Consider the following 114,654-nt stretch of genomic DNA (forward strand, 5'->3'; position numbering starts at 1 on the left):
AAGGGACTGGTGAATGTAGCAGACTTCCTGTATGAAATGTCAGAGCTTAGCCTGAGCCTGTTCACTCTGGTGCTTGAGCTCCTGTGTGTCACAGCAGAGGGGTATATTAAACCTCAACAAGCAGAGCTGCATCCCTGGAACATTCTTCTCTAGGTCGTGGTAGTGCTCAAAGTCATTTTTGGGAATGGGTTGCAAGCCAGCACACTCAAACACTCAACTCACGAACAGCCATCCATCCATCTATTTTCTTATACGTCAGGGTCGCAGTGACTCACCAGTAGCATTACTCTTAAAAGACGTCACCCAGCTCAATCTCTTATTGTGCCAGTTGTTTTTTTCGCTTCATGGACAAAGCTCACAACAGCTGAAAAACAGATTTCCCTATGATGGCCATCACCACATCCACTTCCCCGTCACTTTTCCCCTTTCAGAATGTGACACACGTGGAAGCTCCAACAGCAGGACACAAGGCTCAGAGGAGAACATTAATCTCTGCACGAGACAGAAAAACAACTTTGTTGTTTTGTCTTAACTTTGTGCTTAGTGCTATTCACATTTACATGTAGCCATTTTATCGCAAGCGCTCTTATCCTGAGTGATATACAGTACAAGACATTTAAACAGCAAGATGTGAACTAAAGCAATTCCGGTCAAGTACCTAGCTCAAGGGTACAATGCATAGACTGTATAAAGGCAAGGCCATTGAATCTACAACCACAAAGTTAGTGAGTGCGTATAATGAATAATAAATGATGAACAGGAGATTTGAGACAGAGAACAGAGGACATAGGACATGGAATAGGGCATAGGATACAAGGAATTAGGGTATAATGAATAGAGGGACAGGGTATATGGGAAAGAGCACAGGGAATTGGAGGCAGGAGACAGGGGTATAGGGGAGAGGCAGGGAAAATACAAATAAAAATGTGAACGATAACAATTGATCACAAAGACGTGTGGCATAGCATGTATGCATGAACTCCATTGGCTGGTGACATAACAGCACAGACGGTATCCTCCAGGGGACACCCATGAATGAAACTTGTTGAGAGGAGAATCCCAGTTTGTGCGGATTAGCATTGACGTTGCATGGATAATGCTGTGGATTAAGTCTGAAACCTAGCACATCCGCCACAGTACCAGGTTGATTTTATTACAGCAGGCATGAGAATTAGCTCTCTGTTCATCACTGACTTGCCGCACCACAAACCCCCGCCCAACCGAACGCCCTTAATATGGGAAATGGTGTAAGTTACTGGTGCCTCACTGTGACACTTCACTGAATATCTCATCCCATCTCCCGCAACCATCCTTACAGCTCTCACTGAATGGGAAAAAAATCCATTTTCTATTACAAACCGCGCTTCAAAATTAAAGTCTGCTCTGACTAATTGATCCATAACCCATTTGCTTTACAATAACAAAAGAGAAGACTCTGTGGTATTTAGTATTTATAAACCATGTGTGCTGAGGAGTCGCAAGGTTGTGTGTGCTTTTGTGTGTGTGCATGTTTGTGTCAGAATCAATGTCAGGTGCGTTACCCTCTCTTGTTTACCCCTGGATCCTCTCTAGACCCCCCTCCTCCTCCAGCCCGTAGACACCCTAGCACTGCTCCGATTGTGACGTTGTTTATAACGACTGCAAAACTCCAGCAGAGCGCTGGCCCAGATTCAGCACGGAAACATCAAACGTCTTTTCAGCAGGTGAATCGGGCATCACATCCCTCTGTCCTGTAGCCTGCACTTGGAAGGCACGAAGCATAAATCACGCTTTTGGGCAGGTGGAGGTGGGAACGAGGAGCCCAGATCAGGACGGGGAGTGATAGCTCACCAACACCTCGCCGATATGATGCGCTGATGTTAACGTCGTGATTGATATCAGTAATTATGATTCAAAAGGGCTCTTGGCAGGCCTCTGGGTTTGCAAGGAGTGAAACAAATAACCCATGCTGTTCACCTGGAAGGAGAAATTACTCACTCAGTGTGGGAACCAAAAAAAAAAAAGGCATTCCTCATACACTACTGAAATCACCGCCCATATCAGTGCTGCTCAAATTTAAGACTTTAATCTGAATCTTAAGAGGTAAATTAATACAGGAAGTCATTACTGTGCTGTTACAGCTGAATAGCAGGGCTTGCAGCTCAGAGATCTTCAGTATTTAATGGAGGGGTCCAGTTCACTGCTCCTCAGCGCTATATGTCTGGAGCAAACGTGTTCCTTAATGAACCATGCAAAGAAACATTTATTATCATCAGTACTTTATGAATCACCAAAATTATGATAGTGTGTAGCATTATTTGTTTATGCTGCACATGAGAGACAAAATCAAATTAAAGTCTCTACTGACGCACATGAAATAATTGTCCTTATATATATTTTTTTTTCCAGTAGATTAAATACATTTTCTGCTGACTTTTGTTAAGAATATACAGTAACTCCTTTTGACATCAGAGTTTCTGATCTGACTGGATGCAGAACGAGCAAAAGAGGGATTCCACCAAAGCCGTTGGCCGCAGCCCATGTTAAACACAGAATTTCAGACGGGTCCTGGTGTTCAAACTAAAGTGTGAGAAGCACATTCAAATCACGGAGTTGTGCATCACACAGATTTTTTCCCTACATTTTGCAACAGATGCATTTCTTGGCTGTGCTTCATAAGTGATTTTTCATCACTGCCTCTGATATGAATGTCAACCAGACCCCCTTCCCCCATCCCCCATACCTCACTGAATAGGGTGGCCTACTTCCCAACCCCAGTGTGCTCAAGCGAGGATGCTGTTTACAGAAACGTGCAGTCTGCACGTGTGCTGTGCAGTGAAGGTCCCGAGCAAAAAAAAAAAAAAAACTGCTCTGCATTCAAACCCACAACCAATCAGGTTCGCCCACAGGCAGTCCTGGCATCACAAAAGGTTGTTGTCTGGAAATGATCTTTGGGTCAACTTATGGAAAGTTCAGTGTGCAGCGATGTTGTTCCTTTCTCCCAGCGATGACACCTGTCACCTGCTCAAGGTGCATGGAAGAGAGAGAGAGAGACAGCTGTGCGCTGGATAAGCGCAGTGAGTCGTCACGGCAACTATACCTTCCTTTCCGTAGGAAAACAGTACAGGATCCACCCCTGCAGCCTGGCGTGAAGTGCCTACTCAACCACCATTGCTTCGCATGCAGAGCCTGACCTTATCCTGCAAAATGCACAGAATACCCTGTGGTCATGACGGATAGGCCAATTGCCGCAGCCCGTTCCCTCAACACAAATCTGTGAGAGAAAAGAATAGCGTGTTAAAGATAGAATCATCGTAACATTACGATGGAGGCCACATGCAAAGAGCTGTAGAACTCATACAATAGCCAGGATCTCCTGATTTCAGTTGACTTCAGTCCAAATAAGACTGATAAAGAAACAGATTTCTCCATTAAATCTCAGTTCAACAAATAATGATCATGCTGCTATTTGCCATTATTCATAGCGATATCAGTCTCTGTGTTTTTATTTTACAACCTCTGATAAAAATGCTAAAAAGGCATAAATGACTACTGTCATAAAGGTGAGGCGAGTTTATAAATAGTTGTCTGGCTTGAACAGCTCTAAGTTACAATCCTTCCTTCGTTTCCAAAAGCAGTTTAAAGGTTTATAGTGCCACATTACCTGCTGTGTGATGAGGAAAGAGGCTCCCATGCACACCATGCAATACAAATTTATTATGTAGCTCAAAGCACTCAAATTGAGTAAGTATGAAACCACAGTCAGAAGGAAATATCCTGGGAACACTGAGAACAGTAGGCATTAACAGTAGGAATTAAGGCGTTCCCTTAATTGGTCAGGAGGACACTAAAAAGAGACTGGCTCGCGAGGCTAGGAGGACACTTACGTAATTTCAATACGTAATGCCTGTAATGTAAATATTAAAAATATTATTATGGTGAATTATTAGGTATATTTTCAATATGTGTTACTTTATTTGTACTTTATATCCTGATACAGGATGAGTAGTAAAGAACTGCTTTGACAGGTTCATAGCTTTAAAAATCCGCCCCGTGCATCTAAAATTCCTGTGTCTCTACCATGTGGTTTAAGTAAGTACTGCAGTCCGTTTCCTAGATCTCAAACCGGAAAGTCATACACGAGTTGACGGCACACATTATGAAGGGGAGAAAACATATTCCTAGATTTGGTTCAGTTATTCTATATATATACACTTCTTAAACCCTTGAAAATGTGGAAACCGTTCCGACAGCGTATTGAGCAGTGTCCCCCCAATGAAGACGTTTAATCAGTCGATTGCATTGCAATACCGTGTTCAGACATTTTACTGCGCAAATGTGATTACGTAGTTTTTTGGAGATATAAAATATACATGGCCTAATTATTGTAGGCTTCCTATTACAATTATATCTTCGTAGTCATGCAACGTATAAAAGCCGTTGTAAATATATAATTGATTGTATTTTTTTAATTGCCGGGCACTCGTTACGACTCTGTACAGTAATTTTTCCGTAAAGCAAAATTATTAACCCTGTGTTTATGCCACTTTGTGTGGTGGACTCAGTAGCCACGACCTTCAACGATGCTCTTCTTGTCTTAGATTAAATGCTAAACGTGGTAGTCAGTCTCTCTCACACCAAGGAGTAACAATAGTAGGCTAGTGTGGCGTTTATAAATTGAAGGGACTGGTCGACAGAATTACAGTTAATATTCAACTGGTCAATACACAGGGTATTTCAATATTTTCCTATACATTAAAGTTGACTTAGAAGCAGTTTCTTGAAAAAGACCCTTTGACGACCATGGATTTAACCAAATACAATGTTATAAGATACTGCAACTGGTATGTAAAAGATACAAATCAACTAATCGACGAATTTGTCCCAATATATTTGTCCCAAATATAACCTCCATGGTACCACTCAGTATTAGTTTGGAGATATTCACATAAAACCAATACAGACAGCACTCGTTAAAATGTAGGCTAGTTCTGTGAAAGCACTCATTATCTTAAATAGCAGGGGTGTGTATTTTGTAAATACCATACATTTAAAGTTAGTGATGTGCCCGCCGTGATTTGCACTGCAGAATTCACGCGGACTATAGTAGCACACAGCAAACGTGCTCGCAAAAAGCGCGGTCTGAGCCCTTCTGTTTAGTAGAACGTGAACAGAATAAGTTCATCTTCACGATTTAGAAAGCCTTTCAGCAGATATAACTCTATCGAATAATTATTCATATTTCAAAGAGTAAGAGCAGAAAGCCAACCTCCTTTTAATTGGACCGCTATCCAATTGAAGACGAAGCGCGCTGCTCGGCGATCGCGTCTCATTCGCCATCAATTCTGGAGGGGTGTCCAGGTTTCAGCTCTGTCGAGCTGTCTAATTTTAGCCTGCGTCTTATTGCTTTGGAATGACACGAAAGGAATTCATGAGCTGAAAAGTTATTTCCACGTGCCGCGTTTGGAACTGAACGAATTGCATCCTTTATATCTAACGGGAAATGTAGCCTACCACAGCAAGGTCAGAGATGAACACAAACGGAGACTGTAACCTGGTCGAGACGCCTTTTTAATGCGGGATTCCAATGTGCGGATGCGGGATTTAACCAAGCCACGAAGTAACTTTTAGTTGACACAAGGCTGAACTGAGGTGGATCTGCCGCACTTGTTCTCTGTTGTCTCAAATTCAGAGGGCTATATGGAGGGATGCAGGAATGGCTTGCACCAGGAGAACAAAAACTCTGGTGTCTACATGTGTGATCCTGAGTGGCATGACCAATATCGTGTGTCTGCTGTATGTAGGATGGGTTACTAATTACATCGCGAATGTGTACATCAAAGTTCCAGAACCTGTCCCGGAGAAAAAGTTAGAGGAGGACAACAAGGGGGAAACTTTGAGGATTATAGAAAGACTTGATCGACTCGAGAATGTTGTCAACCAGCACATACAAGGTACAGATTTAATTTTTAATAAATATTTTGTGTAGGGGTTATAGTGTATATTCTGTATTGTTTTCTAAACAATTATAGCTTCGCGCTTATTTAAAAAATAGCCACACATGCGTATATTTAGATACGTTATAGGCTACAGCCAGGTTAAATGTCAATTTTTATGCATTTGCGACAGATTCCTGATTTGTGTTCTTTTTGAGGTTAAAATACTTAGTCGCCTGTGCTGATTACTTATAAGGCAATGGTAATGTTGGAATTACGGGAGATACATTTTATGGTCAGTGTTACAGATATTGAGAAAGGCAGCCTCTTGTATGAATCAGTGACTCACTGGGTGCAATATTCCACATGGGCATGTGATTTATCCGGCACCCCATAAATTACACTGCCTGTCGGCTACGTTGACATTTTTCTACAAGAAGCATGCTGGTCTTACATTATTTCCCTTCGCTGGATTTTTCGGAGACGTGTTTGTGCGCGCAACAATCTCAACATTGTTTGGGAAGAAAAAACATTCAAAATAGAAATACTGCTTTAGGCTTGCTGTCGGAAATGTAATACCCAGAACTCGATCCAATCTCTTCCGCTTGCTCAAGACGTTTCTGAGGTCAAAGCTTTCGCGTGGAGGTTTATGTCTGCCGTTGAAACAACATGGATTTCCGGAAAATTAAACGTCATTAAAACTTAAACCAGGCTTCAGGCGGAATGTACAGTCTGGAACGCTGTCGCTGAATGAAATCAAGCAGGACAAAATGAAATACTAATAAGTCTAACACGGGGCCGTGAAGGCAGAAAAGTACGAAGACGCGTTCCAGAGCGCATGTGTTTGGAATCACTTTGGTCACAGGTTAACAAAAAGGGTTAGTGTAATAATAGAGCACGGACGGTCCATTGTAATCATATAACCCGGTTAACACAAAACAACCTGAAGCGAGTGGCAGTAATTTTATTCGAACTCTAAAAGAAGATTAAGAAGAAAACGGTTCTAAACTAATACCCCATTTGTGTTATTCCCAAAACATTCCTTTATAAACGGTGGCATGTGTTTGAACTTGCTGTGTTGAGTCAGTTTGAACACAAAATCTGAAGAATGAAAATTACCTCTTTCTGAGACAATGACAGGATTTTCAGAGGATTCTGAGGACTGTGGAGTGGTTGGCTAGGAAAGCTTTTGTATCTAGTATAAATCCTATAGACTGGTACCCCTCCGATTCCAGCCACCTTTCAGTGGCAGTGCTCTGAAAAAAACTACTACCTTCATGTTTATGTGTCATTGCTCTTTGGCATTATACAGAATTGCCAATGTAGGGGCAATGCAGTAACACTAAGGTAAATGCTTTGGTTTTGCACCTTCAGTATTCTGTTATTCACTCCAGACTCCAGTGGCATTCACACAGTTGTAATGAGCTATGTGCAGACAAGCTGTTATCCAAATTAGGTGAGTAAAAAAAAACAGGTGGAGAGTTGGGCACTTAGTGCACTGGCACAGATGTTCTGCAGACATGCGATGGTGCAGGGATAAGAGTCTTACCAATGGTTATAATTTTAGTACTCGGCAGGATACATGTGCAAATGTTCCGGTAGAACCAGTAGCCTGCTGTATAATCTCACTTGGTGTGTGAAGTTGTTGACTCACTCTGTGACCTTACAGAGTTTTGGAGAAAAAAAAAGAACCCTCTCGGTGCTTTAGGACAGTGAGTCAGAACCCACTGAGAGCTAATGAGAGCAGGTGAGGGGCATCATGGGGTGCGGTACATCCCAAAAATACAAATTATCCTTTATAATTCACTTTCACACTTTCGCGTTCACACCCATCTGGTTAAACACTTCACTTGTTAGATGCACTGTGCTGGTTACAGTATGCATACATTATTTTTTACATATTAACATTTTCTTTTCCTGAGGTACCTAGGTTGTGATTTATAATCTTGCACCCATGATCTATATTTTTGTCCTCCTTGGTACTATTAGGGGAACAGCGGGATGGGATGTTACGTGCATTTGAGACGTTGTAACAGCTTCGGAGGTGCAGTCCAGCGCCTGATGGCATTAAAATGCAGTTGGCCACTTTGGTGAAACATTTTATTTATAAGCAGTGATAGGTTGTTGGCTTGCGGCTTTGCCGTAGTACATTACATGGCCTCATAGCAGGCTCATTTGTACCTCCATTAGAAGCTGCCCTGAGTTGGTGTGCTGACCTGTGCCTTCATCTGGCCATAGTGTCACTTAAATAAAATACAAATTTGCTAAATGCTGCCGTTTAGGCACTGTAATAAAATTCTCTGCAGTAAGAAAACTGGTCACAGGATTCTCTGTATTTGAGCACTTTACATGTGAAAATGATTGTTTTCATGCGCATGATCATCACTGTGATTGCATACTGCAATTGACTTGTTATCCCCTAGTCCAATATTAGATAAAGCAGAGGACATTTTTTTAAACTGAAATATTTATCTTTGTGAATATGCAGTATATTTTTTAAATCAGTTTGTTAGCACACTATTTTCTTGCATCGCAAAATAGAGCCTTGATCAGCAATAATAGCAATTATTTTTAATGTTTGTTTTTACTACATTCACTTTGTTTACAGTATTATTGTTAAAATATGTTGTTCTGTTACCACTGAATGCAACAGTTTCAACAGTATCATATAGTGTTACAGTGTGTAGTACATTCATATTGGCATATTTAAATAACGTCTTAAAATAGCACTCACGTCATCTCCCACGTCACATAACACAGCAACACTGTGATCATATTTAATACTGTTTCGGAGACAGGTTGAGACTCTGAAAGGACCCAGAATATCAATAAACACAACAGAATATACAGTGCCCCGGAGTTAGACTTTTCATGCATCTCTGTTGCTTTTGTCATTGTGCACTTTGTATTGGCTAGTTCCTTTGCAGTGATGCACTATTTTCCCCTGTTTCTGAAAGCAGTACATTTCTGCCAGCATTTTCTACATTTTGCCTAGTAATTCATTTATATTGTGCATTTCCCATATTCGAGGAAGAAATTTTTTTTTTTTGCCAATGCGTTATTATTCTGGAGAAGTGATGTGTGTGTGTGTGTGTGAGAGAGAGAGGGGGGGATAGAGAGAGAGGGAGAGAGAAAAAGAGAGAGTGAGATTCTGTCTGGATAAGGAACCTTTCAACAATATTGGCCCAAAACTTATACACACTGATTCACGTGCACATGCACACACCTGTTGACACACTGGCAGATATGCACACATCTCTATACAGTGACGTACAATAAAATAAAATAAAAATTTAAATGCCCATACATGTTACATGGATTATAGAATAGATTAATCAATCAGTTTACAAAGGCAGTTTAAAACTCTTTTAGGGATATAAAAGCACTGCCTCTTCCAGATTGAGAGGCTGCCAACAATGCCTGAAACAGGACAATACCAAGCTAATTGCTATATATTTTGAGAGGCATGCAGATTACAATCCCCTAACTACTGGTCTGTGTACATGTTTTCGACTTTCAAAAATTAACTATTGGCACTTGGAGTGAAAATTATCTGTTGTTTTGCCAAAGCTTTATAATTCAAGTTTTGTAAGATCACTTCCATTATGAACACTTCCCCATGGTTTCCATCAAAAGCAACAGCATCAGGTGTATTGCCAATGATGTTAGAAAATACATTGATATTATCACAATGGTTGAACAAAAGTGACATGAGTGTCTGAGTAAATGACTGTTGACTTACCAAAGACATGCAATTTAGTTCGCAAATATATCAACAATGTAATCGTGACTAAAGATGCACAGCTGTTAATGTGCATGGCGTCCATTGACGATATGGCACATTGATTCCATTACTTGCTTATTGGAGTGCACGATACAGTATGGCTCACAGTTTCCTGGGTACCAAAAGGAGAGATTGTCTTTTGTGAGGAAAACCAGAAAATGTGCTTTTACTGTGAAGCTGAGAATGTCCTCACCAATGTCAGTACCGCTGAGAATGGAATATGACACAGAGTGGTCTGAAAACGTAAGATGTGCTGGTTTCCCATTAAATCAGTCCAATGTCGTTGTTTCTGATTTTGTTCCAGGTTAATTTCTCTCAGAGTTTGTCTCAGATGGACTTTGGCCCGGTACCACAAGGTCTGGTCATACACCAAACCCACCTGTTTGGTGTCAAGCTTAGAGTTGGGTTTCTTTTTTAAAAACTCTCACGCATACATACACACACATGGGTACACACACCTCCCTGTGTGAGGGTTTTCTTATTGCACTAATGTGTCTGTGGAGAATAGCTAAATGAACTCATTACAGAAGAATGTGCATTTTACCTCAGATTTGACTTAATTGGCAGTTGCAAAGCCCCTCGGTCTTCATATATGCATGATAAATTTATTGAGATCCCTGTGCGGTTTGTCAGATTCATTTGAATTGTTGTCGGGGGAAACGGCAGTGTCCCTCTGGCTGATTTCTCCTTTTTCGGGAGATTTATAGTTGAGTGCTCCTCTGGGGGCGAGTTACTTATTGCTCCTAAGTGGATTGTTGTTGTTTTGATTGAATGAGCAGAGGGCCATGGGGGCTGACCAGCACTAAATCAGTGGAGAAATGATAATTTTACTTTATCCACCGTTATATTAAGAGCGTTCTAATTAAATCAAGCTGTCGTATCAATTGAGAAACCCTTTGAGCCAGGATGAGTGTTTACTTCTGATGAAAAATCAGCACAGGCCACCGGAGGAATCCAATTATGCCAACCTCTACACAGGGAGAGAGAAAATCTAAAATTATAGGTAGTTGCTGAATCCACCAGTGCCAGGAACAAGAAAACCAGCAGGAATCCACCAGGAACAAGAGAAATAAGTAACGTGTTACTATTCCAACATTTTTTTTAAAGCTTCACTTTATAAATAACAAATAAATTTGGCACCCAACATAGAGAGTGTAAACCTCGGTTCTCCTCTCCAGCTCCTTCTTTTCACAGCATGGCTAAGCTTACACTTGAGCTTATCACAGAGTGGAGTCAGAGGAAGACCTTTCATGTGCAGCTTTGACTGCAGTCAATGGGTGCCAGATCAGCGAACCTATTTGACTGGACCCAACCACATGCCAATTGCTATATTCTATCCCATGCTGCGCTGGCTGGGTTTGATCCGAGACCTCGAGGCTCATCCATGCCCCGCAGTTTGGCGCCTCAACCTAATGAGCCATCCAGCAGCCCAGTGGTTCTGCGTGTATCTGCTTTTGTGTGTGTGATGAAAAGACTTGCATTTTTGAAGCATGCCACAAGAAAAGAAAAGAAGTTTCTCCGGTGAACCATTGCTTCATAACAGCCTGGTCTCGAGCCCAGGTGCAGTGTGGCCTATACAGTATACACAGGCTTTTTGATCTAAATCTGGTACGTTTCATCTGGGAAGAGGTTGTTTGTCACACACGTGCTCTGTGGTAGTCATTGCGGTAGAGGCTTTCACCGCTTGCTTTCCAGGGATCAGCTCCCTTTCCAAGGCATGCCTGGTCTTGCTGCGAGTTGAAAAGCAAATGTTAGTGAACATGGTGGGGTGCAGTTGGAGCACAGTTTTTATGGCAATCACTGAGGTATTTTTAACAGTCGTACTGGTGGGACAGTGCCCTCCCACTTTTCCATTATTAAAAGGCCCCGATTTCATATTTTATAAAATCATCTTCATTTTAAAGCACTTCTGTGCTACATCCACCAACACTAGAATCATTTTAAATGAGAAAACTGCTAAGGCACATGTTTTGGAAATGAATTCCCAATTAAACAAGCTAAGTAAAGCAAACTAACAACCCTCCTTACAAAAATTTCCACATAGCATCACTTTGTTAGTATTATTGAACATGCTCCCTGTGGCGCAAATATATTTGCAACTCTCTGCTGTGTTTATGTTGCCTGCCAGGCAATCAGCCATTCAGAAATCCCCTCACTGGGTCAGGGAGAGTTATGGCTTTTTCACATGACCAGTTTAGCCATAGTTTTAGTGATGTCGTAGGCTATGTGCTTCCAGTAATATTGTGATCCACCAACACTAGAATCATTTTAATAAAAACTGCTAAGTACATGTTTTGAATATCCCATTAACAAACTAAGTAAAGCAAAGTGATCCACTCCTTACAAAAATTTCCACATAGCATCACTTTGTTAATTGTTATTGAACATGCTCTCTGTGGGCAAAATATTTGCAACTCTCTGCTGTGTTTATTGCCTGCCAGGCAATCAGCCATTCAGAAATCCCCTCACTGGGTCAGGGAGAGTTATGGCTTTTTCACATGACCAGTTTAGCCATAGTTTTAGTGATGTCGTAGGCTATGTGCTTCCAGTAATATTGTGATGATATCAATATCATGTGGTCAGCAGGATTCTGTGATCATCGCTTTCCAGATCACAACAACCAATATCTCAACTCATGTAATTAGGCCAGCTGCCATGCAGTAAATAAGTGACAGGAATTGTGATTCCATTTCTGAATGGATTTATATTTTGCACATTTCCACCAAGAAAAATTTAATTCAGTCTCCAAATCTGAATTGTTCAATTATACCAAAATACTACCAAGAGGGAGGTGAGCAAAATGTCATGTACTGCTATTTAAGCTGGAGTATGTAGACAGGTAATTACACTCACAAGACAGGCTTTTTAGATGGTGGACATCTGTAATTTTGAGTTTCCTTCCTCCCTCTAATTGACTGGAGTATTATTTATTCCAAACAGCTTCATGTCAGCTTAGATGTTCTTCCACTGAAAACTACTGGCTAGCCACCACATGTTCATTTATGAAAAACACGACCTAAGTAGTAGATATTAATTCATCAGTATAGTTAGTATAGTTAGTATAGTTACTTGGTTTCTATGAAGGCTCATTGTAGATCACTTAAAACCTGTGTGCCTGGAGGCTGGAATGAACTGGACAGAAAGACACAATATGTAAACTAAATTAAGTTGGCCCCAGGTATTTAGACCTCAGTTAATTTATGACTCTTCAGGGGACTCAGGTTCTTTAAATAGTCCCTTCAGGGAAAGTAGGATACCTCTTTTGGATTTAAAAAAAGTTTTTTTACTTTTTGTCAACATGGATTTTTGTCCATTGTATGAGTTTTACTTGTCTGCTTTTGCCAAAAAGGCCAAAAAGTTTCAGCCTGCAAGTTTTCCATTCAAAGATGCAAGCTTTGATTCAGTATTGGCATTTTTGACTTACTGACCTCTTCTAAGCGGTGTCTGCTTTCAGGCGCTGGTGAATTTGCCTTGAGAGTTACAACATCATCTGCCCATCAAAACTGCTCAATAAAAGCACCCTTTCCTCAGAATACAGCAGAATGTCTCCTCTGAAAATTGGGAAACATGTGCTCACACCAATTTTAACATAACAAAGCATCAGGCCCAGATTTCTCTCTGGAGCGAAATTGGAAGTGCTGAGATTTAAGTAAGTGGAACTAGGCAGTTGCATTGTTATCAAAAGAGATTGACAGCAGATCAGCAGCAACAGGAAGGGAAGCAGCGATGGAGGAAAAGCGGTAGCTGCTCGGAGCTGTGCTCCTGCGTAGCGGTGCTGCTTCTCGGTGCTGTGATTCCCCATCGGCCCTCCCTTCCAGCCCTCGCACCGTCACCGCTGACTGACTCTGCAGCTGCAGGTCTGACGGGGAGGGCCTTGGACACGTCCACCATAATGAAAATCAGGAGGCGCTCTGCTGATAAATCCCTTCTGCTGCACCAACCTCAAGTTTCAGGGGCCCTTACTGCCATTCTGGGTCACTGATAAGGGGCTGTGCTCATATGGGTAATTTGGGGCTGGTCCCAGCTTGTGTGAGGCCCACTCCGTGGCTGATTAATAGCTTCGTAGCGTGGGTCCCCTGGTAACCGCACTGAGGTCTGTTTGACACAATACTGATGCTTCTCCTGGCCATGGGGCCCCAGACTATTAATCAGATAACAGCACACGCATACACACAGACACAAGTGTGCCCCCAAAAAACATGTGCATGCACACACAGACAAACACGTGTCCTCACACAACTCATAACGATGCATACATGGGTCATGCTCACACACACTTGCACACACACACAGACACACTACAAAACTAAAGGACATTTTGTGGATTGGCAGTGAAATTAGACTAATTGCAAGGTTCAGTGTGAATAAACCTTAAATCATGGATTATTCTGGGTACTGGTTTTTGGAGCTGCAAAAATCCTGCAGCAGATTCCCAAATCATTTGCCAGCACTGGTTTGTGTATTGTGGGAAACAGGTGACCGAAATTCTTTTTTAATGATCGCAAAATAAAGCTCACCACACCAGGAATATACAAAGCAGACCTTCATGGTCATTTTTTGTGTCTCAATAATAGAGCAAATATTTAATTGCTGTGAGAGAACTGAACCAGATTATTTCAAAAAACAATTAAATAAAATCAGTCATTTATGCTTGAAATGAGAAAAAAAAAAGTAAATTTAAAAAGTCTCTGATGAGTTCCAAGTCAGTTGCTCCTGCTGCCAGCTTGGTTGAATAAGCTCTAATGCTGTACATCACATGTACAAAACCCATGGGACATCCTTGGGACCTGCCAGCTTTAACTCAAGGAAATAGGTGGGATATTTCCTCTCCTAATTGCTCTTTTCATTCAAATCAAATCAAAACTTTTCTCAATCAGCCCACAGATCTATTAGTTCTACTCCAGCAGTCTGGCTGGGATTTTTTTTGAAAGGCTGTAATTATTATTTATACTTCCAATTAGAAGCCATTGTTCTATATGAGCTCTTTAATGATTTAGAGACAGCCTCTTCTGATTCAGGGAGCAACTCACAAGATAGATAGAGAGAGAGAACATGAGTCTCTGGTCTTAATCTCAAGAACCATATATTGTGATATGCTGAAAAATACACTACAAGGGATATATATATATATATGTGTGTATGTGTGTGTGTGTATTATATATATATATATATATATATATATATATATATATATATATATAAGCATTTAAATACTTAAACTTTTTTTTCTCCTGGGTCTCAGGCTTTTATCTCCATGGTTCGCTCCTGTGCTGTAAACTCAAACATAATGGAATGAAAGCAGCTGGTCTGTTTGCTTTTTATGCATCTTTATAGAGGGCAAAGCTACATGGGGCGTAAATAACTTACCCACTTGATATGGCTCCCAGCATCCTTTGAGCGATCTGCTGGCTATTGGAATATTGAATGTGTTTTGTTCACTTTATGACTGGCATTTTCAGAGATGGACAGCGGCATGGTGTAAATGGTGATTTTTCTTTGCTGTGTGCCATATGCTGTGGCCACTACCTTACCCTGAATATCTACTGCATTTTCCCCATTTTTTTCTATTGTTACAGACATTTTTTGTTCAAAATCATTAGCACAGCATTAAAAACCACTCACTCCTAATTTAAGTTCTATTTTGGTGAGACAAAATAATAATATCAACCAAGTCATATCAACAAAAATTAAAATGTTCCTCCAGAAACATGATAGGCTGTCCAAACCGATTGTTCATTCACTTATCAAAACAGAATACAGTAACCAAATGGAGGATTACCCCTGTCATACCTGCAGGTTCTTTCATTCATGTTTCCATCAACATCAGAGCAAATGGAGGCTACGCATCTTCCAGACATTGTTATGCCTTTGCCTCATAGTTGCCATGAATTTGTTTGTGACATGAAATTGTTAGAAACTGGTTAAAAATAAATTTTAAAAGTGCACGTGATAAAGTGCTCAGAACCATTAGGAATTGTTCGGAACACGCTTTTCCTGTGAAAATGCAAGGGAGTGAGATCGTGTTGGGACTATATTTGTTTCTAAGTCGGGATATCGAACCGTCAGTTGAGAGTAGAGCCAAACGATTTGTTCGCGAGAGATTGTTCACAGTAAATCTGGCAGGTAGGTGAAAGTCACTGGGGCAGATGCTCACTCCCAAGATGCTTTGTTCTTTCATCACTTTATGTTCACAGTGTGACCAGAACTGAGGATTCATTATAGAAGAGAGATGTGCTGCTGTGATGTGTTTTGTCACAGGGGCTTGTGCTGTTTTTCCCCGATGGCCCCGTGCCCATCAGATATCGCGGCGGGAACTCCAAAACATAATTTGTTATGTTTATCAATCATGTTTATTAATAATAAAGAACTATCTTAGCAATGCGGGATATGGTGTATGGGCTTTTATTGCAAAAAATGCTATTTATTTTTTACGCATATGCAGAGATACTTGCCATGGTGTCTGCAGTCAGGCCCCTAAAAAAATTGTCTACAGACTCTCCCCTAAAAGAAGTGTTTATAGTTCTTGTGTGTCCAGCTCTTTTAAGAGCACCTAAGGTTGTTATATAACTGATTCACTTTATTGAATTGGTTACGTAATAACCTAACTGAAAGTCCAGGTTGTGAGAAGGTTTTCATTTGAAGTTTAATTACATGGTTTTGTGTTGCATAATGTATTAAGGTCTTGATTGCATTGACTCTCTATACTACTACTACAATGTGCTGTGTTGCTAGGCAGAATAGGTACACAGCTGTTGGGAGCTGAATGTTACTCCTTTTCCTCGCAAACTGCCTGATACATCTAAATAACCTGTCAATATTCACATAGAACCTCTATATTAGTGCACCTCCATTCAGTTGTGTGAAGCCAAGCGTGAGCGACAAGGAGGAATCTTTTAATTTAACGGAGGGCACCTCTCCCCTCATCCCGCCTCCTTCAGGAGTCTGTGTTTGAACAAAGAATAAAAGACTTTTTTTTTTTTTTATCTCAAAGACCTTAGTTTTGTATCTATTGCAAATCCCTAGAAGGAACAGCAACACCCCTATGACATCTATTAAGTGAGAAAACTAGGAGCATGTCCGGATTTGTTTGGCTCCCTATTCCCAGTAAGGGTTTTCCATTATGTTTTATTGTTGTTGCTGGCTTCATGACCGAACCGCTAAATAATTTAGAAAAGTGTAATGTATGAATGCGTCAAAAAGAGGATGCTGTTCTTTAAAAGCAGGTGACTCACATTAATAATTAAACTGTATTTTAGAGCATCTTTTAATGAGGCAGCCAAAGAATTTTCTGTGCAGCTGCTCAGCTTTTTCTCTGATTTCCCTGTTAGAGAGGAGTAAATCTTGCATTTTATCCCGTTGCACTTCAGAGTTAAGATGATTATTTGGCCTTGCCCTCACTTAATGTGCAGGGGGAAAGAAATCAAAGCCAGGATCTCAGCAGTTTCCTCCGAATGGCTCATATGGTAGGCCTTGGTGAACTGACTTGTATAAAGCTATTCATGGCTTGTTTAATATGTTCTGCCAGATTTCCCATTTAAAGCATGAATTTCATTCCAACCCAATCCAAGCACTTATTATTATAAAAGCTTGGCAGTTAAAATAAATCTTGCTTGTTTAAAGGATATAATTTTCTATTCACCAGACTGGCCTGAATCCACTGTTCAAAGGTAACCAGTTTATATCTGTGTTCTCGGTAGAAATATGATTGTGTTATTTGGCCCTTTGATCAGGGGAAGGGAAAAACAAAAACACCCAAAGGGGCCCCAATCACTCATGAGTGTATTCTGAGCCCTGTGGGATCCATGTTGCACAGGAAAAGCACAGAATCACAGGATCCAGAAATGAAAGCAGCATGCCAAGTCTGATCACTGCCTTATAACCAGTTTGGGTAAATGTGCTATACACATGAATTGCTGTGAAATTTCATGTTTTAGCGCAGAAAGAGGCTTCAAATATTGTTAGGAACAAGGTTTTCTTCCGATATTCTGGCACTCCAAACCCCTCGTAACCCTACACTCATATACTCCCACTCCCACTGCATGCACACTCCTCACCTACGCCACGCACTCCTGGAAGTTGTATATTTATTAATTCATATATTTGCATCATCCACAGTGCAAATTCCTTAGGACCGTATACCAGATATAATGTGTATTACTATTGGAATGGTGGACACGGTATGTATAATAACATCTCCTTCTTTGTGTATTATATTCAGATACACACAGAAAAGGTGTGCGCTATGCCACAGATACAATAAAGCAGAAACTGGCAAAGATGAATATTGTACGTGTTTGTTTTGACATTGTTGTACAGCATTACATTTGTTGTAAACATGTTCTTATATTGTCTTTCACTATTGTAAATAATACATCTTCTCCCATGGCACAGGAGGTGTGCCTCTAACACATTCTGACCTTTTGCTGAGGCTGTTTGGGCATGGAGCTGCAGGCTTCTTCATGATTCACACACAACCCCCCCCCACCCCCACTTCTCCATACTCCCCCTCACTGTGCCTGTCTGTCTTGCCCTTTAGCGTTTGTGACTGGCTGGCAACCTTTGGGGAAAGTGACTGCTGCTTTCCGTGATGCGGGCAGACAGAGCAGGCGGTTCACCCCGTATTCCCCAGTCCCTGCCCGGATGATGGATCCACCCTCGTGTTATCACGAGGTGTCAAAGGTCATCAGCTTCAGTTCAGTTATGATGGCCATTAATGATCCTCACTATGAGACCCACAGTGTCAAACACTAATTAAAAATCAGTGGCTAATTAAAAAAGTTTTAAAAAGCTGATGTACTTTCACAGTTTCCTCTCATGTACAGACCCCTGCCAAGCCAGCTGTCAAAGGGGAATACACCAGTGTAATTAATGCTGCTACGCATCCCAGCAACGCATGATGTGTCCTTCTTATACATCTTATATGTACTTCCTGTGAGAAAAGAATCATAACCTTTAAATAACATGAACACTGAAGATCCTATCTCCTATCTAGTTCTTTCTAGAACAGGATCATTGTCCTAAAATCAAGATGATGAGACTGTTGTCTAGGCTAAATGCTGTTTCCAGTCAAAGTGGTGGGAAATGTTGTGTTTTAACTGAAAATGACAAGAGATGAAGTTGAAATAAATAGTGTCTTATATTTGAGTCAATTTCAGACTGCATGTAGAGAAAAGACTGTCCAAAAAGAACTGAATATTGCAAAGGAATTAAAGAGTGATGAATGTGAAAGGTGAGCATATGTTTAACCTTTCTACCTCGATCAGCTCGCTGGTTGACACATGTTGCACATCAGATGTAGAGCAAAGTCACTTCCCACAGTGCACTGGACTGGTCTGCCTCCACCCATTTATCATTACTGAAGATAGTTAATGAAACTGCCAGTCAGTATCTTTATATATATATATATATATATATATATATATTTTTTTTTTTTTTTTTTTTTTTTTTTTGTGCATTCACAATCATTTGTTAAGGCAACATTTGATCTTTCATATTGTAAGATCCGAACAATGATAAATAATGTTGGTCCAGATTGAAGTAAAAAAAGCATCACAGATGTTGAGGTCTTTGGCATGCGCAATCTGTGAGCGTGCGTGCCCACGTGAATTTACCCTGCCGAACGGATGAATCAGGCACAGTGCGCTAATGAAAGGCCAGAGACACTGCGTTAGTTACACTTGAAAGGGTGCTTCATATTTGCAGTAGCCGCTGTAATGGCTTTACTGTAGGGACCCTGACTTAAAAGCCTGAGATAGAAGCTGCCTATCTCAGTAAGTGCACTCCTGCTTATGGTCTCCCCGACTTATTCTTTTGGGCTACTCCAGGAGCTAACCTATTTCAGGGGCAATTTGTCACCATTACTCAGGTACCTTTATTTGGTGCCTTTCAGGTGTGCACGCAGGCACGCAAAGAGGTTATGCTTTGCCTGTAATATACTGCGGAAAGGCTCTTTCACTGAGGGATGTGTTTTTAGGGAGTGGTGTACGGTAAGTGAGTGGCTTTTTGAAGAGCTGTAAGCACAATGAAACATCCTTTTTTTTTTTTTTTTTTGATCTCCCATTTTTGGAATCGCCTTTTCCAGAAGGCTTTCCATGCACCACGTGCCACCCACACCTGCTGCAGATCAGAGTGTGTGAGGATGAGTCTGTTTTACACACTAGCTAAACGACACAGTTACATTTTTCTGTTGCCTAATCCCTACTCGGTTCTGTAGGATTCCCTAAGGGCAAATGTAGTCCGTCCTTTACTCTGTTTTGGATGGAATAAGCGAACAGAGATTTCCGAAACATGCCAAACTTGTTTTGCTGTTCAAAAGGAAGCTTGCTGTGGTAAGGGGGTATCATTTGCCTGGTTGTGCCTACTGAGATTGTGGTACTGTAAAGCTAGGCTTAAGGGGCAAGTGAGAGCCATGGTCCTCTAAAAAGAGTAGGAATCCTTCATAAAGACACTTGATATTCCTTAAAGAATCACTTTGCTTTGGTGGTGATAGAGCAAAGACAGCAGCCATTGCCTGGAGTTAACTACAAAAAAAGATTTTTCCCTCTTGTGCTGCTGTACAGTGCTTGTTTTCTGTTCATACCTTGAGCAGAATCAACTACAGTATGATTGATTTCGCTGCTTTGGAATTATTAAGAAACATTCCTCACTGGCTAAAGGAGAGAAAGAAATGAGTGGAAAGTTCCTATGAGGGAATAAGTAGGATGGCAAACTTCTCGTGATGCACAAGAAGGTCTCTGACATGGCAAGGCTCTTTGATCCAGTAATTCTCCAGCAACTCTGAAATCCACATGCTGCCTGTAGGGTTCCCTTTCTCATCTGTACCGTGTACTGATACCATGCAATCATTAACTTTGGATTCCACAAAGCCCGGCATTAATGCCTAAAACCGTCAAACCTGTTAAGTCATATTGTGGAAAAAGTGCTACTCGATCAGAAGAAGCAAAACTCTCAGACTGATGTGTCACCGTATTACAGTAAAGTGAGTGGTGGATTCAATCATAACTGCCGTCCCGAGGAAAAGTCTCAGATTAGCCTGAGAAGGTTTGAAAACCTGAGAAGCTTGGAAACAGATTGAACCGAGTGGTGTACGTGTGCATGCGTGCGTGTGTGTGCGTGTGTGCATTTGTGCGTATGTGTGTGTGTGTGTGTGTGTGTGTAACTGAGAGGAAGTTAATCCCAAACAGATGCAAACAAATCTGGTGTATTCTATATGAGATAAGTTATTTTTAGTTATTAACAGCTGAAGCTGAGAAAAGCAGGTGGAGATCCAGGAGCAGATCACTGCCTCTGTACTGACAGGAGTCTGTGGTTCTGCAGTGAAGTAGATTATAAATTGGAACATTTAGGGTATATCTGCAATTTGTCTGAGATTTAATTGATTTATGAGACCTAGAAATGGTCTAACCCTGTTTTAGGCATTTACTTGTGAGGTTTTTAAATAAAAATGAAATGCTACTGATGTAATAGTAATGGAATTCCATTTAAGATTTCCACTGTAAAATCAAAAAATTTTCACTGTAAAAGGATTTATATAATCAAATGTATTATTATTATTATTATTATATGCTAAGAAGGTAACATGAAATTTTGAGGAGGTAATTGCTGTTTATGATGGCATTAATGGTATCACTTGCTGTTGATATTCCTGTAGATGTTCTGCACAGGGCAGGAGACCAGGACTATGAAAGGCTAGTTTACACAATAAACTGAATGTAGGATCGAGAGAGGTGTGTTATGGCATGTCTCGGTGGAGCATAAACAGACTCTACGTACGTGCCTGGGTATTTTGGCAGTAAATGCTGTCAACGGCATATTGGAAATCACATTTCTCCGAACGTGCCACGACGATGCAGCGTACCGTGGAATTACACATGCCCGTTTCTGTCTTGAGAAGCCACTGGGACAGCAGAAATGAATGTGAGAGAACGCAGGTTAGCACGGTTGCAGGTTGACTTCCCGAAGTGATCGTGCTGACAGAGGAATCTGATGGTGCACTTTACCCAGCCCTCCAGAAAACAGCAACCTAAACTGTCTCTAGTGATGGAGGCTTTTCAGCGGGTTCAGCAAAGCAATTACCAGCTTCGGCTGTGTGAGTACAGGCAAGCATTACAACAGGGGAGGGGGTGGAGGGATGGAACAACAACTTTGAACTTGTTTCCTTGTTACTCCTGAGTTGTTTGCTGGTGTTTCAGATTTTGAAACTCTGACCTGATTGAACGCCTCTAATTCCACGGCCAGCTTTTTAAAACTGTAATGTGTGTTTGTTAAAAACTGTCCTTTGTCCGGTGTCACACACACATAATACACTCACAATAGGATCTGGTCAGAGCCAATACATTGTCACTCAAAGTACCACATTGTAAATGTGGCCTGATCTCATGTTGAAAGAAGGTTAACTCTAATCTCAAGTCTACTTTTTGTCAAGGTTTTTAGATGTACCTAAAATGTAGTGCAATATGATACTACAGTGTCACCTTTATATGACCATGCATTTTAACATAGTTGGTGAATAGCAAGGCATGCAGAAGAAACATGTTTGATTCCATGAAGGGTACATGCCTTAATTACCTTTAGTAATCAAGAAATATTCCAATGAAAAATCAATAGTTTGTATTTAACATTGCCTAGCTAGCTCACTAACAATTCCTAGATCATTTTGCTATCTAGCTGGCATAACCTGCCATAACTAGCTATTGACAAACGCTTGGTAATGATGAAAGGGCCGCTGATATTTTTCCCAGAGAAAATGATGAATAACGCATGCGCATAGAAACATTCAGTGCTTCAGTCCCATGGTGACTTTCCCTCTCTGCTCTTATTATTAGCAGCCTACATAAGCAGCGGCTCGGATTAATTTAAAAAGAAAGCACTTTAAATAGAGACCTTAAATTACCTTAAAATCACATTGAATGATGAATTGTGCTTTGCAGCAATTTATTTACTGCAGTTCCTCTCTCTCTCTCTCTCTCTCTCTCATGTACCATACTTCTGTACAGCATTTGGGTGCACAAGAAAATGTTTTATGTATCATTGAAGCATGGACAGTGAAAAAGCAAATAGTAAATAAAGACTCCAAGGAACCTACTTAAATTGTCTTGGAAGTGATGTGCAGCACCAATCCACAAGATTTTAGTTAGGGACTGAACATCTCTTTGAAAAAATCTCCACGGTTTTTCAGGGAGACTTTCAAGCCCTAACTCCCAGGCCTGATTGATGTAACCTGTGTGGAATCATACATTAGTGCAGAGGGAAGGATTGTGCATTTTCCCAGTGATCTGATGTTGTGTGGAAGGAGAAGAAAAAAACTATCTTTGAGTTGAACAAACCTAACTGTGATCCACACAAAACCAACCACATGTCCCCTGGAAGCACCCAACAGCTTTATTTTGGGGGGAAATCATATATAGAATCACCATGGCATCATCATGGTTTGTGCACCCACATGTCACAGTAACTTGCGTTAACTTGTGCCTTTTTAATGCTCAGCATTTTCATCACTGGCAGTATAATGTGTGCGATATGGTGCAATTGCATATGCTACTTCCAGTTTCATATTCATTCAGTTGAACTGTCAGTCTGTGAGTCTGAGATTCTGCTATACAAAAAAAGAAATTTGTATTTTGATAATGTTGGATTGGTGCCTCAGCTTAGTGCATTGTGGGTAATATTGTGGGCACGATAAGTGTATTATGTCCTCAGGGGCTGGTTTATAATGGCCCTTGAAGGACAATTTTTGCCCTGCTGAGGTATCATTAATCGACCACTCATTGAGGGATAGGACTGGTATAAATCCTGCTCTCATCTGCTTTGTTCTAAGCCGCCTTATGGTGCTGGAGAAGACATGGAATGACCGAATTCTGATAATCCATGATGTAAGAGGTGCAAGAGGTGGCAAAAATGCCGACAGATTAGTTTGTCGCCTTGCCTGGTGGAAGAGAGAGCTCTCCATCTGTCAAGAGAGGGAAAAAAATCTGCCAGCTTTTTTTATATAAAATCTGTCTCAGAATTAGGTGATGTGTCCCAGAGCAATGTGTTTCAATTTTATGTTCACAGTGCAGTCTAGACATGGAGATATAATGGCTTCACTTTACAAGATGCTATACCTTGAGGAATTGGAAACGTCAGTTAGTGATGGCTTGGTTTGAAACAAGGTGTAAGTTTTCTTAGATTTATTTTCACCGTAGAGCTGTCCCTTTTTTATCCGGTATAACGGTTGTGCAGTTCAGAGTGTTCACTCGAAGTTTGTTCTGATAAAAATAAAATTCCCAACAGACAAACATATCAAATCTCAATCAAAAAATATTGATTTCCAGCACTGATGCGCCACCGTTGATCCGCACATCGTTTGGATAGAAATGACAAGAATGTCAAAACCGCATCCCACCGTAATGGGGTTGGGAAATATCTATTTTGCGGGATGGGAAATCTGCAGCACATGTAATTTTTTTCCTTTCTTGCACTTCCATTTTTGTTATCGTGGGTCAGCTACAGTTGGGAGAAGCTCTGGAGAATAATGTTGTATTCTAATCTCCAAATCAGGTTTGGTAACATTCATTCTTATTAGGCCTTATGATACTCCCAGTATGTTGATGAAAAAATTGTTTATTGCTGTTTCGAAATGGACATAAACAACCCAAGGCGCCCTGTAAGCTGCCAAAGACCAGTAGGGCACTAGAATGTCATGGAGGCCCACGGGAGATCTATTTTTCATTTTTTCAAAGTTTGTAAAAAAATGTCCTTGGTCAGCCTGTTGAAATTGACATATATCACAGAGGGTTCAAAGTCAGTGTGTGCCTGTGCTTTCACTTGGAGCACTATAGACCTGTCTCTTAGGATAGGGTACATTGATTGAAGGATAGAACCGAGCCAGAGCTCTCGGATGGCTTCAGACGGTGCGCCAGAGGGTGGGAAACATGGCCGTTTCTGTATAGGTCACTGATTCTTACTGCAGCCATTCAAACACGGCCATAATCCAACTGCTGTTCAAACAGGCAGGCAGTTTCTGTGCTGCTGAAGGTGGTGCTGTGGGTAAGGAACTGGATTTACTAAAACCCGGCAGCTGCAGGTTATATTACTGGGTTGGACGCTGTTTCTGCAGTAACGAAGGAGGTTTCAGTGCTGCGTTGCTATTGGTTGGGGTTACTGGCTGAATGAGTACAGAGGGGTAATGTATGGAAGAGGACTGGTGACTCATTGTTTATTCATTGTGGCATACAGACACCTGAGCAAACATTTCAGAGAGGTGTAAAGGCAAGTGCATGGTTCGCAAATGAAAGGACAAAATGAGAACACCATTCAGGCGGCAGCCTGTGGAATTAATCCAGAACTAACTTAGCTCACCCCTGGAATAGCTGAGGAGGGAGCCAGAAACAACTGACAGGGGCTGCCAAGGGCGTAGAGTCAGCAGTATGAGCGCTGGCTGGGCTCTGTAGTGACAGGTTTGAGGTTGGGTTGTGCCATTAGCCAAGGCATTTCAGGTGTCCAGGGTTCCTCAGGTTATCGGTCGCTTCAAAAACATTTTTACTCACCCATTACTTGTAGAAGAATTCCATCTTTGCAGAGAGGTCCTGCGGCAATGTTAACTCAGCCGCCAGGTGTGACAGTTATTCTTGTCCACGGGTGTTGCGCAGACAATGTTTCCATTTGCTTCAGGCTAGGGAAGGCCCTTTCAGCTGATACTCTTGTTGCAGGATAGTCAGTTTTAGTAGTTGGACTATCTCTGACAAAGGGCCAGTTAAGTCAGCCTTTATGTTCATCTGAAGTAGCTCACCCAGCACTTTATGAAAAGTCGCCTCTTCATAGATCGCCTGTTGGTCATTTTCTAACCTACAGCTGTCAAAGAGAGGGTAGGCCAGTGACAGTTTGACCAGTTCTGCATCAATGAAGCTCCTCCTCAGATGCTGCAAAATCAAAGCAGAGTCAAAGCATTTCATGTCTTGGAATCTTTCTGTCATCTGGCAAATGATTGCATCCATGATGCATGGAAAGTGTCCATGCTGTTCAGGTCATTCTCATATTCCTTGTAGCCTTCTTTGTTACCAGCCTCAGACTTGCCATTTCCTTTTTTCCTTTGGTCATTGATTGTAATCCTGATGTCCAGCTGCCCAAACGGTGTTTTTGTAAATGTCCTGGAATGTTGTGTCACCAAGAAGGGCTTTCGGTGCATTGAGGAATGCATCAAGGTGGTGAAATGATACAGCGTCTGAAACAGAATATGAATTTTATTATTATCATATTAAACTTTTGATCCTTCTTTTTCTCTCAAATTTATGAGGAACGTGTCCATTTGCCTCCGCTGACCAGCTGCCGTGCTTTGTTTATGGGTATGGATGGCATACTGTAGTCCTGGCTCAAGAGGCACAACTTGTGATGCCAAATTGGGAAGAGAAAGAGTTTGATTCAAAAAGTGGAGGCTGTTCAGGCAGCAGGGCCAGCCTGCACTCTACCCTGCCGCTCCATTTACCCCCAGAAAACATAGCTACAAGCAAAGAAAATTAATATCCAATAACAGCTAATGGCCTCTGATGAGAACTACATCTCAGTCCAAGAAAATAATGACCTTTATAGAAAACTGAGATTGATTGAAAATTATATTCCATCTGCAGTTCTGCAGTTCCCTTCCAAAACACAGTTTGCTTGTGCAAAATAATAATTTTTTTTTTTTTTTAAACAAACATTTAGAAAAGGTCAGCATGTTATAGAATGAGGTCGTTGTGGGGAGAGCAGACATGGAGGAGAAGCCAGATCCCTGCTGGTCTGCTACACATACCCAGTCCAATGATAGACACTGTACACTTGGCCTTCAGACATTGGAATGTCATGATTTGAAGAGATATAATATGTGTGAATACTGGTAGCGCTCCCGAGGAGCTGAGTGGAAAGAGGTATGACATCATAATAGACTCTAGATAGTGATGACTTCCCTAAAGGAAGTCTGGCATAATGCAGAGCAAAACCCTTTGCCTATATATGGATTAACAGCTCAAAGAAAAAATCCTCTATGGAGAAAATTAACACATAGTTTCACATATTCATCCCCATCACAGTGTATAAGTTAAGCTGCCATTTAAAAATTGGAGGTTTCTATCCGCACACATGTCAATCTTAAATGGCACTAAATCCGCTGAATTCTTATGCCATTTTCCAAATAAAATAATTAACAGCAAGCTAACACTGCTGCGCATGTTGTATATGTCACCGCAAGTGGTTCTGTGACAAGGACATTGTGGCTATTCAAAGCAAACAAAGAAATTTGAGCAAAGAAATTTGAAGAAACTACTCAAATAACTGAGGGAAATTACTAACAAGAATGGCAACAATAACAACATTACGATAACAAATGGTTTATTCTTGTGAATGGTAGCTCGAAATACAGCCCTGTACATGATGTTGTAATTGTGTGAAGGGCCATCACAGGTGGGCTTACCACTTAGTTGTTAGAAATTTGTGTTTTAAAATGACACCATCTTTTATTATAAAAATGGATGAAACCATTCTTTTTTTTATATACAAACAGACGTCCAAATACCATACATTATTTTGAAGGAATTAGGAAAATTTCTTCAAAATAATGCATTTATTTCTCTCAAAAATGCTAACAATCTGAAGGAAATGATGCCACAGGAGGACTGTGGACAGCAACGACTTAGAACGTCACAATGGACAAAAATGGGCACTTGGTCCAGGAAGTCCTTGGCAAAGTTTGGCATGTTAATGCTGGTGAGCTCAAACTATAATTTTTTATTGTGATTTTGAATCAAAGTTAAGCACAAAAGTGGACTGCATTCAGGCAACAGACACAGCTGTGGGAATACTGCTGTACTTGTTCTCAGTTCTATGAATCGCATTTCATAAACATATCTGTTGAATCTTTGTCTTCCAAATGCACAGAGACCTTGTAATCTCAACAGCAGCTTCATTTTGATAAAGGTGTTGCAGCCATTGCCCTGTGAGAGTGGCGGTGGGATTTAACTCCCTTGTGCTACACGAGTCTCTTTGCATTTAGGTTGGCGTCCAAAAACATCAGCTGTCAGCACTGCTATTTCAAGGGCTTTTCATTCTGTCAGTTTTGTGAACATCTGTCTCCTTGGAATCCTCGAAGTGTTGCAGTATTTGATGCCCACCAGTTTCATTGCTGGCTTTTTTTTGTGATGTAAAGGTCCTTTATCCTGGATGTGAGAGGAATTCAGTTTTTCTGTTTGAGCGGGATCTGATTTGCACTTCAAAGTTGCAAGATAACGCTCGGTGTCACGGTTCTGACTCCATAAAAAGGTTAAAACAAATTATAAATTGAAATGAGTGCGCGTGGCTGTGGCTGCAGGCAGCCATCTGTGCCATTATAACTGGAGCCCGTGTGCAGTTTGGCTTGGGCTCAGCAGATGACATTGATGGTTCTGGGCCAGGCTTTGAAGACAGAGCGGCGTACCACTGCCAGTGCCTTTCAGGGTGCTTTCATATTCCCTAAAGGTCTGGTGAACGGCAGTGAAAGTTTGACACATAAGTCTTGGTTCCTCTCCAAGAATAGTTATCTTGCACTCTCCACGCTGCATAATTCAATGGGAGGAGGTACAACCAAACAACAGTTTTGAAAAGTCTTTAACTTTCACATTAATTCTGATTTTTAAATTTATTTATGTAATTTTAGTTGTTCCTCACACTGGCCAGAAAGTCCTAAAAGGACATTGAAGGATTACAAATGTATTAAAAGCAGACCAATATAGTCCATTATTTTATTTTTAGTATTTTTTATTTGAATGTGTAATATAAAACTGATAGCATAGTTAATATCTTATCAAACATACACAATGTGCACCAAAATGTTTGTTCATATACCCATGAAACTAGCTAAATTTGAGGTATTGATATATGTGGTTAGAGCCTTGAAAATGTATAGTGCAACCTACATTTTTTTTGCTTGAAAGGCATACAGTTTGTTGAGGAGGATTATCAAATGGCTAATGATTTTTACACATTAGTGTATACATGAATGCACCTATTAGTAGAACCCAGTGAATGGTGAAATGAGAGGACAGGTGTATAAAATAACCTGTTACTTGCTGTGACCTGAATTTGCATGGAATTCTGCTTTGTTCTTGTGTGGGGATCACAGGGTCTACTAAAAGGAGGTTTCAGGATTTCCCCAATGCTATTTACATTCTGGCAGCTGATGAATTGCTTTATAAAACACTACTGACACTTGGTCATTCCTTATTTTTCAGTGCTTATTTGATAAGTTGTCAATATATTGTGTATGTGTGTGTGTGTATGTGTGTGTGTGTGTGTGTATACAGTATATGATATATATATTAATAGTGAAATATATAGAAAAAAGAAAGTTGGGTAAAAAAGTTAACTATCTTCGTAAAGCATTCATGGCACAAGGAGTCAGAAAAGCATTACAGTACAATTACATACAGTTACAGTACAGAGCATTATGAACGTCTCGTAATGTGCTTCATACTGTATATCATGTTGTGATGCTGTTATGTTGTAAGCTCCAACTGAAACAGCCAAACACCGGTTATGCCATTTGAGCACCAATGTCTGGGATCCAAATGCGCCCAAAGGGCAAATCGCGGCACAGATCACTGCACACAGCCTGTCGCTGTCTAACAGACTGTTCTGTGAGACTCCCTGCTTATTTATACCGGCTCTCAGCCCCTGCCGCAGATTAATGGTCCTGTTCCAGTTACCTGCCAGCTAAGGTTCCTGCAGATATTCTGCCTGCTCCCAACAACCCACATACGCGTACACAGGCATACACAATCACCCTGAGAATGTCACACTGTTGGGGGTCTAGACCTGAGTCTGTGCACTTGTTTGAGAACTCAGGATCTGATGCTCCTGTTTCACATCTTAATCCAACTCATCTCTGTTCAGAGGTGTCCGTTTAGAGATGCTTGTCACTCAGTTCGAAACAACCAGACAGAGAATAATACTGTTTTCTAATATTGGCCAGAGTATTAACTTAAGCTGTGGAAGTATGTGGGACAGGAACAAATTTTTGGGTTTTTTTCACAGGCAGCTGTGACTAGGTGTGTGTTTTTCACACCCACCTAGATTTGAAGACCGGATTACACAGAAGCAGACAGCGTTGTGGTCGTCACATTATTTTCTCTCTTTTGATAAGGACTTCTCCTGTGAGAATGGCTTGACTGAGAAGGAAAAAAAATCAGGGTTGTGATCCTGTACGAGGCATTATTAGATATTTGATGCATCACACACGATCCGGCCTTGATTTTTTTTATCAGTAGAATCTGCGGTGTTAGAGAATATTCACACTTCAGCCAGGGCATCGCACCTTCATCCCTGCCCATCCAGTTTACGGGTTCTCTCCAGAGAGCCGTATAGGCATTTATCTAAAGCGTTAATGGAATATTCTCCTCGGGCGTGCGAGTCAGCTGCCTCTCCACATGAGCTGTGCTGGCGCAGGCGGCTCGCGCTCACGGACGTGTGCAAACGTCGCAACAGTAGCGGTGCCCGCTCGGGAGAGCTGGAGACTGAAGGGGGCTGAAGTCTAACCTTTAATCTCCATCTGCATTCATTTACTTTGCTTGATAAACAATGTAAGTAACTGAATTAATAAACTGAATAAATGAATAATCCATACCAATCTGTCACTAATTCTCTTTCTCAATTTTATCTTGCGCTACGAGGTAATTATTTACTTATTGTTACAGCTCAGTCTACGTAGATAATGCAGTTTAAATTCCGAGGGAAATGCATTGATTCTCTGAGGTTGCTTTGTTGCCCTTTATTGCCCTTGGAGCTCACAGATGGTGTGATTAATGTGGAAATTTTCCAATTCATGTTTTATTTTTTGTATTATTTGTTATGATCACATATATCTGTGGATTTGGTATTTGAAGAAAGGAAACACTACTGTTTGACACACAGTAGGAGAAATGTAATTACCTGGACTGTTCAGCTGATTGGCACACTTGTTAATCAAGCCAAAGAAACAGCTCACTAGACTCATAGATCAAGAGGGTCTTCAAGATGTGTTGAAGTCTTCATATCGTAAATCACAGGTTTCCTTGGACCTCATATCTAATCAGTTTGTTATTTAATTAATTACACCTGAATCAATTACTTTATGGTTATTCTTCATAGAATCAAATGCACACATTGCATTATGTGCTGCGATACCAATGCCTGACTTGAGATTCCATTTTGGGAATATATGGATGCATGGAATTATGATTGAATGTGGCCATTTATTATCTAGCACCTGGGGGTTTCAACAGGGGGTCTGTGAAGGCATCGTAGGGGGTCTGCAATGTGTGTGGGTGTATGTGTGATCTCCATTAATGCTTTAGATTATGTATGCTTCTATGCTTCCATATTGTATTTGTATTTTCTTCTACGTAGTATATGACTAAATTGCTAATGTGCTGCTTCACTGTAACCTGCATTGAGACGTTTTAATTTTATGAGAATAAAGGGATGGAGACTGGAGCACAAAGAAGAACACCGTTGTAAATGCAATACTGCACATGCAACACGGCATGTTTAGGTCTTTCCTTGCATCCTGCGCATTCCTGAGAAACACAATAGCGTCCTGCAAGTAATGCAGGAAGAATGAAACGGAGAGAGAGCATTTGTAAGCAGAGGGGGCTGCTGCCTGCTGTTGTGTTTGGCTCGGAGGGGTTCTGCTCTACCCGTGTTGCATGAAAAGACAACTCGCAGCTCTTTGGAAGGGGACAAAAGGAGCCCTCGCCGATGACAGTTGCCAGCTGGGCCTCAATGCCAGTTGGTGGTGGCTGCAGCCGCCTTTAGCTGACCCATGGCATCAGATAAACAACGTGACTCTGGCGGGCACTCCAGGGGGATCTGTGGGGTGTTGATAAGGATTAAGGTCTCTATTTAATTAGCTACCGTGGAGTCGCTTCTCATCTGGTTTAACACTGGTTTCGTGTGCTTTACTGTTTCTTAGAAATTAAGCCGTGCAGTCTTGCATGGAAGCATGGAAACATGCTGTTACTCAAGTCCTGAGAAAGTGTATGAAGCATTCAGCGAGTGGTATGTGCGTATTTGTTTTGGCCGTCTACCCAAAGAAAAGAAGCTCGAACACAAAACAGCTTTGTGCTCAAAGCTGTATCAAATAAGGCATTAATTAATGCCTTTCTGACTCTGACATTCTCATTGCCATTATCATTGCTTGATTTGTAATCAGTGTTTGGCCAGTGTCTCCGATCTGGCATTGACCCTCTTTCTCCCTGCTGGTGTGCGATCGATGCCTTTGGACACTGATTTTATTTTTTTAATTTTAATTTTTTTCTTCTGCTTTTTCATGATTTCTCTTCTATTACAAAGAATGTTACAAAAACCTTCAATTTCCACAAGACATTCAGGGGTGTCTTGGTGAACCCAGCTGGGGATTCATGGGAGATTGAGTTCAGGGTCTGCATGTATTATGCATGTATCAGGATGCTGAGAGTAAGGCGGGTCTTCAGTGCAGACTTCTGAGAGGGATACAAATTTAATACAGCTCATAGAATGTAATATTTCAATGACTCCGAACTTACTGAGTATTTGAGAGACCTCATAATCTGTACTAATGGGCTTCATGTTGCCAGCAGATGGCTGAATTACTGAGACAGAGGCACCGAGCGCACATTTTTAAAGGAAAAAAGGACGGGCTACAATTGTTTTATGATGCAGCTGTTAGAAAGTGTCAGGCTGAATTTTCCCTTTATTGTATCTAGGTTTTTTTACTGTGTCGGCTCTTGGGGGGGCTTAGTTATTTCAAGGGGTAGCCGGAGGGGACAGCCGATAGATAAAATAAATACTTTATAAATCCCAGAGCGGGGAATTATTTTGTCAAGAACAGCGGGGTGGAACAGAAAATGCACCAATGCCCGTGTGAACGGTTTTGTGGTGCTTTGCCAATAGAAAGTGACCAAGCGGGAAGGGTTGAGCAGGTCTGCTCTTGTGATAGAGCGTAAGAATAGGGCACAGGAGTGGAGTGGAGCTGTGCGCCTCTGTACGGCTGGCTGGAGCTTCAGAAGAGGGGGAGCGCACGTTAGACTGACTGTTGAGTCAAGGATGTACTGCAACACCTTCCAGAAGCAGCATGCACTGGCAGTGTTTGGCATCTGTTCGTACTAACCACAGGACAACCTGAACACTGCACCCCATTGACACTGCCACCATTTAGTCACAAATCAAACTAACTGGAAGGATTGAATGTAATTTTATCTTTTTTTTCTTCAGTGTTTCAGTATACACACCAGCATCGCAATGTGGGCGAACTGGTCTGGATGATACATGGCAGAGCACCATGGAAACGCCTCCTGAGAAACATTTTATGTTACGAATCCATCACTAGCAATCAATTTGTAAGCTTGGGGGGGAAGAAATACTACAGCAGTTCAAGAGCTGGAGAAAAAAAATTGCAGATAGATGCAAAATACTTGTAGGAATAAAAGTGATTTGTTTTGGCTGCTTTGGTCTGAGACTTCAAAGATGTCTTTTCTGTCACCTGAGGAATCCCATCCCATTCATTTCCTAAATATAGTAAGTATAAGAAAGTACTTGAGTTTTTTCTTTGAAGTGTGGTGCTTTTGCTTTTTTGACGGAAGCAATATATTAAGGTTTCCTTCATCCTTCCCTCATCTCTTTAATTAGATGGTGCTTTGGAAAAGAGCTGCTAGAGGATGGCAAATTTTGTCCAGTCATGATTTAAGATTCTAAAGGACTCCAAATTTGTGCTTAAATTTTATGATTTCTGTCGTCGGGACTCCCCTACCACTGCAGTCCGGCCCCTCTTTCGTCGCCGCCTCCACCCTGCCCACTTCTGTCTTCGCCTGCCGTTCCCCTCTGTCGGCACCCGGCCCCGCCCATCACCTCAGCTGCCACCTTTTGATTGTCACCTAGCTGCCACAAATTAGATCAACGTGAACTGACTGACCGTGTTGGATATTTAAACCTACACTCTTACCCGACCAGAGGAGGATGGGTTCCCCCATTGAGTCTGGTTCCTTCCAAGGTTTCTTCCTATCTGTTACCAGGGAGTTGTTCCTTGCCACTATTGCCTTAGGCTTTCTCCTGTGGGGGTTTAGGCCTGGGTTGTTTGTGTAGCGTATTGTGACAATTGTTTGTGAAATGCGCTATATAAATACATTTTTGATGATTTGATTTAAGGCTTAATTATTTCTGATTCTGAAACGGGGTTACCCAGTAGCTTTACCCAGTTCACTTTTTAGTGAACTTAACAAGTTTGTTTTTAGTATTACAGTTTACCTTAGTAAACCACTGCATGCCATCCAGCATTTGAAGCCCCCATTCTGTTTTAAATTATGCATAACCTTGATGCAGCTGAGTGACCTCTTACCTAATGAGCCGTTAAACCCACCTAAGTATCTATGCATCACAGATTCTCAACATAATCACGTCATTTTAAAGACCCTTTATACTGTGAGCCAATCAGAGAGCAGGAGGGCAAAACTTGTTTCTACCTGATGCAGACATTAGCTACGTTTACATGGAGCCTCATACTCCACGTCTAATCAGATTACCAACCCAATCAGAATAAAGATGTCTCATGTGACCACCTCAATCAGAACAGACTGTCCCATTCCAATTTAAATTTCATTTGGTTTGAAAGGGGTGGTGTAAACATTTTGATAGTCTGGTCAGTAGGAGAATGTTACCCATGTAAACGCTTTAACCGACTGCGGTATTTGGATGGAACAAATATTCTTTCTGCACAAGTTCAATCACGGAATAAGTGACGTCAACAAATTCCAGAGGAAATCTAAAAACAAACGTGGCTGTTTAATTGGCCCTTTCACCATGCCCTTTCAAAACATGTATGCGCACATCTTGACTGCGCTTTTGTGGATGCCAAACTGATTTGAAATGACCCTGCACTCGGCACAGCTGCCTAGCTTGCACAGCAAGATCAGAGCTGGTGTGATGAGTGGAATTGGGGCTGTTACTGTCTCCTCCTCTGGAGCCATATGCCCCTTCATTAACCTGCACAATTTCATGAAAGGCTGTCCATCAGTAAACTCCATCAGCACAGCTTTCTCCCAGCAGTCTTTGCTGCGGACTCTCATCCATTCACTTCTGCTTTTGGCAGGAGGCAGTGGTATTGGGTTTCAGCACCTTGCTGAGTGGACATTGTGGTATAACTGCTCTTGAGCTCGTCTTCTGCTGTTTAATGACTGTAGGAGAAAAATTATATTCCAGTGACAATGCTGTCTGATATGTAAGAGACTAAATATTGTACACACCATACAATGTATATTTGTATATATTTAGAGAACTTTGTGTTTCTTCTTGTTCTGCATACTCAAATTCCAGATCAAGTTAGCTAGAGTTTTAGGTTCTGTGAATATCAAAAAAAGTTTCATTCTTATTACATCCTTGCACATGTAAACAGGTCAATGTGCATGTAAACAGTTCAACTAGAATCTTCAAATGGAATGAATGTATTCGGAATGATTAGATAATCTACATGTAAACATGGTTGTTGTGACGGAAAAGGCACTCTCCCAATTCCTATATCCAAAAGTGAATCAAAGCAGACATTTTATAACTCTTCAGTTGAATCACACTCAATAGAGCTTATGTACAGATATTTTAAAATAAACAAGAGCAGCATTTTTAAATGTGTGTTCGAAAAATGATTACATAAAAATGCAAAACAGCCCACCACTGTTTCCACAGTCTTCCCTGGTTTATCCATTAATAATGCTTTGTGAGAAATGTTCCATTTTTAATACGGCCAATTAGAACTGGTTGCCTATTATTGGCTGCTTGTGGCTCTGCAAGACTCAAACTAAACACCCCCTGTTCGATCCCTTTGGGGTGAAATGAAAGAGGCATGTGCGGATGTGCCTCGATTTCTCGCTGTAAATCACTACTGCACCCCCGGTGAGTCCTGCAGTCAGAATGAACACACAACCATACGAAAACATCAATTCACAGCAACCAATATCTCGCAGAGCGCAGGTTTTAAAGCTACTATTCAGAACTCGCTGATAAGCCCCTTTCACTGCCAGTTAAGCACCTCCTGTAGTGACTGCTTCTTCCTGTCTTGCAGCACCTCAAAATTCGAAAACAGATAATCCAGATTCACCGTCCCCTCATTTTACATTTCTGCTGCCTTTGTCAAAACTAATTGTGTTCATCTTAGCAGGAAAAATAAAAGCCTGTCTTTGAGGAAGTAATATGTGGAAAGACTTGAAAGGCAGAAATTTGTCTTGTTTAGTTGCAAATTCCGTGTGTAATTTGTAGCTGCACGGCCCTGAATGGATTAAACATAAGGATCAGCGCTTGTCAGAACGCGTTTCCTTCCAGCTGTGGTGTAATTAGCCTTGAAAAGAAAAGGAGTGTGTTTCCGATGTCAGGGGGATGTGGGATTGCACAGCCTCCGAGCTCATTTCCTTGACAGAGAACAAAAAAAAAAACCTATGGTGCAATAACGTTAAGAATAAACAGCAGACTTCAGTCAGAACGCCTTGGTACACAACTACAGTCTTGGGTGCAAATTCACAGCTATTGTATTAATGGCTGAAAAAAGAAAGAAATGAAAGAAAATGTGCTCTAGAGAAATCATTTTTACACCACTGTGATTCTTGAAGCCCCTCAGGTCCAGATAGGTTTGATTTAATATATTAGCTGCATGCCTGTCAGCATCAGTATGCTGTGGAAGAGATCCAACAATACAATTAGAGCAGGAAATTTGAATGTCTTGTTTCAGGAACATTCCCCGCATGCAATGAAAACTACACATGGCTGAGCACATGATTCATTTCAACCCATTTTTATCCTCAGTGTCTCGTCACCGCATCTACTTTCATCAGTCTGAGCGTGCTGATTCTGCTCCGCCTCCAAATGCTCCAGATTCTTCCTCAACAGTACATTCTGCTCTGTTTGGTATATTTGAGATGGACAGGCAGGTCTTACCCTAACATCCAGCTTCAGTGACCTGGCATGTAAGGCTACATGATGTAAATTCTTTGCTCTGCACTGTTAAGTTTAGCTGCAATAATATCTCATGATCGATGTTCAATTTGACAGTTAGCTGCCCACGGGGATGGCCTGCTGCTTTGTGACAAGGAACCAAATGTGCAGTGTTATGATTGGATTAGACACAGGCACACAAAAATTCTCTAAATAAGCCAAGAGCTCCTTTATTCCCCTTCATGAGAAGCACAAAAAAAGTAAAATGAGTAACAAAGTTCTAATAGGGAATATCCAAGTATCGCAAGCATGGATACACACACACACACACACACACACACACACACACACACAGGAGCTGTTGAGACTTATGACCAATCAACTTCAGGTGTGCATCCCTGTAGGTAAGGGTGGAGCTGTCCGAGTTCCAGCTGTCCAAGAAGGCTTCCTAGGGTTTGAGATATAAGGAGCATTGACTGTGGAATAAACAGAGCCCCCAAAAAAAAATCTCTTGAGGTAACTGTTCTTTTTATTTAATCATTGATTCAAAGGGATGGAAATCTGATCTATGCCTGACATAAAAGAAAGAAATCATTGGCAGAAACTATATGGTATGATCATCGCTATCCAAATCTTACTTTACTAACTTGGAAGAGGCCTGGCAGGAAATCCCAGATCTTAAAAGACTTTTTTAACTTCTGTTTTCATTTGGATGCTGGTCTGGCTACAGACGGCTCTCCTAGCAAATCAGAAGGTGTACCCCGACAGACGGTATTTCAAATAGTAGTTTTATCTTGTTGCGGTTCAGATCCAAAAGGAACTCAAAAGTCCTTTCCCAGAAACACCTATACTGGATTTGCCATTTGAGATTATACAGTGGGACATTTTTAAAAAAAATGTAATCTCATCCAAAGTCTTGAGACCTGTGGGTTTTGGCAGTAGAACCAGATTCACAAACAAACTATTTTTGAAGCCAGTGCTGGTATCTAAAATCCCCTGTGTGTGTCAATGTGGGCATATACAGCTAAAATTGAGAAGTGTGTCAGGAGTGTCTTTGTCCTTGTCTTTCTTATGTGTTGGGTTCTTACAGGAGTTTGTAGTATGGCACAAGGTGTTTTGTTTGTGAATTGTTGCTGTTTCTGTTTGCCATAATGCTTATTTACTTTAGTTTGTTCATCATCTACCTGAATGATTTAATACCAGCTTTTACTTTCTAGAGTTTTTGTAAAGTTAGCTAACTTCAGTTTTCACAGGCACAATGTCTACCTCCATTGAGTGAATTGCATATAAATTGCAAATTGTTTTTTTTAAATTCAGGCTAATGGACTCGAAGTGATGTTTCTCGGGCATTGCCGTCCCTCTTGGCTTCTCTCACAGGGGAAGACGCATGCCCCAGCCGTACCCTGGGCAGAAGTGATGCCCCCGACCACAATGATCAGCAATTCACAGCTTGCAGGGAGGGATTTAGAGCAATGAGAAGTACAAAATCTTTTTTTGTTTTGTACAGACAGATAAATCCCTTCTGCAATCTCTGAGCTCAGTGAAACACACATCGCCTTTAGCGGAAGAGCTGGTGCAGCTGGGCGTATCTTTTCACTCCTCCTTGAAATGAAATCCCCAAGTTTTTTAGACACTTTGTAAGACCTTGTGGGATCATAATATTCTTATTTTTTTTGCCTTCCATTGATGTCACTGAATAGACAAATGCCAAAGAGGACTGTATTTAGTTTCTTGTAATGCTACCCAAGGGAACATTGTGCCAACAAGACACTGCTGAATTGCCCTGATTGAAAGCTGAGTGGATATTAATCCAGGGTTTGATCTTATAGTTTCAGTTGGCCTTTGTGTCACCCTTGGGTATGTTACCAGTGTTCAACAACAGTTCTGTAGAAGAACACCAGACAAAAATGTATTGCCAACAGTGATCCCAGGGTACGTCAGCCATTTAACCCCAGCTTTCATGCATACCACACAGGGACAAGGACATTGGGACATCTTCATTATAAACCTGAAGAGGACGTGCCTGCTGGCTCTTTTTAAAAAAACTGTATTTTAAGTGGTTTGAATCAGTGGTAAAATGGGGGGGGCAGGTAAGTGTCAAGGATATTTATCAAAGGAATGGACGTGCAAGAATTAAAGGGTTATTATGTCTGACCTTATCTTACCTTTATTATTGCTTTGGTTGGGGGATGGGTGATTGGTACTTGTAATGGTCCGTTTAAAAGCATGCACCGTGTGCTGTACACAGAGGCACAGTGAGCATTGTTTTCATACACATCTTCCTGACATGCCTGTCAAGGCAAGGGTCCTGGGACTGAAGCTGAGCTGCTTTTAAGGGCTTCACTTGAAGAGTTTAGTTTTCTTACTTTGACAGGATTCCCATAACCATCTCCACATGGAGATGTTCACCTTATCTCATTTACAGGGAAGGCAAAGGTCTATGTAGCGAACAGCTCTACAGATGTGAGTTCTTAGTAAAAATCTACTCTGTCTTCTCTTTTCAGAAGGGTAACTTGCACAGACATTCAAAACTGTTTTTTGCATACCAGCTTTGGAAGAATATATCTCCTTTGGATTTCGATAAAGCAGCAATTCATCCTTTGTTGACTGTCTGCTGACTTTAGTTTCTATTATGATATAATGAAGGTGCGTTAAAAAACAGCAGTTCCTGAAACCAATTTGTATCTGTTATCTACAGAGGTGTTTTTTTGCTTTGTTAGAGCTTCCAAAGACCCAGGGAAACCACCAAATATCTTTAATAATCTAGTTCTGCCAAGTGAACCTGATTCCTGAATAACCTCATTTCCTAATTATGGCTTGTAAAAAAAGACCAATATACTGTAGCTGTTCTGAGTTGTCAACTCTATAGGGAATGTAAAACGTTAAAGTGGGGCTGGGGAAGTTATTTTCAACCTCTTGAGTTCTGTCCTGCTCTATACTGTGCTAATAATGAGGGGAGCAAGGCTTTGTGCACAAACTGTATCACAGCAGAATTGTACCCTCTTAGGAACAAACCCTGACCGTAACCTAGTGGCAGCTTTAACATTGTCGCACAGACGTAGTAATGCTAATGTCAAAATGCACACTGCCAATGAGTGGCTTCCAACAATCATTAAGGGCCCTATTTTTTCAGTCAAGGCAAATTAAGGCAAATTGGTGGTACATTAAGGCATGTCCAAATCAGTTTTAGTAATTTTGTGACTAGAGACTATAGCACTCCAGAAGTGCCGTTGTGGAAGACATTGGTTTAGGAGGAATAAATTACCTTGGGTTATCTTTCATTATGACCAATCAGATCAGCCAGTTTCTTTTATGCAGTTGATGATAATGTAAAAGTTAATTGTATCATAAAAGTAGTGCTTTCTGAAGTGTAATTAACTAAGTCAGCAAGCTGACCATTTCTTAGTGCAGATTTGCTCCAGCTCTGCCAAGTTACACATAGTGTAGCTGGATAGCAATTTTCAAGTAATTTCATATATTTCTAATGGGATTTCACTTTGTGCTTTGTGTTATTTTAGAATACTGATCTTCTTGTTTCTAAGTCCTCTGTAGTTTTTGCCATGTGCTTTGGGTCCTGTTGGAACATGAATCCTTGCCCCATCCAAGATCTCTTGCAGACTGTAACAGGTTCACCCTAATGATTTGACTGTATTTGGCTCCATCAGTCTTACCGCTAATGGCAGCAAACTTCCCAGTGCTTCCTGAAGCAACCTCACATCATGATGATTCCATCACCATGATTGATGGCAGGGATGTTACCTGGGTGATGGTCTGTGTGTGGTTGGTGCCAAACATGGAGTTTTGCTTTCAGGCCAAAGAGCTCAACTTTAGTCTAATCAGACCACAAAATCTTCCAGGAGGTCTCAGGACCACTCTCCCCAAGAGGCCAGATAAAGAGATTCTTCCAATTCAGCCAACAAGCTTTCTAACTCAGTGCTGCACCTGGCCTCTTGGTCTGATAATTGCCCTTCTCGTCAGGTTGTTCAGATTTGGAGGATGGCTGGATCTTGGTAGTGCCTGGATTGTTCCATATTTTTTCTACATTTTGTTACAATGCTCCTTGGAGATTTCAAATGTTGTGAATCTTTTCTAACGTTGCCCAGCCTTATGCCTCCGAACAGCTTCATATCAAAGCTCCACCGGCAGTTTCTTGGTCTTCATGGCAGTGTGACCGATCTGATGTTTCAGTTGTGCGACCTCTCAGAGTCAGAGATATTTTTTTCTGTAATCATGCAATTGGAAAACACAGGTGGACTCGAATCAGCATAGGTGGACCTGGTTAAAGTATTTAGTGTGAGCTTGAATACACTGAATACACACTTGAATTCATTGAAGAAAATTAATGCATCTGGCCCAATTTAGGTTAATACAAAGGGGATGAATAATGATCAATTATATAATTGTCAGGTTTTTAGTTTTAATACAATTCTGAAGATATCTAAATACTTTATTTCAATTTATTACGAAGTTACTTGAATAGAAGTAGAAAAATATCAATTTAAATGAACTTTAATTTGACTATAACTTTGCAAAAGTTGAAATGAGAAATAATCAATGGGGTGAAAATTTCAAAAGAGATTAAAAATGTAAGAATCCTTTTTGATGTGTGTTGTTATTGGAACAATGTGGCCTGCAGCCTTGCTTTTGTTAAGAAGAGCCACCTTAATTAGAAATCCTACCAACATAACAGATGAATAATCATGGAATTAAATTTCATGTAATTAAATTTTAATACATTTTAATAAATATATATGTAATTAATATGTAATAAAAAAGTTTTGCATTACAAAACAATTATATTTTGTGACCCCATACAAAGAATCCATTCCCAATCTTTTTTCCCTACTGACAGCCTCACCCCCATAATTAAGCTAATTTTCTCCATTAACTCTGCTAATTAGCAATGTAAATGATCCCACAGGTCAAAGGGGGAGTCTGCTGGCTTGTAACTTTGAGCTCATTCTCACCCTAATAGAAAAGTTTGGGTCTCTGTGCATTCTCTCATTAAGTGCTCATCTTACTGGCTGGGGAAAGCCATTTGTATGGAGACACTGTGTCTAATGCTTTTTCCTCAGTCTGTAATATTGATTGGTTTATTCACTTAGGAGTGCAAGATAAGTGCCTGCATGGTGTTGGTACAGAGGAGTTGCTCTGCTAAAATTTTCCACATTGAATTAGCAGTGTGCTTTAGGTTCTACTCAGATTTGCTTTTTCCTGTTGGAAGAGCCAAACATAGGGAAGAGACAGAGAAAGGGAAGTGTAAACTGTGATGGAATATGTAGTGAAGCTTAGGCGAAATCTTGAGTAAGACATAAGGCCATCATGGAGCATACCTGAAAGAAAGATTTATGGGGGCAAAGATAAAACAACCCTTACCCTATTTTTATTAACTTGGTGTTCTCCACCTGGTGCAATGTTTCTGCTTCCACAGTGTACAGAAGCTACATTGATTTATAAGAACTGGCATGTTTCTAGGCAGCTATGGCTTACGTGTTGGGTGGGATGTTTCCCTCCTGCTTTCTAATGAACAAGGTAAAATTTAAAAACAATCCCAGAAGAAAATGTATCATGAGCAAAGCTTGTGCAATTACTGCTAACTGACCAGACAATGTTAGTATGACTAGCAAAACCTGGAGGCATGCCCGTTACTAGGTTTGAAAGTGCCAGTCATGCCGAACCATTTTAACTGGCAGACATGACATACACCAACCTATCAAAGCCAGTTAAGAGCCGGTGGTGATTTTACTGAGGTAGAAAAGTGTGTTGAGGTCCTTTTGACGGGTATAACTTTATTGTAGTTTATCTTAGGCATGTTGGCATGGCAACCTTTCTATTCTGACTCACCTGGATGCGTGCTACAGCCCACGCCAGTGCGTCTCACTGGAAAATAGAGACAGGGCGACAGTCACACAGTGATCTGGCATTTCCCTGAGGTGATATGATGAGAGGTGATGTGGAATAAAGAGATGTGACACTGCCTGAGGGCTCAAGCTACAGCCATGAGAACCGCCTCAGGTCAGCTGCTGCCTGGTCCCGGATCAGTGTGGGGTCTTTACCTCTGTGGGTATGTACCTTTTTGGTATTAACATGATAAATTATTATTCCACTGCTTTGACATTTTTAAAATATGAACCAATCGTCATTGCGTATCTATAGCACTAGAACGCTATTGGTACTAATCCAACCAAATAAAAATGTAAGTAATTTGCCACTATAAATCAGTAGTTGGCGTATGCCAAGTGAACCGTAGACTGGTGTAAAACTATAAATTACCACTACATAACAAGCATGCATGTTTTTATTCAATCAGGATTACTGGCTCTGACATGGTAAAAGTAGCCTTATAGTAATCCATAGATCTTTCCCTGAGTGATTAGCCCCTTGGCCATGATTAGCCCCTTGGCCTCTCTTTGTGAAGCCTTACATGATTCAGTAGTACATTTTTGTACCCCAGTGTCCTGTAAATTGCTGTGTCCCGTTCATTTCAAAGCACCCTACACTCACCTAAGACTGGCAGCAAGCAGCTCTTTAGCTGAATAGAATGGGCCTCTATGCATTTCCCGGAGAACGCATTGACCCCGTCTCTGATTCAGCACGCTGAGCTGCCCAATCAGCAGGTTACCAAGGCAATTCGTCTCTGTGAAACTGCACTGCCGTGACCCTCTCTGTGCCGCTGATCCTGGCCACAAAAGAAACCATCTTAAGGCTAATTAGTGGAACAGGCGGTTCTCCGGAAGAGCCTTGGGCCACCATCGCTGAGAGTGGAGGAATTGGGAAGGATCATTTTCCCTCCTTTAAGTTCTCTGGTCACAAGAAGAAATACTATTTTTCTCTAAAACTAAAAATTCAAAAAATTGCAAAAAAATCTATGAGGAAAAGATTGGTACAATTGCTGATAAATGATGCATAGATGTCTGTCTATTGGTAAAAATACCAAAATAATTCCTCTGTGTGTATTTGCCCTCTTTGCATCTGTTATTTATTTGTACCTGACAGGAATCTGCAAGACAACATATTTATTTATTTATTTATTTTCCAGAGTGAAGAACCTCCTGGCTTTAATGTCACATGATTGTTAGTGTTTTCTGTTAAGAGCAGAAACCCCAGTTTGCAGTAGGGCCTCTGAATGGAGCTGATGGGATCAGGACGGAACAAAGATCCTGGTTCAGCTCGATTTTGCAGCTGAAATAATGGAGCTTGCTGCTCCGCTGCTTTCATAAGGAAGCATTTTACCGGAGTCCTTCTCATTGAGAAATGCCCCAAAACAAAAGGGGCTAACTCCCACTAATTCCCAACAAGAGAATGTAACCACCCTCACCCCTCTCCTTCAACCTACAGTCACTCAAAGCTTTCAGACACTTTGCATTGAGGAATAACTAAACCAACATTGAATATACCCCCCCCCTTCCTCCCACCCCCACCCCCACTTTTCTGGTAATAGAAAAGTTGGACCTTAAAGAATTTTTTAAAAGAGCAGAGCAATGTTTTCTATACAAAAATCAATACCAATACCCATAACTCTGAAAAGTGCCCATGCTGGTAATATAAATTAAAAACGTGGTGTTGTATTTCATGCTGAGAGCAGTGAGGAACATCAGCTCTGTTCCAGCAATTCTGTGATTATAGATGGACCAGCAGTTTGGCCCTGGGTTTGGAGATTGATTTTTGGAACGCATACCTTGTGGGCACCTGATATTCATGCTATCCCCCTCTCCCTAACATCCAATAAATATCGACAAGCACGTTGACTCATCCATCCTTCCAAATGCTGCCCATAAGTACCTGCATTAATAAAGGCAACATAATTGTATTTACCCTGAAGGGCTGGTGATCAATTGCTGTACCGCTACTCATCATTTCAGTGTTACATCATCGTGATTGGCATGCTCATTACAATATTATTGTTGCTGGCAGTACTACTATCATGTTTATGCTGTGATAATATTGCCATGATGATGAACAAACAATGCAAATAGTTTGCATGTAACTATAGGTTTGAATAACTGCTATTCTTATTTAAGTGTGCTGTTAAGTGTAGTATCGCCTGTAATGAAGAGAAGTGAACTATGCATTATGTGGTTCAGTTAATTTGTTTATTGATGAACTGAGGCAAATGCAAGGAAGACAGTTGACTTTATATTTACTGTTAGACCAGATGTTTGCTCATGCTAAATATTTTGTTGAAGGAAAAAAGCAAGTGAATGTGTGAGGATTCTGAGCTGTAGTATCCCTAGTAATCTCCGGCATCTTTCGGAATCTCTTTACACATCATCCATCTTGTCATTATTTCTGTTGATTAAGCAGTGCGCTGAATTTATGTGAATGTGACATTTTCGCAATTATGGATAACAATTTCAGATTAGACTATACGGGATCACTGGATTTAGTAAAACAGTAATTTAACAATGCAGAGCATGAACGCTTCATAAAATGTGTGTGTGTGTGTATATATATATATATATATATATATATATATATATATATATATATACATATAATATATATATATATAACACACACACACATTTATGCGTTCATTCATATTATATATATATATATGTAGTGAGCACCATCATGTTGGAGGACAATCGCTTTTTTTTTTGTAATCCATTTGCATTTGCTTAGTGTGAATTCAATAACACTCCCACATTATGTCCTTTTCCACCATTTAAGGTCTTACTAAACACAGATCCATCAGCAGCCTTTAGAAGTAGCTCACAGATTCCAAACCTCATTTGCTGACAAACGCTCCATGAATCATTTGATTGGTGGGGCTAGCAAGTGCTGTCAGTCACTGACCTATATTATGTTCCAATCAAATTAGTTTTCTTTCCCCAGCAAAGCTGTGTGATTTGTTGAGTCAGTGAGTCACTGCAAATATATGCTGGATCCACCCATCTTGTGAGTTTATTGCGTTCATCACTGGGGAGCCCTACTGAAGAGGACCACCCAGCAGCAAGGCAAACGAACCGAAAACTTAGAAAATCACCCAAACATTTCTGAGGGATTATCCCATTCAGCTTATTTTTGTGTCCCTAGTCTGATTTCCATCTGACTGAATGCTCTTCCTTCACGATGACTGAAAAGCTGTGTGTGTCACATATTGAGCTGGAGAAATGGGAGATTGGTCGTCATGGTTGACTTCCCACCCAGAAACTCATTACCTTTTACAGTGGTCAACAAATACACCTGGTGCCAGTGGTTATTTTTCCCAGGTTCAAGATTAGTTTGGAGTCTGTATTTTCAGAACGTTGTACATTCAAGAAGAATGAGTGTTGCTTAAGGTTTAGCAAGGAGAACATAATTGGTCCTTGCAGATTTTTAATTCATCCTGTAAAAATATTTCATCGTGATTAGTAGAATGACACTCACGTCATACCTACCGTACATTGAAATATGGCAGTGGATCTTTTATGTCATGGGGTAATTTTGCATCTATTGTTGCTGACACTCTTGTTAAGGTTAATTGAATCATGAACTCCAGCAAGCATCAAAATATTTTGCTAATAAATCTGGCATCTACTCCCCTAGAAAATTTTAATTTGACCACAAACGGACCTTTCAAGCATACCTCAAAATCAGCCATGAAGAACAGAAAAGAATGTTGAAGGCTTTGCAATGGCACACAGTGCTCGGAATTGAATATTATTGAAAATCATTGGGGCATGCAATAGCAAGAACAGAAACACTTATCTGGCAACAGGAAATGGTTGAAGGCCATTATAGGTCTGCTAAAGGAGCTGCTTTTATGTAAAAACTGACATGGCGTCCAAACATTTGTATGTGCCATGTTCGCTTTAGTTTATTATTTTGAGTCTGCGAAAATGTGATGTGCAGAAATATTTCATATTTAACTTGTACTACGTAGTGCTTCTGTTCACTCAGAGATTTGTTGTATTGAATCACACAGGGGTGCCCAAATTTTTTGCATACAACTGTACGACTGGATGCATATGCAGTCAGCATGTGGCTGGACTGCCTCTAACAACATTAGAATTGATTGCCAAACAATTCTTCAACAGCATTGTTGAAGGCTGAAAACAGGAAAAAAAATGTAATGGGAAATGTTTGTGGCTTTTTCCAGTTTGTGACTTTTAGAATATTAATTTGTGCAGGATGTGTGGTCTCAAATGGCAAGTCCTTGTTACATACTTTCATTTTTTACCGAACATTCCAGAACATAATGTGATTGACTTCAAACCAGGCTATAATAATTTTATAAAGTCCAAGAAGAGGACAAGTTGAATCAACATCACCTGATTTTGCAACTCACCTGACACTGAACTTTGGAAACCACACAGACCTAAATCTAAGTTTTTCTGCGATAATGCATCTAATACTGTGACCTTAAGAAATCTCAGCATGCTTACCTCAGGCCAGATTGCATGGCGTGGTTGATGATGCGGGCTCATATTTCTGGTGTACTTTTGTACGGCATTTGAAGCCTTCCCGGTTCTTTGGGCTTAATTTCAGTCAATATCAGCCTTTATTTAGCCGTGGGCCTCTGGGACGGTTCCTGTTGCTCTCCAGTGTTTCGTGGGGAGGTGACCAGGGAGCGTGTGGCCTCTCGGTGGCACACAGGTAACAGTGCGGCCTTTGAGTCGGCTGGAGCCCCACCCTGCCTCCATTTCGGCTCCCTGACTGGCGGCTCTGTGGTGAGACCTCTAACAGGTCTGAATTACAGCGCCGTCTCTGCAGCTCTTTGTGCCGAGCATTAAGGAGAACTCGGCTTTCAAAGGCTGTCATTCTGCCGTGTGGAGAGAACCTGTGCGATGAACTCCATCCTTTCTGGATAACTCTGGGGACTCTGTGGTAACAGTGTAAGCCGTGTGCTTGGTTTGTAATGAGAGACCTTGCAGCAGTGATTCAGTGTTTGGGGACAAGGCAAGGAGGCAGATACGATCTTGCCCAGTTGCCCTGTAACTGCTGAGCAAAATCTGCCTGGGGGCTTGTCACAGCTATGACACATGTACTGGAGCCTACACATTTGTGGACCTATAGGGCTCATGCAGATTTCCTCCTTTGTTGCCAGAATTCCAGAATTCACTGAGCTGGAGACTGCTGTCATCTACAAATAGAGTTTCAATCCTCTGCCCTTTGCAAATACACACTGTATTGCATGCACCTTCGGTGGTATTTACACACTGAACTGCATGCACCATCAGTGAGTTTTACTTTTACATTTACATTTAACGCATTTGGCAGATGTCCTAATCCAGAACAATTTGTATAAATACATGCAGGCACCTTCACCATGCGCCTTCAGTGAGATTTACACATTGCAATACATGCGTCTTCAGCTACGTTAACACACATTTGATGACACACAGCATTCCACACACCTTTCGAGATATTTACGCACTGCATTTTGTGTGGTGTCTGTGAGATTTACACAGTACACTTCATGCATATTCAGTGAGATTTAAACATTAATGTGGTTATGCATGCCTTCAATTAAGGTATAGTACGAGAGGTTAAATATGTAACCATAAGCTGTGTATTGAACTTTTTTATGTAGCTTTCAACTGCCAACAAGTTATATGTAATTGCATTATTGGATGCCTTGCAGTTACACAAGTGCACATTTATGGTTCATAACAAAATGTAGTTGGTGTTAAATCGGCGCTGACGTTTTACTATTATGGGGAACATTTCTTCCCTTCGTGGACTCATTAGCCTCTGTTAGAGGTAATTAAATTAGCACTGAACGTTTTACTGTGTTTAGATAAAAGGAAGTATGGCAACAAAAAAAAAAGGTTTAAAAATGTGGATCCACAGGCACTATATACTAAGTAGAAATTACAGAAAAAGTTATGTTTGATTTAGGGTTAGTGGGAAAGCTGGGGTAAGGAGAGTGATTTGTTGTTAGGTTTTAAATTGGGGTTAGGGGGTTTTGGTTGATTTGTGATTAGGTTAAATCAGGTTATGGTTAACAGGTTGAGGGGTGGAGATGAGATTGGGTCAAGTCAGGTTTAAAAGGAAGGCAATTGCACATGGCCTGTGTAACTGCATAAACCACAGACTCCTGTTACACATTAATTCATTTTTAATGAATGGTGTAATTCCATATCAGTTACCCCGTCGTTAAAATATAATCTAATCATCATCATTTTTAATGTTAGCAAAGCCAATTCTGCAATTGAAACTCACATAAATAAGTCATAGAAGATGTATCAGCTGCGTGAGGATTGGGTTACAGAATGCCCAGACGAAACTATGGCGCTAACAAACACAGATACACTGGTATATACTATACCAGTGTACGCCAAGGGAGCTGTTTGTCCTGCCTGTTCACACATTCATTTCAAGGATTTGAAATGCGACAGGGGGATTGGAGACAATGTTTGGAGTGCTCATTACAGGCGTGACAGTGTGAATACCCTGGCATGCCGCTGCTGAACACTCTGCGCCTCTCTGTGTGGCTCAAGTCCAGACCTTCTCAGCGCTGGAGAGATACTTAACGAACCTGGCTGCAGTTCGCCCAAGCCGGCAGTAATTGTCTGCTGTCACAATGGAAATTATGAGTTATTACCTGCCATGCTGGTGTAATAGAGTGCCAGTTAAATAACTTGGTCTGTTAATTATGATTTTATAATTACGTGAGTGGAGCTTTTCATCATTGTGTGTATTTATTAGACTATGGGTGTAGAGCAGGCCTCTGTGATGTTCTGGAATGTCTAATGTATGCCTGTTTTGGCCATCTATCATGCATTGTCTATTGTATGAAGACGTGTAGGAGCTGCTGCTTTGAGGTCTCACTGCCAATGAGCTGCCTTAAAAAAGTGGATTTTATAGCACTACAACTATCTGCCAGGCAGGAGTGCCACCTACATATAGCTAAAATAGTCAGCAACTTATGTGATTACACTGCAGATTAGAAGCTACCGGTTAGCGTTAATGAGACGTGTTTTTCTTGGTGGTAGCTCTACCATACTGTGACACCATTTGTGTGTATAAAGGTAAAAGTCTTATATTTCACAGAATAGAGACACAACAGAAATAACCACAACACTGAAAAGACAGCAATGTAGATATTCTATAGATATTTTATACAAAATGTATAATTCAAGAGCATAACAAAATCAAGGTTAGCGATTGTCGAATTCTGTGTTGTGTGGCTACAGGACTATCTGTAGCCAGCAGCGTAAACAAAAGCAGCTAACAAGTCCCATGGCACTAGTTGGGGTGAAATGCTGTGCTGTAGAGGGAAAATAGCATATATAACTAACTGTAGTTTTGATACCACACTGATTACTGTAATATTAGACACATCCCAGTCTGACTGTTAAAATAATTATGGAAACCTCACTTCGAACCTCATTTCAAGAAGTTCATAATTCCATTGTTATTGGAGCCATCTCTCACTAGACGTCCTCCACAGTGTCGTTAGAAAGCGAGTATTGTGTTCACAGTTTTAATTACTCTGCCTCGTCCACAGAGACACCCCCAAAGGATGAGAACGCAGCGGTTGAATCCTTCTCGGACTCCTCCCTGTTCACCCACTGGGGTCAGGACCTGAGCCCCGAGAGCCGCAGGATCGCGTTCAAGAAGTTCCAGTACTACGGTTACAATGGCTACCTCAGCGACCGCCTCTCCCTGGACCGGCCCATCCCTGACCTGAGGCCTGATGGGTAATTCACTTTCTCCCTCTCTCTCTCTGTCTCTCTCTCTCTGTGAATAATAATAATTTTCTATGGCTAATGGGTAATGGGTATTTTCGCACAATACGAAGACTGATATACTGTAGCAAAAAAAGGCTGTGATTAGGAAGGTATTAGTCAATTTATCTGTTCTGCCTTACTTTGCATGTAAATAATTCAGAATTCGCGTTACAACATGTTTTTGTTTCCATGGCAATGCCTGTAGCCACAAGGTTGAAAAATGACCAGTCAAAGGTCCTAATAGTCTTGCAACAGAAATAATAACCCAGCAAAGCAATACATTCTCACTGCTTTCGATAGCTAACACAGCTACGGAAACAAACAAAAAAAACATTATTAATTTCAGTTAGGAGCCTGTAGATTAACACAATGGTACTTAAGCTGCCAGTTTTTTTCATTTGATAATTTCCTATCCCACTTTGGCCGATGGACATACACGTATAGCATGGAGCTGTCCTCTTGCTGTAGTCTGTGAATCACGTGGAATGGGAACGTTACAGCAAAGCACTATGGCTGCAGCTTTATTGTCCATTTAAGCCAGCAAGAGCAAATGTCCACCTCAGATGTTGAATAGGATACTATGGATAAGAGCAAAATATAACCAAAGAATATTAGAAAAATATAGTTGCCTTTTAAAGCTGCTGTTGTACTGTATCATGATTATTACATCTGATGCTAATGAGCAGCCATCCACAATTCTACTCGTGAGGTACGTATGCGGAAGGAAGCCTGCTGAACTGAACAACACCTGCCATTTCAATAAACACTTGCAATTCGGCTCTTAATTCTGTAAAAAATCTACATAAGTCAAGAGCCTTTAGCTTTGTTATTACTGTATCACTCACACTAAATGCTGGTACTTTTCAATGTATTACATCATATACATTTCAAGGAATACACAAGCCTCTGCTAAAAGTATGAATATATCAGGCCTGCGACATCGCTGCACAACTTCATAGTGAGAGCATGCAGGTAGGTGACTACAGGCTCGCAGCAGCCCTCATTATGTAGCATATGACAGTGATAAAATGAGATAAAAACTAGAGCAAGACCTAAGATGTGCTGTCAGAGAATTCCAGCACCTCGGTGTTCTCTTCAGATTAACCAGATCATTTTTATCTTTCAGTGACAGTAGCGCCATCTCCTAACCACTCATTTGCTCCATATTTGAACCCTGAAGGACAAACCTGACCTTAGTCTACTCTTCTTTTCTTCGCCCCACCCATCCCAGCTGCAGAAACATCTCGTACCCTGCAAACCTCCCGCAAGTCAGCATCGTGTTTATCTTCGTAAACGAGGCGCTGTCCGCCATCCTGCGCTCCATCCACTCGGCCATCCGGAGAACGCCGTCCCACCTCCTCAAAGAGATCATCCTGGTGGATGACAACAGCAACAACGGTGAGCTTCGCTTCACCTCCTGTGCGTTACCCACAATCAACAAGGTCCAGACACCAAACTGTGCATGCCACCAGTGGGTGGGCAGCAGGTTCTTGATTCCTTGTTGGATATGTTTTATTTGCGTGTATTAATATGCGGAACATGAGATTTTATGCGAGTCAAAGGAAAAGACGAGACAAAGCAATGTTTAATTTTGTATTTGATGTTCGCGTGTTAATATTCCCATGGCATTTTGGGATTATGCTTTGCACAGAAATAAGCAAAAACTGGCAGGATTCATTGCCCTGGTGTACCTCTGGCATCTCTCAGAACGTGTTCACCCATTAATGAAGCTCTGTGCTACATGTGTTATGTGAATGTCAGGTGTATATGAAAATGCCGAAGTTCTTACAATTATTCGCAACCGAATACATCACACACCTGCCTGGCATTATGAATAATTTTCTAAAAGGGAATTTTACAAGGGCCTTGAATGGGACAGGTGTAGACATATTTGCTTAAATCAGAAAATGTTTTTTTTTTTTGTTAGAATGTTTCCTTGAGCAAATATTTTTTCAAGTCAGAAAGTATGCCTTCAAGAATGCAGAGTATTTCCCAAATGTTTGCCAGGAAAGGCGACAGCAGACTCCACCAGGCCTGTCCAGTGGCGTGTCTGCCAAAGCCGAGAGCTCAGAAATGAGCAGGCGGTTTCTCTTTAATCTGTGTTAATCTACTTAATGCCTTGGATACGGGGCTGCAAGTTTGTGCTGATTGGATTAATTTGAAAAGGGAGAAGTGGAGAAGTGGAATACAGATGACCTGGAAGCAGCCGGCGATTGCCCAGCGGCGGGACATAATCAGACAGGGAAATTAAGCGCTTAGATGTTTCTGTGTCGGCCTTGGTCCCCCGGTGTGTCTCTGAGCACCTGGCTGGCGTCTCCGGGGAGAGAGTGCGGTTAACAACGCCTGCAGTGAAGCAGCGTCCTGTGGGAGCCCCTGTTTGATTGGCTGCAGCCTTGCCCGTCTCCCTGGCCGTACAGTATCAGTGAAAAAATAAGTGCTCCGAGCTACTGGGCTTGAGGAACTTTCAGACACAACACTGTGCTGAAAGAGCGCCTTCTGGGCCTAGCAGTCGGCCAATTGAAACCGCTCTCTTGTGCTGTCCTGCCTTCCCTGCTGGAGGTGAGAGGTGATTCAGAGACTCCGCTGTGCCTCGCTTCGCCTGGTACTTTCACTGGCTGTGCGTGTACTGACCCCCTACTCTCGTCTGTACTGATCCCCTGCACCCCACTGTGTGTGTGTGTGTGTGCGCGCATGTGTGTGCGTGTTTGTGTGGAGGTTTCTCAGCCACTATCTCTAGATTTATTTCAGATTGTGAAGATTTACTGGCTCCATGCTCTCTCTCCCCACATTCTGCAGAGACTTAGATTGAGTGATCTGACTGTGTGGAGCCCCTTTCATTCAGAGAACTACCCACAACATCTTTCTTCGGCTCCCCGAAGCCAGCCACAGCTTTAAACTCCCACCAGCAGCTTTACAGAGTGTTTGCAGGGGCGTTTCAGTGGGATCTGTGCAACTAATAAACACTGTCAGTCTGTTGACCAGCTTTATTGTGTCTAAGCCTCAAGTCTACGGAGTCTACTGCGTTGTTGTGAGATACCTGTAGCTGGCAGATTTGGCCCTGTCACGGTTAGTGTACGGGAGATGTGCAGTTATAGGTCCACCCAGGGATACCACCTGCTGTCCCCTGCTACACTGCTACCAGTTGATAGAAAAGACCAGGACATTGATGAGCTTCCACTAGCCAGCATTGGGACAAACAGAGGGGACTACACTTAGCAGTCACAAAAGTTTCAGAATTAAGGGCAGTTCAGGACACAGGGTAACACTATACAGAAATCTAAATCTGACAAAAAACCTAACTTTCCATTCATCGTTACAATTACAGTTCTTGAAGGCTCCTGACATCCACCACATCTCCCACTGCACGTTTCTGTTCACATTATGTCATAACAATGTGGCATAATGGCCAGGATTCAATCACCATTTGTTTTTTACAAATGTGAAAGTGAAAAGAAAGTTTTTCTTTGAAAGTAAAAGTTAAGATTTCGTGTTTATTGAATCTGAGCCAATGTATTAATTAGCAAGACTTCATTCAGATAGAAACTAGACAATAGAATTGGAAGATAAAAGGCAGGCGTGCCAAGGGAGTATTATTGAAGTTATTCAAAACATGAAACAACTAATTTCAGCCATGATGCAGACAATCCAATAAAACTGAACAGATTTAATCATAGAATTTAAATAATTCACTGTTTCTTTCATTATTTTATTCCCTATACATTCCTCTCTATTTCACTCTTATCTCTTGTGAGGGTTATTGTGGTATTGGTTCCACAAGAAATTTCAATAAAGACACGTCACTCACTCTAGAAAAGAAATACTTTATTAAACTCATCCATGAGGATTTGACCTTCTCAGAGGTTATTATCAGAAGTTGAAGAACCACAGACATTAATAAGTTTCTACATCTGGTCTTGTTTCAAGTTCCTTTTGCTTTTTATTTTTATCATTTAGATAATACTTGGTAAGAGGTAGCATTTTGATGTTTATTCCGTGTGCCAGGAAGGCATTCTCCCCCACGAGGGTGACTGACACGGATGGCTGCTTGTGTAGCACACACACTCACAGAAGAGATTCCCTCCTGTATCACTGCTGAGTGATTTTCTGCTGTGCTATAAGAGACAATACTGGATTAATCCAATGTCCCAGCTCAAACTAACCTGGAGATTCAAACAAGTCTGAAAAACTCCCCGGGAGTAAAAAGTTTCATTTGCACTACAGAAGTTCAGGATATGTATTTGCTTCGAGATGTCCTGTATGCAGAGTGAAGTACAAAATGAATTCACTTTCATGTGTAACTATCCAGTACTACACTAGGGCAGACCTGTGTATATCCTGATTGAACTATCCATCTGCACAGTTTAGTTTAAACTTCAGAATAACACCCCCCCCCCCCATCCACCTCTCCCTTTTGATTACTGCTATGATAGGGCATGGCATATTGTGTGTTTTTACCTGTGTTAAAACCATGCAAATTACTGTGGAATTAATCTATGCTAACGCTCAGGAGTATACAGTACCTGCGGTGAAATAATCTGTTGTTGGGGAGGAAACCCTTTACACCGCTGTTCTGCTCCACTGGCCGTACTCTAGCAAGCCCCGGCAGCCCCCGTAGTGTTCATTTGACAGGATAATTAACCTTAATACGGCATATTAATTTTGAAGAGAAAAAAATAACAAACTGCCCTTGTAGCGTAATTGCAGCAGATAGGCTTTGAGCGTTTCTGATCATTAGGGAGTCGGGCGAATGGTGGGTCGTTGTATGAGGAGCTGGGTCTTTACACAGGCTGAGGCTTTGAGTTGACATTGATGTATGTGATTTTGACTGAAGGTATATCTCATTTAAAGTATTGATCTTGGGGGTGGTAGGGGGGAGTCCAGAGATGATGTATATATATTCTGTTATACCACATCTGTGGACGTAGCTGTATATGGTATTCTTGGCAGTATACTGTACTGTATTTGACATACGGCTTGCGAGTCAAAAGTGGATAAATTACTCATGAACAAATGAAAAGATTAGCCTTTTATTAAGTTGAGCTAATCCATCTGTAATCCCACATCAGTGGATATCATGTTGACTTAAATGGCTGAAATGACGTGTTGCTGCCCTTGAAATCAAGGTTAGCTTTCAAGATACTAAAAGATTATCAAATACGATTTCGTACACAGCAAGTGTTCTCAGTGAGATAATTATGTCTGTGCTGCTCTCTGTATTAATTGCAAGGCAAAGATGGAAGATTTAATAGATGGAGGGTGTATGTGAATGCTCTGTCAAATGAGGTGATGAGTATCAGTGAGACATCAGGAACTTTCATTATATCTTTCCTAGGTTTAGGCAATGGCTGTTTGGTTTATTTGTGTTTCAGTTAGTAATTCATACTCTGTCTTGCTGTCATTGTAAAAACCCTGTCACTCTTACAAGACTATATTTCAAATAATTTTTTGTTGAAATATTTTGAAAGAGATATAGGAATTATGTTGCTATTACTTGTGCTTAGAACCAAAAAATTGATATGGCCTGCATTCATTCAACATTTGTTCTTAACTTTGACACACAAGTAAATGTAAGCATTACACCTTTTCTTCACAAACTCAGTTTGGAAAATTTAGTTTTAGGGATTTAGTTTAGCTTAACTTGACTACCTGTATTTGTGAAGAACAAAAAATAATTAGTTAAGAACGAATGCTGATTGTATCCAAGTCTCAAAATGCTACGCTTGACAAAATGCATGAAAATCAAGGAGCAGGTTCTGCTGGTGTGTAGGCAGGTTTCAGTGAGGAGATGCCTCCCCGAATATACTTTCATAAGTATATTCGGGGAATATACTTGTGAAGAACAAAAAATAATTAGTTAAGAACGAATGCTGATTGTATCCAAGTCTCAAAATGCTACGCTTGACAAAATGCATGAAAATCAAGGAGCAGGTTCTGCTGGTGTGTAGGCAGGTTTCAGTGAGGAGATGCCTCCCCGAATATACTTTCATAAAGCGTATTCATTCTACATCTCTGTTTTTCAGGCTGAGTACTGTGCAGTCTCTCTAAAGAGCAGTTTCAGTCTGGAAGTAAAGAAGTCGAACAGATCCGAGCCTCTACAGTATGCAGCAAACCTAGGTCTGAATTGAACCAACATTTTTACTTATGAAATAGGTTTACTGTACAAATAAATTATTTTTTTTCTTCCCAATTTGGCAAATTCAGCAATCATCAAATTTAACACAGCAAACTGCCAGGATATTGTAATTAGCTAATATACATAGATTTAGATACATAACAAGATATACCACTCTTGAGCAGGCAATGTATGGCGTGCCAAATGAGATTAGCTGGAGCTGATAAAAGTACTATGTTATTAATTCTGGCAGCGAGATGCATTCCTTAACTCCTCATCCGTGACTTGACTGATGGCTCACACTGCGCAGTAATTATGATGGAGCTAAGCTGCTTTTGTTTTAGCGGTGTAATACCCATCATATTTCGCACAATCTCCACAAAATAATCCTGCAAATGGCTGCCGTTCTTTGTAATCTGACGCAATGAGAACTGTGCACAGTGCGGGCGCTAGAGCTAGTATCCTTCCACGGTGAACGGGAGGTAGAAAGATAAAGCACGGAGCCAACTATAGCACAGAGACGTGTTGGGGGGATGCGTGCGAGTGTCCAGCAGCTGACGTCAGTTTACCCATGGATTTCTTCACACCCTTGTGCCAGAACCTTCAAACTGAATTTTTACATCTTGCTTGGTATTTTCCTTACACGGTAGCGGTGACACCGTTGTGCCTGTTATGCTACATTAGTGTTTTTATGCAAGTATAGTTAGGTCAGTTCTGGCCAGAAGTCTTATTGACTTGGCCATGGGCCTCTGCTGAGGTAATGGACCTGTTACTCTAATTGGTTTGTTATGATTGATGGTGATCCATTACATTTTGTCATTGTTATTCCCAATCAATTCTCTTGCATTTGAATTGCTTTATTGCAAATGATATGAAAAAATATCTGCGAAGCAAATGTAATCCACAGAGATTCATCATTTCTGTATCCGTACTGTGTGGACTCCATGACAGGGAATGTATCAAACTGAAGGGTGAAAAGTTGGAAACACGAGGATCCACAGTTTTACCCTCTCATTAATCACAGAGAGGCCTCGGTTACATGTCAGGGCTCATATATTATACATAGGACAATGGATGCATTAGCTTCACTTATTTTACTTGAATATTTCATACGAGAACGGTACTTTGCACAGAAAAGTTCAGCATGCTTTATGAATAGTGAGGGAAGGTATTTGAGAATGGCCTCTCATGTGCTTGGTTAAACAGGGCAGGTCATTGCTCCTTCAGAACAACCTACACACTTCACTTGTGCCTTAAGTACACTCAGTGTCATCACACTTCTAGCAGTTGACCTACCTAATTAGATAAAGAATGAAGGTTTAAAAAAAAAAAAGTATTTCCATGATTATGTCTCGTTTTAAATGTGGGCGGGAGGGAACGGCTACTAAGTGGCAGAATTAGTGATGTCCTTTTCAAACGGAAGAATTTGTACTGCTGTCTCCTGCCATCAGTTTGATTCAGAGTGTGTTCATGAGGAGTTATTGTGTTTGGAGCAGTGTGTTTGTGAGGAGGGATGGTGTTTGGAGCAGTGTATATGTGAGGAGCAGTGTGTATGTGAGGAGGGATGGTGTTTGGAGCAGTGTATATGTGAGGAGCAGTGTGTTTGTGAGGAGGGATGGTGTTTAGAGCAGTCTGTTTATGGGATTCATGCCATATAGGGCAGTGTGTTTATGGGGAGTGACGGTGTTTGGAGCCATGTGTTTATGATTCATGCCATATGGAGTGTGGTTGTGCTGGCACCACTGAAAGATTTTGGCACAGCTGTTTTAATCATTGTTACAGCACAACTGCAGCCAGGACTGCTTCCTCTAGCCAATCCAAACTCAGCTGTCAGCTCCTTCTGTTATCTCCTATTCTGGATATTTGTTGCTGGTAAAGACACCGCAGTGGCCAAATACATGTGTCTAAATAAGAACGGATTTTGTAGATAATATTCTCTAAATAAAATTCTGGATACTAATCATGCAGTGGTCTGTGTTGACATCGATGCAATTGATGGAGAGTTTCTTCCGATACTTGTTCACAGCACATGTGTATTATGTTCAAACAGCCTTCAGCTTCAGTCTCGTTTGGAAGTGTCTGTATATTTTGCCTCTAAGTAGACAATGCACATATATTGGTAAGCACAGGTGGGATAAACATGAGTTTGGATTCCTTAATGCAAAGAAAACCTCTTGCAAGTTTCTTGCCCTTGCCGAGGAGTTCAGAAAGAGTCTGGTGTCTTATAGGATTTTAATTGTTAAAGTGCTCTTGGCACGGAGATATTTGGCGGTGTTGTACTGCAGACTGTAATTTGTGGGATACGAGCTGGGAATTCTGTGGGCATTAGACCAGTGTACGAGGCTCTGTACAGGAGTGCAGACATATCGGCATACCGTATCAATGCCATCTACTGTGCGAGAGGAGATGCAGTGTGGAATGGTGTGGAATCCATGTATATAACAGAGGTAAAAAAATGTCTTAGTTAACTTCTGATTTTTCTTTAAAGGCTGGACATCCCTTTAAATCTAACATCTCTGCCTATGCGCAGTTGATATAGCTTCATTAAAATATAGATGTGAAGTCAGACTTAAAGTGTATGCCAGCTTTATGGTCTTTGTACCGTGATCAAGCCTGGCTCAGTTAGAATTCAGAGATACATGGAGTCAGAGCCCTGAGCAGGGAGTGAGCAGAGCCTGTCCTATTCCATTCTAGCACCTTTTGTGGGCTGTTGCAGGGGCTGGTATTGACAGATTGCCCAATTCACCCATTTGTCCCTTTCGCCCATTCTCTCGGGCCATCAGTGTCGCTGTGAGCCTAGTTTGTCTCCAGGAAAGGGAAAGGCTTTATTCATCATCACACCCCAGTTTTGTCAGGAGTGTGGTGCGTGCTATCTTTAATCATGTCGGTCTTACGCTCAGCCAGATAGCCATGACAACAGTGGCTGTGATACACTGATACACACCCATCTCACCACTGTGATGAGGAAAGGAATAGCACTCTAACAATGCGCCAAATTGATTGACTCATATAAAAAACAATCAAATGATGACCATTACCCAACCCGCTGAGTCCAGGTCAGCATTATGGCAAGAATAAAACAGTCAGTTTCAGCCATTTTTCCTCATCATTCTGTCCTGTCTCAGCTGCTCTGAGTGGCCTGCCTAGTGGATTCCTTGCTGGACCATAACTCGAAAATATAGATTTCTGGTTATTTGCCATAGAGTTGTTGTTTATGTATTTTTAAATGGACCCCAGTTTTAGACAGTATAGAGCTTGTACAGTCTAACTATCTGAGGGCGTTGGTACAATGGACTTCTGTGGTGGACCTTTGTGCTGAAACTAGCCAATTTAAATGACACAGTGAAAATATTTTTTTTTGGTACTTTTGATGAAGTACTTTTTTTTGAAGTACTTTTGAGTACTTTTTAAAATATTTTGAGATATTATATAACAGTGCTTTCCAACACCTACTGCTTTTCAGAATGCTGCCACTTTGGCGTGCTTTCAGAAAAACCTGCAAACCACTTTGTAGGTCTGTGGGCATTCAAACATTTCAATGCTTTTGTGTAACAGTGTAATGTAAAGGCAGTGCATGCACAAGAGGCTAGTAATGACAGATTGATATGCACATTGAGAAACACTATTATTGAACTCACAACTAACTATAGCATAATCAGGCATAATCAGCATAATTGTAACGTATTAACATAATATACTCATAACGTAACTTAATTATGTGGCATAATGAGTGAATCTGTCTTTTCTCTGATCACATGCTTGTTTTGCACATGGGACTGAGTGTGGGCACTTATTATTTTCAGAGTGGAAACCGGTATCCAGGTCCTAAATCACCCTCTCCCAGAAACGCCTCATGTCACAGCTATGGCATCATATAGCCCTGTGGTAACCGAAGCATCCTCCTCGGCTGGCCAGGTCCGAGCCCCTCCTTACTGCAGGGCATCAGCAGAAGATGAATTATGGGCCAAATCATTGCCAATAAGTGTGTGTTGACCCATGAAGGCAATCAGTGCAGTCAGAGATGTGGCGGGGGGGGGCGGGGGGTGTTTGGGGGGGTGGTTCACGGTCGTGTCATCACTGCAGAGCCCAGGGCATCCATCAGCAACTCCTCATTTGCAGACAAGGCTCTCTGCCATTCCTACTGATCTCAAAGGCTTTCTGGAATCCTGATTAAATTCACTGATATTGCATTATTTTTTCATGTATAAAAATGAAACAAATTGAAAAAAACTGGAAAGTCTGCAGAGAGGACAAGATGAAGAAAGGGAGGGAAGGGGAGAGAGAGAGAAAGAGAGAGAAAGAGAGAGAGAAAGAGGGAGAAAGAACCCACAGGCAGTTCTGATTTTCGCTGTACTTTACCATCTTTGATTTGGACCAGACCTCAGTATCTGTCTGCTGTGTTTCCAATGTGTGCATAGAGGACCTGAAGGAAAAGCTGCAGGGCTTTGTGGACGAGACCAATGGCCAGCAGCCCGGCTTCATCAAGGTGGTGCGCCACACCCGGCAGGAGGGCCTGATCCGCTCGCGGGTCAGCGGGTGGAGGGCGGCCACTGCGCCTGTCGTGGCACTCTTCGATGCCCACGTGGAGTTCAACACTGGATGGTGAGCACCCCCCCGTCTGTTTCTCACATATTCAACATTTCCTCTGCTTGCTCACAGCAGGAGCACAAATGTCCTGCTGCTTCAAAAAATGTAAGCTCTTACTTGAGGTGGTAACAGATTTTATTTCTGCAGTAGTTGTTATTCATGTTAAGGCAATTTGAGAATCTTTCACTGGCTTTCACTGAGCCAAAAAAAAGTGATTCACCTTTTTCCCTTTCCCTTGATTTCTTTGAAGTGCTTTTTTTTCTTTTCATGGACACAGTTTGATGAGCAAATTTTGTTTGTATTGTATTTGTTTGTATGTATTTAATCTTAAATTAAGAACAAATGTGGATTAAACCCTGGTCTTTTTACTGGAGGTGAAGATGGCTGTGTCGCCTGAGCACTGGTGTATCGCACATGGTGATAAAGTATCAAATCTGTTCCACACTTCCTCAGGTCAAAGAGATAGTTTCTCTAGCAGAGTTTTCCTGTCACATAATCTTACCCTCAGTGGCCTGATCCAAATCTTTCAGAGGCTTTGAACGGCTTCCAAAATGTTTGTGCCTTTAATCCATACTGACCAACTCCTGATACAGAAAACAACCTTAGATTACTGTGTCGGAAACATCAGCTTTCAGGAATTCATTTGAGGACACATTTTTACACCAATGAGTAATGCACACTTGTTATACTTCATATATTTGGCAGGGGTGCAAATGGTCTTACAAACCTCTTAAATGGAATGACATTTTAATAGTTTGGAAATAATTGTGCTATTTAAATACCTCTTTTTAGTTACTTGTTATGTTTTTGATGGCTGGAATTGTCATTCACAATAAACCAGAGGCACATTTTGAATTCTGTTGCTCATGTTGTCCTGTTTTGAATGTTGATTCTGTGATTTTTCTTCTTTTCTTTTTTTTTGCAGAATTAATTAGCATAAACCTTTGTGTATTTAGCCTTATTGATTCTGAATGTGGCTCTTTTTGAAAGATACCAAGATTACCATAATTAAGTGAGCGGGTGACAGGCATCCATATTAATCACATCGCCGTGCAGTTCAAGTTTCAATTATCTGGCGAGTTGTTCAAGGAGGTTTTTGTGCAAATGGCAGTGATCAATAGGTCGCGTGACTGTCCAAGCAATTTATTATGCAGTAAATGAAATTCATATCCATTACCTTAGGAAGGGCATATTGCATGGGAAGAAGGAAGTTTTATTATCTGGGCAGTGGATTTGTATGAATATGTATAAGCTTTTGAAATGAAACAGTCCAGTAGAAACCTCGACTATATAACCCGTTCTTCTCTTTCAGTCACAAGCCGTACAAATTCATGCCATAGCAATGTACGGCTATCTCAGAAATAGATTTCCATTAAGATTTTTCCTGTGTCTGTGGACAACATAACTGTAAGGGTGAAGGGTTTTATAATGAATAAATTAGAAATAGATCACACTATAAAGAATAAGTAAGATATGGATCGTATATTTGCTGGCAATACGGAAAAGAGCCCAAACACAAATTCCTATTTCTCTGATATGTCACTATCTAGTAAAAGGAATAAAATGAACTTCTTTGAAGTGCTGGATGTTTCTGGAGTATTTCTCTCTGCTTTCTGGTATGTTGAAATGGATTAAACACTTGATTTTATCTGGGTCTCTGAGGAAACGGTAATAGGGTTTGCCATTGTGTTCTAAGGGCTGAACCTATCCTGCTGAGAATTAAGGAGGACCGAACTCGAATCATCTCCCCGTCGTTCGACAATATTAAATACGACACATTCGAGATCGAGGAGTACCCGTTGTCTGCACAAGGCTTTGACTGGGAGCTGTGGTGTCGCTACCTAAACCCACCGAAGTCCTGGTGGAACAAGGCCAACTCCACTGCTCCTATCAGGTAACTGGGATCTTGCTAATGTACACTTTACTATGTGTTTCCTGCACACTGTAAAGATAATGGTGTATTAATACATATGTGTGAAAGACTATTTAATAAAAAGACCTAGGCCTGGATCACAGAGTTTGAGTTTCTTGTGGTGATCTCTGAACCCACCAAATCTGCCTTGGTGAAAAAAGTAATGCTTTCAAAAAGAAATTAATAGCATTAAAATGTATATGTTTATTGTCCAAATAATTTGCCGTTACAAAGTGACTTTTCTGTGGAGATGGCTTGCAGGTCTTGTTCCAATCCAGGCATTGCCTTATTGTAACGCAGTGCTGTATTAATCAGGGAGGGAATAGCATATTCCCTTAAGGTGTATCGTTAGTTTTCTTTGCATCACGCTGAAGGAACCCGCAGCCATTAAAGTGCACGAGTGCTTACTGATGTGGCTTCACAGAGACAAATCTATACGTAGGAGTACAGCTTATTTAAATGTACCATGGCCTGTGGCAGATTTAAAGAGTCTTCTTAAAGATCAATGCTCCTTAATGTGTGTGAATAATGGAGGCAACCTCCCACCTCAGGGCTGTGGAGTTTCTGGTGGAGGCGCTTTCAGCCTCGGTGCTCTGTGATCGATACAACAGTGGCCCCCTGAACAGCATGCAAAGCGCGCGTGGAAATATTTTTCCACCCCCTCAGCCATGAGGGATTTATGTTTATTGCACCCATACGCAAACAAGCAGCGTGGCAGATTAATTTAGCGCTGGCCATGAAGAAAGTACTGCGCTCATGTTTAGTCATGGTTTATTTTCATATCGCAGGCTTGGAGGTTCTCTGAAAGAAATGACATTGAAAATTGTACAAAAGAAATGAGTTAATTAACTGTTTAACCTTCGCCACTACCTTGTCTGGTTACATTCTCAATGTCCCTCTTTGGTCCCTGTAGGAGCCCAGCTCTGATTGGCTGCTTTGTGGTGGACAGGCAGTACTTTGAGGAAATCGGCCTTCTGGATGAGGGGATGGAGGTGTACGGGGGAGAGAACGTGGAGCTGGGTGTCAGAGTAAGTCCCAGGGAAAGACAGTTCTTGCATGTACGCCCCCATTACCACTGAGTCTGTATCAGCAACAGTGACAACAGCTTTATAGTGTGACCCCTTTATTTCTTTTATAACATATGCAAGAAAACAAATACAGACATCACTGGGAGGGAACGGGATGAAGCCTCTCTTTGGCAGATGTTCAAAGTTTTCTCGCTTTGTTCCTGTTTCCATTTTGTTACTCAGCGAACCCATTAGTGGCTGTGTTAAGCAATCTGCTGTCCCATTATGGGAACATATGGCTCTGCTGCCAGGGCAGGTTTGACTGATGCAAAGCGCCCCCTCTCCCTCCGGCCTCTCCGGTTACTACTGGGCGCCCAGAGCTCAGACTCGCATCAGTGCTGTAATCACATTATCTTCAGTCAGCTGATTCGAGTTGACACAACACAATTCTGCCATTACATTGCAACCGCTGCAGCCATTACACTGCAACAACATTAGCACAAATTCAACTGGCCTTTGCTTATCGCCTCCGATATTCAGGAGACCCTCTGTAATTTCTTTTAAAAATAAATCATTTACAGAAAAATATTTTAAAATATAAAAATTCATTTAAAATAAAAGTGTTGTATGGCTTGTATTGCTTCTCCCGCAAATGATTATATGCATCATTTATAGTTTGTCATTCGCATATGTACATACATACGCACACACACACACACACACACACACACACACAGCGCCACTGCTCCAGGCAGACTACACAAAAGTGTATTTGTTATCTCCCAGGTGGTTAGCCGAACGACAGGCAGGAATTATTCATCCGGTCATTCTGTCGATAATGTGCAGTTCCTGTGAATGTCCATGCTTAAGCCTTGCTCCACGTATTGCACATTAGACTTGCTGTGTTGTGTAATGTACACCACTGGAAAGCTCCATACCAGCTCGGCAGTGGGACAGATGGGCCAGAGAAAGAGCTGGAATAATGTGGCATTCTCTGGTGAAGGCTCGTAATACAACCATAACATGCACTGTGTGGGGAATGAACTAACACCAGTCACACGGCAATCGGTTTAAACAAATGGCACCGTATTGCCGGCGGACACGCCCATCAAACATGTCCATCGTCCAACCGCAATGCTACTGTATGTGGGTAATAGGGCCCAGTATTACAGCACAGTCAGAGAATTGGCAGTCCACTGGGACCCACAGTGCAGCTGCATGCTCCCCAACCAGCAATGACTCAGATAATTGTTAATTACACAACAGGAGGGGGGATACATGTCACTATCAATCGAACAATGGGACAGAAGGGTCTCCATGTTGGATCTGCTTCATGTGTTTTGGAAAGCCAGGCTTTAAAGAAAGATAATGAGTTTGACTGTGTCTAGCTTTTTTTCCCCTGAAAACACAAACACTCTATTTCATCCTGTAAGAACTGCTGGAGCATCGGTGTGAACCGAAACCAAAAACAGGTGGTCAAGCTAGTCACCTGTGTTTTGCATTTGTAGAGATGACCTGCGGTGTTCTAATTGCTTAGCTGAGACAGGATTGGATTAAGTTGCTGGGCAGAGCAGGGTATTTGGTTTGATTGCTGGCTTGAAACAGGAAGTTTGCTGTGGAGGAACTGGCCCCTCGTTGTGCAGGTTGATTTGGCCGTGTCTGCAGTGCTTATATTCTGGCTGTGGGCTGTGATGGGGCTCCTAACAGATGGCAGTGCTGTGAGATGAGAGGTCGCAGAGACCCTGGCACCAGCTCCAGAGCTGCAGCTGCTCTGCACTCAAAGAGAGCCCCTCTCACCAGCACGGACACCAGCGTAGTGCTCACAGGAGCTGGAGTCTCCATGCAGTCTCCATGCTGGCTGTGTGCCTCTCCTCAGCGCTGCAACCTGGAGTGCAGGCGCTCTGCTGAGAAGCATGGCCACCAGCTTGAACGTTTCAGAATCAGGTCAATGCTGTGCCAGCCAGTGTATTTCGAGAGGTAAATAAACTCAAATACTCAATCAACATTTTAATTTCCAGCCTACTAATCATCTGAGCAATAATTAGCAGATTAATTACATCGTGTTACAGTGTTGAAATTGTAATAATGTAAAATGTAAATTAAAAATCACACAAAAATTATCCCTCTCTTTGTAGTTGTTGTTGTTGACTGAATTACCCAAAGAGCAAGCTTTAAACAAATGAAACAATATGAGAAGGTTATATGTTTGTATAATTGTATATCATGTGCGGATAAATAACAATTATGTAATTTCCTTCTGTTGTGTTATAATGAAAAAATGGGTGTTGGTACTTATACAGAATAAGCACTCTAACCTTCACAAACTGTTGTAAAACCTCTCCAGATGAAAAACAGCTACCAATTCCCCATCCTAACTGTAAGCCTTGTAGAATGAATCACAGCGGACAGCGTTGGTTTTAGCGACTGCCAAGTAGATTGTACTGTAAAATGAGATTGCTGAATCCGGCGATATAACTTATAAAGCTTTCATGTAAATGTGAGGCATTCACCCAGAGTATGAAATAGTCACACACATAAAATGTATGGAAGCTGTATGGATGTTCAGAAGCCAAGAATACTTGCCAGTTGGAGATGTGGAATTCACTTTATGCATAATTGCATAAACTAACCTGTTCAGTAAGTGCATTTGCAACAGGCTTAGTGGATGATTTTATTTAATCCCTCCTATGAATGAAAGAGTAAACAAGATGAACAAACTGCCGGTAATTAACATCAGCATAGATCATTTGGTTTTTAGCAGCAGACTACGTGTTAGAACGACATGTCAGTACCTCTGTGGTCAGTACTGAACACAGTGCATGGTCGTTATTTGAGTCCATTATGTAAACTGACAGCTGATATTACAAATGAAGTAAATCTGTTCTGGACTGGATTTCATCCATCCAGCAATGTTTACTTGTGAAAGAGAAATTGAATTTAAGTACCTTGTTCAAGGTTACCATGGTAACTTGGCATTTATTTAATCCCTCGTATGAATGAATGAGTAAACAGGATTAACAAATCACCGATAATTAGCTTCAGTATGGATACTTTGGTTTTTAGCAGCAGACTACATATCAGTAATGAACACAGTGCATGGTAGTACATTTGAGTCCATATGTAAACTTATTCAAGGTTACTGTAGCAATGATGCATTCAGGATGTGAACCTACCTGGTTACGTGCTTTGTTCCCACTGCTGCTGTTATTGAATTTACTCTTACAGTCTCCAGTGAGGTACACTGTGGTTGTGTCCAAAATGGCTTACTTGCCTACTATTGAGTATACAAATTGTATACAATTTTTCTTCTGACAAACATATTTCAGGGCAACAAATCTTCTCTTTCTGCTGGAACTATTACTTCACACTGAAGTTACCTTGAGCGCTCCCCACAATTGCGTACGCATGACCTGCATTGAGTCAAATAGGCAATTGATAACGTTGTAACTCATACATACAGTAGCATAACAGCAATAATTCCACCATCTGTTAATACAAATCTGTACAAATCTAATTATTTTTATTGAACTATCCACTGTATTCTTAATGCCATTTTAAATGGTTTTTAATCATTTTCAAATTTTTCTTCTTTTTAGCCTTTTACTTTTATCTTAAAATGATTCAACATGTGCTTTGCCTGTCTGCTGTAAAGCACTTTGTGCTGCAACCCATGTATGAAAAGGTGCTATACGAATAAATGTATTATTATTATTATTATTATTATTATTATTATTTTTTTTTTTTTTTTTTTTTTATTATTAAGTGTAAATCAGGTAACCTAGCCGTAGTCCAAAGCCAGCAATGTGGGAAATATAAAGGCTGTGCCTTTGGAGTGGCACATTGTACTGCTTCACACCACAGCTGGTCTTCCCTGCTGTGGTAATATGGCACTAGCAGATTGTTCAGCCCAGTTGGATAAAGGCTGTGATGAACTGTGTGTCAAAGGACAGAGCTTACCTTTGCTTCTGAATTTTACTTCTGAGTTAGGCAGGGTGTGCTTCTGAATTAGGCAGGGGGTGCATACAGACATATACATTCAATATTATAATTATGTGAATATCACTCCACATGAGCTGCATATTCAGTATATTTTGCTTATCTGAATCCCACTTCACTAATCTGTCTCTCTGCGTCTGTGTGTCCATGTAATACCAGGTGTGGCAGTGTGGGGGCAGTGTGGAGGTTCTGCCCTGTGCCCGGATCGCCCACATTGAACGTGCCCACAAGCCATACACTGAGGACCTGACGGCACACGTGCGCAGGAACGCTCTGAGAGTGGCTGAGGTGTGGATGGACGAGTTCAAGAGCCACGTCTACATGGCCTGGAACATTCCACAGGAGGTGAGGCGGAAACACAGCGTCTGAATTAACGTGGTTTGAGCCCGCTTCAGGAACACAGTGTGAATGTTAATGTGGTTTGAGCCTACATCAGGAACAGACTGCCTAAACAGTGCGATTAGAACCAACTTCAGGAACAAATTGTGATGAGGTCCTTTACATTAACAAACGACTGGATGCTATTTTGTGTAGCATACTAACAAGTGCATTTTGTGCATAAATTTATAGTGTGTAGTTGCTAAAAAGGTGAACTCATATATTGAATTAATAAACAATAGAACCTCTACTATTTGGCATTCTACTTTCTGGAATGTTCTACTTAGTATAATTTGCACTGTTTTTTTTTTTGTTTTTTTTTTTGAAATATGCATTTTTTTACTACCCAAAGTGACCTATGTAATCAACCCAATGCAAACCTCTCCCACAGACTCACTGGTCAGGGTAAGGGAATAATTATGTAATTATAATTATTATGTAATATGTAATTTAAAAATTAATAATTGCACAAAAATTGAAAATACGCCCAGGTGCTCACATAAATTGGAAATAAATTGCCTTTAAACAACAAAAATTACCATATACCAATATGGCTCCTATGTTATCTCTGGGGCGTGTACTATCCAGAATTTTCTATTTTCTGAGTAGTGCCCAGATAGTAGTCATACCAAATAAATAAACTTTTGAAAATGTGCAGTCCAGTATTGGCCATAGACTTAACTATAATGATTCAGTTAATAAATGAGTGCTCCATACACATTTTTAAATATTATTTTCTGTTTTGTTACGTCTGTACTTTTTAATTGGACTGTTTTATATGTACAAAAGCGTGCAAACAATTTCTGAAAACAATGAGGGGGGCTAAAAATAATGATATCAGCTGTGTTGAAAGACAGCAGGTTTCTAATCCAACCTGTTCAGCCTGGACAGATGTACCCTCCGCTTTTGGCCTCTCTCTCTCTCCGGGAGCTGCCCACGTGCGCGCTGATCCCCGAGCCCGGCTGAATCCGGCGCACAGCTGCTCCTGATCTCTTTTCATTAGGCTCCCGTTACATTCCGCGTCTCTCGGCTTTCACCGGGGCACCGGGGTTCTGGCCAAGCCCCCACCCCCTCACCGCCAGGCGGCCATCGCGTCCCTCTGGAAATTAGAGACAAGTTAATTTTGGGCAGATAAACGGCTTGCTTGTCCTGCCGGCCCTGGCTCGCGTGGCGCTGTAAATATCCCCCAACCCCCCCCGTCTTCCTCTGTCTGGAGTGTGAATGACGGCCTGCTGGTGGCGGAGCGTGGGGGGGGTGGGGAGGAGGGGGTGGGGGGGACAGAGCTGCTGTAAGCATGAGAGGGGAAAATTCCTCTAGGGGCTGTGCCGTCTCCCTGCCATTTGCATGATTTGACTGGGGCGCGCGCTTATCCACAGGCACTCAATACCCCTGAGATGAGTCCGTTAGCGATGCCAGAGAGGATTTAACTGGTGGGGAGGCTAGCCAGCCGTGTTGGTAAAGCAACGTTTATTACAGGATGCTGTGAGACCAGACCTGTTTGTTGAATCGCTGCGCTTGTGGAATGTGCCCAATAACACCACAAAAACGAATGCAGCTGAATTAACAAATAAATCCTTATTTTTCCCTCTATATCGCGTATCATCACGGCGCATGAATTTATTAGTGTGGGAAGTGACACAGTGTGAGAGGTCCTGCAGTGGCGAGGACTGAAATAATGAGGAAATTACTCCGCAGTTACCGCTCAAACCCACAGATTACCGCCGAAGAGCAGGCGGGAGGACCTTGACTGTGAGAGGCGTGAGAGCAAGCGCGAGATGGTGTCAGCGATGAACAGAGCTGTTTATCCGTACCGTGAGCACTTTGGCGGTGCCGGTGCGTTCCGGGTTCAGCGACAGAGCAGTGCTGTATTCTCTGCAGCGAGCTGCTCAGGAGTGTGGGTGTGTTTGGAAGAATCGGCGACTGAGCTGGTGATAGCCGTCTCCTCGCTGTGTTCCCATCATGCTTTGTGGTCTCAGGGGCTTCTTCTCTCTGTCAGTCCAGCTGTCCCCCGGAGGAATCTGTCTCCTTTCCAGCAGCAAGCTGGGCATTGTGGGAAAAGGCATCACTCACTGTTGTTAACATTCATGAAAGATGGAATCTTTTGTTTCTCAGGCTGCATGGCAGAAAAATATTTCATAGGATGTATGATTTTGTGTGGCATAGTGGCATAACATATTGTTTTACTCCACAGCCATTTGCAAACTGTATGAAAATACAATGAAAACATGGCGATCGATTACCCTGATAATAAGGTGTGTGTGTACATGCGTGTGTGTATGTGTGTATGTGTGTGTGTGTGTGTGTGTGTGTGCGTGTGTTTGTGAGCATACAGGACTCAGGAATTGACATTGGGGATGTCTCGGAGAGGAAGGCCCTGAGGAAAAGGCTGCAGTGCAAGACGTTTCGATGGTACCTAGTCAACGTTTACTCCGAGATGAGAATGTACACTGACATCATGGCCTATGGAGTGGTGAGAGCTGTTATCTGTACCTGTTCATCACCGGCTGCTGTAAAGCCAAGCCCGTGGTTCACTTGTCAGTAGCTTCAATTTGTGGTTTCCATGGGTAATATTCACACATTCTCTCTGTACAGGAGTCTGTGCACCAGGGAGTTATTCACACATTATTCAGCAGCTGAATGAGACGCCATGCAAAGGGCTTTTCACCAATGCCAGAGGAACAGCTTTGCACCTGCATTCTAGTTACTCTGCAGAGAAGCTGTTTTTATATTCATTATTCCTGTTAAAAAAAGACCCAAACTTGTCTTATTTTATTCCACCCATGAGCTACAGTTCCTAGCATTTTAGCAAATATCAGCACTCAAGCAGCTTCGCATAAGCAGCCTGGGTGAATTTTGAGGGTATACATTTCCACTGAATGACTCAGTTCTGAAAAATAGATCAGCATCATTATGATGAAGCATAAGAACAAGGAGATGAATTATACCCAGACTCGCTTGATAGTCTGTGTTTGATGAGCACTTCGATGTGCATTGCATGACCTTCTGTTTGGCTCAAGCAAGTGGGAAACACTTTTTGGAGTTTTTATCAGTCCTGTGAATGACAACCACTTATGATGTACAGCTGTAAAGGCTGTGTCTATCCGAGCTGTAGGTCTACAAATGGAAAATAATGTACTGCTGCTGTTACTGTGTTAAAATATCATGTGACATTTAGCATAACTCTTTAGGGGCTTTCAGATTGCTCTCTTTCCCTTTGATCTTTCAATGGTGCATAAAGTATTCACACGCACACGCAGGGTGAAAAGCATTACAAACTGCAGTCACAAACAGTTGCACTCACTTTTGTTTATGGGTTTTAATTTCGACTCAAATCAGCTTTCAAACAACACACAGAGTGTGTCATCACTTGCAATGTAACAGTTTATTCCATGCTTACTCAATGGGTTGTGTATAAATATGTCAAATAAAAAAGCATTCATCTATACATCTTTGCCACAATAAATAGACTGTTCAGTAGATCTAGTAGTTTTGCACAGGGTTCAGTAACCTGCTGATTTCTTTGACAATATTATCAGAGCATGAAAATGTGTGACTGACCTTTCAAAGTGCAGCATTTGACTCTGTTCCCTCTGTTCTCTGTTTCCTGTGTGTCTGCAGCTGAAAAGCTCCCTCAGGACTGACCTGTGTCTGGACCAGGGGCCAAACACAGACAATGTCCCCATCCTCTACATCTGCCATGGGATGACCCCCCAGGTCAGTACCCCCGTCCTAAGCTCAGTGATCACAGCCAAAGAAAGAATATCCAGAGATAACGGAGTCAGAAAAACTACTGGTTTGAAAAACCTTCAAGCCAATGGCTTTTTTTGGACTCAATTATCACTGTAGTGGGAGGTCATGCTGTATCTTGATAGCCCTGGATGTACAGCACTTCTATCAAATGGCCCCAATTACAGAAAAAATGCAGCTTCAGTTCATCTTGCTGAATGACTTTTTTTTTTCATTTCCAAATGAGAATGACCCATAGGAACTCCATGAGGATTATTTTAAATTACATTTAAAATAGTCCTTTTGGTTACAGCTGTATTTTAAAATGATTACCTATTAATACCCTGAAGAATGAAGTCTACAGTATATGTTTTTTTTTTTACAGAAAACAAAAAGTTAAAAATATTACTTTAGAATACAACAATTCAACCCAATGTATAGCTGATGTACAGCAGTTATAGAGCAATGACATGACAAAGTCATGCATGACAGAATACACGCAATAACAAATAAATTATATTGACAATAGAAAAAAGTAAAGAACTAGCAATGTTTATTTATTTATATTATTGACAGAAACTTGAATTTGAATTTCTTCATTCTGTTGAAAATGCAGTTAGTGTCAGTGTCTGCTGTGCTTATTGGTCTCCCTGGGCTAATCGCTAATTGGCTTCCTGAACTGTGTCCACTGTTCATTCTGCCACATAGATAGTGATCAGCCACACCAGGATCATCTCTATGCATCACCATGCCATCCCACACTGCTGCTATGGCAATGAAACCTGGGTTACATTCAATGCAGAGATGATATACAGCATTTATATTGTGAGCTCCATTATGTTAAACATTTTTTTCTTGATTTGGCTCTGTACTCCTCAATTTTTGATTTGTAATCAGACAATTCACATGTGGTTAAAGTGCACATTCTCAGCTTTTATTTAAGGGGATTTTTTATATGCTTTGGTTTAACCTTGTGGAGCACTTTTTATACATTTCAGAGCATATAGCATATACTCATATGTTATACATTTTTATCCGTAATGTATATACCATATATCAATGTGTCATGTACAATATTTCCATATATTTAGTATATTTCAGTGTGTTATCTGTGGAGCAACAGAAACACAATATTCCTTTAATTGTATAATATGATGGCTTTTATAACACATTTATAATTTAAGAATCAGGATGCCCTTGAGCCAGATTCAAAATGGTAGCCTTGTGAAACAAAAAATGAGAAAGAGAGAGAAAGAGAGATGACGCGAGATTGTAAGAGGTCTGAAAGAGTTAATATTCTGTCAGAGAGAATAGATTCACTCCTCAGAGATTTCCTCTGCAACCCAAGCTGCTGTGTGCAATGCAAATGGTCCCTATAAATGATACTCTCATATTATCTCATATCTAGAATTAACCAGTGTTACTGAAAATTGCACATTAAGACTTCCAAAATCTTTAAATGTAATTTACTTATTCAAGAAGTAGTAATGCAGTTGTGAAGAAGTTTAAAACACAGAAGTAGTAATGCAGAATTATCCTTTTCCCACAAAAAATTCCTACAGCAATGAAGTTGAAAGACCAAGGAAAATGAGAAAACCCTCACCAAATTAAAATGCAGACAGTAGTGATGGAATGTCTGTTACTTCAAATAAAGTCATTTGCAAGTGTTGACAAAGTATTAAACATCAGTAGAATACCAAGCTTCAGTGCTGGCTGATTAGTGCAGATCTTCCCCTATTCTATCTGTGGTTAAATGACATTTAGCCAAGATACCAGTCTACCAGCCATTTGTGAGGGCCATGACTCAGTAGGATGGCGTGAGTGCATTGAATAATGATGGAACTCAGCAGGGAACTAAACTCACAGACCTCTGAAAGAAGTTACTAAACTATGCTGTTACTAAACACTTGAAAAAAAGCACTTGAAAAAGTCTGTTTTTCTTTTCTTCAGTTTGGAAAAAGCTGTGTAGCAGTCAGTATCATAAATACGGGAAAAATATTTATTTACAGGCAAAGAAAAGTGTAACTTACATTATTGATCTGTTTGTTTATGCTTATCGATTTGTTTGGACTTGACACTACATTTCACACTTTACACGTCCATATTCTGTGGGTGGATATTAACTGAAAGTAATTCTGAATTAGTTGTTTTTGTATCAATATTTTAATGTGCTATAGCACTGAACCAAAACAATTTAACAGATCTCATTGCAATGTTATACGGTACAGTGGATATAATGTGAAATGAAAGAAGAGATATGGCAAGAACTAAAGAAATTACCTGAAGTAATTATGTATGAAGTAGTGGTATGTATTCTGGCCTGTGTGGTGCCCTATAGTGACTCATAATAGTTATGTAGGGTTAGACCATTGTACAGGCACTGTATTTATGAAAATATGTTGTTATTTGACTTGGGATTTGCGAATTGTAAAGTGCTAATTAAAGTCCTGTTGCTGATGGGAAGGTAAAATAAGCTAGCCCCCTCTGCTCTGAGTATCCCTAACTAGACACAGCTGAGCAAGTAATGCATGTAATAGCCAGAGATTTCCAGATACGAGAAGGAACTATGTTTGTTCATTTTTGATATCTGAAGTTGGCTTCAAAGTTGAGTTGTTTTAACTTGGGAGATAATGAGAATTTTTATTTTTTTATTTCATTCATAAAATTTGTTTGAATCGCATTTACTGGTAAGGGATACTTTTTCAAACCAGTTCTGTTCTATTTCCATGGGTTATCGCATGGGGAAAATCTTCTCCTTCTATGGCAATAGGAACATATTTTACAATGTACCAGGAGCACGGTATCTTTTGTATACTGTGTATACAGATAGAAAAAGATACAGATATTTTTGTGTACAGATTTTTTGCACTGAAAGTAGCTTTGAGTGTTGATCTTTATTACTGTGTCCATTTTAATTGTTGAAGTTTCAGAAAAGCGAAAGATTTGTGAAATGTCACAGTACCTGCAACCCTTCTGAAAGAGCCAATGAATAGTTTTTTACTACACACAAAAAATAAATGTTTTCATCAAGTCTGTTTCCTTTTGCCTTGGAATACCATTGAAATTGAAATTGCATTTTTCAGCAACTACCGCACAAAGCACTTTACAATGAATGCCTCTCATTCATCCATTCATGCACACACACACACACGCACACACACAACGATGGCAGCTATGCATGGCCCCAGTCAGCTCGTCGGGAGCAATTGGGGTTAGGCGTCTTGCGCAAGGACACACCCAGAAGGCCGAGGGAGGGAACCGAAAATTCTCCCGTTGCCAGATCCTCCTGAGCGAATGCTGCATAATTACGCCTGGACGAATGAAAGCAGAAAACCTGAATCCAGTTATTTTCAGTGAACATCATCATTAGGATACAGAAGAATACTGATGTTACCCTGAGATTTTCACTGCTTAGATCCACTGATAAAGGAACCCAACCCTAAATAGTGCTGTTTGGTCTTAACAAAGCAAATCAGCAGCACATGTAGAAGGCCTTACCAGACATTTGCATATTGCTTTGATGTGCAGCCGCCTGCATGGATCTTATTCATGTGCATGTTGGAAAGATATTTTGGGCAATATTTTACTAATGTGAAGATAGAGTGAAGTGCATTGCATCAGGTAAACCTGAAGCCTTTTCTGCATGTACATTTCAGATCAAGGGAAGAAAAGCTTTAAATAAATTCAGATAAAATCAGATATTGTTACTGTTCATTTTCTGCTTTTGTATATATAGGCTTTGCTGTATTTACATCATAAGTAACTGATGTTGCACTGGACTCCTGTAGACTAACAGAGATGCAGGTCCAGATTTCATCAATATGTTGTCTTTAACTTCATAAAATTCAGTATGTGTCAAAATGAAGGTTACTTGTTGATTGAATCCGTTTGTCCAGGGATAATGTAGCTGTAACTCTTGTTCTCTTAAACACTAATACAAATGTGCATCAAGGTTGATTAAAAGGCAAAGAAAATGGGGCAATCTAAGATTGAATTTAATAACAGTGTCTAGCCTTGAAGTAAGTCTGCTTTGACATTTATGTCACTCATAAAAAATAAGTGGAAAAAGGAACTACATTTTTTTTAAAGTATGAGAGACTGAAAGTAGCCATTGGTGTTCATACGGCATTAACATGCTAATATAGTTGAAGGAATGTGAAGGGCAGCAGAGATCACACCTGCAGCCGTATTTCACTGAATAACAATATCTCATCTGTCAATCGGATCTCACAAGTGGCTCACATAAGTGACTAAGTGGACTCTTAAATAGGATTCCGACAGTCTTGAAAAGGGACGTACAGTTTGAATATTCTTAATATAATATTTTGCACATGTTAGCTGTTGAGGAGGATGTGAGAGTGCTATTTCGTGCTCTGACAGCTTGTGATAAAAGAGTGAACGCTTAAATGTCGAGCTGAATTAAAATATTTGCCAGTTCCCAAGAATCTGGTGAACATCAAAATGTTGTGTCTTCTTCGAAGGTGTAAATCTTTGTCAGAGTTTAGCAGTATATTATGCCACCACCTCCTAGTTTCTTGTTATTCCAGAACTGTTTCAATTTCAGAATGTAGCCGTGATTCTAAAATGCCGCACTCAACAGATCCATCCTCTGTCATTCCAGAATGTGTACTATACTAGCAGTCAGTGGCTACATGTGGGGGTGCTGAGTCCTACCATAGACGATGATGATAACAAGTGCCTGGTGGACGTCAACAGCAGGCCGAGGCTAATTGAGTGCAGCTACGCTACAGCAAAGAGGATGAAGCTGCACTGGCTGTTTACTCAGGTAAAGAATTATGTGTGTTTTATCTTGAGGGGGAAAAAACCAATTCCATTTCAGTGAAAATGAAGGCCTAAGACATTTGTTGTTGACTAGTAAAATAAGGCTGATGATTCAGACAGACATGGAATGGTAATAACTGGGGACAATGTAGGGAGGAAAAACCCTGAAGCTTTTGTACTGTCTCCTTGGTGCTACTGAGAACTTAACCCAACTACTGAATTAGGGGCTATTGCTGTCTACTGGACTCTTCCCTCATTAAACATCTGCATTCCTCAAAATCATTTAGAAGGAAACAAACACCCGCTAATTATGTCCTCAATACCCAAGCTCCTACAGACTGTCACTAATTTTTAGCTTAAAGGGGGCAAAGTCGGAATGGATAAGCATGTGAGTTTTGCTCACATTTTGAAAGTATGAGTTTTTTTGAAGGCCTTTCAAGAATCCTACCCTTCTTGATGTACTATTGCTCATACAGTGAGTTGTATACAAACAGCCAGGCAGCTCACTTGAAAGTAGTGATATTCTAAGTTTTGGTTGCATGAATAAGTGATGACTGAATATGCAGGCCACTTCAGTTAATAAAGTCACAAACCAATGAGATTGTTTTAAAATCTTTTCAGAAGGCATTTCGTTCAGCGTGAACAAACAGTCAACTGAGAGTTGTTATTTATCTTCCAAGCAAAGTTTGAGAAAGAAGAGATGGGTCTGCTCAAGCAACTCATTGTTCATTGTTGTGGAAAGTAATTTCATTTGATAATTTGCTGGTGCCAACTATGTAATCTTTACTCAGTTGGGCAGAATAAGATGAGTTTAAAAAAATGAGTTCAGTTTACTCTGCCCTACTCTCACAAATTCAATCTGAACTTGGACTAAGCTTCCCAAGCTTATCTGGGTTATTGATGAACATGTTTTTGTCGTCTTCAGATCACACAAGCAGGGTGTTTTGTTGTCTTCAGGTCACACAAACAGGGTGAAAGTACAGATTCTCTGTTAAAATACTGTAAAGTCAGGACATCCTCAAGGCATTCTACTTGGCAGGGGAAAAAGGCTTTTCTTTCCCTGCCAAGTTAACATTGTAGGAATTACATAAAAACTCATCTGCATACAGACAAAAGGCTGACAGCTACTCCAGGGGAAAAATGGTATGCAATCAAATTATCTATACTGTTAAATCCAGATTCTGCATCTCCAGTTCAACAGACATACTTGCATGGGCCCACATGCAATTCTGTAATTAACAACATGCTGTTGCTTGCTGGAGGTAAATGAAACCATTTATAAAACTGCAGAAGCTTTAATGATGAAATCCAAATAGTCTGAAAACCATTTTGTCTTTAAGCCATGCTAGAATTAAGCATTATTATATTTGCTTTATTTATAACAAACACAAGCCGAGTTGATCTGGAAATGTTTTTACAGGCTAACCAAATGAAATCAATGAAACAAAATGAACCAATTTATTCTTATTACATTTTCAGGGTAATTGAAAGTCATCTTAAAGTGTCAACTGCCTGTTTTTTCATGCTACAGAGAATATTGAGCTGAATTTAACATGCTAGACAATTGCAACCAAAATTGAAACACATAGCACAACAAGGCAGTTGCCACTTTGTGTATCTGACCAGTCAATCAGAATCCTGGATATCAATCACGTGATAAAAATGCATTTTTATTGTCAAGAAGCATTTAACTTCCAGGAGCAAAGCAGACTTTATTGAATGATGATGCTAGATTAATCTAGTTTGTTTTAGTTTGACTGAATATCATAATACCATTTAGCAGTCTAAGTGAATTTGACTGAATCTGGGCCTAATTGTATTTGATTGAATCTTGCGCAATTCTTGTCTTTGAATTTCTATATTAAATCAGGGCTACATACGGTACAGGATGCTGTAATAAACATTTATAATGTGCTCTTTAATGAAGGATGAATTACTGTGTTTAGTATTCTTTTTCTCATTTAATTTTTAGTCAGGTGAATGAATACATAATGTGTTCAAAGTTAAATACATCACTGCAGTACCAGGATGAATATCATAAGTCTTCACCAGGCTGTACAGCGTTTGTACATAAATCATTGGGACAATGAAAATATTGAGTTCTTGACTTTAAATGTAGGAAATTACTGATTTTCAGTGACCAGCATTCTGTTTTCCAGACTACTCCTATGTCAAGGACTATATCTCCTTGATAAACTGAAAAAGAGCTCTGATGAGGTCTTTGGGAAATTTCAGAGTTTGCCCTTGCAGGTCTTTGACGCAGGGTAAGCGCTCTGCCTTCAATGGGGTATGAAGGTAGCTCTCAGCAGGCCCGAGGCCCAGATAACACCCGAAGCCTGGGGGGCTAATGGGCCCCCAGCTCCATTTAGCAAAGCAACTCAGTCAAGTACAGCCGCATTACTGCAGAGTAATTGGGGTGGTGAAGGCTGTGCGATCAAAGCCATCAGATAGCCAGCAGGTATATGCTTAATGTGGTCGGGATTTCAACCATGTAGCCCTTTTATGAGTAGTCCGAGGGTGGAGGGGTTTGCTGTAACGTAGCGAAAGGAGCAGCTTAGCTCATGTTTGAAACTTAGCAGTGATTACAATAAATAATCAGTGATCTGGTGCCTACTCACTGTGGTTACAGTGTATGTAAATGTCTGCATGCGAAACTATATATAATTTGGCTGATAAGACGATGTAGTTCAGGGCTTCTGGTTTCTAATTAGATTCCCTTTGCAGTCACCATGGCTTAAATTAAAATTTAATTATATGCAGTGGAACTTATTTCAAATGTTTCAAACTTTTGCAAATATCTCAAAGCAGCCAGAACCTTCCAGAGTCAACTGGAGGTCTAATTTTATGGTAATTTTAAATGCTACTGCATTTGACATCTCTGTTCATGATTGTTGTTAACATCATATATTTTTAAAATCCAGATTTAGCGTGAATTGAAACTAACTCATAATTTGTTTTGCATTGACTGTGCTTTCTTGTTGTTCATGCATGTTATGAATTACATGGAACATAATTAATCAGCCATAGCCATGGTTTGTTTCATCATTATGTCATAGTGTGTATGAAGGGTTTTAAATTACAAATGAATAACATTCAAGCCTTGTATCCGTGTATTTTGTTTTTCAAAGCAGGTAAGTGCATAATTGCCTTATCTTGTACACCTTGGCATGATTGACAGCAACCAGGCAGTTCCCAGCATGCACTGGGGGACTGAAGAAGAGCATAAATAAACTGTGCCAGATTAAGCTGTAACCTTACATATCAGCTCTTCTCCCCCTTCTGAGGAAATGCTGTGCATGGCCCACTTTTCAATTCTCATTCAAATGTTCCAATTACTGTATTTAACGATATTATATATTTTCAATATAATTGGTAACTATAATATTTACATTGCATCGTACACCAGCTCATGGAGCCCCCCTCCAAAAAAACTTTTAAAAAACATCAGAATTATGTACCTATTGTGTAATACAGGATTAAATGAGAAATAGAGAACTGAGTGAAATGAAAGTCTTTGGGATGCAGATAGGTTTGGGTACCTGGAGCGAGATTGGTGAATCCATTGTTTTAAGATCATTAAAACACTGAAAACAGGAACACTGAAGTGCCAAATGTAACATGAAAGTGAGCAAACGGGTGTCACCAGGAGGGATCTGCGTTAACTACAGCCACCAGACCCCTAACTTGGGAAATCTGCTCCCAAAATCTGTGAATGTGTTCTGGGTGCAGTTCCCACACATATAAAATTTCAACATGTTTATAAGGTGGTTGGTTATCAGATGGTCTTTTTGAAGTTCCACAAATGTGTTGTATGCTAAATAAAGGTCTTAATACATCAAATCATTTGACATTTCAATGCTGAAGAAACTGTGGTGGAGTAAGATTGCAATGAGTAGCAGATCTAAAGCATATATTGTTTGATTTCAAAGATATTAATACTTTTGTGCAACAGTGATATTCCACCCCTGACATTCCATCATACACAGAATGAAGATTTGTGAACACATTCATTAATAGTGAATAATTACTGGTGCATAAATACTGGCCCTTTAAAAACCCTCAACACAACTAACGGCTGTGTGTGCGTGTATGTGCATGCATGTGAGAAAGAGAGAGACAGAGGCCTTTGGAGTCTCAGCCTTTCATAGAAGACGGCTTGTCAATGGGGAATGAGACATACATCTTTCCTTCTTTCTTTTGCTTTATTATTGCTGTCACCGTTTAATTTGCAGCAGTATTGGATCAGTACGACACATGACACTGTATAACACCATGTAGGTTGGTTCACTGGGTGGATCTGCAGCATGGGCTGTTTGAGCTGATTGTCTCGCATCATGGTGCCATTATTACTGCGCCTTGCTCCTCCTGCTGAGAAGAACATTAAATTTAATGGCTGGTGAATTGTTGTTTTATGCTAAGTTTACAGGCCCTTCTCTGTCGGCGTAGCTGGGAGCTCACCTGCCGGAGTGTAAGTTCATTAGTGCAGAGGAGAGCACAGCAGCTGCATCTTGTTACGCCATTAACCTCTGCGCATTTGAGATGCTCCTCCATTACACAGGAGAGCTGGGGCTCAGACTTACAGTAGCACATTTCCCTCTCCCCCTGCTCATCTAATCCCATTGCAGCACACCCACAAAGGAAGATTGGCTCTCACTACAATATTCATTCAGCAAGTCTGATACTCAGAGGGGGGAGGTAATCAGCTGAAGGAGTGAGGGATGGAAGAGGGGTACTTGTGTGCATTTGCCATAAATGTTGGACTTGTATAACCCAGTTATGTCAACAGGTTCCATGTAGCTGACCCGGGTAGCACTGAAATTGTATTATTTAGTTAAACCAACTTCAAAAAAAGATTTTTGATGCCGCTCAACTGATTGCACATATCATGGTCTTTGTAGCTCCCAAGTCAATTCACCATTATATTCTAATGGAGACACAGCTATTGTTGCTATGGAGTCACCTTAAAATATGTAAATAAAGGATAGATTTTATGTCATTACATTGTGACTGGCTGTGTAAGTGTTATTGGAAGTGTATGTGTGGTGACATAACAACTTAAGTTATCCTTTGTGATAGGAGTCATCATTATTATTATTATTATTATACTAATTAGTAAATAAAAAAATCAACATTTTCTAATAATGTGAATACTATAATATGAATGTTTTGTTTTGTAGGGAGGTTCCATCCAGAACAGGAAGTCAAAGCGATGCCTTGAGTTGGTGGAGAGCAGTGAGAGTGAGTTTGGGTACCAGCTGGCTCTGCAGAAGTGCTCTGGTCAGTCATGGACAATCACTCATGTCCTGACTGGCCCCTCATCATGACCAGGTCATTATGACCAGGTCAGACCATCTGTCTGTGTGCAATCCTGGAAGTCAAGAATCACATAAACTCAACAGCAATTATTCACACACCTTGATGTCTCTCCCTTTCATCAGATGACGTCATTCAGTATATGTCAAACATTTCTTTCCTACGTGTGCTTACGAAGAAGCCAGGTGGTTGGCTTATACTTTGCATATTGAGAGACTACTACAACGGACTACATTTTGTGCAAATCATTTTTTTCTCTTTTTCTTTTGCAATGACTTGCGCTGGACCCAAAACACTTTGTATTGTACCTTGTATATTTTTGCTACTGTGTAGCAAGCAATTGCAAAGTTTCCTGCTGTATTTTTTTCCTAGTGTCTCAGGTTTGTAGTTTATTATGAAATTGAGTTAAATCAAGTTTGGAGGAAATGCCGATATGGTAGAATATATCAGACTGAAGATGTAAAACTATTTTATAAATGTAAATATTCTGGATATTTATAACTGACAGTAAACGTAAAGATGGTGAATGAGTGTGTTTGTATTTTTTTCTCCTGAATAAAATCTAGCAATGAAAACATACAATAAGGATTTAAATCGAAGAATTAATCTACATAAAGCAGTTATGATACAATCATGAGAATTACATACATGTCGCATTAAAATTATGCACAGAGCATTAATGCATTATTCCATTCTTGATAAAGAATGTAATAGAAGTAAGAGTATATATTAGACTACAAAGCATACTTTTACTGTGAATTTATTATTAAATATTAATAATGAATGTATATTGTGAAACCAGTATGAATACTTGATATTTCATTCAAAGTCATATTTTGTAACCTAATACATCACTGTCTAAAGCTTTATATCAGGAATTATGTAATACATTCAGAAACACTTACTGTAACTGTTACTTGGGGGCTTATAATGAAACATGTTTTTAATGCATTGTGTGGAATCCTTAGGTCTATCATCCTCAAGTCTGGATGTTTGTTCTCACTGCTGCAAAGGGCCAGTCATTTTTTTATGTGGGCCAGTGGGAAGATTGCCCCCTAATGGTCTTTACATCACTTTTAATAAGAAACTGAAACTAAGCCCAGCCCCACTTAGCTTCAGCCCCTGCAGGCAAAAAGCATACAACTTTGTTTCCAAATTTCACCTCACACCTTCAATCATCAGCCTGTCATCGACAGCAAAATAACACACACACACACACACACACACACACATCTTCCATCCTAGATTCTACTCTAAAACCATAACATCCAGAGGCATTAACAGACGTGTTGTAAATCTGTTTTGAACAAATACTTGGAAAAAGCAAGCAATAGATCATTTTCAGTATGCAAGGCTCCTCAGGCGTCTACATTTCTGAAAGTCCAGGAGTGATATCTCATTTAACATAGCCGGCTGAAGCTAAATTGTGAAAATGTATTCATAGTTTGATATATGATATTTGAACACATTTCAAAGAGGGTTTTTTCTCTTTTTTTCAGTGGACATATCTTGAAATGTGGCACATTAGGGCCTCTGCTATATTGCCATCAACCTCTCCAACCAAATCTATAAACCAAGCTGATTTTAAACTATTGATTGACTTTATATGGAGAAAACCACTGTGCATACTACAAACCAATTGTCGTGCACTGGATATTTCAAACTTGTTTCCATTCACTGAATGTATCCAGTGGCCATGATAGGGGCTATATAGACTATTGTGTGACATTAGTTGAAGGACACTACAAGTACATTAAACGCCCAGTGCAGCCAGACATATTGGCTTTTAGACACTGCTAGAAGAGTCTATTTTCTCTGTACATAAAATATCCGCTCTCACCTTTTCATATTAATCCAGTCATCAGCATCCCATTGGAAACTATGTCTTTCCATTCCATGTGTGACTACAATGTAATGCCCCTAAATTGAATAAAAGAGTGCAAAACTCTATCCCCTGGTACACTTCTGACCAGAGGATTGCATTCATGCTCAACAGCCAAGACAAGCATAAGCAGATGTAAATGGATCGTTATCCAGGTAACACCAACAGTGACTTACTAATGACAGTTGAAGTGCACAGCGCTCTTTGCTAAGTGATGCCAATGATGCCTTCCTCAGAGTCAACAAATTATTCTGAATATAAAGAACATAAACACCCTTTTTGAAACCCTATTGCCAAAGGTCTCCTCATACTTTACACACACACACACACAAAGTGTGTATCAGGAAGCAAATTACGTGAAAAACTGTTCCCTTGCTGATTAGATGAAGGCTCCGAAGGCGAACCACACACACAGGTCATTGAACTTTAATGCACAATGTTTATGTCCGTTAGGATTATCACTCTCCAGATAAGCATTTCCATGATGAAGTACCACTTGGTTTAACTGAATGCACCAAAGGGCAAAGAGTGAAAATTGCTCTCATTTGTAAAATTAGAGAAAAGGATGTACCTTTCAACCATTTATTTAAAACAAATAAATCTTCATTTGTCACTACTATGACCTGAAAGACGACCCTGATAGTATATTTGAATATGTGTGCTGTGTTTGTGTAGGAGCACTTGAGGGGGAATGCTTAATAGGTATAGAAAGGCAGATGATGCACCTTATTTTATCTTTTAAATTTCTTCCCATTTAATTAGTGACAGGCAGTTTTTTAAGATGAATTACTGTGACTACATTCATACATTTTGAATTGAATTGTGCTTTAAAATTCAGAGTCTGCTTAGCTATTCTCTGAAGGTTCCACAGTGGGGCCATTAAAAAGGAAGCCAAAATCATCACATTTCCTTTAAAGCTGTACTTTCCTGAACAGTGAACACTTCATTCATAACCACTGCGGTTATGGATTATTACATATTCAGATGATTATTAGCAATAGACTGAAAAAGGCCAAAGCTTGACCTAGAAATGTTAACTCTCACTGTAAAAAAAGAAGAAGTACATTTTATGGTAAAATACTGGCAGCTGGGTTGCCAGAACATTACAGTATAAATAATGGTAACAAATATGTTAAGCATATATTAACAAATGTTAAATGTACTACGATGTTTCACACAATTAATTACATTTCAACTGTTTATAGTTTTGTACCTTTGCTATTTTATAGACCTTTACCACAAAATTCATGGAAAATGTTTATTTTATTTGCAGGGCATATCTTTCAGAGTGATACTCATGCGTTAGATTGACAGTTTGTGGTGTGCATGTTGAGTTACTGAGCATCACAGGGGAAAAGGCCGGTGGTGTATTTGATATTTTTATGAACATCAATGTTTAGCTGCCACTCTACCGCATGCAACTCTGAAGACTGCGGAATAAAAATAGAAGCAACTTGTGTTTAAAAAATTGAAAACATTGACTGTTATTTTCCTTGAGAGAAAATTTTGTAGCATATCTGGTACATGAAGTACTGGAATCATTATGCATCGTGTAAGAGTTTCAGCTCAACTGTAGTGATGGAAGGCATCTTGAACCAAGAAAAATATGGAGCTACAGTATGAATAAGTCCCAGATTTTTAGTCCCTGAATATTATAGCTAAGGAGATCAAGGTTATTAAATGTATTAATAAAGATCAGTAATTGATGTTATATGGTAGCTTCACCTAAAGTATGCTTCAGCATAATACATTTAATATGAATAAATTCATATAAATTCAACACATGGTAAAAGGAAATACAATTTATCACAGCTAAGTATGTAAACTTTAAGAAGTAAACATGTCTGGAAGAATGAGGGAAACCAAACATAAGGAAAAGACAGTAAACTGTTAATACTCTATGCCTGTATTTATGGCTATAACTGTATATTAAGTTTACAGGGAAAAGATTTCACATTTCGAAAATAGTTGCTTGTCATCTCAGCAACATTTCAAATAGCCATGGATTTCTGATTAAAATCAGATAAGCAATGTCAGTGTGACCTTTCTTGCCTGACTTCTCTCAAATAATATTTCAGAACTTGTCAGAAGTAAGACATTTATTTGAGAGATAAGTCTGCCCTATCATGGTATTTGTCATCTAGCACTCTCAGTATTTGACATGACAGAAATAAGTTTGTTAGTGTGTCTGCGTGTGTGTGCGTGTGCGTGCGTGCGTGCGTGCATGCGTGTGTGTGTGTGTGTGTGTGCATGTGTGTTGATGATTCATATTGTTGTGAGCAAAAGAAAAAAGTTAAAAAAAAGACATGTCCACAATCAAAATGAAATAAGATGGCACATTTAGACAAAACATGAAAGGCTACTGGTTATTCTAGTGTGTGGATTGGCTCCACCAAATCCAGACCATGCCAGTGTCAGCTGTGACTGAAATCCCGACAGAGGAAAGTATTATTGGCCTTAGTGTCATCAAGGGTGGGAGGGACCTGTGGGACTGCACATTGGCTTTGATCACTTTAAAGTGACCAATAATCAAAGAGAAAATTTAATTTGAGCACAGTAGTGCTCAATGATGGTTTGAGCATAGGGGTGTCTTCAGTGTTGAAAATGTGAGAGAGACTCTAAAGGCCCACTATATTGACCACAGTGGCCACTGAATGCCAGCTGTTGGTCTGAATGTGAAAGCATTCATAAATCGCGATGGGAATGTGTGCAATTTGTAATACAACATTTTGCCTTTGGTAAAGTCTTGATAAAGCTCTTCCGCACCCTGAAAACACAAAAAACCTGCCTCAGTGGTGGTGGATGTGAGTTGCATCCACATGAGTCTCAGTTAAAGGGGAGGGCAGTGAGTACGCCCGTCAGATGCTAGGAGACACAGCTGGAAATTACTTTGTGGTAGGACTTGGACTGTGGTAATGTTGCTGTTCTGCAGAGAGGGAGACCAGTGAATTGTCTGTCACCTCAAAACACCAGTTAGCCACATGAGAACACCTCTATATATTGGATCAGAGTACAAACTCCCTCTACTCTTTGTGTGTCTTAATTATGAGAATAAAGACTTTAAATAAACTTTCCCATATTTAATCATTTTTACCGTGAAGCATTTTACTGTCACGGGAGTCCATTCACCAAATGCAAATAAGATGAGTAAATATTGCTTAATCAAAATTGATTTGCAAACAAGAGCTGTAGTAAATTATGTGAAACAGTACTGAAATGAGTTTTACTCGTACAAAAGCATATTTCAGATGCAAAAACAATTATGATGCAAAACACAAACTGCATTATTTATTCATTTTTTTAGTACCCCCACTTTGAATCAGTATAAAGAGAATTGAGTTCTCAGAAATCTACCTAATTATATAAAGTGAGAATAAAAAAGTAACATAACCATGCTCTAATCTGGTGTTCCGAGTCTAACCAAAGTAGATATCAGTTCATCAGTGCACCTAAAAGAACCTGTAATACCCTAACATTGCAACCATTGTCCCAATATCCCACTACTCAAATTTGGCCACATTCATAAAACATGCATGCAATCACAGTTGATTGAGTTTCCAAGAACAATTCTGCATTATTTTTTTTAATCTGTATTTGTTCATGGCTGCTTCTTTACATTAATCACATGAACAGGATTGTGCATAAAATTCACAAACAGTCAGAAATCATCATCTCATACACCTAGGATATGCACAAAAACAAAGGTATGCACAAGTGTCATGAATCCCATATTGGTTTTTCATAAGAACAAAAGTAAGGATACTTCACGAAAAGTTTTGTGATGGAAGCCCATTGAATATGAAAGGAGTTTGCACCACCTGAGAGTAAATCAGTTTATTTTGGACATTCCAGGCCCTGGAGTCGGTAGCTTAGGTACACATAGGTTGCTTTCTGCAAATACAGCTGTGTAGAATACCTATTTGTGTATATATGACCTCATTTATTTCTGCGCACAGTTTCAAACTTTTTTTTTTTTTTTAATGCCTTCTTCTAACTCGGTCAACATTCGGTCACAGCTGCAAAAAGCAAGATGAAAAGAAGCCAGTGTTCTGTCTACATTTGTTGGTACACCAACTATCATCTGAGGAAATGGATTTACCGAAGAGGCATTTCCATTCGAGGATGCCCTGTATTTGCACTCAAGACTGTACAAAAAATTGCCTGAGTCTTGCATGAGGCGACTTGCTTACTGAGCTTCTTTATTTCATATATAAAAACATCTTCTAAGCTTCTGATCTGTAGGTGCGCTATATTTTCTTAGTTTTAACCCAGTGTTGGTCTGCACGTAAGCTGCCGGTCTCAGACTTGCAGAAAGCCTGAGTAGTTTTTTTTTTTTTTTGCGCCCATTTTTAGCATTGACAGTACGGATTAAACTTTTGACCGCTGTGGGCCTTTGAGGCATTCTAGGACATTCTAAAAAAATGAATGCCTTGGTATGATTTTGCAAGATTTTACCACTGCCCTGCCAAAAGCTGCTTGGTGCATCAGGATTTAAAATAGGGTATATAAACCCTCTGTTTTTCTGTTTTATCTTTATCAGTTAAAAGCGTCTGTTTCTTTGCTGTAGGTTTTTCGAAGTGGTCCTTCCAGCATGTCTGCCAGGCTTGGTTCTGTTATTACTATCCCTAATGACAACATGAATATACAGTTCTGTAAAAAAATTTTTTAAAAAGTATATGCCCTCTTCCTGATCTCCCCTATTATTGTATATTTTTCACACTGAATGGTTTCAGATCTTTTGACAAAATGTAATATTAGACAAAGAAAACCTGAGTAAACATTCATTTAGTTCATTAAAAAAAGTATCAAACACCCATATCACCCATGTTAAAAAGTAATAGCCCCCTTATACTTAATAACTGGTTGCACCACCTTTAGCAGCAATAACTGTAACCAAACGCTTCCCATAATTTCATATCAATATTGTACATTGCTGTGGAGGACTTTTTGCTCACTTTTCTTTGCTGGACTGCTTTAATTCAGACAAATTGGTAGGTTTTTGAGCATGAGTTGCTCCTTTCAGGGCCTGCCACAACATCTCTATTGGTTTCAAGTCAAGACTTTGAATAGATTATTCCAAAACATTTATTTGGTTTTGTTTCAGCAATTCAAATGTGGACTTGCTTTAGTGTTTTGGATCATTGCCTTGTGCTTGGGATCATTGCCTTGTTGCATAACCTGATTATGCTTTAGCTTCAGCTCATGGGCAGATGACCAGACACCGAATTTTCAGGTACAGAGCAGAATTCAGGGTACCTTCAATAATGACAAGTCATCCAGGTCCCAAGGCAGCAAAACATCCCTACGCCATCACACTACCACCACCATGTTTGACTGTTGGTATGATGCTCTTATTGTGAAATGCTTTTTGGCACGTGAAATGAGCATTGATGTTTCTCTTGGTTAGCAGTGATTTCCACCTTGCTGCTCTCCTATGAATCGCATTTTGTCCAGTCTCTTTCTTATTATGGAGTCATGACCACTGACCTTAGCTGAAGCTAGAGAGCCCTGAAATTCTTTGGATGTTCTTCTGGGATCTTTTGTGACTTCATGGATGATTCTCCACAATTCCAAGTGGTCTCCGTTTGGAGGTAATGGCTCTCACTGTGGTTTGGTGGAGTCCCCACACCTTAGAAATTGCTTTGTAACCCTTTCCAGACTGATAAATTTCAGCAACTTTTTTTCTCATCTCTTCTGGAATTTCCTTTGATCATGGCATAGTGTGCCTGTAGAAATGTTGTGGTTACTACTCTGATAGTAAGCAATGTTACAATCAAGCCTGGCCTCTGTTCAATCAGCAGAATCTAATTATCAATTAAATTAGGTTAATTGATTGATTGAGTAACTAAGGGGACAATTACTTTTTCACATGGGTGATATGGTTTTTTTTCATTAAATAAATGGAATAATAATTTCTAAAATGTGTTTTGTGTTTATGCTGTTTCACTTTGTCTAATATTACATTTTGTCTAAAGATCTGAAATCATTCATAGTGACAAATATGCAATAATATTTGTCACTATGAATGATCTACCTGCAGAGTTGCTCAGTCAATCCCTCTTCGCTGGGCTCCGTTTAGTCCTGTTTGTCTGAAACTCTGTAAACTGTGTTTGAGTGTTGATACCTCAGCATTCAGAACATGGCGTTAAGGTACGCTCTGTACTCAGTATGCTGGCAGGGAGTCCTGGGGAAGCAGATGCACATTCTTAGGTACTTCAGTACTAAAAAATATATAAATGAGAAATTAAACACTAATAACCAAGAATTAAAAAAAAATACAATGGTTGCTCATTCTTCTTCTTCTTCTTGAAATTAAATTAAATTAAAACACAGAGAATACAGAGTAATAGAGTCTCCCTTCTATTAGAATGGTATTTCATTAGTTCTAATTGTTAAATATTGTGGGAAATGAGCTGAAACCTCTCAATAGTGCTGCAGTTACACCTCCCTAGAGCCACAATAATGCTTCTGTGCCTCTGTTCAAATCCTTTACCCACCTTTATTCCAAACTGCACTCTTGTCGAACTCTCTCTCTCTGTACCTCCACTCCTGTCTAGAGATAATAGCAACTTTCAAAATTAAAACTGAACAGATCTCACTGAGAAATAGATAGTCAGGGTGAATTCACGTAACTTTGGTAGGGGTGCCCTCTATAGGAATATGTTGGCATACGTGGGTTTACGATAAAATTACATTTTAGGGGTTTCAGAAATTCCCATGTCTGATGAAATCAAGTTCAAGGCTGATATCATACATCTCAAAGTCAACAACAAAAAGGGGGTGCTAATTAATGTAATTTTCATAATCCAAAAAATCACACTGAGATTCTTCAGTCTCCCCAAATGGAAGGATAGTGTTATTGCCGGCTTGAAATTTTGGTGTCACGATTAAAGGGATAATTAACTTTATTTGATATTTGGAGTTTTTAATAATATTTTAGTTTTAGCGTATGTTTTCGATTGGCCCAGATGGTTTGTGTGTGTGATGAAATATATTTTACATGCGTACAGAAGTTTCGAATGACCTGCCATCTTGACAGTGGAGGCCATAGAGGCAAATCAGGGGTTCATGGTTTTCATGCAACTCCAAAGCAGCTTTTACTGTGAGTTCAAATTTCCAAAATGTCCAAAACTCAGTGCAGCTATTCAGATTAACAGAATAGGATGCACGCGTTATCGTATAGAGGTTTTGATCTGTGTTCCATCTAAGGTCTTTTGATCTTCCTCTGACAAATGTAGCACCAATGGCCTTCCACTTGATCCAGAGTGGAATCAACTAAGTCACACCCTTTTCCATTTATAGCACTGGCCATCTTCGATATCCATCGAAACACTCTGAAGTTGTATCGCAACCGGGTGTTAATTGAAACCAAAAGTGAGAGAATCATGTGGTGACTATCAACGGTATTCTAATAAACAGGTCTAGTCACACATATTTTGTGAAAGTTAGTAACCCTGAAAGTCACCTCCCCCATAAATGACTGTTCATGCTATATTGACTCCAATGAACTGGAAAGATGTCATTCACACACAACTCATTCATTCTACTGAACTCCCTCACTATTTGACTGAAGAAATGAGGATGTAATGTGCATTTAATGATGTGTGGCCAATAAAGAATGATGTTTACTATTACCATTCTTTGATGAGCTACAGGAATAATGACATAATGGCAGATGGCAATCACCCGATTATAGGAAAGCGGAGCAGATGCTACAGATCACTTAATTAATCTTTATATCATTGTTTGTTCAGCATTACAATTTTCCAGGCAGATATGCAAAAATCACATCACAAACATCTGTATTCGTCCCTTCCTTCCCATGTTAAAGTGGTGAATGTGTCCTGTGTGTACTTAGTGGGCTTCAACTAAGAAATATCAGCACAGAGGCAGGTCAAACTCCTGGAAACCAACAATTATATTATTTTCTCAGACGAGGTCTGGTATTGGCTGAAATTTTATTTAGTTACTATATCTCGAGTGCTCTCTTAATTCACAGGTTGCTTACTTTGCTTACTTGTGCTAGCGACCAGATTTACACAACCTAATTCACAGCGGAACAAAACATTCTGTTTATCATGAGATCACACTAAAAAAAAGGTTGGTGCTCTTTGCAGTCTGTAGCCCAAGGACACCCATAGTCACAATGCTCCACACATTAAAGCAACTTCCATTCCTGTGCTTATTCTGATTGTGGAGGGTCTTTCGGTAGTGCTTTCTTTTTGCTTGTTTGCTCATTTGTTTGTTTGTTCGATGGTAGCTCCCTGCTGCATGGCCTGGATAATTTATATCGCTCCAGGAAGCACAGAGACTCAGTGGAGTCACACGGAGGACTGAGGGACTGTTTGTGTTTTTGTTGTTTTTAGCTCGCACTCTCCCAGGGCAACTTTAATTCATTCTTCTTATAATGCGCTAAATAAGTCTTTGCTTAAGAACAAAAAACAGAACCCAAAGAAGCCCAAGGTCAATATGCTGAAAATTTGCGAAGGCAATTGGTACATGAAGATGAAGATGTTTTCATGAACTTGCTCTCTGGTTTCACAAACTTAAGAAATGAAATTTTTAGGCAAATTATTTTACAAAACAAAGTTATAAAATCATATCCGCCACATAAATTACCCATTTGGTTTTTGAGAGAAGAGTAATAAAAAGGGTACCTGCAGTATTTCTGTGTCATTCAAGGACCTTTTTAAGAAAAATTGTAACCATCAGAGAGAAAATGCTTTCAAGAACTGAATGTTGCCGTCAGTTCGTGCAGAGCAATTCTTATCTCTGTAGTATGATAGTTGCATGTACTGTATAGCTATGCAAAAGTGTTTAGTAAAATCAAGCATGTTCAAACACAAGTTACAAGCGTTTCCATAACCTTGAATCTCCCCCATTCCAAATAAAACACTTTCAGCATTTTTAATGACCCCCTGGATCCCTAAATATTGTATTAATATTTGTAGTTTTAGAGTTTATCAGCTCATCATAATCATTTCACATTGGGACTTTATTGGGAGACCCAATGTTTCGGGGAAGTTCCAAGGATCAGAAATGAAATTAATATTAAAAAAAAAAAAGCTGCCCAGTATTAGTTAAGCTGTATTGTCTGGTCACTTTTGGCCCCCTAAATGGGGGAATTATGTATTTTAAAAGGCTGTCATTTTGACATGGATCGCCTGATATGGATGTAAATACCCTCAAGTGAAAGCCGACAGTCTGCATTTTAACCTCATATTCATTGTTTAATTTCAAATCCAATGCGCTGGAGTACAGAGCCAAAACACCAAAAATTGCACACTGTCCAAATACTTCCTGGCTGCCCTATATTTGGCCTGAAATACAGATTGAAATTTGTCTGCAGGGTATGGGCTAATTTCACTCCAGCCTTCTTTCCACAGTAAAACAAAATAATGCCCAAAATGTAATGGCAAAAGGGGCAGTAAAATGTATGAAGGGCAGATTTAATGTGCTGTTTTTCACAAGTGTACATTCACACCATGTCTGTTTTGTGGTTGATTCTGCTGGCCTCCACAGACATTTGCAAACAAGCAGAGGCATCACTAGGGGGGTGTGAGGGGTGTGGCCAGCACCGGGTGACACCATCAGAGGGGGGTGACACCGAAATGACTGCTGACAAGTCGAAACAGCAAATTTCTCCGTTGCAGTGTACTGCTGGTTGATTTAATTAGCGGTATTAATGTGAGGAGAAGCGCTTTGTTGTTTTAATGCATAACACACAAATGCAACATCCAACAGACCACACCACCCGCCCACCCCACCCAACCCCCGGCGACAATGTCCGACTGTGACCCCCCCCCCCCCCAACCCACATCAACAATATCGGGTGACACCAATGGTCAACCGCACCGGGTGTCACCAACCCTAATTTTGCCACTGCAAACAAGCACTTCCCCACCCAGTCCCTCCCAACAGTACTGACTTCTGCTTGTTGGTCACGGCACATTTAGCACTTGATGTCCCATCCGATTAATCAGCCTTCTCGGCTTACTCAGGCAAAGATTCCAAGGGCAATTCCTTCTGGGATCAGACACAGCACCATTAATCAGGATACTATCTGAACCCAGACATTAAAGTCACTGGGGAGTTTCCGCCAGTCTGTAAGTTCGAAAGAAGGTGACAATTTACCTTCAGTGAGAATACAGAGATCTTACACATGGTAAACATTATTGGCTGTTCCATTCAGATACAGTTAGCTGTTCATGTACGTGAAGCTTGGTTGCATTCCTTTCAAAGCTGATTCTGATAATTTAACTTTCATCAGCACTGCTCATCTGGGCACTCTAAACATATGGAAACATGGACTCTTGCCATTTCCCTGCTATACCAGATAAAATTGTTTGGGGGCACATTTGCTATTAGATATATAACGTGTGAGAAATGGTTTCCTATTGGATACATGTTTCATCAGGCAGTAGTTTCAATCATGCTACAGTAGTACGGCCAATGTCTGATCCAGGATCACAGTTTGTGTTCTGTATCTGTACTGGAGGGATATTGATAAGGCCTTCCTGATCTTTCAGGAAACAGCATGTGTTCTGCTGTACACATGATATCTATCACTAGCTTGTCTGTTTGACTGGTCATATCTCTGCAGTTCTGTTTGTGTGTTTGTGTATATGTATACGCGTGTGTGCTTGTGGATGTTCATTATAATAATTGTGAGACTACACCTGCTAATTAAATATGTATATATATTAATATTAATATAAATATTTTTTAGTAATCCAATGATTGCTGTAAGGCTTCTAACCCCCTGACCTCAGCCATGTTTTCACTGGCCAGCCATGTACCATACCATAATATAATGACGAGAACAGGTCATTCAGCCCAATGAAACAATCCAAAAGGCAAATTAGCTGGTGTTGGTGGTGCAGAGGACATTTTTGTGAATTTACAAGGCCCCCCACACTGTCCCGGAGCATTACAACACCGCCCGTGTCCGGGAAACAGATGTATAGGCTATCTGTGTGGTGAGATGGCCTGTGTCATTCAGACAGTTTTTCATTCCCGGTTGGATCATAATAGTTTTCTCTTAAAAAGAGCCCTAGTAGTACACCATAACTGTGTAACCAGTATGTGGTGTGGGGATGGCTGGTTTAAGCAGCCACACCTGCCCTGGGTCAAGCTAATTAGACCTGGCCAATTGGATAATTGGTTAAGAATTAGATAATTGGCCAGGCTAATTGGACCCAGGAACAGGAGTGGCTGCACCTGTGCGTAGTGAGGTAATCACTGCGCACAGGTTAAATCTGCCATCCCCACCCACACAGGGGAGCTCTCTGTCATGACAGGGTTTAAGATCTGCTCATTTGGCTGTACCACCTTGCCAAACCTTCATAAAATAAATCTGGACTGTTGGAACATCATCTCTCTGTGTCTCTGTGCTGGAGGGCCCCAAGGAAAGCCACTTCGGTGGTCTGTGGCAGGCGTGTTTGCCACACAGTATCATTTACAAGTCTTATTCTTGCACCAACTTCTAAAATGAAAGAAGAAAAGCAGAGGAATTATCACTTCTATCAGTTAGTAAGCAACTGCACAAATATGGTGAGTGGGCATTCATTTAACAGCAGGTTACCACTTCTCATTTACACATTTCCTTCTCTATTAGTGAACATTTTAGTCAACTTGACGTGACTTCTCTTAACACAGAACAGTGACAGCAGTCACAAAAAGACAGTGAAGGTCAGTGGCAGTCATAATGAAGATTCTCTTACTGGCAACAATCGCAGCTCTGACCACCCTGGGTAAGTTGGCTTTTAAGCGGTCTTCTTACCTCTTTTTCTTTTGCTCTGATGAAATACCACCATGGGGAGGATAAAGTATCAGGTTCCATTGTGTGTTGCATCTTTTGGTCTCGTGTAGCGCTATAACAACATCTCACTGAAGCTGGCAGCCCTGCATTCATAATTAGCCATAGCACTTTATTTACTTAATCCAAATTAGATAAAAATAATAAACTGTCAATCTGTTATACACTATATGACCAATCAGTGCCTAACCTCACTAATACTCTTCTGGCTGAATAGAACCAAATCCCAACAGCAATGCTCCAACATCTAGTATAAGGCCTTCCCAGAAGAAAGGAGGTTGTTATACCTGCAAAGGTTGGACCAACTCCATATAAATGCCCATAATTTTGGATGAGATGTTGGATGTGAGGTGTCCACATACTTTTGACAATACAGTAGTGTACCTGCGCACATAGTTAAATTCAAAAGTATTGGAACAGTGACAACATTTGGCTCTGTGCTCCAGCACATTAGATTTGAAATAAAACAATATGAAGTTAAAATGCAGCTAAAGGGTATTTACATCTGGCAAAGCATCTGGCAAAGCATCACCATACATGGTGATGTCTGTGGGTCACAGACTTCCGGCAGTCATCGAATGTAAAAGATTTGCAACCAGGTACTAAATGTGACAACTTTATTTTTGATTACGTTAATTTGCTCCCTTTAAATGGGGGGACTATGTATAAAAAGGGCCAACATTGAAAACCTGATATGGATGAAACAACTCTCAAATTGAAGCTGACAGTCTGCACTTTAACTGCATTTTCATAATTTTATTTCATATTCAATGTGCTGGGTTGCAAAGCCAAAACAATAAAATAAGTCACTGGCCCAGTACTTCAGATTTTTACTAGTTATTCCTGCATGATGCAGCTGCGTAAGTAGTACTTTCTGAGAACCCTTGACAACATTTTATTATATGTCCTGGCATACCAAACCAGGAAACCCCCTCCCCCTCCCAAAAAAAAGGATGCTTCATCTGAAGAAGAAAGTCAAATCTATTTGACCTCATGCAAGTGTATGAGGCCAAATCTATTTGACCTTATACACATGCAATATAACTTTATTATTATTATTATTATTATTAATGAATAAAGTCTGAATAATAAAATCATATTACTTGGACCTCAGAACTGAGGGTGCTGTCATATGAGCAATATTGTCTGAGAGACTACCAAGTGGACAACTGGGATGGCACCACCCAACCTCCCCCCGAGACTTCAGGAATGCCCACCAATGATGAAGGTCTCAAGTCGACAGTTAGGAGGGTACTCTCGGATGGCGGGTTTGACGCCAACGATGAAGGTATCCAAATTTCACTACCTTCTTTCTGAGAGTGCTTCCTGTGAGGGCATTAACAAGGCACAGAACCCAGACTTCTAAACCATATTAATCGAGCCTCAGATCTAAGTGTGCAGTCATGTGAGCAATATCGTCCAAGAGACCACTAAGCGGACAGCTGATATGTAGCTACTGTGGGGGAGGTTCCCCCCAGGTCATAAGGAACATGCTTTCGCTAATTCTGTTTTCCTGTTTGTCTGTCTGTTCTGCCCAGGCTATTACGGCGATGTCTTTTTCCGCCATGGAGTAGCTTGATGAGGTGGCGCTGCACCCCAGCTTGGAGGATGGCGGCAAAAAATTACATTTCTGTTGTGTTGTGTTCATTTTTATTTTGTGGCAGTCCCCCACCAGCATTGCATCACAGTTGAGGGGGCTCCTCTGTATTTTGGTTTATTTGTTTATATGTTGTGCGTTGGCGGGTTGTGGTGTATAGACAGTGTGTGTCCAAGACGGACACAACTGTTCCCCCAAGAGAGTCAAGGTGTGCCAGGTGGTAGGCCATTCCAGGGAGGTTGTTAACTGTGTGCGGTGGGGGTGAGTGCAGAGTGCCTCCCTGTGTGTGTGCAAGCAAAACCGTTTTTGGGGAATAATTGTTAGAGTGTAGTGTGCAGTGGATGTGCAGGCATGCTTACCTGTGGGGAGCCTCCTGTACTGCATGGTGAGCTCCGGGAGGTCGTTAAATAGGAGGTGCAGAGAAAGCAGACCCTGGGTCCTTTTGATAACTGAACTTCTAAATTAATTGTTAATAAAGACAGTTTTCCTTTACGTCGGTGTGCTCTTTGGAGTGCCTGTTGTGAATAATTAAAGAATATACCATGTCTAACTGTTCTGAGATATAAAATGCAAGTACAAAAGATATTGAGGTACACATGGAAAATTGATTTAAGATGAATTACTCAATTGAAATGCATAACTTTTCTGTATGCATAACTTTTCCACCATTTTTTTAACACAAGCCTGAAAATGACATACCCAAAATGAAATGGTTACTATTCTTGAACCCTTTTGACTACATACATAATCCCAGTATTTTAGGAAAGGTAACCCTTGCTAGTTTGTTTTACAAGAGTCCGAATTATATTAAATATTACTGAAACAAAGTAATAGAAGCTCAAACACAGTGGAAGTGAAAGTTTTTATTCTCAAATAAAATATTTTTGTTTGTCAAGTGGATACAGATGCCTGTGGCTGTGCCTGGTGGCCTTAGAAACACAGTGCAGCCACAGCCACAATGCTGGAAAAAATGTATTATTAGTATTATCCTATAAGCAATATCTTTGTAAAAAATACAAACCAAAAAACTATTGACTACTACTAACTATTAACTAATTAACTTTTTACTTCAGAGGAGGAGCGATCAAAGAGGACCTGAGGAATACATTAATTATTATTTTGTTATTTTTCTCTGAACAGGACTGGCTGTTTGCTAAACATTCAGACAGTTTTTCATTCCCGGTTGGATCATAATAGTTTTCTCTTGAAAAGATCCCTAGTAGTACACCATAACCATGTGTAACCAGTATCATTTACAGGTCTTGTTCTTCTACAAAAAAGATTTCTCTCTGAGCAGGACTGGCTGTTTGCTATACAGGACCATTACTGGAGTATGGCTGAAATATTGTGAATTACCCATCCAACACTCGCTAATCCACAGGGATCCGCCTGTGCAGTCTGGGTCCAACTATAGACCGTTTGACAAAGTGCGGCCCAAAGACTGCCTGACCAGTTTCCAAGTCCAAGATTTGAATCACTGCTATCTGTGTGGATGCACTTCAGACAGCTCTTGCCAGAGCTGAAGCACTGAGCCCCACGTAGTAAGTTCTGTGCAATACACACAGTCTGTGTCATCCTCTACCTCGAAAGCCGAATGTTTATTCCATTTTAATTTACCATAAGAACATAGAGTGCTTCAACTGAGATTAAGAGGACATTACAAAATACAAGCAAAAAGCCCTTTAGCGCCCATTGGAGGCTGTGAATTAATTATGCGGTTTTACTAGGAACTCCCTGGCCAATAAGAGGATGCTGAGTAACTAAGGGAGAAAGGAGAGTCCAGTCTCCAGCTATTTTTCCCAGTGCTGGTAATAAATTAACCATGCCTTCTACTGCAGAGTGAGTGCCAGAATGATGTGAGAGAGAAGTGTAATGCAACTGGTGGAGACCATGCCTTATCATTGCACAATTACATATTATTGGATTAGAGCCAGCGAGTTATATGAAATGTCATCGGTAGAGATAATGTAACCCGTATCTGGAATATGAATGCATTATAGCATGTGGCTAAAAGAACATATGTAATTTTGGTAAAACTAAGATTGAATTGTGATATGATGCTTTGAGAGGGGTTTGCTGTGTTATGAAATCAGTACGCCCACACACACAAACTGATATGCATGTGCATGCACACACACACACACACACACCCATACACACATACACGGACACACACACTTTCTCTTTAAAACACAAAAAGCTTTGTAAGCATGTCTTCCACACATGCAGACATCAGCTGACTCTAATTTCAACAAGTGCCTATATAGCAAAGCAGAGTAACTTTCTGCAGTGTTAAATTTTATGCATGCTGTAAATGTACAGAGGCACCTGTCCTTCATCTAATCTTCCCAGCTGTCTGATCCATCCCAGTCTCAAAGCTGCAGGCATTACATCCCCCTGGAGATCGCCATACTGCCCACACACGTCTTAGTAAGAACCCTGGGATACACAAGTCTGATTGACCAAAGCTTAAAAAAGCTGAGGCAACTCACAGCACAGTTTATTTCCTGTCAATTTTATGTCACAAAACATTAACTTCCTCATTTATATTGCATGTGAGAATGGTGAAAATTTTTCTTTCACATATTTCTGCTGTTCCCTTACTTGCAGGTTACCTTTCGATGTGTACACAGTCAAACACATTGATGCTTACAAACAAACAAACAAACACATACACACACACGCACACATACACGCACACACACACACATTCTCACACACAGGTACCTATGTAGTACTCTTCTCATACCTTCCCTCAAACTGCTGATTGGGAATTTGTGCAAACGGTCAGTAATGATGTACTTGTCCTTGAAACAGCAAACAGCTGTATAAGCATAATATAGGAAAGGTATAATTTATTTAAAGCTCTTTAGAGAGGCATTTTAAGTTCTCTGACCTAGAAAATGTTATCATTATACAAGATGCACAGTCCCTGACATGGCAGAATTTACCAACTGTTACAGTGGAGCAAAAATTACCCCTGCTATTTCCTGACCAAGGGACATTGCTTTATTAATCTCTGTGTGGAAAACAGTATGACATATGCAAATTATTAAATGCTCTCTGTTGTTTAGTTAAACATTCTGTCAAAAATAATCTGGGGTTATTTTGCAAAAATAAAAGCACATAGTGGTATTGCGAATAATATATTTCTAATTCATACCATATTGACAGTGAGTAGTAGATATCTGGGTACATTAGATTTAAACCTGATTATTTTTATTTTTACCATTACCACAGAGACACAGAATTAAGTAATCAATGAATAAATTCCAATAAATCAATTTCACCACTAAACGAATTGCTAAAATAATATAATTGATATTTATGGACCCACAAGCAGGGAAAGAAAGTAGTGTGATCCTTAGCAGGTCACGCACAATTAATCTAATTACGGTTGTTTGTTTATTTTAGCATTCCCACACTTTCTTTGGTGATTTTTCTGGCAGGTGGTAAGAAGACATTTGAACTCCTGCCTCAACACACTTCACTCAAGGCAAAATTAAGAGAAACTAATGCTAAAGTGAAGCAAAAAATATATTTTGTTTTTCTATGGCTGCAAGTACCCACTGTACTTGTCGCAGCTGTGTGTGGGTGGTTTGATTAATGCAAGGACAGCCATTTCCTCATAGAGCTTTCAGTTTGTGAAATATTGTCAGGGATCCATTTTGGACGCCTCTTGTGGCAAATTAATTTGTTTTGTTCCCAGCTAAACTCCTTTGCACAACCTTCAAATTTCAAATGTTAGCTTTTAGAGAATTAAAAGTGCAAATACTGTATACGTATTATGTCGCTAGGTGTTCATGTTTGAGATGACATCATCTTTATCAGATCAGCTGTTTGGGTGCAAGGGTGGGAAGTGGGCACACATTGGCAGGGATGAGATGGGAGATGGGGAATTGATTCACTAAGAAAATCCCTCTCCATTCAAGCAATACATTTTCACAGATTCAATTAAGGCTAACAAAAACATTACAAAACCTTTATTTAAACAAAATGTGCAAATGAGGACTAATTTTTCATTTGCAGAGACAACCTGGGTAAACCTGGGGAAAGCCAGGAAGGGAATTAGGAAGATTTCACAGACAATCAGGTGATGATTAGGTGCCCAGATTGAAAGAGATATTGGGGATTTGTCCAGGAGCGAAGCCAATATGTACAAAATACAGGGGGGAAATCTGCCTCAAACCAAACTGCTGTCTCCCTCTGCCTCTGGCCTCCATACAGCCCGGGAGACAAGGGGCAAGCAGGCAGCAGAGGGAGAGTGAAGCATTCTGGGATGACTGGCTCTGATGCCAGGAAAGAACTGATATCTGTCTGACCCTCTTGGCCTCCCTGAGCAGAACACACACTGTCCAAAGAACACCAAGCACCAGGGGTCCCACCTTCAGCGAGCTCATAAACGGTGCTCCTCAGCGTCTCAGCTGGCCTCTCCCCCTTTCCAAATCACATTTCATACCCGTCTGTAGCAGGAATGCAGACTGCCAGTCACAGTCAACTAATGATCCAGCCAAGGCCAGAATAGTTTGGACATTATTCTCACATAATTTGATGCACGAGGTCGGAGTGTCTGTGATCTCATGCAGGTCCTGCCTGTCTGTAGTGCAAACCTCTCAGCTTCCTCTCACTGCCTACATCTGCACAGTTTCTATATCGTTTTATTTTTTTCAGCCATTTGCTTTTTTTCACATTTTAGTCTCAGTGTTTCAGGGGAAAGATGTACCACATGGTGAGGGTGATTTCCCCAGGGAGAGGTATGCTCATTGCTTGACAAACATGGACTATGTGCTGGGATTAGAAACAACCTGGGGGTGAGGTGGGGGGCTGGTGGGGTGACACATTACAGATTGCAGTAATGAAAGCAGGAGATCTGGGGGGTGGCGCATATTGATATTGCAAAGAATAAGCACTGGATGGACCATAGAAAAAGAGAACACACCGTTCTAGCCGTCTACAATCTTGTCTGTGGCTGTCTTATTGCCTAGCCCTGGGATGTGAGCTAGTCCTATGGTATTGGGTAGCTGCGGTAATAAATCTGTCCAAATCCCCATGGCGGACAGAACTGGCAGAATGACAGTCATTATACTGCTCCCCCAGGGGCACCCTGGCGCATGCACATGAAATCATGGCGACCCACGTTTCAGTCGTAAAAGATGTATTTTGCTTAAATATGACACCGAGGTGTTTGAGGGGAAAGAGAACCGAAATAAAAACAAGATGGAAAACAACATGCGTCTCAGTAGTATTTCCTGTGGTAGAACACCTCAGAGGCTATACCCACAGTGGCATCACCGGCAGGGACATTACTGGCAGAATGCAATAGCAAATGTATTTTTTTGTGTTTTGAAGTGAAGTCTCACACTGCAGTGGTCACCACTGCCTTCTAAAAAAAAAAAGATTGTTGTGGTAATTTCTGATTAAGAAGCAGTGGTAAAAAAAAAGTCGAAATAAAAAATCACCGTCTGCAGTCAGTAATAAGCAGTGTTATTCATGGTTGAATTATCCTCAACTCAAAGGTGCCCACACCTGCAGTTTCCTGCCTTCCTGCACTATTGTTCAGATCGAATAGCTTACCTGAACAGGATCATTTGTTTTCTGTTTTAGTGCAGTTAAACAAACAAAGAGTTTTCTGTTTTCAGGAAACAGGAGCAGGCGCTTGTCCTTCCTCGATGCAACAAAATGTCTGTGGGAAGAGGCTGCATTTAGAGACAGAAGAGCTGTTATATTGCTACGCAAGGCCAGGCACTGTTACCAATGTAGTTGAGTATGTATGTGCAGGTTTGTGTGTGTGTGTGCGTGCGTGCGTGCGTGTGTGTGTGTGTGTATCTGAATGCATTTATGTGTCCGTTCATGCAGGCATGCAAGTGTGCATGTCTGTGTGTGAATGAGTCTGCATTTGCGTGTGTACATGCATGTATATGCGTGCTTGTGTGCTCTTTCTGTATTTAAAGTCAGGAGAATGCCCAGCACTACCCAGCCCTGTTCCTCACATGAACATATAAAGCTGTCCTGCCTTGGTACTTGCAAATAAATGAGCTGAACTACCATTAAGAGAAGGCTGAAAGTATGCTTTAAATTCAGCTCCAGCCAAAGTGCAATCTTGGTCCTTAATTCATAACAGGTCACATGGTGTGGCATGACAGAGCAATCTTCTCCCCAGCTATACATATTGAGTCACCAGGCACTGCAGAACCAAATTCACCTGGTTATTTAACACTAATAGGAACTGTCTGCCTATCTGTTTCATCTGGAAAATTAATTCTGTCACAGATGAGACTCATTTGGATTCTCTTCTATGCATCAGTCCCTTACCACCTACTTCCCCCAGAGAACACTGTTCTGGTCTCGAACATCATTATCTATTAACTCAGCTTCTCAACTTTATGTCCAAACCCAACCACCTGCCTAACTGAATCATAAAAAATAGTAATAAAAACACAATTGGCCTCCACTTTATAAAAACAAGTACATTTTGTTCATCATACTGTTGCATAAAGTTGCTGATATGTTTCCACTCCTAAAGCCATACAGTTTACAGGAGTGTATAACTGCTTGAATATTATGCCAGTTTATAATCCTACTTTTCATCATAGTGAGTTGAATGTCTATTGTTGTAGACAGACAGTTTGAGATAACTCCTTTAAATCAAATCATAGCAGTCTCTTGTGATTTAGTCCCTAAAAGAGAAAGAAAAAAATAAAATGTAAATTGCAGACTAGGTAGCACATAACAATCAAGCCAAATAGCTTCTATTAATATACAATAAATTAATTTAATATAACTGTGAATAACATTTCATTGTCACCATAGTTACAGCCCTGCTATTGTGTTTTTGTGTGATGATAAAACATAACACATTAGTTCATCACTGTAAACTACACTAAGATAACGCCTTTGCTGGAATACAGTCCTTTCAGTTATCCAGACTGATATTTTGAGTAAATTTTAATAAGTACAAGGGTCTCTTTCCCTGTCTATGACCTGTTTAGCAACAGCAATTCTTGACCAGATAAACAGCCAGTCTTGCCACATCACTACAGAGGAAGCATGTTGTCTGCTGGTTACGTCAGGGTCATGGGATGTGGATACATCACAGGGGTCGGATATCAGTGACTGTTGGTTGGGTCATTTGGTGATGTCATCAACATGCAGCACAGAAGCCATCATGTCTTATGCTTCACTGTTCATCGCCAGATTTTGCCAGGCCCCAGGCCAGATTAGTGTTGTTCACTTTCAATAATGGAGATTGTTGCTTTTACACCTGTAACTGTGAACTAGCCGACAGTCCCGGTGCACATGAGCCAGCCCTGACAACCCCTACTCAGCTCTCACCATGCAATGTAACACCTCATCATGGATGTGCTTCTGCCTCACCAATCCTTGGCTTGTGTATTTAGGGATGCTTAACACAGATTTAAGTAGGACTTCAAGACAGGATTTCGCCTGCCAATCAGCCTTGCTACCTCTTCTTCACTCTGGAAAGTTTTTTTAAAAACAGACAGGAGAGAAATGAAGCAGTACTACACTATAAAGGATGGGGGATATGAGAGGGAGACAGAAGGTTTGTAGGCCGACAATCTCTTCATTTCCCCTTTGAGGGGGGCAGCAGACCAAAGGAAAAAAAAAGTTTAAACTGGCAGTCCCAAAAAAACCCAAATTAAAGACTGTTCATTTTGTGCAGCAGAAACCAGTAGAGCAGCTAATCAGAGAGAGGTCTGCAGGGTGAAACTTCTTCAGTCAGTTTGCATTAGATCAGTCAAAGGCAGATACTTGTTCACTGACCTGGTGAGTGATAGATTTCAGGGAGTGGGAAGAAGCCAGGTAATAAATGCTGACAGGTCCCTGAGGAGCGCTTTGGTACACAAACAAAGCTGCTACATATATATGTGTAAGAGACAGAGTTCAGCCTAAGGGGACAGAGGTCATCCTGACATGGCTCCCGAAATTCAAAGTCCAACTCTTCGACGACAGCAGCAATTCTGGCTATTGTGGTGGCCAGAACGATAGAACAACATGTTCCCAGAGATGTTGGGGATGGCCTGTGGTTTTGTCCATGACTGGTCATAGACTCCTGCCCTAGCAACATAGAAACAAACAAGAATCCAGAAAATTCATAATCACGCTTGGTGATTACACTGCAGGAGAGTCACCAGGCAACAGTTGTGAAGGTGGAGAAGTGGTCTCTATGAAAATGTAGTTGGCTACATTGGGAATGTTTAGCGTGGAGCCTGCCTGACAACTACTACATTTGCACTGTGGTATATATTTTCCTACTTTTAATACTGCAGAAGCTCTGCGTATCTAGTTTTGGTGTCTGTAAGAAGCTAAATGGAAGTAAGGTATCAAAATGTGGCTATGTGACTAATGTGTAGCTATTTTCAAACCATAAGGCATTGCAGGGAAGCTGACACAAAAGCTAGCCGACTAGAAGCTGACTGAGCAGAAGATGTTTGCTCAGACCTGGGTGCTCAATTCACACAGAGAGGGAAACCTGAGTGTAGAGCTAACTGTGTCCTACTGACGGCAACCTCATGCAATATAGGGGGATGGAAAATGTACTGTATTGCCTAGTGAGTCTTACAGAGAAACAGTATCAAAGTTCTTTACTTTTCCCAGTTGAACACTCAACAAGCCTACCAATTGCTCATCTCAGACAATACATATTCACACACTGGAAATAAAGTCAAAACAAGCAAATCTACTGGGAACCTTCCAGTCCTTTTATAAGGTTCTAATTGCCATTGTTGACACATGCAGTGCATTAGACTGCCAAAAACGCTTGGAGCACAGTACTTTTGGTAAAGTCTTTGTCATCTAATTAAAGAGATTCATTTTTTTAAAGAAAGAGATGAGTGTTTTTTTTTTTTTTTTTGACTAATGGGATTCGGAATGATTAATCTACATGCATCTTTCATGCTTCTTTTAATTCTACTGTGTTTCAGTAATTCTTACAACCAGATTATTATATACAGATGGTACACTATATGACCAAAAGTATGTGGACACCAGACATTCAACATCTCATCCAAAATTATGGGCATTAATAATAGCGTTGGTCCACCCTTTGCAGCTATACCCTCCACTCCTCTGGGACGGCTTTATACTAGACCCTGGAGCATTGCTGCAGGTATTTGCTTCCATTCAGCCAGAAGAGCATTAGTGAGGTTAGGCACTGATTGGGTGATTAAGCCTGTTGGCTTTCCAACTGATCCCAAAGGTGTTGGATGGGGTTGTGGTCAGGGCTCTGTGCAGGCCAGTCAAGTTCTTCCACATCGTTCTTGAAAAAAAACATTTCTATATGGACCTTGCTGTGTGCCAGTAGGAATTGTCATGCTGAAACAGGAAAGGGCCTTCCCCAAACTGTTGGGGAAGCACAGAATCGTCTAGAATGTGATTGTATGCTGTAGCATTACGATTTGTCTTAACTGGAACTAAGCGGCCTAGCCCAAACCATAAAAAAACAGCCCCAGACCAAGGGGAGTCCAGATACTTTTGGTCATATCGTTTATAAACTATGAACTTTTCTGCTTTGGTTTCTAAATTGACTTTTTCTATTGACAATCACCCCATACTACAAGTTCACAGTTTTTGTAAGGTTGTAAGTCCTGAGAACATTCTGTTTACCTCTGCTACTTAACTTTCAGTTAAGACTTGGCTTGCCTTTACCTTTGTTTGAAGGCTTCAGTCTTAAGTGTTTGTGTGTGTGTGTGTGTGTGTGTGTGTGCATGTGCGTGTGTGCATACATTTCACCCACAGTGAAGTTTGTTCAGGCAACTCTGAATTCTGAGATCTTGTTATTGTCTTTATCAGAGCACATTATGACTATAAAGAAAAAAACACAGATGAAATTATATAGCCGACAAACCAGACATAAAGCCATCTTGAGTATTTGCTTGTTCCTGATAATCAAAATGACTAATCATCATTTAAAGATTTATTCATCAACATATTTAAACATACCTTCATAATAAAAGAACATTCAGAGATAATTCAATGCATACATAATGAGTCCATGGTGACCCATGATGAGCAAGTTAATTATGTCTGATTCATGCTCAAATCTGAAATATAACATGTAATATAGGAGGGGGAAAATAATACCTTGCTAATAATGTCCTATTTTTGGCCACTTCTCTGAAATGCAATATAGGAGAAAAATATCATACCTTGCTTGTCTTGCAGCAAAACAACATCAAAGCCTCAATATTCTCTTTCATGTTCTTATTGTGCATTCAGTCTTAGCAGTTCTCATCTTAGAGGATACACATGCACACACTGGGAACAAAGTCAAAAGAAATAGGTTAACTGGGAAAGCTCCAGTCCTTCTTAAGGGGAATTTACAGCTGCTGACACACATATCAGACAAATGAAAGACATCTTAGAAGGTTGCTGGCATGAACAGAGACCTTTAAGATGCAAAAATGTATTCTATAATGAAATGAGATTGTAAATTAGGATCAAGCATATCTCATGTGCACTTATTAGTGTGTGTGAACAGAAAATGAACAGAAATTGCAACTCTTTTTTATTGTGAGCAGTGCCCTCTGTTGGTTATTTTGGAATAGGCATACTGAGGTCCAATGAAATATTCTATTTTGTAAATAAAAATGTCTAATTCATTACTTGTGCAGTGCATGCAGAGCCCTCCAAAATGATTTTGGGTGTATAAAATAAATCATACACACAATGAGTACTATCACATGCTAAAAAAACAACAGGAAAATCATATTTTTTCACACTAATACAACCACTCAGAAAAAAAAAGATTCACAAGTAACCTTTTTTCCCCAAAAAGATATATCACAATTATTTTCACCCCTGTTTTCAGTACTTTGTGCACCCTCCTTGTACAAAGGTGACACAACTTTTTCTATAGTGATTCATGAGATTGGTGAAAATATTCAGTGTGGGGATCTTTGACCATTCCTCTATGAACAATCTTTCAAAATCCTATCAAATTTCCAAAGCTGAATTTCAGTTGGAACCAGGCATTAACTCATGGTCATGCCCAGCAAACCAATGGTGGAAAAGATTATTTTTTAAGTAAAACTAATTTCTGTGATTGTAGGCAGAAATGGAAAATAAATTTGTATACTGTGGTTTGTTATTCAATACATGTGCAGACATTAACTTAATTTTTCTCTACAAGTTCTTAAAGCCAATCTCTCTCTCTCTATCTCTATCATGCATACACAGAGAAACACAAACAAACACACACACACACTAAATTATACTGAAGTATAATTCAGCATACTAGTTTTTCACGTTATTACATTATTGTGGCCTCATTAAGTTTGAGCTGAATAGAGCAGATACTCAGCTTTCTGTGATGCTCCTTTGTCTTTTATAAGGTAATAAAGTTAAATAGTAATAATAATGTGTAGTTTTGATCTGCATAAATGTCGTGTTTCATTGACAAAGCTCCTGCAAGGAAAATCAGACACGTGTGAATGGGAATTAATGCATTTCTACCAAGTCAAATAAGATAAAAGTCTGAAAGCTTACTGGCTGTGTGCACACATGGTTCATCCAATGGGAAATTAGCTCACTGGGCTGACGCTTCCCTGATCCCTGAACAGATCACCATCATCAAGAACAGGAGAATCATCATCATAGATGCAGCCTCTGGCAGCGGGTCACACTTTTCTGTTTGAGTTGAGTTCCCATTCAGGAGGCTGTGGATTGACTTAGCACTCCAGTTCTAGTGTTCTGAGTTCAATGGGGGTTTCCCTGTATTTCGCTGCTGCTGGTTTTGAAAGTTGTAAATGTGGATAGACGGTGAGAGACCTCCTTATAATGGACAATTGCAGAGCCCAGCCTCAGAAGAAGGTCAGAAATACTGTGATTGTTCTCATGTGATTTCTCTGACTGTGCACTAGGATGCATCTTCTATGAGAAGTGCCCTTGACACAAAGAGGACTCTTGACTGTCACCTGCCCAGACATTCTATTCACTGAAGATACTGTATTTTTTAAAGCAGAACAGATTGGGAACTTTTAGCGCCGAAATCCGCTTCTCAAATAACAGGGGACCATCAGAAGCTTCTTAAACGGCCCACATCAAATAAATTCATCTGCATTTTTCACATTTATTTTTCATAAAATTGCAGAATAGGTCAATCCTTTCAAATCATTTTAAATCAATAAACGGGTAAAAGTTTTCTACAAGTACAGTGAAGGTGTAAAATATTAGGCCAGTTTTTTGTTTGCTAATCCTCTCAATTGTTTTCACAGTTCACTAATACTGCAATGATCAAGGAGAGGAGGGAGTATTCTCTCGTGACTAAACTTACTAAATGTCCCTGCTCTATGAAAAAAAAGATAACTGTGAAAACAGTGGCAATACATTGTTAATTTACAGAGTTAATGGAAGAACCAAGTTTTATGAATTTTTATGAGTGATTTAATCTAAGAACAGACTCCACCCTCATCCTGTTACCCCAGGCTCTTGTGTGGTTCCACAGGAAAGGCAGTAGCAGGAGGAAACAATCTAATTCTGCTGCTCTATTCCATGGCCTGCGGCCTGCAGATGATTCAACAAAGAGAACATACATATCCACAGTATCAGTAACTCATCTGTAATTACTGAGCTAAACAAGGCCAGTCAACGGCAATCTGCCACAAAGATCACCGTCCTCCGGGAGGACATTTTCAAAGGGAAGACTCATGCGATGCTTGCGCACCTCCCAGAGTCTCACATTCAGAGACCCTTTGAACACAAAGCACCCCCCGCCACCAAGCAACTGGCAAGAAGTCAAAGCACCTCTCCAGACACACTGTAATATTCTTTGCCTGTAGGCTAACTTAGGCCAGCTTACATCTTCCCCCCTGTTAGCAGGGATAGATGCAGGGGCATAAAGATTTAGAATCAAACCACTCCACTGGAGGCTGTGACTGCTGGCTCTGCCTCAGGAAGCAGGTTAAAGCAGAAGGTCGAATAAGGCCAAGAGCGCAGGCAGGTGGAACAATCTAGAAGCACAGCCAGCAGATGGCAGAAACAGAGCGCATTAAACCACACTTTCTGACCACACTGCTGATAATAAAATAACTCACAGCCTGGCTTCAAAAAACTTTGACACTGTAAATACACATTTAAAAAGAAGTTTCAGACGAGCCAGGAGACACGCGGTGCTGTCTATAGGACAGCTGACCCTCAGTCATATGCAATTCCCCTACGTAGGTGGGTGTTCGATCCCTGCCAGACCACTTTCTCAGCTGTGATCCCTTCTCTGCCTGTTACCTTCTCTGCAGTCAGTCTCATTTAAGCAAAAAATATGGAAAGAGGATGAACTGTTCTCCTCTCCTTTTAAACAAACAGGTTTCAATGCCAATCAATCAATCAATCCTTTAATTGTTTTATAGAGTCATTATTGAGTCTGTCGTAACAGTTTTCAGCATGGTTGCCAGCCATGGTTCTCTTGCCAGTGTAAACACAAATAAATTGAAAAGAGTGGTTTAGGCCCCCTGAAAAACCAGTTACAAGACTGTGGAGTCTATCTCCACTTTTAAAACCAGAAGAGCTTTCAACATGTTTTTTTCTCCAAAATCAATAATGCTTTTAAATTCATTGGTTGAGGGGGTGGGGTAATGGGATTTCATATGTAGTCATTTTACTGCACTGTCTGCTGTCTATTTTCATCAATTGTGTCATGCGTGTCCGTACAATGAACTGTGAACTGTGTTCTGCATTTTTAGTGCTTGTGCTGTACATTTTATTTTTGGCACTGATGCCCACTGATACCACTAGCAAACTTCCTTCTCGAAAAATAAAGTTGTTCTATTCTGTTGTAAATTTCCCAGGTTTTCCTCCCTTATTTGCACTCTCACCCAAGCAAGGAGCATTCACGGGTCCTCTTCTCCCCCACAAACTGCCCAAATTGACAGTAAGGAGCATTGTGATTTATGTATAGTTCCTTCCTGAAGCACAGCTGGGGTTATGTTGTGCTCTCAAACATCTCCTTGGTGTGGGGATGGTTTGAATATTCAGGCATGTGCAAGACAAAGGGCTGAACTGTGGTGAGCCAGTCATTGATGTCTGCTCATCCTCTAGCCCTAAGTCAACCAAATCAAAATACATTTTGTCCTTTCTTAGCTGCATCAAAGCACTAAATGGCAGCCACTGATGTGCAAACACAACCATGTCAGCATCACTGTAACAACCTTGGTAAAATACTGAAGTTCTCATAAACAGGGGATGTGAAGCAGAGATGTGTTTATTAACAAGAGTACATACTGTTCTACGGAGGGGAAGTTTCTGTGAGGATGGATGTCTTCAGTCACATACTGTGTTTTCAAGCCGTGGGAGGATCATGCTTAACGTGAGAGAGCACAGAGTGTAGCTGTGTCTACAAATAGATGCTGTAATTTAACACTGAGAATGGGCAGCACTGCGGTAACCGAAACACGGTTAATGCAGACTGTGACATACCCACTTACTGGTGCCAAACCAGCAGTGAAATAGTCATGTAAACAAATGCAGTAACACGCTTCTGTTTTGGCACCAATATGTGGATATATCACAATCTCTTTTATCCCTATTTTAATAACACCACGCAGTTCCAAGAACTCGCAGTAGATACCACAAAAGGTCTACCCCCTTTGACTCTTCCAGGAAGTCTTACAACAGAACATTCTATATCTAAGACTAAAAAAAAACATTTAGTGTCAAAACATTCCCGTGGGTATTACATCATTGCAATTTTTCTGGATCTTTCTGTTATTTAGTTCACCTAAGATCCAAAACTGTAAAAGAGCTAAATACTCCAGTAACAATAGCATTGTCATTTTCTTGATCAATGTTGGTCAGATTTACTGATCTTCATATCAATCATATGGCATGCTCTTTCACCTTTAAATTAAGCAATCTATACTACATAGGCCAAGGGGGTGTTTCACGTTGGATTACAGAGTACGCTGAGTAACTGCGCCAAGTAAAACCTGAAACAGCTCTTTTTACTTCAGTCCGTGCTGAACTGGGAGAGCTCCGGGTTCCACTCAGCACAGTTATCCAGCTAAATCAGAAATCCTGCTTCATAAAACAGGGCCCTGAGTCTGTTTCTGTACTGAATGTCAGTGTTTTTCATCACTGAGCAACATCGCCCTCCTATGGACTCAAAGAAAATAACTTTTACAAAAAATAAATCCACATCATCTCATTAAATGTACTTGTCCAGCATTGAGATATTAGTAGCAAACACACATGCAATTATTACTAGTATGACTACTACTAATAATAATGATAATAATATCAATAATAATAATAATAATAATCACCATCATTATCATCATCATCATTCTTCCCCTATACTCACATACTGTACATGCAAATACCCACCCACTTCTTGGATTTTGAAAGAAATTAACAATATGGAACTGTCATTCATCCTTAATCAATCAACAACAACCTTACTGTAACATTTATCAATAAATAAATAAATAAATAAGCTGTGTGTTGATATATGGACCCTAATGAAAGGAACAATGAGGGGGAAGTCAGGGGTGATGTGGAGATGCAGTCAGGAAACAAACCACTTGCCAGAAGGTCTCTCTTTCAAATAGTGGAACATGTTTGTTCATCAATACTTTGCAAGCTGATATTTTGACTGTACGCTATGTAAGTTTGCCTGTATAAGTGTACTTAAGGAAATTAAGAACATTTTTCAATAATTGTATAAAAATTTTACAAATAAATGAATAAACAATCATTTGCATTCTCAGAACAAGAACAGATGTGAATACCAACGTTCAAGGTACTTCCTCAAATAACTATTTGTTTCAAACAACTGAAATGGTTGGTCATATTTATCCAGGTTAACAGCACTCAAAATACTTCCCTTCCCTTTTTCGTCACTAAATAGAGCAGTTCTCCCCCCATGGTTGGTGAGAGTTAGATTATCTCTAATGGAGAGTGCTGGGGTGGCCTTTATCCTACCCCTGGGAGCTGTATTCTCCTGCTCTCCCACTCATGAATCAATCATGTTAGCTTAGTCGATGAACTTCCATTGATCTATTAAAATGATGTCCTGGTTTAGTGCTCTTCCCTGACAAAAATGTTAAAATTCACACTGAGATACAACACTAAAATAAGCACACTTGCAGTGTAAATACTTGTTACAGTCATTTGGGTTGTGGACTGAGTCATTTTGCTTGAATAACAAGAACTGGAAACATACCCATTGAAAAGAATCCTACTGCATGGTTCAAATCAAATTTCTAGTGAAGGATCACTACAACAACAGGGGCGGTATAATATGTGACTGGATTAGTGACTCAATGGCTGTGGGTTTGATTCTTAGCTGGGGTTCTGTTGTTGAACAGGGTACCTAACCTCAATTACTTCAGCAAAATACCAAGCTGTATAAATGGATTGTTTGTAAAAATAAAAAAATGCTATTGGTTTAATTCACAGGATAAAAGTGCCTGCTAAAAGGTGAAAATGCAACAATGTACATTTGCCTACTTCTACATTGTTGAGCTTTGCATGGGATACATTCCCACTGTTCCTCACAGTGTTTTGCATACCAGCTGTGAACTAATTAGGAGAATAAACATGTTTGATATGAGAACAGGCTATTTGGCCCATCAATACACATAATTTTGTTTTCATTTATGTTTACATTCATTCAAAAATTTCTGTTTAACAATGTTCATTCTGTTGTATGTTTAAACACAGCAAAGACCCTTGAGGTAATTTCATAAGTGAAGCTATTATTCAGGGGACTTGTGAGCTCTTGAGAGTTGTAAGACCATAACTGCACGTACGTGGTAAAGCTATGGTGAGCTCCCAGGAGGATCAACTCAAATCAAACAAAATTTCACAACAATTAAGTTTAGATTAACAATAAAATAGTGTGAGGTCTACTATCCAAGCAAATTGCTCACTTTCTCCTGAGGTCTTTGTTCTGGGCTCTGTTCTGTTGGTGTGTTTCATAGTCACTGCCTGGGGGAGGGGAATTCTGAGTCAGTATCAGTGGGCTGTAGGAGCAGATGGTCTCATTGTGTGTGTGTGCGAGAGAGAGAGATATGTGTGTACGAGAGCTCATCACCACATGGCATGCTTCGGTCTTCACCATGGGGGTATTGCTAATGCGTTGGGCCTCTGGACCACCCACTACAGAGGAGTAATGTGGCTACTCAAAGGGTTCAGACTGAAGCAGAGGCCAAACCATGGGCCCAGCACATGTGGAGGTGCCGTCTGACACAATTGGTTCCTGCGGCACTACAGCAATCGCTGCAAGTATTCAGAGTACCATTTTAAAAAGATAAAAAAACA

The 114,654-nt window shown here is 40.5% G+C and overlaps 1 protein-coding gene and 1 long non-coding RNA gene across 3 annotated transcripts; both read left to right on the forward strand.

The window, feature by feature from the left end:
- The first annotated feature begins 5,289 nt into the window (after positions 1-5,289).
- LOC135255551 (polypeptide N-acetylgalactosaminyltransferase 18) lies at positions 5,290-82,828 on the forward strand. 2 transcript variants are annotated; one of them, XM_064336877.1, is made up of 11 exons: positions 5,290-5,933; positions 50,051-50,243; positions 51,505-51,671; positions 60,804-60,987; positions 62,669-62,866; positions 63,798-63,912; positions 68,047-68,232; positions 70,598-70,735; positions 71,884-71,979; positions 76,613-76,777; positions 81,951-82,827. In XM_064336877.1, exons 1-11 carry the CDS (start codon positions 5,696-5,698, stop codon positions 82,095-82,097), a joined length of 1,827 nt encoding a protein of 608 aa, XP_064192947.1. In that variant the 5' UTR covers positions 5,290-5,695; the 3' UTR covers positions 82,098-82,827. The 2 variants fall into 2 exon arrangements, with proteins under 2 accessions (XP_064192947.1, XP_064192948.1); XM_064336878.1 differs by lacking the exon at positions 5,290-5,933 and adding an exon at positions 27,325-27,417 and having other exon boundaries at positions 81,951-82,828.
- Positions 82,829-95,566: 12,738 nt separating this feature from the next.
- On the forward strand, positions 95,567-97,875 carry LOC135256131 (uncharacterized). The gene is made up of 3 exons (XR_010330396.1): positions 95,567-95,721; positions 96,901-97,074; positions 97,325-97,875. It is a non-coding gene; the product is annotated as an uncharacterized LOC135256131 (long non-coding RNA).
- Positions 97,876-114,654: the final 16,779 nt, after the last annotated feature.

Source organism: Anguilla rostrata, chromosome 5, assembly GCF_018555375.3.
Source record: "Anguilla rostrata isolate EN2019 chromosome 5, ASM1855537v3, whole genome shotgun sequence".
In the NCBI taxonomy this organism is placed as follows: Eukaryota; Metazoa; Chordata; class Actinopteri; order Anguilliformes; family Anguillidae; genus Anguilla; species Anguilla rostrata.

Excerpts from the sequence above, each read along its gene's own strand:
- LOC135255551 (XM_064336877.1), top strand. The coding sequence starts at position 5,696 with ATGGCTTGCACCAGGAGAACAAAAACTCTGGTGTCTACATGTGTGATC. Across the intron at positions 60,988-62,668 it reads GTGGAGTTCAACACTGGATG|GGCTGAACCTATCCTGCTGA; the intron begins GTGAGCACCCCC and ends TTGTGTTCTAAG. Across the intron at positions 76,778-81,950 it reads TGCACTGGCTGTTTACTCAG|GGAGGTTCCATCCAGAACAG; the intron begins GTAAAGAATTAT and ends TTTGTTTTGTAG.